The 144179-nt window shown below is 38.3% G+C and overlaps 1 protein-coding gene across 1 annotated transcript; it reads right to left on the bottom strand.

The window, feature by feature from the left end:
• Positions 1-88958: 88958 nt before the first annotated feature.
• On the bottom strand, positions 88959-138771 carry ZPLD1 (zona pellucida like domain containing 1). The gene is made up of 10 exons (XM_069572723.1): positions 138666-138771; positions 118068-118288; positions 112923-113104; positions 110462-110534; positions 106904-107001; positions 105697-105777; positions 99270-99441; positions 96716-96824; positions 89775-89804; positions 88959-89134 (listed from the first exon to the last, which is right to left on the bottom strand). Exons 1-10 carry the CDS (start codon positions 138769-138771, stop codon positions 88959-88961), a joined length of 1248 nt encoding a protein of 415 aa, XP_069428824.1.
• Between the last annotated feature and the right edge of the window lie 5408 nt (positions 138772-144179).

Below are 144179 nucleotides of genomic sequence, written 5' to 3'. Positions count from 1 at the left end.
TCACCAGCCCGCTGTAGATGGAAGAATATTTTGTAAACTCCTAAGTCTTATTTAAATGTGAAGAAAAATTAAAACCACTTTATATATCCTCCCCCAGGGAATTATTTCCTCCAGGAGATATTAGTATCCCTGATTTAAATGAAAAACGTTAGAAAAAAAAATGTCCCTCTGGAAACTCTTCCCAGGTGGGCCTTGTCATCTGGCTACTTCATCACAGTACCGCTGATACCCTCCTCATCATTTAAGTCAATTAACTCATATTGAGGCCAGCACTCAGCATGGGCTCCCTTCTGGAACATTGTCACCTTAGGCCTAACAAAGGAGTTGCCATTGATGTTGGTTTTGTATGTCCACATTCAATACCCCACATAGCTGGTGACAAATTTAGAATAGTTTCATTGCTCAGTGAAAGGAATAGGTCAAGAATCATAGACATAGTTTATCCCCTTGCCTTCTGAATGAAATTTCTTTAAATTTAAGATCCTCTAGAGAAGAAAATTCCATTATTTACTCCAGTTCTATTTTATACTGCTCAACACTTTCTACTACCAGGAAATTCTCTCCTGTATTTAACTAACCAAAATCTTTCTTGTTATAATGTCTCTAATCCACATTAGACGTTGGAAACTATTAGGAAAGTTAAAAGCCTTCAATACAAGCTGAAATAAATTTGCAGGAAAATGATGACTCTGTATGCAAGACAGCAAAAGAGACACAAATGTATAGAACAGACTTTTGGACTCGGAGGGAGAGGAAGAGGGTGGGATGATTTGGGAGAATGGCATCGAAACATGTATACTATCATGTAGAAATGAAGCACCAGTCTATGTTCAATACAGGATACAGGATGCTTGGGGCTGGTGCACAGGGATGATCCAGAGAGAATGATATTAGGTGGGAGGTGGGAGGGGGATTCAGGATTGGGAACTCGTATACACCGGTGGCAGATCCATGTCAATGTATGGCAAAACCAATACAGTATTGTAAAGTAAAATAAAGTAAAAATAAAATTTAAAAAAAATAAAATAAACAAAGATAAGCTAATTTGGAAAATATGTTATTTCCTTTGTGTTACTGGAAAACCAACAATTAATATGACTCTAAACTAAACATTTAGAAGGGACCCATATATAGTGAAAAAAGATGAGTTAATGTTTTAGGCCTGAAATTTCTTATACATCTTAGTAGATAGGTTTCTAACTGGTAGCCCAATCTCTCATAAAGCATTATAGTACTAATTTCCACTTATTACAAAACAGCTTTTTTGCCTGTATGACATTGCCTCTTAGACCCCATACATGACTTTAATTAAGATCTAACTTATTCATGACCATAATTCAGATCTAACAACCAGTCTAGTCAGATCAGGGTAATTAGTCCCAGAGGGTATTGTAAGAGAGCTCATTTTTCTTTTCATCTTTATATTTTGGCAAACAAGTTAGAGTACTGATTCATTTGGAGAATTCTATAATTCAGAGGACTAAAAAATGTGGGAGTGAATAAGCTAAACAAATTATTTTAAAAGATTCTTATAAGGGCTCATGTGCTGGTTAATTTGGTTTGTGTGCCTTTACTGTGGTCCAGAACAGAAAAAAATAATGATGATTAAACAACATCAAGCTAATAGACTCATAGCCTACTGCAAAGTTTATTAGAAAATTTAAAGGCAAGATGTTAACCCTTGCATATAACCTGCCCGCTTGAATTTCCATATATTTGAAAGCATTTATATTCTACTCTTATTTCCATTATTTTTATTGTTGTTTTATTGAGGACTCTATTAATAACATATATTCAAGCAACTGGAAAGATGAAACACATTATATAGACCAAGGTGGTACAAAGCAAAGCTAATTACTCATTTAAAATGTTGCTATTACAATGTTCTTTTTTATACTATCATTATCTGATGCTAAAATGTTGCTATTATAGTGTTCCTTGTTGTACTGTCATTATCTGATAAGCACGTCCCTTCTTATTCATCACTGTGCTTGTAACCACCTTCAACATTATAGAAGTCTTCTCCTCCCCCTTTTATCAGAATTACCCAGTGATGTATAATGCATGCTGTTTGGTCTATACCACATAGCCAAAATATATATATATATATATTTCTATATATATATATATTTCTATATATATATATATTTCTATATATATATATTTCTATATATATATATATATATTTCTAACAATTTTCAAGAAAAATATATGAGTAATGTCATGTGCCAAGTGATTCCAGGAGATGGTCATTCAGTAGATGGTTAATGTTGATTGCCACAACCAAAGTATGTAAGACAACATCTTCCCATCCAAAAGGCTAATTTGAATGCAACTGAACTAGAACAGTGGCCTATAAGTCAGGAGACCAGAACGACCATTTCAAGAACACCTTCACCTCTTGCCTAATCTGTAATAAGGCAGTAATCAGAGCTGTTGAGAGTTTTTGACATAGAAAGAAAGGTAGAGTTTAAGTCTTAAAAATTTGATTCCAATTCTAGCTTGATTTTATTTTATTTTTTTTGTTGCTCCACCTGGCTTGTGGGATCCTAGTTCCCTGACTAGGGATTTAACCCAGGACCTTGGAGAGTCCTAACCACTGGGCTGCCAGGGAATTTAAAATTCTAGCTTCATTATCTTATCAGCTTCATAACCTTGAAGGTGTTCTTTACTGTCTGAGTCTTCTATGCTTCAAAATAAAATGGAAAGAGTGAGTTCAAGTTCAAATGTGAGGATTATATGAAAGCATGTGTGCTGATTCAGGAAGAAGAGGACCTGAAATAAAGTAGGTTCTGTCCTCCTTTCCCTCACTCCTCTTTCCTTCCTTCCCTCCCTCCTGTCCTCCTTCCTTCTTTTTTCTCCAAGTGGATCTTAATGAGGGATATTTCTCTTCTAATTTGCTAGTTATAAACATGAATTACAGAAGCTTTCTCTGAAAAAGGAAGTTGAGGAAGGAGTCTCTTTCCTCCACTCTCCCTTCAAGTTAACTTCCTTTTTTCCAATTCCTTTTTTTCCACCAATCAAACTGCAAGATTAATAATAACTGATCCTATTTACAGTAAAGAAATTGAATTATTCTAAGTTAAGAATTAGTTAAACTGTATCAAAGCACTTTATAACAGCCACAGTAAGTGCCTATCTGGACCAGAGAGAGAAAAATAAAAGCTTAGCATGAAATGACAGGGATGTAAGGGGAAGAGTGGGGGATCCAGAGCGGGGAGAGAGTAGATGAGTGGGACTTTGTGGAAAGAAAGGAGCAGGGGGAGATGAATGAAACTGAATTGCTAACCTGAGACCAGGCAGAGGAGTGTGCTTTATAAGTCAAGGTTTCCTCTGGGTTGATTTGTTGTTGTTCAGTTGCTCAGTCATGTCTGACTTTTTGCGACCCCATGGACTGCAGTACACCAGGCTTCCTAGTCCTTCACCATCTCCTAGAGTGCCTTAATCAGTGGCCCCAGCAATAGCATCAGTTATATTTAATACACAAATTTCTCTTTTATTCTGGTCTTACTCAGAGATGAATTTAGTTACAATAGTTCCAGAAGACATCATCAGAGGAAGACATCCCACATCATGGGGAATGTATTGTAGAAGTTATCACACTATAGAAATAGGGGAAGTTATTTCCATCTAAATAAACAAAACATCTGAAAATTCATGATATCCCATCTCTGCACCATGATGATTTAATTATTCAAATGGAACAAAAATTAGGAAATTAACTGTGTCCTAACGTCTATCTTCACTTTTTTTCTGAGAAAGATAAAGTAAAAGATGCAGAATCTGATCAGGATGAAGGGAGTTTTGTGTTTAATTGCTGGAAGCTTCTAATGAGATGGAAAAACTTGAATCCATGCAGAGAGGCAGTCAATACAATACATGGAACACACTTCACCACCTCGATTGTTGTGGTGACTCAGCTAATATTTTCAGCCACCTCCGCATGTAACTCCCCCCCCCTTCACTTCCCCTCGCACCTACAATCTCCTGGAGGCACACACTGCACTACTCAGAGATTGCTGAACCATCTCACAATCCCCTCCACGCAGACCTTCACATTTGCTACATCCTCTGCTGGTATGTCTTCCTCTACCCTGTACACCTGACCAAGGATCAACTGGCAGTTCTTTTTCATTCATTCCTTTACAGTTTTGCTAAGATTCTCCCTGAACAATGTAAATGTAAAACAGCTTGGTTGGATGTTCTGGGTTATGGGTTGGAGATAGATCCTAATAGGAAATGTAGTGGGATCACAGGTAACATAGAAATCAGCGACATTCCCATGTTTATGAAATCTAAATGTGGAATCCAATCATTTATGGGGCATCTTCATAGATATATATTTTTTGGTGCCAATACTCAAATGCTTAAGAAAAAATCTCCCTGGTTCTACTTCTGCCCTTTCCATCTAAAACTGGACTTAATTATCTGATTTTTTCATAGCTGCATCTGTGCTTTGCCTTTTCCAAATACAAGCCTGGTACTTAAGATCAGATGTCATTGGTCATCTCTTCATCAAGTCTAAGGTGCTATTTTGCTAAATCAAATAATCTAAGCACAGAAATCTTCAGTTTCTTACTTAAAGTTACATGAAAAAATAAGCTTACCAAATCAGGATCACATATGGGCATTCTGACCCCTAGGTCAATATATTTTTCTTGCCTAGAATTTCAAAAAGTATTCAGTGAGATGTTAGATTCTTGGGTTGTTAATAGGCAGTGCTTAACATTTTACTTCTTATTAAGTACACTTGGGAACTTCTGAATTAAACAGAGTTAAGCAGATTTATTACTGGGCAGCCTTTGTTATGCTAATGTGCATTGATTAACTAAATATAACACTGTGTCCAGTTATACTCTCTCTCCCCATTTCCTATGTAACCAAATTCTACTTGTAGGAAAATAATGGCTAACAATAAAGAATTGAATAAACATTTTACAAAGACAGTGCATGCTCAGTTACTTCAGTCGTGTCCAACTCTCTGCAACCCCATGGACCAAGGCCCACCAGGCTCCTCTGTCCCTAATATTCTCCAGGCAAGAACAATGGAGTGGGTTGCCATTTCCTTCTCCAGTGATAAAGTATGAAGTGAGTGAAGTGAAATTGCTCAGTCATGTCTGACTCTTTGCGACCCCATGGACTGTAGCCTACCAGGCTCCTCCATCCATGCGATTTTCCAAGCAAGAGTACTGGAGTGGGTTGCCATATCTTTCTCCATATAAAAAAAGTAGAGTGTATTTTGGGCTCCAGAATCATTGCAGATGGTAACTGTAGCCATGAATTTAAAAGATGCTTGCTCCTTGAAAGAAAAACTATGACCAATCTAGACAGCATATTAAAAAGCAGAGACATTACTTTGCCAACAAAGGTCTATCTAGTCAAAGCTATGGTTTTTCCAGTAGTCATGTATGCCTGTGAAAGTTGGACTATAAAGAAAGTTGAGCACTGAAGAATTGCTGCTTTTGAACTGTGGTGTTGAAGAAGACTCTTGAGACTCCCTTGGACAGCAAGGAGACCAAACCAGTCAATCCTTAAGGAAATCAGTCTTGGATATTCATTGGAAGGACTGATGCTGAAGCTGAAACTCCAATACTTTGGCCACCTGATGTGAAGAACTGATTCACTGGAAAAGACCCTGATGCTAGGAAAGATTGAAGTCAGGAGGAGAAGGGGATGACAGAGGATGAGATGGCTGGATGGCATCACCAACCTGATGCACATGAGTTTGAGCAAGCTCTGGAAGTGGGTGAAGGACAGAGAAGACTGGTGTGCTGCAGTCCATGGGGTCGCAGAGAGTTGGACAGGGCTGAGTGACTGAACTAAACCGACAGTGTGTTGGTTAGCACAAAATTCTTAAGTACAAATGTCAAACATTGCTATAAGTACAATATCTATCAATAAATTTACTCCTCTATGCTTTAATTTCTTTATCTGGAAACCCGAAATAATAATATCACTTGCCTCAGAGGGTTTTTGTAAGGATCACCTGTGTTATAGATGTAAAATCCTTAGCTTCTTGGGTTGTTAATAGGCAGTGCTTTTTTTTGTTAATAGGAAGAAAAATATCTGGCATATAGGAAGTGTTCAATAATGATTAGCTATTATTAGAGGATCTATAACTACTTTGTAATCCAGGTATGAAATTTCTTAATAAACCTCAATTAATATTTGTTATCTTTTCCCAAAGGCCTTCTAAGTTCCATCGACCATGGTGGTCTGCTTCTCTTTAAACTTAGCTTCTACCTCCTAGCCCATAATGGTTGCTCTAGTCCCACCAAAATCCACATTGCAGTTAGCAGGAAGTTAAAAAATTTAAAAAAAAAAAAGGCAAGGGAGGGAGGCACACATGTTCCTCATAAGGGGACGACCCAGATGCTACACGCATATTAAGTCCAAAGGCCACACTTACTTCAGTAGGTAACTAGACATATTTACTTGTCTGATTATGTGCCAACCAAAAGTTCTGTTACCTTCAGTTCAGTCGCTCATTTGTGTCTGACTCTTTGCAACCCCATGAATCACAGCATGCCAGGACTCCCTGTCTATCACCAACTTCCAGAGCTTACTCAAACTCATGTCCATTGAACCAGTGATGCCACCCAACCATCTCATCCTCTGTCATCCCTTTCTCCTCCCGCCTTCAAACTTTCCAAGCATGAAGGGTCTTTTCAAATGAGTCAGCTCTTCACATCAGGTAGCCAAAGTATTGGAGTTTCAGCTTCAGCATCAGTCCTTCCAAGGAACATTCATAACTGATTTCCTTTAGGATGGGCTGGTTGGATCTCCTTGCTCTCCAAGGGACTCTCAAGAGTCTTCTCCAGAAACACAGTTCAAAAGCATCAATACTTCAGTGCTCAGCTTTCTTCATTGTCCAGCTCTCACATCCATACATGACTACTGGAAAAACCATAGCTTTGACTAGACAGATTTTTGTTGGCCAAGTAATATCTCTGCTTTTTAATATGCTGTCTAGGTTGGTCATAACTTTTCTTCCAAGGAGTAAGCGTCTTTTAATTTCATGACTTCCGTCACCATCTGCAGTTATTTTGGAGCACCCCAAAATAAAGTCTGTCATTGTTTCCATTGTTTCCCCACCTATTTGCCATGAAGTGATGGGACCAGATGCAGGAATCTTAGTTTTCTGAATGCTGAGTTTTAAGCAAACTTTTTCACTCTCCACTTTCACTTTTATCAAGAGGCTCTTTAGTTCTTCTTCACTTTCTGCCATAAGGGTGGTGTCATCTGCATATCTGAGGTTATTCATATTTCTCCCAGCAATCTTGATTCCAGCTTGTGCTTCATCCAGTCCAGTATTTCTCATGATGTACTCTGCATAGAAGTTAAATAAGCAGGGTGACAATATACAGTCTTGACGTAGTCCTTTCCCGATTTGGAGCTAGTCTGTTGTTTCATGTCCAGTTCTAACTGCTGCTTCTTAAGTTGCATACCTTAAGAAAAAGGAAAAATAGCTGTTAGAAGACAAATGACAGGCTTTGCCATGTCAGAAGTTAAACTGGTAGTTCTATGACTGACAGCCCCTATGGCAAAGGCTTCCACAACAGAAATCTCCCCTCCTCGCTTTCTACCCTAAGTGAAGCGAAAGTCACTCAGTCATGTCCAACTCTATATAGTCCATGGAACTCTCCAGTACAGAATACTGGAGTGGATAGCGTTTCCCTCCTCCAGGGGATCTTCCCAATCCAGGGATCAAACCCAGGTCTCCCATATTGCAGGTACATTCTTTACTAGCTGAGCCACAAGGGAACTCTTGGGTAAACTCAGTCAAAATATTCTAAGTAGTCCTTAAAATAAAAGATAAACCTGTTTGGAAGGTTGAAGTGAGAATAGGTTTCGAAAAGGAGGGAAGTACATATGGAAGAAAAAATATGGAAGTGCATTTCAAGGTATTTTAAGCACTTGAATGTAATCAAATTATAATTATTTTAAAAGTTAATAATTTTTAAAAATTTAATCACTTGGATTTTTTAATGGATGCTTTCTTGGTCTCAGAATACATGCCTCCTCTCTCTGTGTCTATTTGTTTGGCTAAAGCCTGTTGATCTATTGTGAATGGCAAAATAAAATTAATTTCTATTCTTGTTTCTACCATTTCTTAATCAATGTATTTTTGTTGTTAATAGCTAACAATTTTTAACACTGCTGTTTAATTTATTCCTTCTAAAAGCCCAGTGCTGTATACTATTGCTGTCCCCATCTCACAGATGGAAAAACTGAGACCAGCAAGGAGGCTATATGGCCAGAATGCTGCCTCTAGTAACCAGTTGTAGACACCAAGCCTTAAAGTTCATGCAGCATTTTATCAAACTAAGGATCTCCTGATAAAAGCAAAACCAAGAGAAGTGATCAAGAGTTCAGTGCCAACGACCCGTGCTATAGAAGGCCCAGGAAATGGACAAACTAAAGATGTGGCTTTAAGAACAAAAAAGTAGACCTCTCTGTTTAGTGTTTTTAACTCCACAATTCCAGTGCTTCCTCATTAAAAACAATAATAATAATAATGATCAGACCACTTCTTTTACTAGGAAGAAATGAAAGTAGAAATGTAAAATGTTTTCACTAACGAACAGCCCAAAGTTAAATTATTTACAACAAGCAAATGATAATATGCACTGTTTAACTAATCATTTTCCAAGGATGCATAAGAGATTGAGAGAAATTCTTGACACATTTTCATATCTAAAATGTGTGCTGTTGACTTCACTGAATAACTCCAGGAGAACGGGAGAATGTGAGCAGGGGCTGAGCACTGGAAGCTTGAGATGCTGCTGTAGGTCGTGTGCTTGTCCTGCAGTGAGTACAGCTGTTTATAAACCTACCTATCAGGAACTGCTAACCAGAGGATTAGGGCTCAACACCATGCTGACTCTGCCTCTAGTCGTGGGTGTACTTCTAGGCTGATTTACTAGGTGGCGATATAATCTTAAAAATAAGCCTTCACCTTCTGCTGCAAAAGTTTCAGCTCTCCAATTTCTCACTAGTATATTTTTCATTTCCAATGTTGCTTTCCTCTTGGTTCCATTTTTGCTGCCTTTCACACTGAAATTCGTTTTATCTGCCCATTCTTATAACAGAAAAACTATTAAACCATACAAGCAGGTTCGATGAAGAGAAGTTCAAAATCCCTCTGTAGTATGACCTGAATATTGGAGATTCAGTCTTTTGCTATCACTGGTTCCTGGGGGCTGAATACAGATATATGCCTCATATATCTGTGTATCTGGAATTCTCTATTTCATTGAAACATTAAAGAAGCAAACATTTTCCCTTGCCTATGTATGTGCGTGTATACATACATATATATATGCTATATATATCAGCATTTCTTAGGGCCAATAAAAGGTGCAATCTGCTCCTAAATATTTTTGTAAATCCAAATTCCTCACTCCCTACTTTTTCCACGCATTTCATCCTCACACATTGTACCTCCAGCCCCCAAGTGCACAGCAATTCTTAAGTTATAAAATTATGAATAAGTAAATATCAGTGAAAGTGCTTAATATACAGTTAAATTTGATAAAATACTAATTATTTGCATTTTCCAATTTCCAGAACTAAAGTAGGAAACATCTCATCTGGAAATTGGAGACACTGAGAAAACTTTATTCCTTGTAACCTTGAGTTATCCTGAGAAAATTTCATTCCTGACCCATAGGTACTGACTCAGAAAATGGCCACTGCACGTTCATAAATTCACCCACTTATATTGGGTCATGTACTACATGATCAGCACTATGCTGGACACTGTGCCACTGGGAGGCCAACCAAGGACTGTAAGCCATTGTTTCCAACCTCAGGAAGCACAGCTGTTAGGAAAGCTCAAATGTAAGTGACTGGTGAAAAGTGGCTCTGACACATCTGTAGTCAGAATTCAGACAAGGAGAGAGTAGAGCGGGTGGGTGAAGGTGAAAGAACAACGATGCAAGATTAAAGCTGACATAGCCTGGAATAAAGGAAGGATACCGATGCATGAGAAGGCAAAGGAGGAGGTCCAGATAGATGGACTTTGCAGTTAGGTTTGGACCAGTGTTTGAGCCAGGATCATTGAGGAGAAGAGATAATTAGAAATTTGGGTGAGTGCTACCTAGTAGAGGGAAGTAAATTGAGATGGGTAGAGTGGGGTGTGGATTGGGGAAGGCAGTGAGAACCAGGCACAAGGGCAACTTTGATCTGACAACAAGCAGCTTTCTGGATGCATCACAGCAACACTGTGAAAGCTGTTTGGGGAAGACTAGCCTGGTGATGAGCATGGGAGAGATTAGAAAGGAAAATAGAGAAACTTAGGAAACATAGACTTGAAAGCGGATAATTCATTCACAAGGAGACAAAGGTTTGGGTTAGGAAGGTGACAGTAAAAACATACAAAAATAAATACGAGAGAAATAGCGAAAGAAAAAATGTCCCAAATCTAAGACTGACTGATGTGGATTGATGAAAGGGACAAAAGTTAGTCTTGGTAACTGGGATAATGGTGGCTTCACTGAAAGAGATGAGGAAATTTTGCCGGGAAAGACACTAAGTGTGATTATAAGAATGTTACTTTTGAGATGACCCATAAGATTTGCAGTATAGCTTCCAGGAGGCAATGTGAAATGTGATTACATAGGCAAAGGATTAGAGACAAATATGTAATAACTATTACTTAGAGTTAATAGCTGGGAAAAGAATGAAATAATTCAGCCAGTCAATCCAGTATATTTGAGTTCCTCTTATATGTTAGATACCGTGAAACACTGGGGTGGAAAAACACAGAGATAAGTAAGGTACATAACTGAAAGATAGACACCTACTGTATTTGCAACACAGTAAAATCAAGTCTGTATCAAAAGCCCAATGGAAGGATTAATCAGTCATGCAGAGGAAGCCTCACGTTATGCCTTGAAGAATGTTCTTCCAACTTATTCCAAGGACAGAATGGAGGTTACAAACATTTTAGAAAAATACTTCAGCCTTCTTGTCAAAGGAACAGAATGTGAAACAGCACAAAGATGAGAAGGACCAAGTTCGACTCAAGGGAGTGCCAAAGTTCAAAATGCCTACAGCACAGGATAGAGGGAGTAGTGGGATGGGCCTGGTAAAGAAAGTCAAGGGGAGATCATAAAAGAGCTCTGTGGTGGAGAGACAGTGGCAGACTGATAAGCAAGTGACAAGGCCTTGGAGGGTTGGGTCTTGCCCATTGTTGAGGGAGAGACAAAGGAAGCAGAAGCAATGAAAGTGAGGAAAACAAGTATGGCAATGAGATAGAAGAGATGGGGACAGTTCAGTTCAATCACTCAAATATGCCTCATTCTTTGTGACACCATGGACTGCAGCACGCCAGGCTTCCCTGTCCATCACCAACTCCTGGAGCTTACAGAAACTCATGTCCACCGAGTCGGTGATGCCATCCAACCATCTCATCCTCTGTTATGCTTCTGCCTCCTTCTGCTCCTGCCTTCAATCTTTCCAACCATCAGGGTCTTTTCAAATGAGTCAGCTCTTCGTATCAGGTGGCCAAAGTATTGGAGTTTCAGCTTCAGCATCAGGCCTTCCAAAGGCCTGATTTCTTTTAGGATGGACTGGTTGGATCACCTTGCTGTCCAAGGGACTCTCAAGAGTCTTCTCCAACACCACAGTTCAAAAGCATCAGTTCTTCAATGCTCAGCTTTCTTTATAGTTCAACTCTCATATCCATACATGACTACTGGAAAAACCCTAGCCTTGACTAGATGGACCTTTTTTGGCAGTAATGTCTCTGCTTTTTAATATGTTGTCTAGATTGGTCATAGCTTTTTTCCCAATGAGCAAGTGTCTTTTAATTTCATGTCTTCAGTCACCATCTGCAGTGATTTTGGAGCCCCCCAAAATAAAATCTGTCACTGTTTCCATTGTTTCCCCACCTATTTGCCATGAAGTGATGGGACCAGATGCCATGATCTTGGTTTTCTGAATGCTGAGTTTTAAGCCAACTTTTTCACTCTCCTCTTTCACTTTCATCAAGAGGCTCTTTAGTTCTTCTTCGCTTTCTGCCATAAGTATGGTATCATCTGCATATCTGAGGTTATTGATATTTCTCCCAGCAATCTTGATTCCAGCTTGTGTTTCATCTGGTCTAGCATTTCTCATGATGTACTCTGCATGTAAGTTAAATAAGCAGGTTGACAATATACAGCCTTGATGTACTCCTTTCCCTCTTTGGAACCAGTCTGTTGTTCCATGTCCACTTCTAACTATTGCTTCTTGACCTACATACAGATTTCTCAGAAGGCAGGTCAGCTGGTCTGGCATTCCCATCTCTTTAAGAATTGTCTGCAGTTTATTGTGATCTACACAGTCAAACGCTTTGGTGTAGTCCGTAAAGCAGAAGTAGAGATGGGGGACAATACTGAGTAAAAGTGGTAGAGGATTAGGGCAGGAGACTGAAAGGAAGAGTTTTGCAGGGAAGAAATACATGACAGTTTCAGTATTTTAAATTATGTTTAAAATATGTTGCTTATTAACATGCAAGTGTCCTATGGTATCTAATTGCTGCTGCTGCTAAGTCACTTCAGTTGTGTCCAACTCTGTGCGACCCCATAGACAGCAGCCCACCAGGCTCCCCCATCCCTGGGATTCTCCAGGCAAGAATACTGGAGTGGGTTGCCATTTCCTCCTCCAATGCATGATAGTGAAAAGTGAAAGTGAAGTCTCTCAGTTGTGTCTGACTCCTAGTGACCCCATGGACTGCAGCCTACCAGGCTCTTCCATCCATGGGATTTTCCAGGCAAGAGTACCGGAGTGGGTTGCCATTGCCCTCTCCAGGTATCTAATTAATTAATCTCAAAAGATGTTCCCAATGCACTATGTCTCATGGTATTCATGACCTTTTGCAGTCACTCACACATTGAAAGTTAGCTTCCCTATGACTTCAGTTAATCAATAGTATGCAGCAGAAGTGACACTGTGACCATTAAGAAGACTTACAAATTCTATTTCCCCTGCTTGCATGTGGGAGCTCTGAGCTGACACATGAGAAGTCGGCTCCCCTGGCCCACCTATCACAAAGAGAGGCCATGCATAGAGGAGAAGCCCTGAGACTATGTGGAGAAAGAGGAGATCTAGAAATCCTAGCATCTCAGCCAAGCCACCGGATGGTTCCACTTACCTGCAGACAATTATGTAGAACATCATGTGACTATAGCCTCCCAAGAAACCTCAAGAGAGACCAGCAGAAAATGGCCAGCTGAACACGGTAAACATACAGAAATGTCAGAGAAGATAAAATGATGGTTGTATTAGGCCACTAAGTTTTGGAGTGTAAGCTACCCCTATGAAGCTTAGGCTTCATCCACTCAGCAGCTGTGAAGACCATTGTCTGGACAAGCTCCCACCATAGTAGGTACAGGAAGGTGAACAGGGTTTAGCCACTCAGTGAGGGTTCTCAGGGAATCTGGAGGACAACACAATGACTCTAGGCAGCCTGGCAAAAAGAGGAGGATGTGGCCAAAAGAATGTTGTAAGAAGGCACTATAATGACATAGGGTTTTCTCTATTAAAACAAAACCTCAAAACTCCAGGCTCTTCTACAGGGGAAACTAACCAACTCAGCAGTCCTGTCACTCTGCTTGGCAGTCTTGTCTTTCTCTTTGGGATTTCCTCATTTCAAATATTGCTGTCACCATCTCAGTAGTCCCAGGAAGTGTGGTATGCCCTTTCCTTGCTCTATGTAAAGCACATTCAAAATATTCTGGGTCCCTGTAAGCATAGTTGAAGGAGGCTAGAACTTTAAAAGAGATTTCATTTAAAAATCAAGGCAGATAAAGAGCAGCAAACACAGATAAACACAAAAACAAACCATTACTTAAAGACTGAGATTCCTGTTCTAGTTCTAAAGGATCAGACACCTTTTAAGGCACTTTTCTTAGGTCCCTTATGTCTTGGTTCCTAGTTTCCTTCATTTATTCATTTGACAAACATTGACTGAGCCTTTTTTGTGCCAGGCACAACTAAGCATTGTAATTTGAAAAATAAAAGATATAATTTCTACCCAGGAATTTACAATGTAGTGATGAGAGTTAAATGGACAAGAGACATATAGGAAGAACAAAAATCTCTGATGGGTTTTGAGTGATGGTAGAAGGTTAAAGTACCCTCCAAGGAACAAATGAATTCAAGAAAACCCATAGAGGTTGGCCAAGTTAATATGTGGAAAGGCTTTACAAGGTGTGGGAATACCAAATCCAAGTCCAAGGAGACTTGAGAAAATGCAGTTACCAAGGTTTAAAAAAAAAGTTCAATATAACTAGGAAATAATGTAATAGAGCCAGAGATAGGAGAAGAGATGATGAAGGAGGCAGTCTGCAGCCTGAATAGGAAGGATTTGAGGTGCAATTAACACTCTGGATTTTATTCAGAAGGCTATGGTAAGGAAACTATCATAGGCAATTGACATAAGAACTGAGTTTCAAAGAATATTTCAGTCATTTTGGGAAAATTAGATGTGGAATGCCACATGACTCATCTGCCTAGGATTTCATAAAATGCTTCACAGGTTATAAAGAATTTTCTTCATAAATCTTCAACTTTTAGTTTCTGCTCAGCAGGTGTCAACCATGAGAGAATGGCCATGTGAGGCAAATCAAGAAGCAGGCAAATTACTCACTCTTATCCTTCTAGTACAATCTCAGGGCACTAACTAACTTAAGAGAACTTTAATTGTCAGTTTTTCTGAGCTGGTCCAAACAATGCCCTGACCATATAGACAGGTTCCTGAATGTTCCGCTGGTCCACAATCCTCAAAGCAGAAGTATAAACTAGAGTTGTTCATTTCTTTCCCAGGATTGTCCCCATGGAGTGTTGATCTTCCTGCCAGTAAACTAGAGAAATTAATGACATGTCGGGAGTAGACTAGGATCAATGGCACATATCCAAAAAGGGTTCTGTCCCAATAGTAAATGTCTTCAAGTGACCCATTACACATGAATAGGTATCTATCTGCAAATGACATCACTATTTAGCTTATTTGCTTGAAATTAAATGCCAAATATAATTTTAGTTAGAAACATCCCTGTAACAATAGGAGCCATATAGAAGTTTTGTTTTGGAAATATTTCTTTCTTAGGACATTTGTTGTCCTAAGAAGGAAATATTACTCTTCAGACTCCTCGTTGCCTTAAGTGAGATTAACAGACATTTCTGTGACTCACGTTCATTTTTTTTCCTGTATGAACAATAAAATGGGGGCAAGGAACATAATGGGAGTTGTGAAAATTTAAATATTTATACCCTGAGAAGAATTATGTCAATTTGATATGCTAATGTTTTAAATGAAATGCTAATAAGTAAATGACTGTGTAATCTCACCCTCTCCTATGACAATCATTTGATGAAACTTTAAGTCAGCTCTGTGATTTAATATGATGGGCCAAACTTTCAAGGACAGTTTTCCTTCCATTGGGTGCTTAATTTGGGACTGTGAAAAAGGATGCTTGGTGAAAGCAAATACTGTATTACATTTGAATTATGGCTGCGCTGACTAATTGCAGTTCTGCTCTCTGAAAACCTGTGTGGGCTGACAGAACCATGATGAAACACGGTTTGTCAGGAGAGAGAAGTCACTGTGGGGAATCAGGCTGCAGAAGATTCATTGACTTCAGTGCCAGCCTTAAGATTTGTGAGGTCAGGAACGTGGAGTACAATATGAGGCTGACTGACAACAAAGCTGTTTAAAACTGACCTTGCTCACCTTGGAGGATAACCAAGGAACTGGCTGTTCCACTGCACTCTACCACTGCCGACCATGAGGAGACACATTTCGGGATGGCTAGGGCAGTCCCCTCCAGGGAGAGCATATGTGCACAGTCATGCTAGTAATACCAGAAAATGCACCTACTCTGGCATGGTGGTACCCTCTCTGAGCACCAGATCTTTGTATAAACTTGTTGTTTTTCCAACATAATTAACATACTGTTAGCCATTCTATTCAAGAGAAAATACATCTCCTTTAGCAGATCAGCTTAGGGAGAGGGTGAGTATAGCCAGTTATGGTTCCCCAACTGACAGTGTTGTTCTGCCCATAGAGCAGCCTGGGTTAAAAGAGAACATCAAGAAAGGAGAGAGAGGAAGATTTTAAAGGCCTCTGACAAATGAAGAGCTAAAAGAAAACAAATATATTCTATATACTTCCAGAGGTAACAAGACAAAAATTGTCTTCTGAGGGAGCCCAGAATTGTCATATAAATTTAAGAGCCATATTGTACTTTGGAACTACAATGGCCTTATATTGTCCAATTCTTTCACTACACAGATAAAGAAAAATAGGGTTTGAAAAGCTGTGTTGATTTTCTCAAGGTCATAGTTATTACGGTTCTCCAGAGGAAAAAACCAATAGGATATACACAGACACACACATATACACGTATATATGTATTATAACAAACACATACACATATATATACAGAGTTGAACAAGGTAGGAGTTAGGGGCAATGACCCTCCACGAAGTTAGAAATCCATGTATAACTTTATAATCACCCCTCCCTGAGTCACATCTGTGATTCAGCCAACCACAGATCATGTAGTACCACGGTATGTAGTTACTGGAAAAATAAAATTACATATAAGTTGACTCAAGCGAATCTTTTGTGTTCAAGGGCCACTGCGTGTGTGTGTGTGTGTGTGTGTGTATACATATACATATATATATATATATGGGAGAATATAATATATATTTATATGGGGGAATATTTATTATTAATATAAGAACTCAGTTTACATGATTATAGAAAGTGATAGGTCTCAAGATCTGCAGCCAGTAAGCTTGAGACCTAGGAGAGCCAATGGTATATTTTTAGTCTGAACACTGGTATGTTCTAAACATAGGAAGAGCCAGTATTTCTGTTCAAGTTTGAAACTATGTCCCAGCTCCTGTGAAGGCTGGAGGAATTTCTCTCTAATTTGAAGTGTGGCCAGCTTTTCGTTCTATTCAGGCCTTCAAGTGAGTGGATGGAGTTCACCCAAAATAGGGAGGACAATCTCCTTTGCTCAGTCTACCCATTCTAAAGTTAATCTTTTCCAGAAACACCCTCACAGACCACCCAGAATAATGTTTGAGCAAATATTGGGCACCCTGTCTAACTGACATAAAGAGTTAAACATCACACACAGCCTGTTGGGGAAGATCCAGCCTTGATCAGCCATCCTCACTTTAGTCCAGTTCTCTTTGCACTGTGCCATACTGCCAATTCAAAGCAAAATTACATGCAAGGCCATTAAATAAGCCTGGATATTTCATTTTAATCAAGTTAAGATCCATTCAAATAATTATGTGGGACATTATTCATCTATTGATTTTTGAATTCAAAAAATAATAATTGAATTGCATTTGAAGCTCTTAGAACCCAAAACAATGAGCTTGAAAGAGGTATTTCTGCACAGAAAATCAGTGATCTCTCCACCAAGTCATTGGAATAGAAGGTGTCCTCTACCTGAGTACCCACAACTTTCTGTGGGAGAGTTTATAAAACCAGTAGTTAGAAGAATACCTCAGGTATGCAGATAACACCACCCTTATGGAAGTAAGTGAAGAAGAACTAAAGAGCTTCTTGATGAAAGTGAAAATGGAGAGTGAAAAAGTTGTCTTAACACTCAACATTCAGAAGACAAGGATCATGGCATCCGGTCCCATCACTTCGTGGGAAATAGATGGGGAAATAGTGGAAACAGTGGGAGACTTTATTTCTGGTGGCTCCAAAATCACTGCAGATGGTGACTCCAGCCATGAAATTAAAAGACACTTACTCCTTGGAAGAAAAGTTATGACCAACCTAAACAGCATATTAAAAAGCAGAGACATTACTTTGCCAACAAAGGTCCATCTGGTCAAGGCTATGGTTTTTCCAGTAGTCATGTATGGATATGAGAGTTGGACTATAAGGAAAGCTAAGCACCAAAGAATTGATGCTTTTGAAGTGTGGTGTTGGAGAAGACTCTTCAGAGTTCCTTGTACTGCAAGGAGATCCAACCAGTCTATCCTAAAGGAGATCGGTCCGAAATATTCATTGGAAGAACTAATGATGAAGCTGAAACTCCAATACTTCAGCCACCTGATACAAAGAGCTGACTCATTTGAAAAGACCCTGATGGTGGGAAAGATTGAGTGTAGGCAGAGAAGGGGATGACAGAAAATGAGATGGTGGGATGGCATCACCGACTCGATGGACATGAGTTAGAATAAACTCTGGGGGTTGGTGATGGACAGAGAGGCCTGGCGTCCTGCAGTCCATGGGGTTGCAAAGAGCCGGACATGACTGAGCTACTGAACTGACTGAACAGAGTGAAAAGAGTACTCTTTCTCAAATGCTGCTCACTTCCACTGCCACAATGCCTTCATTCAGTTCAGTCTAGGTTGGTCATAACATTTCTTCCAAGGAGTGTCTTTTAATTTCATGGCTGCAATTACCATCTGCAATGATTTTGGACCACACTGCCTTAAGATCTACAAAATCTTGCAAAACAACACTGTATCACGTCCATTTTTGGAAATGCTACATCAGCTAGCCTTCACAGAAGAGACAAACTCATTCACTCAATACTCTCCATGGAAGCCATACCGGCAAACTTCATTTCTGGATGTTTGTATTGTATCCTTTGACTCTTACACCAGGAATTTGGGCATGGAGGATACAAGTCATCATCAGGTCATGGAAGTGGAAGTGTACCCATGTGCATTTTTCCCACTAAAAGAGAGGAAATGGGCTTAATGTCAAAGAAGCTTCACAAAACAGTGGTTATAAAAAAAGGGTGAATTCTAATTATTCCCCTAGAATGATTTTTAATGACAAAACAGTATTTTTGTTTTTCTAAATCTGTAGGAATCATATCTCCTGCACGGGGATAGATAATTTCACTGGGATAAGGAGGTTGTGTATTGCATGGGGATAGTCTAGTTTCATTTTCTGTGTGCTCTGAGAACTGAGCCTGCATGAGTATTTCTCCAAATGAGAAAGTAAAAACAATTATATCATTTCTATTTCATTCCAGCTTACTTAATAAAGGAGAAACAAGAGAGTTTAAAATTAATTGCAAGAGCCAGACTAGTACTGGGCAAGTTAATGAAGAGCTTTTATGAGCTGTAATTTTTATTTATTTATTTGTCCAATTAATTATTTATTATATGCATTGCATATGGCCAGTTTTTAATAGTCTTCTGGGTGCATTTAACGCTGTAATTACCCCCCAAAAGAGCCCTGGCTTTACAACTTGTAACCTAATCAGATTCAGGAAAACAGAACATTCACATATGGAGTAAATGGAATTCATTGAGCTCTGCCTCAAATGGAGGTTTCAAGGACATTTTTTCCCACCAATAAAAGGTTGTGCTAATCTCTATAGGTATCTATGAATCAGTGAGTCAGTAAATAAATTATTAATCACCTACTATGTGATAGGCAAGACGGGGAGACAAAGAAAGTACCCAATAGGCTATACATCCTCAAGCAAAACTAGCAGTTTCGATAATCAAAACTCCTTATTCCAGTGAAGTTATCTATCCCCGTGCAGGAGATACAATTCTTACAGATTTAGAAAAACAAAAATACTGTTTTGTCATTACAAACCATTCTAAGGGAATAGTTACCTCTACATCTACTATGTACCAAGCACACTACATATATCCTCTTTCAAAGCTTTACATTAATTCGACAACAAAGACATTTTCACTTTCATTCTCCATCTTACAGGCAAGAAAGCTGACTGAATAGCTTAAATGATCCATCTCAATGTACTAGCCAGACATAATATGTGTTCCCTTTCTGGTGATATTTAGAAAATGAATTAACTTGCCCATATACAGATTAAATAGAATTAGTACTTTTAATATTATTTTTATTAGGTATAATTCACATAACATAAAACTATCATTGTGAAGTATAAAAGTCACTGGAATCTAGTACATCCATAGTGGGGAAAAGTTTATATTTTAACTTTTCCAACTTGCTGATACTTTAGAAGGAACACTCACTGACCTGGAAGTCCACAGTTTTGAATTTTAGTTCTTACTCATCCAAACCAACTTTGTGGCCTTGGCTAAGTTGTTGAATTCCTATAGAACAGAAGTATCTCTCTGGAGAAAAGTAAATGATTTTCACTGTTTTTTATCGAAATCACCTTGAGAAATGGTTTAAACTATCTGGCTTTGGTCCATCCCCAGAGTATGATTCAGTTGATTTGACATATGTGATTTTTAGCAAGCTAAATTTAAGAACTACTAGACTTGATAATTTCTAAGATTCCTTCATAGACTTATATTTTATGGGAGCCATGATTTCATAACACAAAGCTGGGGCTTTAGCACAAAAAGCTACTTAAAAAAAAAAAAAAGCTGAAATCAGATAGAGGGGTATTGGATGGTACACTTGTATAAAGCTCTCTGACACATTTCTTTTAATGATTAAAATTATTTGGAAAACTATATACAAACTGCATGTGTCTTCCAGAGAAGAGTAAAGCATGTAATAGAAACCAATTCAGGCAGCAAATGGTCCAAAGAAAACCCAAATTCAATTTTTGAAAATGGGTGTTTTCTGATAAGTACCAGCTGAACTGCCCCTGCTACTTTGAGTTATAACCACATAAGTCATCCATGTTCAGTCATCATCAAGCTGCATTTTTATCCCCCATATAATTGGTATGGTGACTCCTATGAAGAATATACACTAGACATTTTCCATGAAAAGTCTGATTCCGAAGGCTGGTTTCATTCCAAGAATACATGTTCAATTTCCCTGATATTTTTATTAACACGAAAGGGTAGTAATCAATGGCATTTTATTTGAGATGATATGATAGTTCATTTTATTGTGACACAGTTGACCAAAGAACAAAGGTTCCATGTGATTTGTATGTATCAGTATTCATGCAAATTCCTTTCCCAGCTATTTCCTTTCTTGATCTTGGTTTGCCATTCATAAATGAGGTAGAAACAGAAAATCCAGACTGTTGATTTCTGGCAAATGCTGTACTTAAATGGTCTACCATTACTTACCATGCATTCAAAATACAATCCTTCCCTCCCATGGCATACTCTATTTGTATGCTTTCAAGCTGTGTGGCGAGTCAGCGCTGAGGTGTCTTTTGAAAGAGTATACATTAGTGCAAGGTGACTCTACTACCATTTGCATCAATGTGGAAGAGGTTTCTTGGCAAATAAAATACATGAAGGCAGAGCTGAGAATTATGAGACATTAATTCAAGTCACGATGACTTTACTTTCCTCAGATTTAGTCTTATCAGACAGTATTTTTGGCGATTTCCTTTCTGCTTGGGTTCATTTTTGATCTATCTGAGAGTGGTTTATCTTTGTTCCTTCAATGCACTTCCCAGTCTATTTCATAATCTCTGTCACAGTCTTCATGGGGCTTCCCAGGTGGCCCTAGTGGTAAAGAACACTCCTGGTCAATGCAGTACACTTAAGAGATACGGGTTCAGTCCCTGGTTCAGGAAGATTCCCAGGAGCAGGAAATGGCAACCCACTCCATTATACTTGCCTAGAGAATCCCATAGACAAGAGGAACCTGGCAGGCTACAGTCCATAGAGAAGCAGAGAGTCGGACACAACTGAAGTGACGTAGCACACTTGCATGTCACAGTATTTGCATTTCCTGTTAGTCCAACTTCCTTATCAAGAATTACAGTGAAGACTTGCTCTCAGTATTTCCTTTAAATATAATGTGGGGGTTTTTTTAATGCTGCAAAGTGGGTTCAAATATTTCTTCCCTGATTATAAGCTAAAGGCTTTTTCTGATCTTATTAGAACATATCACTGCACACTATTTTAATAAGAGGTGTCTTATTTTATAATGCCTTACAAAAGAATACCTCTCTCCTCTTGCTCCACTCCCTAGTTACCCCACTCCCCCTACCTCCACACACAAACAAAGCCCTGTATTCTTAAAAAATCTCTTCTTCCTTTGATGGGTTTATTGTTTCTTTTAATATCTTCTTAGCACAAAGGAGAGGGACAGAGGGTGAGAGCTTATACTGAAGGGCTATGGATTCTATGCCCCAATCAGTAATACTGAATAGCTGATGTTAAACAGTTCTATGACCTACAAGCCCTTTTAGAACTAACACCCAAAAAAGATGTCCTTTTCACTATAGGGGACTGGAATTCAAAAGTAGGAAGGCAAGGACACCTGGAGTAACACGGAAATTTGGCCTTGGGGTACAGAATGAAGCAGGGCAAAGACTAATAGCGTTCTGCCAAGAGAATGCACTGGTCATAGCAAACACCCTCTTCCAACACCACAAGAGAAGACTCTACACATGGACATCATCAGATGGTGAACACTGTAATCAGATTGATTATATTCTTTGCAGCCAAAAATGGAGAAGCTCTATGCAGTTAGCAGAAGCAAAACCAGGAGCTGACTGTGGCTCAGATCATGAACTCCTTATTGCCAAATTCAGACTTAAATTGAAGAAAGTAAGGAAAACCACTAGACGATTCAGGTATGACCTAAGTAACATCCCTTATCATTATAGAGTGGAAGTGAGAAATAGGTTTAAGAGACTAGATCTGATAAGACAGAGCACCTGATAAACTATGGACGGGGGATCGTGACATTGTACAGGAGAGAGGGATCAAGACCATCCCCATGGAAAAGAAATGCAAAAAAGAAAAATGGCTATCTGAAGAGGCCTTACAAATAACTGTGAAATATGAAAGAGAAAATAAAATAATTTCCCCTTACAATTTGAAAAAAAAAAAAAAAGAAGAGAAGTGAAAAGCAAAGAAGAAAAAGAAAGATATATCCATTTGAATGCAGAGTTCCAAAGAAAAGCAAGGAGAGATAAGAAAACCTTCCTCAGTGATCAGCGCAAAGAAATAGAGGAAAACAAAAGAATGGGAAAGACTAGAGATCTCTTCAAGAAAATTAGAGATAACAAGGGAACATTTCATGCAAAGATGGTCTCAATAAAGGGCAGAAATGGTAGGGACCTAACAGAAGCAGAAGATATTCAGAGGAGGTGGAAAGAATACAGAGAAGAACTATACAAAAAGGATCTTCATGACTCAGATAATCACGATGGTGTAATCACTCACACTCACCTAGATCCAGACATCCTGGAATGTAAAGTCAAGTGGGCCTTAGAAAGCATCACTATAAACAAACCTAGTGGAGGTGATGGAATTAAAGTTGAGCTATTTCAAATCCTGAAAGATTATGCTGTGAAAGTGCTGCACTCAATATGTCAGCAAATTTGGAAAACTCAGCAGTGGCCATGGGACTGGAAAAGGTCAGTTTTAGTCCAATCCCAAAGAAAGGCAATGCCAAAGAATGCACAAACTATTGCACAATGGCACTCATCTCAACACTAGTAAAGTAATGCTCAAAATTCTCCAAGCCAGGCTTCAACAACACATGAACTTCCAAACACTGAAGCTGGTTTTAGAAAAGGCAGAGGAACAAGACAACAAATTGCCAGCATCTGTTGAAGCATCAAAAAAGCCAAAGAGTTCCAGAAAACCATCTATTTCTGCTTTATTGACTATGCCAAAGCCTTTGTGTGGGTCACAATAAACTGTGGAAAGTTTTTAAAGAAATGGGAATACCAGACCACCTGACCTGCCTCCTGGGAAATCTGTGTGCAAGTCAGGAAGCAACAGTTAAAACTGGACATGGAACAGCAGACTGGTTCCAAATAGGAAAAGAAATAAATCAAGGCACATATTTTCACTGTGCTTATTTAAGGCACATATTTTTACTGTGCTTATTTAAGGCACATATTGTCACTGTGCTTATTTAACTTATATGCAGAGTACATCATGAGAAACACTGGGCTGGAATAAGCACAAGCTGGAATCAAGATTGCCAGGAGAAATATCAATAACCTCAGATATGCAGATGATACCATCCTTATGGCAGAAAGCAAAGAAGAATTAAAGAGCCTCTTCATGAAAGTGAAAGATGAGAGTGAAAAAAGTTGGCTTAAAGCTCAACATTCAGAAAACTAAGATCATGGCATCCGGTCCCATCACCTCATTGCAAACAGATGGGGAAACAATGGAAACAGTGACAGATTTTATTTTGGGGGGCTCCAAAATCATTGCAGATGGTGATTGCAGCCATGAAACTAAAAGACGCTTACTCCTTGGAAGGAAAGTTATGACCAACCTAGATAGCATATTGAAAAAAGAGACATTACTTTGCCAACAAAGGTTTGTCTAGTCAAGGCTATGGTTTTTCCTGTGGTCATGTATGGATGTGAGAGTTGGACTATAAAGAAAGCTGAGCACCAAAGAATTGATACTTTTGAACTGTGGTGTTGGAGAAGACTCTTGAGAGTCCCTTGGACTGCAAGGAGATCCAACCAGTTCATCCTAAAGGAGATCAGTCCTGGATGTTCTTTGGAAGGACTGATCTTGAAACTGAAACTCCAGTATTTTTGCCACCTGATGTGAAGAAATGACTCATTTGAAAAGACCCTGGTGCTGGGAAAGATTGAGGGTAGATGGAAAGTAGGACGACAGAGGATGAGATGGTTGGATGGCATCACCAACTCAATGGACGTGAGTTTGGGTGAACTCCGGGAGTTGGTGATGGACAGGGAGGCCTGGCGTGCTGCAGTCCATGGGGTCGCAAAGAGTCAGACACAATTGAGTGACTAAAATGAACTGAACTGATGCTTTGTGTCTGATGCAGTTTTATATCCCCCAACTAACCTGCATGATTTTCTGTTTCTGTTTGATCACCTACATCAGCCCAGCTCTCTCACCATCCCTGAGTTCCAGAGAACAGCCCTGAAAAATCCAAGCCCACAGGAGTCACCAAATTACTTCACTTTATCCATCAAATTTGTCCCACTGACAGTTGCCCACTCTGCTAAAATCACCTGCTTTGTTAATTATCCTATCACTCTCCAGCCTCCACCGAAGAAGTACGTTTATCAAGTAACATCCACTGGGATTTTAAGCAAACTTGGTAGAGAAAAAGTACAAACATATGAGAAACAAGCGCAACTAAATCAAGTCCTCCTGGAGAGCTTAAGAGTTTCCCAACAGTAAAATGGTCCTTAAAATCTAAGTTAGCTAGGAAAAGCAGACCGGTGGTAGGCTGGTGTTAATTTCAGTTACAGTAAATGTGATTAATTGTTTCCTTATTCAATAACAGCTGATAATTTCACAAAATACAGCAACAGTAGCCAGAGACCAGAACTTCAACATCCATAGCCAGTTACATGCCAACACTGTTGATGTGAGCAAGGACTTTCAGGTCTAAGTATTCAAAGATAATCTAAAAACCAAAACTGATATCCACAATCATAAACAAATCCACGCCCTAAGTAAATTCAGCATTTTCACTGGCTAAAGTTTCTGAAGCAAACGTGTCAGTGTAACAAATAAGGCTATATGAAATGAAACTGCATATTAGGCCAAGTTGTCAGGTAAGAATTTCTTGTAGGTGATGAACAGACTTGTTTGAAATGTATCCGATCCGGGAATCATCATGATGCACAAGCTGTAGCTGAAGAGTGCACCCATTCTTCAAGAGAGGGTGGGAAGTACATGCTGGACAGAGGAATTAAAAGTCTCCCAGAGGAATGCATCTGGTATTTTTGAAAACTCAGAAGGCCAGAGTGGTTGGGGTGAAAGGAGTGAAAGTCTGATGACAGCCAGAGCTGAATTTGGAAGGATAGATCAGATCTACTTCTCTGTTCACCACTGAAAGAGTTTGAGCGTTTCAGTGTAATGAGAAATCGCTGAGATTTCATTCTCTCTGGTTGCCAAGCGTAGAATGACCTGGAGAACAGCAAGAGGAGAAGGTAGAAGACAAGCTGACATGTTATGGCTACCCAGTAGCCAACCAGCGTCATCTTTGTGTGTCACAAGTCAACACTTACCTAATATACACAAAGCATCTAACCATCCCCTCAGTACTCAGGTAGAGTAACTAACTCTCTCAGTTATGTTACCCCTTTCTTTTCTTTACACTTCCTTTGCTTGCCTTCCCTGGTGGCTCAGAGGTTAAAGCATCTGCCTGCAATGCGGGAGACCTGGGTTCGATCCCTGGGTCGGGAAGATCCCCTGGAGAAAGAAATGGCAACCAACTCCAGTATTCTTGCCTGGAGAATCCCATGGACGGAGGAGCCTGGTGGGCTACAGTCCACGGGGTCGCAAAGAGTCGGACACAACTGAGCAACTTCACTTTCACTTGGTATAGTATATTTTATATACTTAGCTACTAAATTAAATGAAATAATATGTTAGGTACTTCTCATAGCATTTAACACATAATAATTGTGAATATTATTCCTTTTTCCTTCTTCTGAGCTATAAATACTACTCATCATTTTCTCACTTCTGCAGGGAAGACTACTATGAATTACTCTCACTAGATACTACCAGTAAAGCCACAATCAAGGGATTTTGCAGTGAAAGATTGATAAGGCAAAAGAGGAAGTTTGATAAAAGGATATTTTAGCAAACATAGTTGGGGTGCCAGTCATGGATATTGAAAGTTGGGGAAAGAACATGGCTTTAATGAGCCAGGGAGTAAGAGTTTGTGTGTGCATACTAAGTCACTTCAGAAAATGCTAAGTTGTATCAGACTCTTTGAGACCCTATGGACTGTAGCTCACCAGGCTCCTTTGTCTATGGGATTCTCCAGGCAATAATGCTGGAGTGGGTTGTTGTGCCCTCCTCCAAGGGATCTTCCCAACCCAGGGACTGAACCTGTGTCTCTTATGTCTCTTTACCCCTAGTGATACCTGGGAAGCCTGGTAAGAGTTTGCAGGACTATAAAGATAGAATGAAGGAAAGAAAGGTCCTGTGTGAATGCCTAGAACAGGCTGATTTTACTGCATGCCAGCTATTTTTAAGTGGTTAGAAAGGGGGTGAATAGTCCCTGTATCTTCTTCACTAATACATCCTCATGTCATAGCCTCGGGCCAAACACATAAGAGAAGCTCGAAAGTGCTACTGCACAATTGTATACAATGTACACTTCAGGGAGAGAGAAGTTGTTAAACTGAGGAAATGCAATCAAAGCCATCCTGAGGAAAGAATTGCCTGACCATATGTTGTATGGAGAATCCAAGTAGGGCAGCATCTTGGAGGTAACTCTCCTTTAAACAACAGGAACATAATGAGAAAAGAGCGCCCATGGCATTATTTCTGGAAGGCAGAAAAGAAGGAAAACAAAGGAAGAAAAGTGGGTAATTATGTTTTACTAACGTGGTGTTGGAAAAGACTCTCGAGAGTCCCTTGGACTGCAAGGAGATCCAACCAGTCCATTCTGAAGGAGATCAGTCCTGGGTGTTCTTTGGAAGTAATGATGCTAAAGCTGAAACTCCACCTCATGCCAAGAGTTGACTCACTGGAAAAGACTCTGATGCTGGGAGGGATTGGGGGCAGGAGGAGAAGGGGACGACAGAGGATGAGATGGCTGGATGGCATCACTGACTCGATGGACGTGAGTTTGAGTGAACTCGGGAGTTGGTGATGGACAGGGAGGCCTGACGTGCTGCGAATCATGGGGTCACAAAGAGTCGGACATGACTGAGCAAATGAACTGAACTGAACTGAACAGTATCACCCCATAATAGGTTCATAGTAACGAAGTACAAAGACAGCAGAGGCCTCTTTCTGAAGAGCTCTAGTAATATGATTCAGGCCTAATGTGTGTGGTTTAAACCCTTGTAGTATTTTTCTCTATTGCAGGTCCCCTCTCAACTTGGCTATGGCATTTGGCATTATTCTTTTAAGTTTAAATTATTGGCCTAATCCTGGTGTCCACCCCTTCTTTCTGGCAAAAGTCACGGTATAGCCATTTGAGCTCAGAGTCAATGGCTCATTGAACCAATTAATGAATGACTCATTTATTTCTGACAACCCCTGATAAAGGTGGAAGTCCATCCAGTAGTCATTTACAGAAACAGTACAAATTAAAAAAAAAAATCAAAGTTCCAATGCCCCTAAAGAACAGTAGTTTTCAAAGTACTTGCCCAGCTCTTGGTAAACCTCTGAGATTTACCATAGGCAGCTACAGAAGCAAAATTCTGACAATACAGAAAGGCTGGCATCACTGATTCTTCAATCTACCTTTTTCTGGTTCACACTGTGTATGCAGTTTCTTACCATAAGGACTGATGGGATCCAAGCACTAGTGACTGTGATGGATGGTGGGAAGGTTTAGGGCCATGTGAATATGAGACAGAGCATTTTCAGGAAGAAACTTTTCTGGCTTCAAATGGACATGACTCTATTGGAGAGGGTGCTGGCTACTGTGGAACAATCCTAGGATTTGGTGTGATGAACCTCCTCAGTAAAAAATATTTTATCATCCTGTAGTCATTCTTCTACCTTGACACGCTGCCACTGATACGCACAAGCAGGCCCACACACCAAGGTTTGCACAGGGCAACCAAAAATCTGGCACTGAAGCTGACAGCAAGCTAGGAGAGATAATCAAAACAAAGTGGAAAAAAAATGTCTTGGGAGCAAATAACACACTATGCTTGGATGAACTTGCCTTACATAGACTTTTCCGAAATGTATATTTTTCAGACAGATGTTTTTGTTCTCATGCTCAATAATGCAGGAAAAAATAGGAAGAGATAAAAATGGCTTACAGGGCAAGGACATCAGCTATACATCTTATATAACCCAAACCTCAACAGAAACCATACTTGTTTTCTATATGCCAGAGTCTCCAATTCTTTGCATACTGACCAAACTAAGACATAAATTAGATGCCAGAATTCTCAATACACACTAATTTTCTGATTAAATTCATGAGTGATAAATGATTTGAACATACATTTGATCTGCTAGTTTTTCACCATGATGGATAAAACTATTTCCCTTTGGTGAGTTAAAGGCATCCAGTTACTTAACAGCCTCTCCTGAATCTAATTCCATAAACATTCATCGTAAGTCTTATTTGAAAGCTCTAGTGTTTTCCTTCCCCAAACCAAGTCATAAAATTTGGCTTTGTCTTATTTAATGCATCCCCTTATCTCATTGCTATATCTTGTTCATAAAAATAGTATGAATAAAAATTTTAAAGGAAGGGAGCCTTGTATTCACGGCTTAGACTTGTGTAAGTAGAGGATGAGATGGCTGGATGGCATCACTGACTCGATGGACGTGAGTCTGAGTGAACTCCAGGAGTTGGTGATGGACAGGGAGGCCTGGCATGCTGCGATTCATGGGGTCGCAAAGAGTCGGACATGACTGAGCAGCTGAACTGAACTGAACTGAAACTTGAAAATGTTATGCCTTTCTTATGTTAACAAACATAATTCTTTCTAAAATTCTGTGCAAGCAATTAAATAGTTTATGTGACACCTTCTATACCAAGTTTTAATTATTCTGTATGAATATAGGCAATGTAATAATTAACCACCTTCAATTCCTGAACAGCAAATAGCAAGTCCTTTGTTCCATTCAGTTCAGTTCAGTTCAGTTCAGTTCAGTCACTCAGTCATGTCTGACTCTCTGCAACCCCATGAACTGCTGCAGCACGCCAGGCCTCCCTGTCCATCACCAACTCCTGGAGTTCACTCAGACTCATGTCAATCGAATCAGTGATGCCATCCAGCCATCTCATCCTCTGTCGTTCCCTTCTCCTCCTGCCCCCAATCTCTCCCAGCATCAGAGTCTTTTCCAATGAGTCCACTCTTCACATGAGGTGGCCAAAGTACTGGCGTTTCAGCTTTAGCATCATTCCTTCCAAAGAAATCCCAGTGCTAATATCCTTCAGAATGGACTGGTTGGATCTCCGTGCAGTCCAAGGGACTCTCAAGAGTCTTCTCCAGCACCACAGTTCAAAAGCATCAATTCTTCGACACTCAGCCTTCTTCACAGTCCAACTCTCACATCCATACATGGCCACTGGAAAAACCATAGCCTTGACTAGATGGACCTTAGTCGGCAAAGTAATGTCTCTGCTTTTGAATATGCTATCTAGGTTGGTCATACTTTCCTTACAAGGAGTGAGCGTCTTTTAATTTCATGGCTGCAGTCACTATCTGCAATAATTTTGGAGCCCAAAAAAATAAAGTCTGACACTGTTTCCACTGTTTCCTCATCTATTTCCCATGAAGTGATGGGACCAGATGCCATGATCTTCGTTTTCTGAATGTTGGGCTTTAAGCCAAATTTTTTACTCTCCACTTTCACTTTCATCAAGAGGCTTTTTAGTTCCTCTTCGCTGTCTGCCATAAGGGTGGTGTCATCTGCATATCTGAGGTTATTGATATTTCTTCTGGCAATCTTGATTCCATTAGCAGGGATGAATCTGGCACTCATTAACCACCTTAACTTCTTGTTCCATAAGTAGCAATAAAATTGGTAATTTTTAGAGACAAGACATGGATATTTTGCCTAAGATAACAAGCAGAATCATTTTAGGATAAGCATTTAAAATATGTGGATTTTTTAAAGTTTTTAATCAACTAAATCCCTAGACCACTGTGTAAAGGATATGAAATATACAATGAAATATTTGCTGGTAAGCAAGTCTACTTAATGATACATTTCATTCCTATTTAGTTGATGAAATAAAATCCAAGAAATCCAAAGTAAAGCATTCTCTCCCGTTCAACCTCTCAGATAATACTTTCCTTTTAGTGAAACCTAAAGAAACCTAAAAAGACACACTTACTTTTTATCATAAGCAAAACAAAAGGTGGTTGTTGTTCTTGTTTAGTCCTTCAGTCATGTCCAACTCTGCAACCCCATAGACAATAGCCTGCCAGGCTCCTCTGTCCAGGGAATTCTCCAGGCAAGAATACTGGAGTGGGTTGCCAGTTCCTTCTCCAAGGGATCTTCCTGACCCAGGGATAGAACCCATCTTTCCTGCATTGGCAGGTGGGTGGATTCTTTGCTGCTGAGTCATCAGGGAAGTCTAAAACAACATGTACCAGGGCCTAAATTTCTTTTTAAAAATACATCTAACTAGAAAAATTGAGGTTGCCCCACCCACATTTAATAGATTCTCTTGAATTATTCTTTATTTTCCTTCAACCCTTTACTGTCAGCATTAGCTTAGGATTCTTCTTGTAGCAAGTGATAGACCCAGGTTAAACTAACGGAATGGAAAACAGGTAAATTTATTGGTCAACGCTAGCAATGGCACTGAGCCAACAACCCACAGGAAATATACAGGTGCTAGAACAAAGTCAGATAATTGACCATGATAAGGAGTTCCCCCCCACCCTTCCTCTTTCTCTCTTTCCGAATACTGACTCAATTATTTGTCTTCCTTACCACACATGGCAGAAAACATAGGTACCCCCAAATTCCCACGTTTACATACAAATACTATTATAGGGACTGACTTTATATATTTAGAACTAAAAATTCTTGTTTCCCCCAAATCCACACTTTTGCAAAGCAACTATTCTCTAATCATTATTTTAATTTTGCTCTGGGTTTCTTATTTTGACCTTAACTGATATAGGCATGCAAGCAAGAATCACCATATAGTTCAGAAAGAATAATGCCATGAGAAAACAAATTTGGCAAAGATAATTTGTACCTCAGATAAGCAATGTTAGTAGAGAAAGTAAAATAGAATTTTAAAATATATCCCTGAAGACTCACACAAGAATATGGCAATCTTTTAAAAAATTACATAGAGAGGACTTTTGATTCCAGATATAATGATTTACTTGTATTGACTAATACTAATCAATCCCCCTAACATGAATAATTGTAAAGCTGAACAAAATGTATGAAAACCCTATTTTTAGGCACTGGATGACTGGCAGCACAATAAACCTTGAGGGAAGAGAAAGCCCATGAGATTAACACCACAATAACCCCAGTTCTCTACCTGGAGATAATTTCCTAACTTTACTGACTTTTCTCACATGCTTTCTATCATGCCTGACTCTGGCACAGTGGAAATTCACAGCTGGAATTCAGAGAGAATATTCAGAGAGAATATGGAATAATGAGCTGAGGACAATGAAGAAGGTTGAGTGTAGATGAATTGATGCTCTTGAATTGTGGTGGTGGAGAAGACTGTTGAGAGTGCTGTGACTGCAAGGAGATCAAATCAGTCAATCCTACAGGAAATCAACCATGAATATTCATTGGAAGGACCATTACTGAAACTGAAACTCCAAAACTTTGGTCACATGATGTGAAGAGCCAACTCACTGGAAAAGACCCCGATGCTGGGAAAGATTGAAGGCAAAAGAAGAAGGGAATGGTAGAGGATAAAATGATTAGAGAGCATCACTAACTCAGTGAACATGAACTTGAACAAACTCTGGGAGATAGTGGAGGACAGAGAAGACTGTTATGCTACAGTCCATGGGGTTGCAAACAGTCAGACACAACTTGACCATTGAACAAAAACAATAAGAGAAATGGACTGAGGAAGTAGATGTCAGGGTTTAGGGTAGCTGGAGCAGCTGGAATCTGGGGCATCAGACAGGAAGAAGCTGTGGAAGGGATACATAGAAATTTATATGAGGGTTCAGGCAAGACCTTCATTAAAGGCTGAGTTGCATATGTGCAAGGTGAGCCTTCAGTAGACCTACCAGAAAACAGCTGGTATAGGGTTCAGAGCCGACATTAGGTATTGAACAGCAGTGGAAGTTTTGGTCTTGCCCAGATAGACAGTGTATATCTATATATTTATAAAACACTAAGGGTATCCTGGGAATCCAAGTGAGACATCACAAGGTTTAGTACAGATTTCTATAGATTTGCCCAATAAAATGAAAAACCAAATCCTAACAACAACGACTCAGGTAAGATACAATTTGGAGGAATTTGAATCCTGGGAAGTTGCAGTATCTTGGGAAATACTTTATACTTCTGGCAGATATACATTAACCAAATGAAAACCATGCTTATAAAAACTCAAGGTGTTTAATAATTATTAAATTTTTTACTAGAACAAAATTAAGACACTTAGAAGGATATGGCAGAATCCATATTCTCTATAATTTATTATTCAAAATGTAATATATAATAATAAATTATATGATATACGAAGAAATAAGAAAATGTGATCCATAGACACAAGAAAGCAATCAACAGAAACCAGCCCTGGGATAGGCTTATTGTTGACTTTAGCAAACAAAGATGTTAAACAAACTATTGTAAATACATTCTAAGAACTCAAGAAAAATATAAACAAAAAATTAAAGGAAAATATAGTAATAAAAAGTAAATTAAAAGGAGTCCTTAGTAGGAAAAAATGAAAATTTAGAATATTAAAAGAACATTCTAGAGCTGCAAAAGTAATGAAATGAAAAAGAAGATCACTGAAAATCACTGCTTATCAACAGAAGGGATAAGGACTCAGTAAATTTGATGACGGGTCAGTAGATATTACCCAATCTGAAGAATAGCAAGAAGAATAAAGAAAATTGAAGAGAGTATTAGTGACCTGTTGGAAGGCAGAAAGAATTGTCTTAACAGGTATGCAACCTGAGCCTTAGGAGCAGAAAAGACAGTGAATGTAACAAAGTATTTGAGGCAATCAATTTTTCCCAGTTATGATGCAAAACATAAACTCAACAAGCCCCAAATAGTATAAATGCAAAGAAAACAATATCATACACAAATTACTAAAATATAACTATGAAGAGAAACTCTTGGAAAATAGAGAAAAGAGATTCATTACACACAAGAAAACAATGAACTTATAGCTAACAATGATATAAATTACAATTGTTTTTGCATGAGAAATAATGTAAATCAGATGATAATGGAAGAAAAAAATTTAAGTGATAAAAGAAAAAAAAATGTTAACTCAGAATTCTGATCCAGTGAAACTATCCTTCAAAAATAAGAATGAAATATAAACATGTTGAAATATTAAATCTGATAGAATTCATTGCCCAAAGGACTTCACAAAAGGTAAAAAAGGTGTTCTTCAGAATGAAGAAAAATAATGTAAGGTAGAAATCACGTCTATTGGAAGGTAGAAAGAATACTGGAAATGATAGATAAAGAGGTAAAATAAATAACTAGATTTTTCTGGTCATAACTTTCTTAAAAGACATCTGACTCTAAGGCAAAATTAATAATACTGTAAGGTGGTGTTCATAACGTGTTAAAGAAAACAATATAAAAATAGTACAAAAATGGATATGTGGGTAAAAAAAATTAAATGTCATGTTTTTTACATTTATCAAGAAGGAAATGGAAGATGGAGAGTATCAGATATGAAATGAAAAGTGGAAAGTAGAAATTCATGCAATATTAAATTTACATAGAATTGATAAGTTAGGCTGCATGTTGTTAGGCTTAGAGCAACAATAACAACAGAACAACTTAATTACAATGGAATAGAAATAGATAAAATACAATTTACTGCTAAAAGTATTCAATTAGTCTCAAAGAAGTAGGAAAGGAATAAAGAGTAATAAAAAGACAAAAGAATAAATGGAGCAGAAATATCAAAGGGGAAAAGGCAACCTATTAAATGGGAAAATATATTTACAAATCATATACCCAATTGCCGGGAGCCAGCACGGGAGATCCCACCTATAACAAGGTCATGCGGAAGAGCCTGACGGGCAAGGCAGATCAGGACTCAAAGGGATCCCCTAGATCTGCTCGAGCATTTACCCCAAAACCAAAATCTGTCTGTTTACTGTTTGCTATACTATACTCTTTTGATATTAATGGGGGGCTATCCTCGACCACCTTTCTTTGGAAAATTAACTTACACTCCAGTTAATCAGTTCAGTTCAGTTCAGTCGCTCAATCATGTTTGATTCTTTGCGACCCCATGGATCACAGCACGCCAGGCCTCCTTGTCCATCACCGATTCCTGGAGTTCACTCAGACTCACGTCCATCGAGTCTGTGATGCCATCCAGCCATCTCATCCTCAGTCATCCCCTTCTCCTCCTGCCCCCAATCCCTCCCAGCATCAGAGTCTTTTCCAATGAGTCAACTCTTCACATGAGGTGGCCAAAGTACTGCAGTTTCAGCTTTAGCATCATTCCTTCCAAAGAAATCCCAGGGCTGATCTCCTTCACAATGGACTGGTTGGATCTCCTTGCAGTCCAAGGGACTCTCAAGAGTCTTCTCCAACACCACAGTTCAAACGCATCAATTCTTTGGCGCTCAGCCTTCTTCACAGTCCAATCCTCACATCCATACATAACTACTGGAAAAACCATAGCCTTGACTAGACAGACCTTAGTCGGCACAGTAATGTCTCTGCTTTTGAATATGCTATCTAGGTTGGTCATAACTTTTCTTCCAAGGAGTGAGCGTCTTTTAATTTCATGGCTGCAGTCACCATCTGCAGTGATTTTGGAGGCCCCCCCCCAAAATAAAGCCTGACACTGTTTCCACGGTTTCCCCATCTATTTCCCATGAAGTGATGGGACCAGATGCCATGATCTTCGTTTTCTGAATGTTGAGCTTTAAGCCAACTTTTTCACTCTCCACTTTCACTTACATCCAGAAGCTTTTTAGTTCCTCTTCACTGTCTGCCATAACGGTGGTGTCATCTGCATATCTGAGGTATTTCTCCCGGCAATCTTGATTCCAGCTTGTGTTTCTTCCAGCCCAGTGTTTCTCATGATGTACTCTGCATATAAGTTAAATAAGCAGGGTGACAATATATAGCCTTGATGCACTCCTTTTCCTATTTGGAACCAGTCTGTTGTTCCATGTCCAGTTCTAACTGCTGCTTCCTGACCTGCATACAGATTTCTCAAGAGTCAGGTCAGGTGGTCTGGTATTCCCATCTCTTTCAGAATTTTCCACAGTTTCTTGTGATCCACACAGTCAAAGGCTTTGGCATAGTCAATAAAGCAGATATAGATGTTTTTTCTGGAACTCTCTTTCTTTTTCCATGATCCAGCGGATGTTGGCAATTTGATCTCTGGTTCCTCTGCCTTTTCTAAAACCAGCTTGAACATCAGGGAGTTCACAGTTCACATATTGTTGTAGCCTTGCTTGGAGAATTTTGAGCATTTCTTTACTAGCGTGTGAGATGAGTGCAATTGTTCCGTAGTTTGAGCATTCTTTGGCATTGCCTTTGTTTGGGTTTGGAAAAAACTGATCTTTTCCAGTCCTGTGGCCACTGCTGAGTTTTCCAAATTTGCTGGCATTTTGAGTGCAGCACTTTCACAGCATCATCTTTCAGGATTTGAAATAGCTCAACTGGAATTCCATCACCTCCACTAGCTTTGTTTGTAGTAATGCTTCCTAAGGCCCACTTGACTTCACATTCCAGGATGTCTGGCTCTAGATGAGTGATCACACCATCGTGATTATCTGGGTTGTGAAGATTTTTTGGACAGTTCTTCTGTGTATTCTTGCCATCTCTTCTTAATATCTTCTGCTTCTGTTAGGTCCATACCATTTCTGTCCTTTATCGAGCCCATCTTTGTATGAAATGTTCCCTTGGTATCACTAATTTTCTTGAAGAGATCTCTAGTCTTTCCCATTCTGTTGTTTTCCTCTATTTCTTTGCATTGATCAATGAAGAAGTCTTTCTTATCTCTTCTTGCTATTCTTTGGAACTCTGCATTCAGATGCTTGTATCTTTCCTTTCCTCCTTCGCTTTTCACCTCTCTTCTTTTCACAGCTATTTGTAAGGTCTCCCCAGACAGCCATTTTGCTTTTTTGCATTTCTTTTCCATGGGGATGGTCTTGATCCTGTCTCCTGTACAATGTCCCGAACCTCATTCCATAGTTCATCAGGCACTCTATCTGTCAGATCTAGGCCCTTAAATCTATTTCTCACTTCCACTGTATAATCATAAGGGATTTGATTTAGGTCATACCTGAATGGTCTAGCAGTTTTCCCTACTTTCTTCAATTTAAGTCTGAATTTGGCAATAAGGAGTTCATGATCTGAGCCACAGTCAGTTCCTGGTCTTGTTTTTGTTGACTGTATAGAGCTTCTCCATCTTTGGCTGCAAAGAATATAATCAATCTGATTTCAGTGTTGACCATCTGGTGATGTCCATGTGTAGAGTCTTCTCTTGTGTTGTTGGAAGAGGGTGTTAGCTATGACCAGTGCATTCTCTTGGCAGAACTCTATTAGTCTTTGCCCTGCTTCATTCTGCATTCCAAGGCCAAATTTGCCTGTTACTCCAGGTGTTTCTTGACTTCCTACTTTTGCATTCAAGTCCCCTATATTGAAAAGGACATCTTTTTGGGGTGTTAGTTCCACAAGGTCTTGTAGGTCTTCATAGAACCGTTCAACTTCAGCTTCTTCAGCATTATTGGTTGGGGCATAGACCTGGATCACGGTTACATTGAATGGTTTGCCTTGGAAATGAACAGAGATCATTCTTGATCATTGTTGACCATGATGGCTACTCCATTTCTTCTGAGGGATTCCTACCCACAGTAGCAGATATAATGGTCATCTGCTTTAAATTCACCCATTCCAGTCCATTTTAGTTCGCTGATTCCTAGAATGTCGACGTTCACTCTTGCCATCTCTTGCCACTTCCAATTTGCCTTGATTCATGGACCTGACGTTCCAGATTCCTATGCATTATTGCTCTTTACAGCATCAGACCTTGCTTCTATCACCAGTCACATCCACAACTGGCTATTGGTTTTGCTTTGGCTCCATCCCTTCATTCTTTCTGGAGTTATTTGTCCACTGATCTCCAGTAGCATATTGGGCACCTACTGACCTGGGGAGTTCCTCTTTCAGTATCCTATCATTTTGCCTTTTCATACTGTTCATGGGGTTCTCAAGCAAGAATACTGAAGTGGTTTGCCATTCCCTTCTCCAGTGGACCACATTCTGTCAGATCTCTCCACCGTGACCCGCCCGTCTTGGGTTGCCCTGCAGGCATGGCTGGTTTCATTGAGTTAGACAAGGCTGTGGTCCTAGTGTGATTAGATTGACTAGTTTTCTGTGATTATGGTTTCAGTGTGTCTTCCCTCTGATGCCCTCTTGCAACACCTACCATGTTACTTGGGTTTCTCTTACCTTGGACGAGGGGTGTCTCCTCACAGCCATCCCTTTTGACCTTGAACATGGAATAGAGGGGGTGGAGGGATAAATACGACTGAGCGACTGAACTGAACTGAACTGATACACAGTACTATATGAAAAATAGATAATAATGACCTACTGTATAGGACAGGGAAATCTAGTCAATATTCTGTAAAGCATTATATGGGAAAAAAATCTAAAAAAAGTGGATATATGTATATGTATAACTGATTCATTTTACTGTATACCTGAAACTAACACAAACTGTAAATCACATATACTGTAAATTTTAAAAATTTAAATATATATAAACAAAAACCAAAAAAATATTATATAGATCAGCAATTAACACCAGAATTTAAAATATCAAAACAATATTGCCAAAATATGAAATATTGGGGGTCATTCATTTTAATTGAGCTGTAGATTCAACACAATTCCAAATATAATTCTAACAGGCTTTTTCTGGCAGACACTGACAAGTTTATTTTAAAATTTATATAGAACACAAAGTCTTAGAATAGAAAGAAACAATGTTGAAAAAGAACAAAAGTCAGATAGCTTATTGGACTTGGTTGCTACAGCTACACTAATCAAGGGAGTGATATTAGCATAAAGGCAAGCATACAGATCAGTGGAAAGAACAGTGTTCAACAGTAGACCTGTACATATAAATCTATCCATTTCAACAGAAGTGCCAACATAATTTAATAAAATTAAGCTTTATCAGGAAAAAGATATTCATTATTTTCTAAGCACAGCAGCTGAAGATGAGAGGTAGAAGAATCCCTCCCACAGATCCAAAAATTCTGCCTTAAGGACTAAAATAACTACCAAGAAGTTACAGATAATTGAACAAAACAGAGATTAGTTCCACAATTGCTGGGCTTCCTGTACTTGATTCAAATCACTGAGTCACTCTTTCCCTATATCTGATTTAAAGTAGCATATTAAAGGTTTTCCAATTGACTTGTAGATAATTAGCAGCCAAATTGAAGTTATATTTTTAGAAACACATATATGGGATAAACAACATAAAAATAGGAGGGGCTCTTTTTTTTTTTTTAATCAAGTGGATTTAGGTTTCATTAATCTACTTCCTTGTTTGATAATATAACTTCCTGGCAGAAAAAAGAAATAATATATTTGCATTCATTAGATCTAACCTGCCTCAGTCATGAGTGAAGGCCCTTTAACAGAAATTGATTTTTATTTTGTGTGATAAATAAGTGCATCTATATATAGAACATCAACTTTTGCCAAATACATTATCCGTAAGCTATTTTTTAATTGCACAGGCTCATTTTGGTAGAATCATTTCTTAATGAGATTTAGCTTGATTTGAAAAAGGAAAAAAAATAATTTTATAAATGCCTCATTTGTTCCTGCTCATTTGAATAGCAGCCAAAGTAATATTGTCTCAAAGAGATGTTTTTTCCAAAAGAGGTTTATGTAGTAATGTTATTGATGTTAATATTTCCAGTCATTATTACTACAAAGCTAAATATCACCAAAATCCATTCATTTCTATTTGACACAGAGGATGTGGGCAAGGTCTGGAGGCCCTATATTGAGCAAATTCCATTTTCCCTTTATCTCCTCACAAAGTCCATGAAGTTTATTTCTTCGTTGTTGTTGCATCATATTTTGATAGTATGTCCATTTTTAAATGCCCTTCTTCCCAAATAACTGAAACACAAAAAAATAGTACAGGGAAGGAAAGTCATGTTAACACTGACTGCCCTTTAAATACAAAGGCTGTTACAGGTGGCAGATAGATTTTTGTCCTGAAGAGCTTCACCTTCCTCTTTTCTCCTGCCAAAACAAAATTAAGCTTTGGTAATTAAATATTTCAGTGAATTTAAATTGTGAAAAAAGCTAATTTGGACCCTAGACCATTTAGCATGTATTGCCTGTGTGAGAGAAAGGTGGATGCTTTAGCCTGAAGTATGGTAACTGTCTACAAAGTAATTTCAAGAGATAATTCTAAATCCTGCAACGTAATTTGAATCCTCTGGATCAGGCAGGAATTCCCTGCTATATTTATTTATACTATTTAACCAAATATATGCAAGCAAAGTCTTGAACAGATTCATTTTTATTCTCCCCTTTAACCAATTTTATACAGATCTAACTGAATGTTGTATGCACTGCTCCATTTTTTTTTAATGTTAGAAATAGGAACACAAAACATGTTCCTATCATGGAACATGGAGAAGAAGTACAATACATAGGAATATAGGGAGTTTATTGTATATAAAATTTTTTGCATTATCTCAGGGTTGAAACTGAGACATTTATGAATTGTGTCTCCAGGCATACTCTGCCATTACCATCATCATGTAAGGGAGATGAATCATCATTAATGTAACTAAGGGTGGCAGAAACAAGCTTCAGAGAAAAGGACAAAACTGTTAGAGTCTTCAAATTCCAAGATTCAATTAATACAAATAGGTACTGGCAGAGCAGTAGATATATCACACACTAGATCTGACCTCTCTACAACTGAATTATACCAGCCATTACTTCATACGTATCTCCTAACTAGAGGGAGAAGCTGAAGAAGTTGAAGTTGAATGGTTTCGTAAAGACCTACAAGACCTTTTAGAATTAACACACAAAAAATGTCTCCTTTTCATTATAGGGGACTTGAATGCAAAAGTAGGAAGTCAAGAAACACCTGGAGTAACTGGCAAATTTGGCCTTGGAGTACACAATGAAGCAGAGCAAAGGCTAATAGAGTTTTGCCAAGAGAATGCACTGGTCATAGCAAACACCCTCTTCCAAAAAACACAATAGAAGACTCCACGCATGGACATCATCAGATGATCAACACCGAAATCAGATTGATTATATTCTTTGCAGCCAAAGATGGAGAAGCTCTATACAGTCAGCAGAAACGAGACCAGGAACTGACTGTGGCTCAGATCATGAACTCCTTATTGCCAAATTCAGACTTAAATTGAAGAAACCAGGGAAAACCACTAGACATTCAGGTATGACCTAAATCAAATCCTTTATGATTATACACCGGAAGTGAGAAATAGATTTAAGGGTCTAGAACTGATAGACAGAGTGCCTGATGAACAATGGATGGAGGTTTGTGACATTATGTATAGGAGACAGGGAGCAAGACCATCCCCAGGAAAAGAAATGCAAAAAGCAAAATGGCTGCCTGAAGAGGCCTTACAAACAGCTGTGAAAAGAAGAGAAGCAAAAAGCTAAGGAGTAAAAGAAAGATATACCTGTTTGAATGCAGAGTTCCAAAGAATAGCAAGGAGAGATAAGAAAGCCTCTCTCAGTGAACAGTGCAAAGAAATATAGGAAAACAATAGAATGTGAAAGACTAGAGATCTCTTCAAGAAAATTAGAGATACCAAGGGAACATTTCATACAAAGATGGGCTCACTAAAGGACAGAAACAGTAAGGACCTAACAGAAGCAGAAGATATTAAGAAGAGGTGACAAGTATACGGAGAAGACCTGTACAAAAAAGATCTTCACAACCAAGATAATCATGACAGTGTGATCACTCACCTAGAGCCAGACATCCTGGAATGTGAAGTCAAGTGGGCCTTAGAAAGCATCACTATGAACAAAGCTAGTGGAGGTGATGGAATTCCAGTGGAGCTATTTCAAATCCCGAAAGATGATGCTGTGAAAGTGCTGCACTCAATATGCCAGCATATTTGGAAAACTCAGTAGTAGCCATGGGACTGGAAAAGCTCAATTTTCATCCCAATCCTAAAGAAAGGCAATGCCAAAGAAAGCTCACACTATTGCACAATTGCACTCATCTCACACCCTAGTAAAGTAATGCTCAAAATTCTCCAAGCCAGGCTCCAGATGTTCAAGCTGCTTTTAGAAAAAGGAAGAGGAACCAGAGATCAAATTGCCAGTATTTGCTGGATCATTGAAAAAGCAAGAGAGTTCCAGAAAAACATCTATTTCTGCTTTATTGACTATGTCAAAGCCTTTGACTATGTGGATCACAATAAACTGTGGAAAATTCTGAAAGAGATGGGAATACGAGACCACCTGACCTGCCTCTTGAGAAATCTGTATGCAGGTCAGGAAGCAACAGTTAGAATTGGACATGGAACAATAGATTGGCTCCAAATTGGGAAAGGAGTACATCAAGGCTGTATATTGCCACCGTGCTTACTTAATTTATATTCAGAGTATATTATGAGAACCTCTGGGCTGGATGAAGCACAAGCTGGAATCAAGATTGCCAGGAGAAATATCCATAACTTCAGATATGCAGATGATACCACCCTTATGGCAGAAAGTGAAGAAGTACTAAAAAGCCTCTTGATGAAAGTGAAAGAGGAGAGTGAAAAAATTGGCTTAAAGCTCAACATTTAGAAAACTCAGATCATGACATCTGGTCCCATCACTTCATGGCAAATAGATGGGGAAACAGTGGGAAGAGTGGCAGACTTTTTTGAGGGGTGGGGGACTCCAAAATCACTGCAGATGGTGACTGCAGCCATGAAATTAAAAGACGCTTACTCCTTGGAAGGAAAGTTATGACCAATCTAGACAGCATATTAAAAAGCAGAGACATTACTTTGCCAACAACGGTCCGTCTAGTCAAAGATATGTTTTTTCCAGTGGTCATGTATGGATGTGAGAGTTGGACTATAAAGAAAGCTGAGCACTGAAGAATTGATGCTTTTGAACTGTGGTGTTGGAGAAGACTGTTGAAAGTCCCTTGGACTGCAGGGAGATCCAACCAGTCCATCCTAAAGGAGATCAGTCCTGGATGTTCATTGGAGGGACTGATGTTGAAGCTGAAACTCCAATACTTTGGCCACCTGATGTGGAGAGCTGACTCATTTGAAAAGACTCTGATGCTGGGAAAGATTGAGGGCAGGAGGAGAAGGGGACGACAGAGGATGTGATCTCTGGATGGCATCACCTATGCGATAGACATTAGGTTGGGTGGACTCTGGGAGCTGGTGATGGACAAGGAGGCCTGGCGTGCTGCAATTCATTGGGTCACAAAGAGTCAGACACAACTGAGCAACTGAACTAAACTGAACTGAACTAGAGGGAATACCTTTTAAGAGAATATTAGTAGAAATCATGTATGTATTTCAGAGGAAAAAAAAATCCTGTCCCAGTGCTTGGTTTTTAAAATTACACACTAACAGAACCTGAAATCCATCCTTTGCCCTGATGATAGAATCCACCATGCTGAGATGCTAAAGTATTCTTCTGTACTGTTGAACCAGTCCCCTCAGTTTCCAGTCTTTATAAATGTCTTCTTCTGTCCTCTAATCTGTCTCTGAGTTTGTCATCTAGTAAGACTGGAATTGTGCATGGTTGTTACTGCAGTGAATGGGCTTGCTGAGCATTTGAGAAAGCGCTCCCAATTTGAGGGTTCCTTACTACCAGCTGGAATAGAACTGTACTAAGTATGGGTTGCTTATTATGAAGCGTACTTTTTTCCTCTCAGAATTTAACGATCAAGATTGTTTAATGAGAAACCAATATATGATGGTAGTTTTCTCTTTTATAGCACAATTGAGAACTCTGTGAATCCATGGATCATGATACTTCAATGGTTTTGTAAATAGCACCACCTAGGGACAAGGGAGAATTTCTTCAGGGCTCCTGCACAACTAGGGTACATTTCTTAATCAATTCTGTGCTATAATATGGAATTGCTGCTTTTGGTGGTAAGCAGGTGGGCAATGAGGCTCACCTCCCTTCTTCTAGGTTAAAAACAAGAAAGCCACCTTGTCAGAGCAAAAATATAGAGATATGTGGTACCAGGAGTTAGAATTTGGATGTCAAGTGTTTACAGGAACTGTCTGAGCAAGCAGCTGCTCAGCTCCTGTCAGAACCCACGGGAAGCTGAATTTAGATGCAGCCCCTTCCACCAGGAGAAGGGAAATAGGCTCAGCTGCCTCATTGTCCTGGTAACTTACACTGAGCCCATGGGGACCCCTTTCAGAAAGCTCTGCTCACTGTACCACACATTCTGCTCAGAAGAACAGTCCTACACAAAGCATTTTATTATGTGGCTTGGGGAATAAGGCAACAAAACTCAAGTTATTTCATTTCAAGAGTTGGTTCTAAGACTTTCTCATGGCTAAACCTTCAAAGATAAAAGCAACACTCTGGTAATCCCCAAAACAGACAGCAACGTCCTCAACTACCAATGTTTTAACATCAAAATAATATTCACTTACTACTATCTGCAATAATTATAAAACACACAGAAAAATCGATTAAAAGATAACTTTCCCTCAAAATTACAACCCATTATATTCTTTAAGAAATGCTGACTAGAGTAACATGTACTCATTTGAGTTGCCCTTTTGATTCAAGGACAAGAATACTAAAATACAGTTTGTAAGCACCACAGTTGTGACTTAGTCATTTTTTTATTTTATTTCTATTTCTGTATTAGTACATGTGTGTCTTTCACCACTGACAGCTTGAGCAAAGCAAGATGAATTATTTTGATATACAGGAATTCTATGTGGTCATATTGTATGCAATTTACTGACACCAGGCAGGTTGGAAGATTACCAGTAGAAAGAACTATGTTTCTGAACACTCATGTATAAATTGTTTTTATGCATGTCCCTAAAGGAAATTTTGAGTCCTATAGGTGTTTCCTCCTTCATGAAAATAATCAACCTAGAAACAATCACTATCTAGTTAATTTCTATTATAAATTTGAAACTGAATTGAGAATGTTTTCCAAAGTAAGCACATATGTCTCATGTCACAAAAAAAGGCCAATTATATCTTTCAAAATGGACATATTTTGAATATTTGAAATAGTATGTACAAAATCTTTGGGACAGGCAAGACAGAAAAAGAGTGTCATTGTACTAGCAGAGTGGATGATGGACAGACAGACACATCACCAACTGTGGCGCATGAGTGTTCAGTCATGTCCAACTTTGGAACCCTACGAACTGTAGCCTACCAGGCTATAAATACATTATAAATGCATTCTTTGTAAGTATTTATATTGAATCATACATTTTGCTCTTAAACCAGCATGTTTTTGTGTCAATACACTGCAGCAACCTAGACAGCATATTGAAAAGCAGAGACATTATTTTGCCAACAAAGGTCCATCTAGCCAAAGCTATGGTTTTTCCAGTAGTCATGTATGGATGTGAGAGTTGGACTATAAAGAAAGCTAAGCACTGAAGAATTGATGCTTTTGAACTGTGGTGTTGGAGAAGACTGTTGAGAGTCCCTTGGACTGCAAGGAAATCCAACCCGTCCATCGTAAAGGATATCAGTCCTGAATATTCATTGAAAGGACTGATGTTGAAGCTGAAACTCCAATACTTTGGCCACCTGATACAAAGAGCTGACTCATTTGAAAAGACCCTGATGCTGGGAAAGATTGAAGGCAGGAGGAGAAGGGGACAACAGAGGATGAGATGGTTGGATGGCATCACCAACTCAATGCACATGTGCTTAAGTAAACTCTGGGAGTTGGTGATAGACAGGGAGGCCTGGCATGCTGCAGTCCATGGGTCGCAAAGAGTCGGACATGACAGAGAGACTAAACTGAACTGAACTGAACACTGTAGCGAAAGACAGTGCTACACTGATGCATCCTTGTGTTAATGTTCACAGATTTACTGAGGCGTTGTATTACTGGAGTGATTAGAGTTGTTGTACATGATGCCTTGATATCAGCAATGTTGATGTTGTCTTAGAAGCCATTCAAATTAGCATTGCCCATAGCATTTTTTTTTATATAGCAACATGTTGCTCATAATGGCAATATTGAAAAAAATACTTCTTCAGTATATGTCATACAACACCCCAGACTGTCAGAGAAACAGATTAAGCAGAGTTTAAAGGCAGCATTTGGGAAACAAAGGGACAAAGCATTAGGAATTATGCAATCATTTACACATGACTGTTGCAAAAGTCTTATGTTTATATGTTTACTGCAATTTTAGACTATGTTTACACTGTGAAGAGGACATAACTCCTCTGCGTTGGGTTTTATAGAGGGTTTTTTCAGACATTTACATTAGGAATTTAGTTTTCAAATAAGCATTATTCCCAAATTATGCCAATGTTGTCTATTAAAATGAAATTTGTGTTCAAACCCCCAAATGACTCTGATGGTTATTAACCAAAATCAAGCACTGGAATACTGCAATTTTTAAAAACCAAGCTGACAGTTTTTAAAAAGAGATAGTCACCTACTGTAGATCAAATTTTAATGCATTTACTTAATCTGCCATCATTTCAAGAGCTTTGTCAAATATTTCCTACTATCCTATTAAAAAGAAAACAGTATCACATTAAAAGAAATCTCTGTAGAGTGATATTTGCAGAAATGTACTGAGTTGAGCTTATTTATATTAACTCTTCACTTCCAAACACTTAGTGCATTTTATAATATAATATAATTTTAGTCATCACAGCATCTCCATAACATACTCCATGGTGTGTAGAAATTAGCATTTCCATTTTCCAGCTGAGTAATTGAGAAAAAAAAGGTAACTCTTTTCTGGGGTCACTCAGATGAAAACTAGCCTAAATACCTAAGTAGAATTTATGGCCAAGACACCTAGAATTCCTAAAACACATTATGCAACTCCTTTGAGTTTTTCTTTCATGAATTGTGTGTGAACAAAATCCTACTATTATAGAGCACTTAAAGTTTACAGAAAACTTTAGCATTCATCATTACATATAATCCTTACAACTGTGTAAAAGTATACATTTTTATCCCATTTTGCTCATTAGAAAAAAATGGAAGCTTGAAAGAGATAAGCTGACTTTCCTAAGGTCACAGATATGATAATTGGCAGAGCTAGTCTAGAAGGCCAGGTGGATTTCGAAACAAGCATTCTTTCTTATTCCCTATGACTATAGTTGCCTTGTCTTGAGTCCTTGCTGTCTCTGCCTATAAAAGCATATTTTATACTTCAAGATCTATCTCAATATCACCTACCACTCAAAGCTCCTAATGCCACAACATTCCTGCAAGCAATCGATATAAATGTCTTAAATAGAATAATAAGATGTGGCTTATCTCTTTTTCTAGAATAAAGCAGTAAAAGGAAAGAACTGGTGAGTCTTGCACACAGTACTTGTTCCAAAGACATATTAGATTTAATAAATGGATACAATATTTGTTCCAAAGACATATTAGATTTAATAAAGGGATGAATTAATGGAATCGTTAACCAGGGGAAATATTTGTTTCTTAATGTTTACATATCAACACTCATAATAGTTAACAGGATGTTTCCTAGAGGCCTCTCTTCCAGGAAAAAAAAAAATCTGCTTCTACTCTGGCCTTGGGATAAGAGAAGGTAGGGGTGCATGTCTATGGCAAGGAGCAAGGTGGGAACTGAGTCCCAGTCCAGGTGAGGGTGGCTCAGGACCCTGAAGTTCTGAACATTCAAATCATCCAGATAAATCCCAGATGCTACAGAGCTGTATATACTCCTGCCATAACAGAAGCTTGGTAGCCACGTATTTTTATGAACCAAGAGATATCCCTCCTGTCTTAGCAACTTATCTACACAGGGTCCCAAAGCATCTTATATATTTAAATCGTCCTTAGTGTTTGTAGTCTCTGTCAGGCAGAAGTTAAGACAGAAGAGGACTTGCACGCTTGTGATCTCTCTTGACTCTAAGGTCACTGACAGCCAGGGCTGTGTCTTGGATCACCACTGTGTTGCTGGTACAAAGTAAAGTGCCTGACGCTTTAGGGATACTCGACACCTTTAAGAATAAATAAATAACCAAAACCCCAGATTTCCATAGAGGAGTAGGGGTTCTCTGTGGCAAATCAACTTGCCCTCTTCCCAAAATGCTTTGTGGGATGAAATTAGCTTGATAATTTCCCCATGGCAGCTTCTGGCCCTTCATCTTGAAGGCACTGAAGCCTCCTCTGTCAGCACACATACAATGATCTGTCTCTCAGCTGCAGACTTGTATTAACTGAACTCACAGAACTGATTAAATAAAACCAGAATGACAAGTGACTTATTTTAGTATAAAAGCTACTTAATTCAGTTACTCAATTCTAGCTGACACATTATTTCCCTAAAGACAAAATGTATAAGAAGTCCAAACATTTCCTTAATGAGAATATAATTGAAAACTTGGACATACATATAAAGCCACCATCTCCTAAAGGGACAAAAGAGCCAGGAATAATCAAAATCATTAACCAAAGATCTTTTTCCACTTACCAGACTGTGCCAACATGGATCTAGTCACCTTTTACCTTTCTCTTTTTCTTTGTCCTGTTCTTTGTTTTTAACTGATATTAACATACTAAATTGAAAGTGAAGTGAAGTTTCTCAGTCTTGTCTGACTCTTTGTGACCCCATGGACTGTACCTGCCAGGCTCCTTCATCCATGGGATTTTCCAGGCAAGATTACTGGAGTGGGTTGCCATTTCCTTCTCCAGGGGATCTTCCCAATCCAGGAATCGAACCCAGGTCTCCTGCATTGCAGGCAGACTCTTTACTGTCTGAGCCACAAGGGAAGCATACTAAATTGAGTTACTATCAAATCTTACAGACCTAGGAGAGTTACTATCAGATCTTACAGACCTAGGAGCTAGTCTGCCTCTTTGGCAGTTTTGTGGGTTTCTCAGTTCAACTGACATTAAATTTTACTTAGAGCAATTAGATTTTCCTCATTTCAAATTTCCTAGGGAAAGGCCCACTATATCATGATGTCATAACAATTAGATAAAAGAACAACTAATAAGAGGAAAAAATGTTTCCCAATAGGTAGAGAGTCAAATTTGTATAATCTTCAGAGGAGTCTAATTTCAGCTGTGCCTTGCCTGAGTCTGTGGTGCCCTCCTGACATCACAGATAAAGCTAGTTAGTTCCCTAGTTCATCCAGCCCACCCAGGTCTGCGATCACAGCCAAAGGAGATCTAAGTTCCTGCCCCACAAGGTGGACTTCTGCACCACTTGGTGTTCAGTTTTCTCTGAACCCCTACTACAGTATGACAAGTGGCACGTCACATTGCTAGTGACTGTGTCCCCATTTGCTTCAGTAGCAGATGTTCTGTGAAATGAGGGACAGAGGCAGCCTGACATGACCCGGTAGAGAGGGACCTGGAGGAAAAAGTAATTTGACCTCATTTTCTCCCTACCTCTCTCTAACTTCCTTCTAACACTCTCTTGTCTGTCTCTTAGGGTAAAGATCAAGGTAAAGATCCAAGGGGCAAAGATTCAAGATGCTATCTGAAATAGTAGAAAAAATGCAAATAAGACATCAGTTTCCTTTCTTTTAGAATGAAAATAACAGTATCTACAAAATTATTGTAATAAGTAAATAAGCTATTTCATGGAATAATACTTCACAAAGCACCAGGTATATAGTAAGAGCTTTAGCTATGACCGCTACCACTCTTGCTGGTATTATTAACACAACCACTACCCCCAATCCACCCCTCTGCCCCTTTCACTTTGAACAATTCTGTCAGTTAAACTCCATCTTCCTGAGGTTGGATTCTTGTTTATAAACCCTGGTTTGTAAGTTTGCCTTCATACATAGTGATCCAAATGATGGATGGTGAGCCCTTGCCTTCCAGATTCCCCAGAGCTGGGTTCCGCTAACAATGATCACATCCTAACTTCACTGAAGAGAACAGCTTTACTGAATTACCCACGGATGAACTATGCTACCCAAGTAAGATGGTAGGTGTTGCGAGAGGCATCAGAGGGCAGACACACAAACCATAAACACAGAAAATTAGTCAATCTAATCATACAGAACATAGCCTTGTCTAACTCAATGAAACTAAGCCATGCCGTGTGGGGCCACCCAAGATGGGCAGGTCATGGCGCAGAGGTCTGAAAGAATGTGGTCCACTGGAGAAGGAAATGGCAAACCACTTCAGTATTCTGGCCTTGAGAACCCCATGAACAGTATGAAAAGGAAAAATGATAGGATACTGAAAGAGGAACTCCCCAGGTCGGTAGGTGCCCAATATGCTACTGGAGATCAGTGGAGAAATAACTCCAGAAAGAATGAAGGGATGGAGCCAAAGCAAAAACAATACCCAGCTGTGGATGTGACTGGTGATAGAAGCAAGGTCTGATGCTGTAAAGAGCAATATTGCATAGAAACCTGGAATGTCAGGTCTGTGAATCAAGGCAAATTGGAGGTGGTCAAAGAGGAGATGGCAAGAGTGAACATAAACATTCTAGGAGGGAACTCAAATGGACTAGAATGGGTAAATTTAACTCAGATGACCATTATATTTACTACTGTGGGTAGGAATCCTTTAGAAGAAATGGAGTAGCCATCATGGTCAAGATCAGAGTCCAAAATGCAGTACTTGGATGCAATCTCAAAAATGACAGAATGATCTCTGTTCGTTTCCAAGGCAAACCATTCAATATCACCATAATCCAAGTCTATGCCCCAATCAGTAATGCTGAAGAAGCTGAAGTTGAACAGTTCTATGAAGACCTACAAGACCTTTTAGAACTAACACCTGAAAAAGATGTCCTTTTCATTATAGGGGACTTGAATGCAAAAGTAGGAAGTCAAGAAACACCTGGAGTAACAGGCAAATTTGGCCTTGGAATGCAGAATGAAGCAGGGCAAAGACTAATAGAGTTCTGCCAAGAAATGCACTGGTCATAGCTAACACCCTCTTCCAACAACACAAGAGAAGACTCTACATGTGGACATCACCATATGGTCAACACCAAAATCAGATTGATTATATTCTTTGCAGCCAAAGATGGAGAAGCTCTATACAGTCAGCAGAAACAAGGCTGGGAGCTAACTGTGGCTCAGATCATGAACTCCTTATTGCCAAATTCAGACTTAAATTGAAGAAAGTAGGGAAAACCACTAGACCATTCAGGTATGACCTAAATCAAATTCCTTATGATTATACAGTGGAAGTGAGAAATAGATTTAGATCTGATAGACAGCCTGATGAACTATGGAATGAGATTTGTGACGTTGTACAGGAGAGAGGGATCAAGACCATCCCCATGGAAAATAAATGCAAAAAAGCAAAATGGCTCTCTGGGGAGGCCTTACAAATAGCTGTGAAAAGAAGAGAAGCAAAAAGCAAAAGGGAAAAGGAAATATATAAGCATCTGAATGCAGCGTTCCAATGAATAACAAGGAGAGATAAGAAAGTCTTCTTCAGCAATCAGTGCAAAGAAGTAGATGAAGACAACAGAATGGGAAAGACTAGAGATCTCTTCAAGAAAATTAGAGATACCAAAGGAATATTTCATGCAAAGATGGGCTCGATAAAGGACAGAAATGGTCTGGACCTAACAGAAGCAGAATATATTAAGAAGAGGAGGCAGGAATACACAGAAGAACTGTACAAAAAAAACCTTCACAACCAAGATAATCATGATGGTGTGATCACTTACCTAGAGTCAGACATCCTGGAATGTGAAGTCAAGTGGGCCTTAGAAAGCATCACTATGAACAAAGCTAGTGGAGGTGATGGAATTCCAGTGGAGCTATTTCAAATCCTGAAAGATGATGCTGTGAAAGTGCTGCACTCAATATGCCAGCAAATTTGGAAAAGTCAGCAGTTGCCATGGGACCGGAAAAGGTCAGTTTTCATTCCAATCCCAAAGAAAGGCAATGCCAAAGAATGCTCAAACTACTGCACAATTGCACTCATCTCACACGCTAGTAAAGTAATGCTCAAAATTCTCCAAGCCAGGCTTCAGCAATACGTGAACCATGAAATTTCAGATGTTCAAGCTGGTTTTAGAAAAGGCAGAGGAACCAGAGATCAAATTGCCAACATCCACTGGATCATGGAAAAAGCAAGAGAGTTCCAGAAAAACAACTATTTCTGCTTTCTTGACTATGCCAAAACCTTTGACTGTGGGGATCACAATAAACTGTGGAAAATTCTGAGAGAGATGGGAATACCAGACCACCTGACCTGCCTCTTGAGAAATCTATTTGCAGATCAGAAAGCAACAGTGAGAAATGGACATGGAACAAGAGACTTGTTCCAAATAGGAAAAGGAGTACGTCAAGGCTGTATATTGTCACCCTGCTTATTTAACTTCTATGCAGAGTACATCATGAGAAACGCTGGGCTGGATGAAGCACAAGCTGGAATCAAGATTGCCGGGAGAAATATCAATAACTTTAGATATGTAAATGACACCACCCTTATGGCAGAAAGTGAAGAGGAACTAAAAAGCCTCTTGATCAAAGTGAAAGAGGAGCTAGACTGCAAATCCCATATTTTCCTTTATCGTATTACATGGTTAAGAAAAGATGTGATGTGCTTCTATTAGAAATCAGTTTGGGCGGGAGGGAAAGATGGCGGAGGAATAGGACGGGAAGATCACGTTCTCCCTCACAAATTCCTCAAAAGAACATTTCAACGCCGAGCAAACTCCACAAAACAACTTCTGTAGGCTGGCAGAGGACATCAGGCAACCAGAAAAGCAGACCATTGTCTTCAAAAACAGGTAGGAAAAAATATAAAAGACGAAAAAGGAGACAAAGGAGGTGGGGAGGGAGCTCCGTCCCAGGAAGGGAAGCCCGTCCCGGCAAGGGAATTTTAAGAAGAGAGGTTTCCAAACACCAGGAAACACTCTCCCTGCCGAGTCTGTGGCGAGCCTTGGAAACACAGAGGGCAACATAACAGGAAGGAAAAATAGATAAATAATTAAAACCAAGAGATTACAAGCCCACCAGTAACTCCCCCAGCGGAAAAGCAGCACAGACGCCTGCATCCGCCATTGGGAAGTGGGGGCAGGGCAGGGACGCGCGGGAGGCGCGGGCTGCAGAGCTTTGCAAGAATCGGGCAGGAACGCCCCACGCGCAACCAGAACGATCTAACTTGGGCTAGCAAACCAGACTGTGGGATAGCTACCACGCGAAAAGCTCGAACATAAGACACCACCAGGACCGAGCACAGAACAAAGGACGGAGCGGAAAAAGCCGGCTGCAGACCATTCCCCGCCGGGGACAGGCAGCCAGAGCCGTAAGGACTGGAAAGGGGCAATTGCAGACCCGGAGAGACTTTACGTACCTAACTGCAAGCAGGCTCCTTTGCTAAGACTTCTGGGGGTGCTGGACAGTCACAGTCTGCCTCACGGGGTGCGCCAGCGGTCCACCCAGAGAGCTGAGCGGCAGCGGCGGAAAAGGTGACAAGCCGCAGCGATCGCGCTCGCCAAACTCCTGAGCTACTCGGACCTGGGAAGGGCACAAAGCGCAGTCCCAGCCGCATTTGTGCCTCTGAGGGCTGCCTGAGGGCCGAACCTGAGCGGCTTGGACCGGGGAAGTGCACGCAGCCTAGGGCCGGCCCCAGACGGTTCCCGGCTGAGCATCGTAGAGCCGGAGCGGTTTGTGCGCCGCGAGAAAGGACAGGTCAAGCGGGGCAGAGATACTGTGTGCACACGACAGTGCTATTTGTTTGCAGCATCCCCCCTCCCCACAGCGCGACTGAACTAGTGAGCCTAAAAACCAGCAAACAGAAGAAGTTAAACAGAGGGAACCACCTTGGAAGTGAGCCCACACGGCCCATAACATCAGAGAAGAGCCAGATATATTTTTAATTTTTTAATATTTTTAAAATCATTCTTTTTTTTTTTGCTTTTTGCTTTTTTTTTTCATTTTTTTCCGAGCTTTTTTGTAATTGTTAAGTCTTCTATTTCTCCTCTAATTTTTATTTCTATAACCTAGTATTACTATTTTTAAAAAAAGAGAGACTTTTTTTTTTTTTTTTTTAAGGCAAACACCATATATACTCTTTGGATGGTTGTTGGTGTTTTGTTTTGTTTTTTTTGTTTGTTTGTTTGTTTTTTAATAATTCTTTTTTTTTCTTTCTTCCTTTTTCCTTCTGCTTTTCTTTAATATTGTATCTTTGAAAATCCAACCTCTACTCCAGATTTTTAATCTTTGCTCTTAGGTTTTTGTTGTCAATTTTGTACATTTAAAAACCCAAACTTCACTACCCAAGTTTACCTGAGAGCGAGATTACTGGCTTGACCACTCTCTCCTCCTCTGGCCTCTCCTTTTTCTCCACCAGGTGGCCTCTGTCTCTTTTCTCCCCCATCTCTTCTCTATCCAACTCTGTGAATCTCTGTGTGTTCCAGACGGTAGAGAACACCTAAGGAACTGGTTACTGGCAGGATTTGTCTCTCTCCTACTCATTCCTCTCTCTTATCCTCCTAGTCACCTCTGTCTACTTCCTCCCTCTCCTCTTCCCCGTATAACTCTGTAAATACCTCTGAGCGGTCCAGACTACAGAGCGCACATAAGGAAGTGACTACTGGCTAGCTTGCTCTCTCCTCTTTTGATCTCACTGCATCTCATTCCAGTTACCTCTAACTACCCCCTCCATCTTCTCTTCTCCTTGTAACTCAGTGAACCTCTCTGAGTGTCCCTCAATGTGGAGAAACTTTTCATCTTTAACCTAGATGTTTTATCATCGGTGCTGTATAGATGGAGAAGTCTAGAGGCTACTGTAAAAATAAAACTGAAAACCAGAAGCAGGAAGCTTAAACCCAAAGCCTGAAAACATTAGAGAACTCTTGAATTCAGGGAACATTAAGCAATAGGAGCTCATCAAATGCCTTCATACCTACACCGAAATCAAGCTCCACCCAAGGGCCAACAAGTTCCAAAACAAGACATACCACCCAAATTCTCCAGCAACACAGGAACACTCCCCTGAGCCTCAATATACAGGCAGCTCAAAATTATCCCCAAACCTTTGATGTCTCATAACCCATTACGGGTCACTCCACTGCACTCCAGAGAGAAGAAACCCAGCTCCACCCACCAAAACTCCAACACAAGCCTCCCTAACCAGGAAACCTTGACAAGCCACTGATACAACCCCACCCAAAGTGAGGAAGCTCCATAATAAAGAGAACTCCACAAATTATCAGAATATAAAAAGGCCACCCCAAACGCAGCAATATAACCAAGATGAAGAGACAGAGGAATACTCAGCAGGTAAAGGAACAGGAGAGTTGCTCACCAAACCAAACAAAAGAGGAAGAAGTAGGGAATCTACCGGAGAAGGAATTCCGAATATTGATAGTGAAAATGATCCAAAATCTTGAAATAAAAATGGAAACACAGATAACTAGCCTAGAGACAAGGATTGAGAAGATGCAAGAAAGGTTTAACAAGGACCTAGAAGAAATAAAAAAGAGTCAAAATATAATGAATAACACAATAAATGAGATCAGAAACACTCTGGAGGCAACAAATAGTAGAATAACGGAGGCAGAAGATAGGATTAGTGAAATAGAAGATAGAATGGTAGAAATAAATGAATCAGAGAGGAAACAAGAAAAACGAATTAAAAGAAACGAGGACAATCTCAGAGACCTCCAGGACAATATGAAATGCTCCAACATTCGAATTATAGGAGTCCCAGAAGAAGAAGACAGAAAGAAAGATCATGAGAAAATCCTTGAGGAGATAATAGTTGAAAACTTCCCTAAAATGGGGAAGGAAATAATCACCCAAGTCCAAGAAACACAGAGAGTCCCAAATAGGATAAACCCAAGGCGAAACACCCCAAGACACATATTAATCAAATTAACAAAGATCAAACACAAAGAACAAATATTAAAAGCAGCAAGGGAAAAACAACAAATAACACACAAGGGGATTCCCATAAGGATAACAGCTGATCTGTCAATAGAAACTCTTCAGGCCAGGAGGGAATGGCAAGACATACTTAAAGTGATGAAAGACAATAACCTACAGCCCAGATTACTGTACCCAGCAAGGATCTCATTCAAATACGAAGGAGAAATCAAAAGCTTTACAGACAAGCAAAAGCTGAGAGAATTCAGCACCACCAAACCAGCTCTCCAACAAATTCTAAAGGATATCCTCTAGACAGGAAACACGAAAAGGGTGTATAAACCCGAACCCAAAACAATAAAGTAAATGGCAACGGGATCATACTTATCAATAATTACCTTAAACGTAAATGGGTTGAACGCCCCAACCAAAAGACAAAGACTGGCCGAATGGATACAAAAACAAGACCCCTCTATATGCTGCTTACAAGAGACCCACCTCAAAACAAGGGACACATACAGACTGAAAGTGAAGGGCTGGAAAAAGATATACCACGCGAATAGAGACCAAAAGAAAGCAGGAGTGGCAATACTCATATCCGATAAAATAGACTTTAAAACAAAGGCTGTGAAAAGAGACAAAGAAGGCCACTACATAATGATCAAAGGAACAATCCAAGAAGAAGATATAACAATTATAAATATATATGCACCCAATATAGGAGCACCACAATATGTAAGACAAATGCTAACAAGTATGAAAGGGGAAATCAACAATAACACAATAATAGTGGGAGACTTTAATACCCCACTCACACCTATGGACAGATCAACTAAACAGAAAATTAACAAAGAAACGCAAACTTTAAATGATACATTAGATCAGTTAGACCTAATTGATATCTATAGGACATTTCACCCCAAAACAACGAATTTCACCTTTTTTTCAAGTGCTCATGGAACCTTCTCCAGGATAGATCACATCCTGGGCCATAAATCTAAACTTGATAAATTCAAAAAAATCGAAATCATTCCAAGCATCTTTTCTGACCATAATGCATTAAGATTAGATCTCAATTACAGGAGAAAAACTATTAAAAATTCCAACATATGGAGGTTGAACAACACACTTCTGAATAACCAACAAATCACAGAAGAAATCAAAAAAGAAATCAAAATATGCATAGAAACTGATGAAAATGAAAACACAACAACCCAAAACCTGTGGGACACTATAAAAGCAGTGCTAAGAGGAAAGTTCATAGCAATACAGGCATACCTCAAGAAACAAGAAAAAAGTCAAATAAAAAACTAACTCTACAACTAAAGCAACTAGAAAAGGAAGAGTTGGAGAACCCCAGAGTTAGTAGAAGGAAAGAAATCTTAAAAATTAGGGCAGAAATAAATGCAAAAGAAACGCAAGAGACCATAGCAAAAATCAACAAAGCCAAAAGCTGGTTCTTTGAAAGGATAAATAAAATTGACAAACCATTAGCCAGACTCATCAAGAAGCAAAGAGAGAAAAATCAAATCAATAAAATTAGAAATGAAAATGGAGAGATCACAACAGACAACACAGAAATACAAAGGATCATAAGAGACTACTATCAGCAGTTGTATGCCAATAAAATGGACAACGTGGAAGAAATGGACAAATTCTTAGAAAAGTACAATTTTCCAAAACTGAACCAGGAAGAAATAGAAAATCTTAACAGACCCATCACAAGCACGGAAATTGATACGGTAATCAGAAATCTTCCAGCAAACAAAAGCCCAGGTCCAGACGGCTTCACAGCTGAATTCTACCAAAAATTTCGAGAAGAGCTAACACCTATCCTCCTCAAACTCTTCCAGAAAATTGCAGAGGAAGGTAAACTTCCAAACTCATTCTATGAGGCCACCATCACCCTAATACCAAAACCTGACAAAGATGTCACAAAAAAAGAAAACTACAGGCCAATATCTCTGATGAACATAGATGCAAAAATCCTCAACAAAATTCTAGCAATCAGAATCCAACAACACATTAAAAAGATCATACACCATGACCAAGTGGGCTTTATCCCAGGGATGCAAGGATTCTTCAATATCCGCAAATCAATCAATGTAATTCACCACATTAACAAATTGAAAAATAAAAACCATATGATTATCTCAATAGATGCAAAGAAGGCCTTTGACAAAATTCAACATCCATGTATGATAAAAACTCTCCAGAAAGCAGGAATAGAAGGAACATACCTCAACATAATAAAAGCTATATATGACAAACCCACAGCAAACATTATCCTCAATGGTGAAAAATTGAAAGCATTTCCCCTAAAGTCAGGAACAAGACAAGGGTGTCCACTTTCACCGCTACTATTCAACATAGTTCTAGAAGTTTTGGCCACAGCAATCAGAGCAGAAAAAGAAATAAAAGGAATCCAAATTGGAAAAGAAGAAGTAAAACTCTCACTGTTTGCAGATGACATGATCCTCTACATGGAAAACCCTAAAGACTCCACCAGAAAATTACCAGAGCTAATCGATGAATATAGTAAAGTTGCAGGATATAAAATCAACACACAGAAATCCCTTGCATTCCTATACACGAATAATGAGAAAGTAGAAAAAGAAATGAAGGAAACAATTCCATTCACCATTGCAACGAAAAGAATAAAATACTTAGGAATATATCTACCTAAAGAAACTAAAGACCTATATATAGAAAACTATAAAACACTGATGAAAGAAATCAAAGAGGACACTAATAGATGGAGAAATATACCGTGTTCATGGATTGGAAGAATCAATATAGTGAAAATGAGTATACTACCCAAAGCAATTTACAAATTCAATGCAATCCCTATCAAGCTACCAGCCACATTTTTCACAGAACTAGAACAAATAATTTCCAAATTTGTATGGAAATACAAAAAACCTCGAATAGCCAAAGCAATCTTGAGAAAGAAGAATGGAACTGGAGGAATCAACTTGCCTGACTTCAGGCTCTACTACAAAGCCACAGTCATCAAGACAGTATGGTACTGGCACAAAGACAGACATATAGATCAATGGAACAAAATAGAAAGCCCAGAGATAAATCCACACACATATGGACACCTTATCTTTGACAAAGGAGGCAAGAATATACAGTGGAGTAAAGACAATCTCTTTAACAAGTGGTGCTGGGAAAACTGGTCAACCACTTGTAAAAGAATGAAACTAGATCACTTTCTAACACCGCACACAAAAATAAACTCAAAATGGATTAAAGATCTAAATGTAAGATCAGAAACTATAAAACTCCTAGAGGAGAACATAGGCAAAACACTCTCAGACATAAATCACAGCAGGATCCTCTATGATCCACCTCCCAGAATTCTGGAAATAAAAGCAAAAATAAACAAATGGGATCTAATTAAAATTAAAAGCTTCTGCACAACAAAGGAAAATATAAGCAAGGTGAAAAGACAGCCTTCTGAATGGGAGAAAATAATAGCAAATGAAGCAACTAACAAACAACTAATCTCAAAAATATACAAGCAACTTATGCAGCTCAACTCCAGAAAAATAAACGACCCAATCAAAAAATGGGCCAAAGAACTAAATAGACATTTCTCCAAAGAAGACATACGGATGGCTAACAAACACATGAAAAGATGCTCAACATCACTCATTATTAGAGAAATGCAAATCAAAACCACAATGAGGTACCACTTCACACCAGTCAGAATGGCTGCAATCCAAAAATCTGCAAGCAATAAATGCTGGAGAGGGTGTGGAGAAAAGGGAACCCTCCTACACTGTTGGTGGGAATGCAAACTAGTACAGCCACTATGGAGAACAGTGTGGAGATTCCTTAAAAAATTGCAAATAGAACTACCTTATGACCCAGCAATCCCACTTCTGGGCATACACACCGAGGAAACCAGAATGGAAAGAGACACATGTACCCCAATGTTCATTGCAGCACTGTTTATAATAGCCAGGACATGGAAACAACCTAGATGTCCATCAGCAAATGAATGGATAAGAAAGCTGTGGTACATATACACAATGGAGTATTACTCAGCCGTTAAAAAGAATTCATTTGAATCAGTTCTGATGAGATGGATGAAACTGGAGCCGATTATACAGAGTGAAGTAAGCCAGAAAGAAAAACACCAATACAGTATACTAACACATATATATGGAATTTAGGAAGATGGCAATGACGACCCTGTATGCAAGACAGGGAAAGAGACACAGATGTGTATAACGGACTTTTGGACTCAGAGGGAGAGGGAGAGGGTGGGATGATTTGGGAGAATGACATTCTAACATGTATACTATCATGTGAATTGAATCGCCAGTCTATGTCTGACGCAGGATGCAGCATGCTTGGGGCTGGTGCATGGGGATGACCCAGAAAGATGTTATGGGGAGGGAGGTGGGAGGGGGGTTCATGTTTGGGAATGCATGTAAGAATTAAATATTTTAAAATTTAAAAAATAAAATTAAAAAAAAGTGGAAAAAAAAATTTAAAAAAAGAAGGAAAAAAAAAAACAAAGTGAAAGAGGAGAGTGAAAAGTTGACTTAAAGCTCAATATACGGAAAACTCAGATCATGGCATCTGGTCCCATCACTTCATGGGAAATAGATGGGGAAACAGTGGAAACAGTGTCAGACTTTATTTTTTGGGGCTCCAAAATCACTGCAGATGGTGGCTGCAGCCATGAAATTAAAAGATGCTTACTCCTTGGAAGAAAAGTTACGACCAACCTAGATACCATATTCAAAAGCAGAGACATTACTTTGCCATAAAGGTCTGTCTAGTCAAGGCTATGGTTTTTCCAGTGGTCATGTATGGATGTGAGAGTTGGACTGCGAAGAAAGCTGAGTGCTGAAGAATTGATGCTTCTGAACTGTGGTGTTGGAGAGGACTCTTGAGAGTCCCTTGGACTGCAAGGAGATCCAACCAGTCTATTCTAAGGGAGATCAGTCCTGGGTGTTCTTTGGAAGGACTGATGCTGAAGCTGAAACTCCAATACTTTGGCCACCTCATGAAAAGAGTTGACTCATTGGAAAAGACTCTGATGCTGAGAGGGATTGAGGGCAGGAGGAGAAGGGAACAACAGAGGGTGAGATGGCTGGATGGCATCATCGACTCGATGGACATGAGTTTGGGTGAACTCCAGAAGTTGGTTAAGGACAGGAAGTCCTGGCGTGCTGCAATTCATTGGGTCACAAAGAGTAGGACACGACTAAGTGACTGAACTGAACTGAACTGAACTGTGTTACACTTGCTGAATATTATAATTTTATACTATAAGGTTAGGTAGGAGGACTCGATTTAAGACTTACCCCCTCATGCCTTTGTCCTTTGTCCTAACTGGCTATAGTTGATATAATCATAGTCCAAGATATAAAAAGGACAAAAGTTTTGTTTTTAATTTCTTAGTGCTATTCAGAACCCTATGTACTACCTTAGCATTTAAGAGTGACATTTAGAGAATGAAAGGATGCACCATTAGGAATTATGGGTCTGTATCCAAATGAATACAAATACAAACACAAAATGCCTTGGTTATTCCCTGTTTCCTTCCTGAGTCTATGGTTTATGGGTGAAAGCTTCATTGGCCACAGAAACCATTCTGGAAGAATCATTACCAACTGCATAAAGTTTGACAGTTAAAACATATTAGGTGATTGTTGGCCATAACTTACTGAAAATATGGCCATAAATGGAGCAAAGCTGAGACTTGAGGACTGTTCTGAGACTCTGAATGCCAACAACATATTTGAATCCAGTAATTTAGTGTTGCCAGCTTAGGATGGCTCTATAAAGTGCTTTAAATTCTATTACTGGCTGGAGTGGTCATTTAATGGGTGAGAGGTTTTTGTATTATTTCCAACAGGTGTATTTGTATGTATTTGTTTTCTTTCCTTCATAATAAGATTCCACTATCGCTTTTCTACCCGCAAAGCCCTTTTCTCCTCTCTCTGGCTTGTAGTGTTAGTAAGTGGCATGCAAAATGATTATATCTTTACTCTAGGAGTGTGCCGTCCAAGTGAAGCTCAAAGGCTAGCTTTGTTTTCTCAAGAACTGTTAATCTAATAGGAATCTAACAGGCTGAGCTTCACAGGGATGAGAAAAGGGTGAACCTGAGAGAGGAAGACATCTATCACTTAACCTGGGCACTTGAAAGTACCTAAGTGGACATAATTTATATCCCAGGATTTCTCAGTTTGATTTAATTTCTTATGCTTTAAAAGGCTGGCTTAATCTGATATAATTTCCATGGAAAGTAACATTACAAAATTATAATTGGGAGTATATAAATAACAATGTCTGTAATAAAAGGTAATCAGAATGTGAAATCTTCCAGTGCTACAGATTCCTGGCTTAAGGTCTTGCATGTATGTTTGCAAAGCTTCAATGTGGCCGTGAAATAAACCAAAAAGAAAGCATAATTATGAATTGTATTGATGCTGTGATTCACAGTAAGATCACATCCTATGAAAAATGTAAAATGGTATTACAATTTAGTGTATATAAACATGGAGGAATAAATGAATTTAAGTATTTTAATCTGGAGAAAAATAGCTATTTCAGCCATTTGTCAATAACTCAAATGAATTCTGTGGCCTTTCTTTGATCTGTTGATTAAGGATTTTAAGTGGTGAAGAAATCACTCGAAACTAATAGGATTTCCTGTCAGTATGCAGAAGCACTGCTCTCAGTGTTATAGCTAAAGCACAAAATCTAGAGGAAAAATGTTCTTTGCACCCATTTAACTTGTCATTCATAATGTAGCAGATAGACACTAATCAGCTGTGTGATCTCAGACCATTCACTTAGTCTAATCTTCAGCTGCGAAATAAAAGCTTTGGGTAAGACTATCTTATAGCCCCTCATAACTATTAAGTTAAAAATTCTAGAGTACTTATACTTGACTTCCTGTAGAGTGACAGGACAGTTTCAATCTCTTGCAAACCAAGTTCAAATTAACCATTATATGCTATATTTTTGGTGGATGATTTGGTTGAAAATTTCATTACCTAAGTGTTTTCAAGGGCTAAAAAAAGAGTTCAAAGGTCTTCTCCATAACCGAAGATATTTAGTTCTAATGCACATGTGAATGTTCTTTGGAACATATCACCCCAACATCTTTGTTATAGTTGAAGAACCCATAAACCAAAGGCACTCAACCCTACAGTGACTTAGTCTGTGATGTGCGTCTTATAGTTAAACATCTACTTATTGTAGGTATTCCTTGCTGGACCATAATTATCTGCCCTGATTAGATCCCTTCTCCTGAGAAATTTGAATAAAAAATAATAAACAGAATGTATAGTAGCACAGATGGAAAGACGTGTGGAGAATCTGCAATGAACTGGAGCTATGAGACAGTAGGAACCATGTGTAAATGAAAGCAGAAGGTAGCCTGATCTCACTCAATAGCAGTAACAGTAGAGAAATAATTACAGAGAATGTGAAACTGACATGGAGATAATACAATACTAAAATTATTGTTGGACCACTGCGTTAGGCACTTAGTCATGTCCGACTCTTGGTGACCCCATGGACTGTAGCCCAACAGGCTCCTCTGTCCACGGATATCTCCAGGCAAGAATATTAGAGTGGGTTGCCATTTCCTTCTCCAGTGTTGGATCACTAGAGCAGCTTTCATTCTTACCGAGTTCTAGTTCTCCGTGAGGCCTGATTATGTATCTGTTGAACAAAGTTCAACACATTGTTCAACACTTCCATGACTCCTCCATGTGAATCCAGACCAAAAACTCATATCATGAAAGGAAGCTTTCATATCTTTCTATACTTTGCAACCTAAAAGAGTACAACACAAGTAAGGTTCAAAAAGTGAAATAAGTCAGAGAAAGACAAATATGATATGAAGTACATATGAAGTACAAATATGATATGAAGTATATATGAAGTACATGAAGTACATGTGGAATCTAAAAAAAATACAACAAACTAGTGAATATAACAAAAAAGAAGCAGACTCACAGATATAGAGAACAATCTAGTGGTTACCAAGGGGAGAAGGAAGGGGGGAGGGGCAGTAAGAGGGGGTAGGCAATTAAGAGGTACAAACTATTAGGTATAATATAAGCTAAAAGCATATGCTGTACCACACAGGGGATTTGGCCAATATTCCATTTATAATAACTATAAATGGAATGAAAATCACTCAGTCGTGTCCGACTCTTTGTGACCCCATGGACTGTAGCCTGCCAGGCTCCTCTGTCCATGGGAATTCTCCAGGCCAGAATACTGAAATGGGCAGCCCTTCCCTTATCTAGGGGATCTTCCCAAACCATGGATCAAACCCAGATCTCCCACATTGCAGGCAGATTTATTACCATCTGAGCCACCAGGGAAGCCTGCCTCTAAACGGAGTATAACCTTTAAAGACTGTGACTCACTATATTGTGCACCTGTAACGTATAGTATTGTACATCAGCTATACCTCAAATGTGTGTGCACTAAGTCGCCTCAGTCATGTCCAACTCTTTGCGACACTATAGACTGTGGCCTGCCAGGCTCCTCTGCCCATGGGATTCTCAAGACAAGAATACTGGAGTGCATTGCCATTTTCTCCTCCAGGGGATATTCTCAACCCAGGGATGGAACCCTCATTTTGTGTGTCTCCAAATTGGCAGGCAGGATCTTTATCACTAGCTCCACTTATGTCAGCTATACTTCAAATATATACACATATATTTCATATATATATATATATATATATAATCCAAATAAATAACTACATAATAAAATCAATGGTTGCATCTGGTCCACTTCAGTTCAGTTGCTCAGTGGTGTCCAATTCTTTGTGACCCCATGGACTGCAGAATGCCAGGCCTACTTGTCCATCACCAACTCTGGGAGTTTACTCAAATTCATACTCATTGAGTTGGTGATGCCATCCAACCATCTCATCCTCTGTTGTCCCCTTCTCCTTCCGCCTTCAATCTTTCCCAGCATCAGGGTCTTTTCAAATGAGTCAGCTCTTCGCATCAGGTGGCCAAAGTATCAGAGTTTCAGCTTCAGCATCAGTCTTTCCAGTGAATATTCAGGACTGATTTCCTTTAGGAATGGACTGGTTGGATCTCCTTGCAGTCCAAGGGACTCTCAAGAGTCTTCTCCAACACCACAGTTCAAAAGCATCAATCTTTTGGCACTCAGCTTTCTTTATAGTCCAACTCTCACATCCATAGATGACTACTGAAAAACCATAGCTTTGACCAGAGGGACCATTGTTGGCAAAGTAATGTCTCTGCTTTTGAATATGCTGTCTAAGTTGATCATAACTTCTCTTCCAAGGAGCAAGCATCTTTTAATTTCATGGCTGCAGTCACCATCTGCAGTGATTTTGGAGCCCCAAAAAATAAAGTCTGCTACTGTTGCCACTGTTTCTCCATCTATTTGACATAAAGTGATGGGACTGGATGCCATGATCTTAGTTTTCTGAATTCTGCGCTTTAAGCCAACTTTTTTACTCTCCTCTTTCACTTTGATCAAGAGGCTCTTTAGTTCTTCTTCACTTTCTGCCATAAAGGTGGTGTCATCTGCATATCTGAAGTGACTGATATTTCTCCCATCAATCTTGATATCAGCTTGCACTTCATGCAACCCAGCATTTTTCATGATGTACTCTGCATATAGTTAAATAAGCACAGTGACAATATACATACTTGACATACTCCTTTCCCAATTTGGAACCAGTCTGTTGTTCCATGCCAGGTTCTAACGGTTGCTTCTTGAGCTGCATACAGATTTCTCAGGAGGCAGGTCCAGTGGTCTGGTATTCCCATCTCTTTCAGAATTTTCCAGTTTGTTGTGATCCACAGAGTCAAAGGCTTTGACATAGTCAATAAAGCAGAAGCAGATGTTTTTCTGGAACTCTTTTGTTTTTTCGATGATTCAGCAGATGTTGGCAATTTGATCTCTGGTTCCTCTGCCCTTTCTAAACCAGCTTGAACATCTGGAAGTTCATGGTTCACGTATTGCTGAAGCCTGGCTTGGAGAATTTTGAGCATTACTTTACTAGCATGTGAGATGAATGCAATTGTGTGGTAGTTCGAGCATTTTTTGGCATTGCCTTTCTTTGAGATTGGAATGAAAACTGACCTTTTCCAGTCCCATGGCAACTGCTGACTTTTCCAAATTTGCTGGCATATTGAGTGCAGCACTTTCATAGCATCACCTTTTAGCATTTGAAACAGCTTAAGTGGAATTGCATCACTTCCACTAGATTTGTTCATAGTGATGCTTCCTAAGGCCCACTTGACTTCACATTCCAGGATGTATGGCTCTAGGTGACTGATCATACCATTGTGATTAACCGGGTCATAAAGCTCTTTTTTGTACAGTTCTGTGTATTCTTGCCACCTATTCTTAATCTATTCTGCTTCTGTTAGGTCCATGCCATTTCTGTCCTTTATTGAGCCCATCTTTGCATGAAATGTTCCCTTGGTATCTCTAATTTTCTTGAAGAGGTCTCTAGTCTTTCCCATTCTGTTGTTTTCCTCTGTTTCTTTGCATTGATCACTGAGGAAGGCTTTCTTATCTCTCCTTGCCAATCTTTGGAACTCTGTATTTAAATGGGCATAACTTTCCTTTTCTCCCCTGCTTTTCACTTCTCTTCTTTTCACAGCTATTTGTAAGGCCTCCTCAGACAGCCATTTTGCTCTTTGCAGTTCTTTTCTTGGGGATGGTCTTGCTCCCTATCTGCTGTACAATGTCACGAACCTCCATCTATAGTTCATCAGGTACTCTGTCTATCAGACCTAGTCCGTTAAATCTATTTTTCATTTACACTGTATAATCATAAGGAATTTTATTTATGTCATACCTGAATGGTCTAGTGGTTTTCCCTACTTTCTTCAATTTGTCTGAATTTGGCAATAAGGAGTTCATGATCTGAGCCACAGTCAGCTCCCAGTCTTGTTTTTGCTGACTGTATAAAGCTTCTCCATCTTTGGCTGCAAAGAATATAATCAATCTGATTTCAGTGTTGACCAACTGGTGATGTCCATGTGTAGAGTCTTCTACTGTGTTGTTGGAAGAGGGTGTTTGCGACGGCCAGTGAGTTCTCTTGGCAAAACTCTATTAGCGTTTGCCCTGCTTCATTCTGTACTACAAGGCCAAATTTGTCTGTTATGCCAAGTGTTTTTTGACTTCCTACTTTTGCATTCCAGTTCCCTATAATGAAAAAGACATCATTTTGGGTGTTAGTTCTAAAAGGTCTTATAGGTCTTCATAGAACCTTTCAACTTCAGCTTCTTCAGCATTACTGGTCGGGGCATAGACTTTGATTATGTGATAAAAGGGCTTTTTCATATATGCAAAAGTCTGGTGTATCTCAACAAGAGTAGGCTAAAAAGACTGACTGTAAAGCCCACATCAGTCTATATTTCAGGTTATAGTAAAGCATTTTAGGAAAGGGATAAAAAGTCAAGGAATCTAAAACTAAAAACTAAAAGTTATATGAGATGAGTATCTATCAATTGCATTTACCCATGCTATTCTCATTGAGCATTTGCTGGGATCTTCATGACTGAGGTTTAATGCAATTATTTTGTAAATAGAGTTTGGCTAATGTTAATATTGCTTTCATGAAAGCCTGGTATCAGCAGTATGGTTTATCATTCCCTACCAAAGAATGTCAGAAGAATTGTGTAAATTAAACCACAGAATGTCGACTCTGTATACTAGTTGTTGAAGTATTTATCAGCATTCTAATTAGAGTCCTGTTTATGAGACTGAAAGAGCTTGAGGCCAATTTCTCACATAGCTCCTGTTGGTGGGTATAGTTTCCAGAAAAGCTTGGTTACATCTGGTGTGTAACTTGTAGCACAGCATTGATATTTTATTCATTTTATAGCTAGAAGCAGTTTTGCAGGCAATATCTTTCTGAAACAGTGGATTCGGTACAATAGCAATGTATTCTGATATGGTTGTTCTGTTCTATCAAATGGAAAACTTTAAAAAGAAAACCTGTGTGATTTGAATATCCCTATAAACTGTGTTTAATGCATCTCTTAATGAAAGGAGAAGAGTTGGTCACAGAATAAAAGCACTCAATACATCTTTCTTTCTAATCTGATGCAAAGTAAAACTCATGTGATGTCAGGAGAATGAAAGTCATCATCACAGGGCCATTTCAGGAACCAAGGAACCCGGAACAACATTTTGACACATGGGGTGGGGGGTGGGGAGGTAATGCTTTCTCCACTCTGTTTATTAATAGTTTGTCAAGTCAGGCAACCTGCCAACAACAAACCTATTGTTTTAACCAGTATAATTGTTAATTTGAGGATGAATGTATTTTCTTTATCTTTCAGTCCATCTATTCTTTTATTTAAGTGGAATTTAAAACAAGAGGACTAAGATATTACATTCCTCACAATAAAGATGACTAGTCTTTATTGTCCATAGGGTGAGATACAACTGTAGTTGATGACCAATTTCATTCATTTATTTAGAAAGACAAATGGCTCTCCCTAGATTTTCAAATTCTTAAAGGCACAATGCTTTTTATCCAGTTAATTACTGTATGAAAAGTACAACAAAAATTTATAACAGTATCTTACCCAGAACTATCAATATTGTGATTCCCAAATGACCCTTCCCATTACATCTTCTGCAGAGTTCACAGTAATTTACATGAAGGATGAAAGAAGATTTGAGAAGACTGAAGCAATCTTCTAGATGTTGCCTAATTGGTACTTGTGGTAACACTGATAATCCTACACATTGGTGATGTGGAAGGCCAATAAAGTATTTTCTAGTTGAATCTTTCAATCTTTTACATCTCACACACACACACACACACACACACACACACACACACACACACAAAGCAATTTGGAGCTAAAGAGAAACCACAAATACTGGGGTAGAGGTAGGAGCACAAAATGAGGACAATGGCCATTGAGAAAATGTTGTGTTGTTCTGTGAATTTTCACCTTACTCTGAATACCAAACTGCCCCCATCAGGCTAATAGAGGTCGTCATCAAATGGGGGAAAAAAAATAGAGTTATAGATGTTTTTGTTTTTGATGTATGACAGTGAGGATGTGTCATAAGTCTCAGTAAGACACTTTATTACAAAGATTCAGTCCACAGTGGAACTTGGGTTTGGGAAGAAGCTTTGTTCTCCCTCCATCTTTCTTCTGTGACCTTCGCCTACCATTTTTAACCTGGTGAATTCTGGTTAAAACAAGTATCAAAATAATGTACAGACTAAGAGGAGTACATGAAAAAAGAGAAGGGAGCATCAAAGCCAATCTCTGTCTCCTCTGGGGGGATATTGGAGGATTTTTTTCTTCAGTTTGCCTGCTGCTCCATCTTCTGTTCCTCTATTCCTTTACTGCGGGTTACTATTAGCAAATACATCTATAGGGAAAAAGACAATGCCTTTTCTCTTAATTTAGCATCTTCCTTGTGAAAGATGTTACACAAGGCGCTGTGGAAGGTTGAGGGAGAATAACAACCCAGTCTTTGTCCTCCAGACTTCTCAGATTAAGTCTTAAATGTCAAACCAAGAGGAAAGGGTGAATATAAATAGAGTCTAGGAAATGGAGACCAGGTAAAGAAGAGGTGGATTCCCCCCTGAGAGATGCAAGAAAGTTAAATTAAAAAAAAAATTTCAGTAGAGCTTTGGAGGATAGGAATTTAAGTAGTCAGGAGAGTAATAAACCATTCAGTACAGAGAGAAAGCATATAAAATTTTTTTCAATAAATATTTATCCAATTAAACAATCAATTACTATGTATATTCAATTCAGTTCAGTTCAGTCACTCAGTCATGTCCAACTCTTTGCGACCCCATGAATCGCAGCACGCCAGGCCTCCCTGTCCATCACCAACTCCCGGAGTTCACTATGTATATAATGGAATGTAAATTTGTGCAGCCACTGTGGAAAATAGCAAGGGAGTTCCTTAAAAAATTTTAAATGTAATTACCACATGATCCAGCTATTCCACTTCTGGGCATTTATCAAAATGAAAACAAAAACACTAACTCAAAAAGATATACATACCTCCATGTTCACTGAAACATTATTTACAATAGCCAAAATCTGGAAATATCCTAAGTATTTATCAATGAATGTAATGTTATATCTCAATTATACCTCAATAAATATAAATCTTTAAATATTAAAACTACTTAATCAGTTAACCATTCATATAAGGCAATGTTAGAACAAATTCAGAGGAAGACATCTTTTGAAGTGATGAAGAGAAGACTGTTAGTGGTATTTAAGGGGAAATGTTGGAAGACAAGGTTAAAAAGAGAGGCAATGACCCACTTTGGTAGATTGTTGTCCATCTCCCCTATCATGCCTAGGAGAGATATAAAGTATTTGAGGAAGGTAGTGATCTACAAAGAAATGCTTCAAAACATACCTATGGTAGCACTGCTAAGAATGGATTAGAATGTGAAGTGACTAGTGGCAGATATACCAGTTAATCAATTACTATAGTCCTGGGAAGTTGCAATAAAATAAAAATAACCAATAATTCTTTAGTGTGCTAGAATTTATAAAGTTCTCTTGCACATGCTGTCATTTGAATACAGGCCAATACAGAGCAGAAAGCTAGGACTAAATATAAAGCATAGATATAAGATAATGTGAGCTTATTTGGCGAATCAGTAGTAAAAAAAATTCACCTGCCAATGCAGGAGATGCAGGGGATGTGGGTTTGATCCTGAGGTCAAGATCTCCTGGAGGGGGAAACGGCAACCCACTCCAGTGTTCTTGCCTGGATAATCCCATGAACAGAGGAGCCTAGCAGCCTACAGTTCATGGGGTTACAAAAAGTCAGACATGACTGAGTGACTTAGTGTGTACTCATTCACACATGAGTTATTGTAGAGGCTGAATTAAAGGGTCTGACTACTGCTTGAATATGGACAAAGGGAAAACTATCAAAGAACTTCAGTTTAAGTTGAAAGCTATTCACCATCATCAACAGGAACAAAGGATTTAGGACACACTGTCTTAGGTCCTATATTCAATATTTGTATTAGACAATCTCATTTAATCCTCACAACTACATGTGGTCACTTCCTTTCACAGATGAAGAAACTGAGGTTTAGGGAATATTAAGAAGTTTGTGTAAGATCACATAGCTGACAAGCAGCAGACCTAAGATTTGCCTGAATCCAAAGCTGTCAACCACTTTAGCTTGTAGCACCTTCCATAATACCAGTCAGTGACAGGCACAGAAGCAAACTCTTTGTTTATATATGAATTTCCTGTGTAAGATATGCAGATCTTATAAAAAATTTACTTTGGCTTTTTTTTTAGGTTATTATTTGATTCAAGGATGAACAGTACATCCTTTTAAAAATGAGCCAGGAGCTTGTCGGAATTGATTATAATGGCAACAGATCCCGTTTAGAGAAACTGGCAATCTCTTGTCACACTAGATTTTGATTAAAAGGGTTTACAAATAATGGGACGCTTTTCTGCCAAGATGCTGTAGCATTATAATAGAGTCACCTTCACTTTTGGACATTGGTTACATCAAAAATCCTCAAGCATCAAGGAAAGAAAACCATTTTCCTTTAATCACCTATTCACATATAATAACATTCATATCCTCAAAGTTATTACATGCAGTCACAAAATCATTTCCAGCATGCCTGCCTTTTTGCACTCCTGTATAAACTATCATCGGTTTCTTCTGGAACCTAACAAATCTTTCCAGCCAGTGAGGCCACTTAGAAGGTTATTGCTACAGTCCACTAAACGGTCCTTGATGGCACGAAGCAATTAATGACTTGCCCAGAAATGCCTGGTGATAGCATCAAGAAAAAGAATGAAACTTTCTATTGCTACATCTTTTACAGTATATTTTTATAGAAGTGTACACGTATACACTTCAGATGGATTCTCTATGATTTTATTCTCTGTTGTATTTAAACGAGAGGCCACTAAGTCAAGATTTCTTTTTTTCTATGTCTGTAATTTAATCACATAATTATGTTCTCTAGAGTAAGGTTGTATTTGAAATGACCTAGGCAAAGAAGGGCTTAACAATGGAGAGTCATACCATTATGAACAGTTACAGTTCCTAGTTAAAATGACAAACACAGTCACGTATATTAAAGAAATTATGAGTATATTTTTTCACAAGGTAAATATTATCATGTTTCTCATCTTGTCTTTCCTTTGTATGGTGTGTTACTTATTTTACACATAAATCTGTCCTCGAGTAAGAGAGGAAGTAAACAACAGTATGTGTTAAAACTCTTTCTTTGCAGAGACAGAAATCACTAGCAGGGGAAAAAGCCTATTTAGAGTATTGTCTTTTTGGTAAAGCAGGAAATGAATCTGCTACAAAGGATTGGAAGCACTCTGATAGAATTGAAGGTAATTAAAAATCTAATGGTAGAATCTAACCATTTGAATTGCAATTTTAATTGGTCAAGTCAGATTGAAATCAGAATACCTGACAACCTTAAAATTGGACTATAAGATGCACTGTGTGCATATGAAATATTTACTAACTCTGGATTGAAATAAACAGCACATGGATGAAATGAAATAGTCTCCCAATATATATGACTTTTCATTCATATAAAAAGATAGTTTTGAGGATTTGCCTCTTACAATATATAATAACAACTGACATAAAATTAAAAGCTTTTAAGTACAAAGAAAAGATGATTAGATGTTTGCTGTTTATAAGATCTTATTATTCTAGCATGTATAGTTTATTATATAAAGTCTGAAGACGGGAGTTTCAAAACACCAAATTATATTTATTGCTGGCTTAACCTAAGTCTTCATAGTTAGTCTTTTAGTTTTTTTTCTTCATAGTTAGGCTTAACAGTTACCCTCTCTCCAAGGACAGACAACTTAAGGTGGCAATGCATATGTTTCTACATGTAATTATACCACTTTTGTTAAAATGTTAATGCAGTAAAGTAGTTTGACACATGAAGTAGAAGAAACGCTGATTGCATTTCCAACAGGAAATTAATAAAGCACAACAATAAGGGATCAAATGGAATTTTAGAGAAATTACAGTTTGCCAAAGTGAATGTCAGTCTCCCAACTTCTTGTTCAATATTCTTTCTGGCATATCACCAATTGTTACTGCTTTGTATGTTACCTAAGACCCTGGGTGCAACTTACTTTGTTATCAACCTCCAGATGTTCAGTGTTTTTGAGGATATTATGCACTGCAGCTGCATCTTTCAGACTCCATCTTGTTCCAGATGACCAAGGAGAGGTTCTTCAGCCTCACTGGCCAAATAAAATCTAGATCTCTGGACAAGACTGTGAACTAAAATATACTGAGAGAACAGTTAAAGTGCCAACAATAAAAGACAGATGGTTTAAATCAACTTTTATTTTGCATTTCAATAGCTTTCTTTTAAAATGAAATTGCTTTCTAATTCAAGATTTTTTTCTTGGTTGTAATACATTTACATGTACAACAACCCCCTATAATTACACGCATTTTTAAGAACGTTAGTTTCCTAAGAATCTAGTAACTCAGGAAATGAATGCTTCATTCACAGTAAAAGGTTCAACCACCACATGGCATGATCACATTACCTGAAAGGAAATCATTATCCCAAAAAGGAAAAATAAGGAGGAAAAGAGTTCTAACAGAAAGAAGAAAACCTAGGTCTCTGTCCTGTAGGTTTATTGAGATTATAAACAAGCAAATGTTCATGAAAGACAGTGTATTTATGTATTTTCCCATAGAAACAATGTTGAAATTGGGAGCTGTGTTCTTGTCAAGAGACTGGCATAAAAGTAAGGCTAGCTTAGGCCAATGATGTCATAAAAGCAAGCATAAAATTCTTCCATATATTTAATGCTAAAATTATGTTCAAAGCCCAATAAAATGAGCATTCCTATATGCATTGAATATACAAGAAGGCACTCTACATTATAAAGGCTACATTCCACACATAAATAAAATTGTGCTATAAATTAAAACTACTTAAAATTAATATGCTAGCTATAATAAAGATTAAACATTTAATTAATAATATTTTTGCTTGCCTTCTTAGAAATTTTATGATTTGAATGGCTTGGGTCTCCTAAATTGCTGTTTAGGAAAGTTTGAAATGACCCTTTTTCCTCAATAGATTCCCTGTCTTGACCCACATGTTCCAGGCTGTAAGATTCTGAAACTGCTCAGCAGACTACAAGCATAAAAGAAATAAGCTGAAAATGCACATGGTTAAGAACCCACATGCAGTGACTCCCCTGAAGGCCAACCATCTAAAATTAAAAATCAAACCATGGTCAGAGTTAGACATAAGCTGGGCTGGTATAAAATTCCATGGCGGGGGAGGGGGAGTGAAAGAAGAGTCCCCAGAGGGGAATCTTCTAATACTAGTAATACCTTTGATCAGGAACAATGCAGCTCATGATTCTAGTTAACCGCAGGACAGCACCTGGTAGCAACTGATAGGAGCAGAGGTAAAGAAAAGTGCTATGCAAGCTGTCACAAAAATGGAGAACAAGTCAGGAATTAGAATCCAGTCATGAAAGGTGACAAGTAACAGGAAAGAGTGTGCCCTAATGGACACACAGATGTCCAAGGAGTTCCCAAAGATTCAGCAGCAATGAATCTGAAAAGCAGCAAGTCAAACTTAAGGCCCTGTCATCACAGCCCTGAGGGAAAAAGGCCCCTCATCACTGCCAGGTTTCTTGGCTCTAAAGTGGATCTGTAGTAACCTGCTGTTCAGCAGCCTGGAGCAGGCAAGAAGCCACACTTCCCCCAACGCTCAGATGTCATTCAGGGCTCAAGAATCCAGTCCTTGTTTTCAGAGTGTTATCTTGGTGGTTGATAAACTTTCTTTCCAACAAATAACCTTGGTAATATACAACACATTTACAGTAGTGTCTAGAGCTTTAAGTTTTTGAAAAAGAGGAAAATCTTGTGAATTTGGCCTTTCTACTTTATTTCACACTTGTTAAAGAGTTTGTTCTCACTCATCTCATCCTACTAAGAGCACGAAGGTTGTTAAAGAAAATACAAGTAGGAAGCTGGGGGATGTGTTTGGAAAGGGGGAGCAGGAGTTGTATTCTTCTACCCTGAGGCTATGCTTTTTGCCGAGGTATATACGATTTGATTATATATGTAAGGTCTTGAGGCTTCTCATTTCAGTTTTTGGAATCTCATTTACTATCTCATTTTATTTACAACACTCTAACATGGATACAGAAAGAATTATTATAATCCATGTTTTACAGATTAGAAAACTAACCTGGAGACCTGGAGAAGAAGTAAGTGGTAAATTCAAATAGGTCTTTAAAAACAGATTTTGAACAGACAGGTTGAGGCAGCAATCTATTGCTGCTGTAGTCCTTTCACACAGTTCGGTTCAGTCACACAGTAGATCTTCAAAAATAATTGCTGAATGAATGAGTGAATAGATGATTTCTTTCCACTAAAGTACTATTTTCAGGGTACAAACAGAATAATAAATAAAAGTGAAATCACAATAGGCTGAGGAATGAGGTTAAAAGTAATAGCTAAAATTAATGGCATGCTTACTATCTGTCAGTCATTTGAAAAGCACCTTATATTCATTTATTCCCTTCCTTGTGAAGGTAAACAGTATCATTTTTCACACTGTACACACGAGGAAAACACAAATATGTTTCAGAACTGGGATTCAAACCCACAGCCCATGGTCTTAACTTCCCATTACCCTATTGGAAACAAAATTAAGTCAGAAATCACAATAATAGCCAACAAAGATGCAAAAGGAAGGGGAAATCAGGTTAAGTGGAGGGTCTAATATCTTCCAAGTGGCAGGCCTTTCCCTGGTGGCTCAGATATTAAAGAGTCTACCTACAAGGCAGGAGACCAGGGTTCAATCCATGGGTGGGGAAGAGTCCCCTAGATAAGGAAATGGCAACCCACTCCAGTATTCTTGCCTGGAGAATTCCATGGAAGGAGGAGCCTGATGGCCTACAGACCGTGGAGTCCCAAAGAGTTGAACACGACTGAGCGACTTTCATTTCAGATTATCCCTAGTCCTCAAATTAACCCAAAAAGTTGGTATAAGAATCTTCACTTTCCTAGATAATGAATCTGAAGTTCAAAGAAGCTAAATGACTTCCTCAAGGTCATACAGCTAACAAGTTACAACTGATTCAAATCAGGTCTGCCTATTTTCTTCTACTATAGAATATTTCTAGAGACCAAATCAACACAATCTAGAAAATAAAAACTTTCCAAATTCTGGAGCATTCTCTGTCCTTAAGGAATATGGTACAGAGGAATTCAGGGATGTGGATGTTTTTGACCAAAGAACCATCCTTCTCAATCTGGAATGTTCATCCCCTTTCACTAAGCATATAAAATACTAAGCATAGATAATAAGCAAGGAAAAATGATGGAGAAGGTACACATCTGCCCAGCCAGTTCTGAATCAGCCCTGGTAATCATAAGTGATGGATAATTGTAAACATTTGAGTCAAAATGCTATACCTAATAGACGACTTCTTAATAGAGGTGTTAAGAGCTCCACACAGTAGGTATTATAGCTCCTTCTTTCTGTTTGGGGCTATACAGATGATGCCATATATCCACGGTCACCTCTTTTCAGCTTTCTGGAATTGCCTTCAAGCTTATTTCCAAGCAGTGGTTCTCAGACTTTAGAAAGCAGCAAAATCAACTAGACAGCTTGCTAAATAGAAAATACAGGGTTCTACCTCTGGAGTTTTTGACTGAATAGATCTGAACTGGGTTCTGAGAAATTCCATTTCTGACAAGTGAGGGTCAGGGGATCATAAATCCAGGACTAGCATTCTGGGGCTATTGTAAATTTCCAGTTTATTTCTCTTTATTCCAGACCAATGTTGGCCATGATGTGATATCAGCTCTCAGGAATGAGCAACTTGTTTTACAAGGAAGGTGCTCAATCTCTTGACTTCAAGTAAGGCCTCCAGGAAGCTCTAAGTACTGATTTTCAGAGCTTCTGCATTTCATAGTCAATTCTACATTTTCCTTGAGAACAGAAAGCACAGATAAAGATGATATCTAAGATAAAAGTTAAAAACAATAATGCCTGTGTCTTTGCAATTTATGCATAGGTCCTCAAAATTCAATTTTGTCCTACATGGTTTAGATTCCTTGAGCTAGCCCTGCATAATCAATATAATCTAGAAAGCTTCACCTAATCAATATTGTAGAACTTGCTCATTTTTCTGCCAATATCAGATAGAAATAAGGTTTTGCTCATGTTTTGCAAATGAGTTTTTTAAAAAATTATTTTCATAGCTTCACTGTAAGCCTTAGACTTTTATGGCTGTCAGAGCTCAGCTAGGAAAAGCTATAACTGACTGTTTCATTTGACAGTTCCTTTGGAACAATTATTTAATGTGAGCATTATTTAAATGTGAGAGGGGAATGAATATATCTTGGTGTGGTTTTAAAATTTAGCCTCAACATCTTATCTTCCATCTACATTTAAAACAGTACATTATTCTTTGCTTCTCGGCTTCCATTTAGAGTTAGCACAGAATTCAGATATTGGGGCAAGTCATTTAAACTGAAGAGCAAAAGATACACATTTTTCTTTCTTCTGATGGGATTAAGAGAATAATCTCTTTTTTTTGACACCCAAATTTCTTTTATGCACATGGGGATGGGGGAGTGGGGGGCGCAGAACATGGGTGTTGGTAGTTGGAAGGAATGGTAAGAGAAGAGTCTCTCACCGCACAGCTTGTTTGTTCCTTGGCACTGCTTCCTGAGTGATCACATCTGCAGCTCAGGTGAGCTGGAGAAGGGCTCCATGCACAGGGCTTCAAATGCTCCATCTGCTCAGAAGGCTAGTCCCACAGAGGTTGGCCTGAGAGCCACACTCACAGGTGTCCAGAAGCTGGCTCAGCTCGCCTGGCAGCGGCTTGAAGGTGCCCTTCAAGATGCGCTGCAGCTTCTATATGACGTCTAACTCCTTGGAGTCTGTAAAGATGGCAGTCTTGTAATGCCATACAACAAAGAATGTGTCTCTCAAGTCGGTTGCCTGCCCCCCTTGATGCACAGGGCAGCTGTACCCTCTTCCCAGCAGCTCTCCTGAGCAGACCCCAGCATGCCTGGTGTCCAGTGCCTTGGCCTCGCCCCGCCCCGTGCCCCTGGGTCTCCAAAATTCTCTGAATCCCATTCCAAGAAAAATGATGATTTTTGGCTGAGGCTAGATGTGATCCCTTTGAACTCTGCAGTTACCAATGTAGAAAAAAATATGTAGTATTCAAGGCATTATTTCAAACCCTCTGGGTATATATGAAGATACTGTCACTGATTGACATTTTGAGAAAATATCTCTGTTTTTAAAAATTTAACTCAAAGAGTTCATGAATTAATGTGGGAAAGCTGCTACAGCCTTTTCCCTGAAAGATGCAGGAATTCAGACCTTACGGCTATTTTTATAATGGAGTCCTGGCCACCCTATTCAAAGGATATTGAGTAGGGCATGAAGGGAATATAAACAAAGATGCACACAGTATAGGACAGAAAGGGTAACTAACAGAAAGACCTAACAGAAGGAGAAGAGATTAAGAAGAGGTGGCAAGAATACACAGAGCAACTATGCAAAAAAGAACTTAATAACCTGGATAACCAGGATGGTGTAATCACTCCCCTAGAGCCAGACATCCTGTAGTTTGAAGTCAAGTGAGCAGTTGGGAAGCATTACTAGTAACAAAGCTACTAAAAGGTGAAGAAATTCCACCAGAGCTATTTCTAATCTAAAAGATGATGCTGTTAAAGTGCTACATCCATTATGCCAGCAAATTTGGAGATTCAGCAGTGTCCACAGGACTGGAAAATGTCAGTTTTCATTCAAATCCCAAAGAAAGGCAACACCAAAGAATCTTCAGACTACTGTACAATTGCACTCCACAGGCTAGCAAGGTAATGCTCAAAATCCTTCAAGCTAGGCTGCAGCAGTCTATGAACCAAGAAATTCCAGATGTGCAAGCTAGATATAGAAAAGGCAGAGGAACCAGAGATCAAATTGCCAACATCCCTTGGATCATACATAGAAAAGGCAAGGGAATTAAAAAAAAAAAAAACTACTTCTACTTCACTGACTACGCTAAAGCCTTTGACTGCGTGGGTCAAAACAAACTGGAAAGTTCTTCAAGAGATGAGGATACCAGATAACCTTACCTGTCTCCTGAGAAATCTGTATGCAGGTCAAGAGGCAACAGTTAGATTCAGACATGGAACAACTGACTGATTCAAAATTGGGAAAGGAGTACATCAAGGCTGTATATCATCACCCTGCTTCTTTGTGCAGAGTACAACATGTTAAATGCTGGCTAGATGAAGCTCAAGCTGGAATCAAGAGTGCCAGGAGAAACATCCACAACTGCAGATATGCTGATGATACCACTCTCCTCTCAAAAAGTGAAGAGGAGCTAAAGGGCATCTTGATGAGGGTGAGAGAGGAGAGTGAAAAATCCGGCCTAAAATTCAACTTTCCAAAAACTAAGGTCATGGCATCCAGTCCCATCATTTTATGTCAATGATGGGGAAAAAGTGGAAACAGTGACAGATTTTATTTTCTTGAGCTCCAAAATCACTGCGAATGGTGACTGCAGCCACAAAATTAAAAGATGTTTGCTCTTTGGAAGAAAAGCTATGACAAACCTAGACAGTGTATTAAAAAGCAGAGACATTACTTTGCCAACAAGTGCCTGTACAGTCAAAGTTCTGGTTTTTCCAGTAGTCATGTATGGATGTGAGCATTGGACCATAAAGAAGGCTGAACACCAAAGAATTGATGCTTTCAAATTGTGGTGCTGGAGAAGACTCTTGAGAGTGCCTTGGACTGTAAGGAGATCAAATCAGTCAATCTTAAAGGAAATCAACTCTGAATATTCACTGGAAGGATTGATGCTGAAGCTGAAGTTCCAGTGCTTTGGTCACTTGATGGGAAGAGCTGACTTGTTGGAAAAGACTCTGATGCTGGGAGAGACTGAACTCAAAAGGAGAAGATGGAGACAGAGGATAAGATGGTTGGATAGTATCACTGACTCAATGGACATGAGCTTGAGCAAACTCTGAGAGATAGTGAAGGACAGGGAAGCCTAGCATGCTGCAGTCCGGGAGGTCCCAAAGAGTGGCCCACAACTTGGTGAGTGAACAACAACAACAAAGCAATTTTCAGGGTTCTGATGAGGTGACAGGGTAAGGCAAAAATGCACAGAAAATGGTTGGTTTTTCATTACAGAATACGAGTAGTATTCAGCTAAAGGGGATGTTTCATAAGCCATTTCTCTCAAGAATTGACAGGCTGTGGCATTATACCTATTCTGGAAATTGCCTTTATGTACAAATAGCATTCATTACATGCAGTTTTTTCTCAGTCCTAAAGGGCAAAGGGGAAACAGATTATTAGTAATAATAATAATAATGTTGGTAGGTATATTCTTCCCCCAGAGTGAGAGGGAAAATGCCTGGATATTGTTTTCAGACATTTTAGCCACCAGCTCCAGAGAACGTGAACAAACATAATTTTCATTGTTGACAAGATGGTGCTTTACAGCATTTCCTAGAGCACAAACTCTGTTTCATTGTGAGCCTGGCTGTGTGACCATAATGAATACTAGTGATATGGGAAAAACAAATGCACGAATGAAAAACAAGTCAGACAGCTCATTTATTGTTGTCGATAGAATCCTGAGTTCCCCAAATTTGCTTAGTGTCTTCTGCTGTATAATCTTAAGTACTTTTCAGACCATTTGCATGTTGAGTAAAATGTTAGAATTGTTTTAGAATAAATAGAGTAGTTACATTTCTATTGTCTCTCAGAAAGGCTTGGGTTTTTGTTTTCTTCCTATATGTTCATTAGATTACATACAAAGAATTTTTTTCAGTAGATGAAATAAAGCCAAGAATTGATACAGTTATCTCAATAATATAGACAAAACACTTTCTTCAGCTTCCAAATTATCAGACCACTGAAACTACCTTCTGGTAGTTTAAATTGTCTGGATACTTTCTGAAAAAAAAAGAAAAAAGAAAACATGTTAGGGAGTAGTATAGGAATGCTAATATCAAAACCAATTACTTTCCTGAACTGACCATAGTTAACCCACCAATTTCCTTCCTGTCTTTTTTCTGTGTGAGCTCCTATTATATATGTTGCTATTGTTCAGTCACTAAGTTGTGTCCCCATGGCTACAGCACATAAGGCTTCCCTGTCTTTCACTATCTCCCAGAGTTTGCCCAGATTCATGTCCATTGAATTGGAAATGTTTTCTTACCATCTCATCCTCTGCTGCCTTCTTCTCCTTTTGCCTTCAATCTTTCCCAGCATCAGAGTCTTTTCCAATGAGTCAGCTCTTTGCATCAGGTAGCCGAAGTATTGGAGCTCCAGCTTCAGCATCAGTCCTTCCAGTGAATATTCAGGGTTGATTTCCTTTAAGATTGACTGGTTTTATCTCCCTGCTATCCATGGGACTCTTAAGAGTCTTCTCCAGCACAATTTGAAAGCATCAGTTCTTTGGTGCTCAGCCTTCTTTATGGTCCATCTCTCACATCCATACATGACTACTCTAAAAACTAGAACTTTGACTATACAAGCCTTTCTGGCAAAGTAATGTCTCTGCTTTTTAATACACTGTCTAGGTTTGTCATAGCTTTCCTTCCAAGGAGCAAGCATCTTTTAATTTTGTGGCTGCAGTCACCATCAGCAGTGATTTTTGAGCCCGAGAAAATAAAGTCTGTCACTTCTTCCCCTTCCTCCCCTTCTACTCTGTTCTGCTACTTTTCATGTTCTATCATATATGCATTTTCTATTTGGGTAAAGATTTTTTTCCTGGAGAAGGAAATGGCAACCCACTGCAGTATTTCTCCCTGGAAAATCCCATGGACACAGGAGCCTAGTGGGCTGCACAGTCCATGGGGTTACAAAAAGTCAGACACAAGTGAGTGACTGAGCACACAGGGAATTTTATGACTATTTTAGTGCTTACATATCATTAAATCAGAGTAAAGTACCATAATACATCTAAGAATTCTGTATTTAGAAATGTTTGTGGCATCTAATATTTTTATTAAAAATAATGGTGATAAAAGTCTTTGTACATGTATCAATATATTTAATGTTTTAAAGCTTTGAGTAAATAATGACACTATTTTAGTAACATAGGTTTAAGTCAGATCCTCTGTTGACAGCTGGGCACATGAACACCCACAGTACATTTCCAGGACACCCGTGTTGGTAGTGTGACCATGTGACTAAGTTCCCAACAGTGAAATAATGAAATTGTCCTGTGGTAGCTTTCATGAAATTTCCTCAAGGTATTAATGGTGTGTGTATGCCTTTTATCTTTATTTTTGGACCTTTTTTCCATTTTGGACCGTAGGACAAGGGCTACAGACCAGGGATTATGGAGTGTGAAATAAGAGGAATTCTCGTTATGGATCTGTTGACAAACTGGAAAGAAGGCAGTATCAAAACTAAAATATTGGAAAATCTTTTAATGAGAGATAGTGAATAACCTTTGTTCCATATTGCATTTTGAGAGTGAGAGTGATGCATAAACAAATTGTGACTTACCTTTAGAGAATTTGAGATAAAATTTGTTCAATTCTCTCTCAGTGGGCACTCTGCCTTATTCTCTGCCATCTCAGTTTATGAACAACAAAATATATATCAGCAAATCAATTGCTTTTAAAATAAAATCAGTTCTAATCCCCAAGTGGTAAATAATTTCTAAAGTTAGAAAACTAAGTACTAAGGGGAAAATAGCTTCAGGACCTTTATAAGAGTTGCATGAAATTGTCAAACCCAAACTCTCCCAGCATCTTCCAGTGTTAATTGATTAGCCAAACCAGCAGGATTATTTAGTAATGGATTCCACTTTGGGCATTGCTAAAAAAGTTATCAGTTCAGTCACTGAGTCATGTCTGACTCTTTGTGACCCCATAGACTGTAGCCTGCCAAGCTCCTCTGTCCATGTAATTCTCCAGGCAAGAATACTAGAGTGGGTAGCCATTCTTTTCTCCAGGGGATCTTCCTAACCCAGGGATCAAACCTGGGTCTCTTGCACTGCAGGTGGATTCTTTACCATCTGAGCCATCAGGGAAGCCCAAAACAGCTAAGCTCCTGATGAAAACTAACCTCAACATCTGGGCCGAGTTGCCTTTGACTAAACTTCCATAGAATGATGTCACTTCTCTTTTCAGCATGGAAAACGGAAGAGAAAATTGAGGTGATTATGTTGGCAATTTAAGTAAAACAAAAAATAGCCAGATCCTCAGGTCAAAAGGGAACTGGAGGTTTGAACTGTGCAGAAAACAATCTGAGTTCTCAATTTCACCTCGCCAAGAATACAAAGCACTTTTTAAGTGAAGTTGATTGAACAGAGATTTCCAAATATTATGTCTAGAACCCAAAATGAATTCTCTCTTTTCTATCTAAGCAAAAAGTGGTATTAATCAAGGCTATCTTAGTTCTCCTGTGTTATTCAAATTTGTAGACACTAATACTTTTTATAAGCTATCAGGCAAGGTATTCTCAGAAACATGAACGTATAATTTATATTTATCAAGTTTCCAGTTCCTTTGAGCCTCTAGAGGAGACAAGTCACTATTATGAGGAAGATGGGTAACAATTCCCGGAGATGTGTTTTTTGTCTTCTACCAGTGAAATCATGGGCTTCCCTAGTGGCTCAGATGGTAAAGAATCTGCCTGCAATTCAGGAGATCCAGGTTCAATCCCTGGGTCAGGAAGATCCCCTAGAGAAACGAATAGCTACTTACTCCAGTATTCTTGCCTGGAGAATTCCATGGACAGAAGAGCCTGGTGGGCTACAGTTTATGGGTCCCAAAAAGTGAGACACGACTGAGCAACTAACATTTTCACTTTTAGTGAACTCATACCCTCTGAGAAGCCGCCTCTCTTCCCAGATTTCAGCAATTTCCTTGTTGCGTTTGCTCCTGTTATCTCTGCTTTGCTGCTGTATGTTGTTTAGCGCTTCTGGCCTATTGTCACTGCTGATGACCTCCCTCAGTCCACTCCTTGGCTACCAGCACCCTCAATACCAAGCCTGCAGGATGTAGATCCAATCAGTACTTTGATGCCAGGTCTTCTGCTCTGTTTCTCCTGATCAGAGGAGGGAGATAATCCAGCATAATTTTCAAGCACATTACTGCCCACCAACTCATGGCCCTGTTTTTTCTCTTTTTGATCTGTATTTTTGGCTGAGGTGAAAGAGGAACCCCTGCTCACAAGCCCCCACCTCAAGACATTAAATATCTCAAAATAATTTCGAGTGGAGTGCCGGGGTCCAGCCCCGGTGGATCCAGGGAATTCGAAGGGTGGACGGCGTCGGCGTGGAAAAACTTGTTTATTTATTAAAGTAAGATTAGATTAAGAAATTATAGTGTAGTTAGGAGATTAAGTGGAGGAAGAGGGCTGAATAGCTTGGTTTACGCGGAAGGCCAATAAAATTCCAGACAAGGAATTTGCACCATCTACGTTGGGCCACCGGCGCCCACTTGAATATCTAAGGGTGCCTCGCCTTAAGCTCCCTTTCTCACGGATCTTAACAGCCGGGGCAAGTAAGTAGACCTGGTGAGCCTCCGCGCTCCAGGTGGAAATTCAACCCGAAATTAAAGTAAAGAGCAGAGAGAGGGAAAGAGAGAGAGGAGAAGAAAGAGAGAGAGAGACACGGGGGGAGCCAGAGTGCCAAGAAACCAGGCCGGGAGACTAGTTAAAGAAGCTGGTCCAAGAAGCTGGCCCCCGGCCCCAGAAGCTGGCCCCCGGGCCCCCGGCCCCTGGCCCCGGGAAGCTGGCCCCTGGAGCTGGCCCCAGAAGCTGGCCCCTGGAGCTGGCCCCAGAAGCTGGCCCCTGGAGCTGGCCCCATCCTTTATTGTTCAGAAGGCCTTTTATACTTTTGATAAAACAGAGATCAATGGGTAACACAAGATTATGTAGCGTTCGCAGCTCAAGCTCTTTCTATACATCATTTGGTATACAAAAGGTCTCAGGTGATTTACATTATCTTCTGGCCAAGAGGCTTGTTAACACTTTTTGGCTCTCTTCCTTAATGAATGTTAATCTTGTTTCCCCTGAAGTGTTTTTCTTTAATCTACATCTCCTTAAAGCATTAACATTAAAGTTACATCTCTATAGAACAAAGGTGCAGTGGGACACAACAAAGAGGGTACTTAACTCAAAGATCTAATGTTGCTAACACAAGGTCTACTACTTGTTTTTCTAACTATATCTACAACTAAAGGATGTGAAAATTTGGCAGCAAATATTGACTCAACAAATGAAACCTTTAATCAGTCCTATTCTAAAGATTTTGACTCCTCGGAAGCTCCTACATTCCTAGGATGTTTTAAGCTTCCTGTGCCTCCTGCGGTCAGGAGGCCTCAAACAATCACACGCGCAGCTGTACGAGTGCTGCAGGCAGGCTAGAAAGCCATCAGAGGGTTTTTTGGATTGAAACACTCTTTCAAATGCAGAAGACTAAAGCCCTGAATTGACTTTTTCCAGAAAATGTCAAAAGAGTAGAAAAGCAGAGCGCAAAAGCCGGCAGATTTTTGTTGGGGTACATGCTTAGGAATTTCCAGAGGGGTCCCTGAAGTCTGAGCACGCCTTGCGTATGTCAGCTTCCTTCCTCATGACCTTGTCACGGGCGGGATTCCTCACACTGGCTTCCGGCAGTGGAGATTATAAAATTGTGTGATGTTTGTATTTATTCATTTCCTTAGTTCTCCCTAAAAAGAGAACATTAGGATGTGTTCTCTCTTAGTAGTGTGACACAAATTGATGGCGTGTTTGCAACCTTTCCAGCTGTGACGGTTCATTTTGTGTCGACTTGACTGGGCCACGGCTTGCCCAGACATTTGGTCAAACATTACCCTGGGTGTGTCTGTAGAATGTTTTTGGATGAGACCTAATATTTGAATACACAAGTAAAGCAGACTGCCCTCCCTAATGTGAGTTGGACCCATTTATTCAGTTGACAATCAGTATAGAACAAAAGTCTGTTTCTCCCATGAGACTAGGAGACTAGGAGAAATTCTTCCCTGAAAGGCCCAGGACGGCCTGATTGCCTTTCTAACTGGGACACTGGTTTGGTCCTTCCTTTAGAACTGAAACAAGAGCTCTTCTGGGGGCTTGAGCCTGCTGCCTTTCAGGCTAGAAACACATCATCGGCTCGCCTGGGTCTCCATCTTGCCCTTTGGAATCTTGGGACTTGTCAGCCTCCATAATAAAGAAAGCCAATTCCTTAAAAGAAATCTCTTTATATACATACATCCTATTAGTTCTTTTCCTCTGGAGAACCCTAAAACACCCGCTAATCCTGGTATGTGTTTTGTTTACTACCCAAGTATATATATTTTTTAAATTACAGATTTGGATTGTTTTGTATTAAATGTCTCCCCACTCATAAATAATTGAGGAACTTCATTTTTGAAAGCAATTGATCTATGGTCAGCTTGCTATTTCCCTTATAAATATAAAATGAAAGCAAATGTGTGCTAGCCTAATAGCCCCCATTGCCTTGACAGAAGGTTCTCCATCCTGTTACAGCTCTCTCCTGCCAAGTGCTCTGAGAATCCTGACTATGCCTCATATGTGTTTGCAAACAAATGTCTCCCATATATTTCTCTCCTGCTCTTTTCTAACTTCTGGAAATTCTCTAACTTACATTCTCCGGAAGGAATAATGCTCCTTCATGGACCATGTTGTCTGTGCTGCTCCCAAAGTAATTGCCAATAGTTGAGGACCCAGAGAAGTACTCAGTTCTGTAAGATTGGTTTCTCCCTAAGTGAGGAAAAGGATTTCTCCTCAGCTCTATGTCATATTCCAAAACAAGGAATGACAGCCAGACCCTGACGGAACTGCCATGAGAGACTATGCAACTTTGGGCTGAAGCTGAGTTCCTGTCTTTCCAGTTTTAATCAGAGCCCAAACTCAAGGTAAGGTACTTCTTTACCCTCGGCTGATCTCATGAGTATGCTCCCATCACAGGGCTGCTGAAGCTCAGGGTGGAGAGGGCAGGCTTCATCTTGCCCAGAGCTATTGCCCTTCCCTGTTGCATTAGGCAGCTTATTTCAAGTTTAATCTTTCTTAAAGTTTGTAAAGGTAGGAATAGAATGTTGAGAGTAGGACACAATATATTTCCATTATAACTTAAAAACAACATAAGAAATATATCTTTTAAAAAATAAACACCCAACAAAAAAGTCACTTTTTAAAAGATATTCACTTACAATTATTTTATTAAACAATCATCTTTTACATGTCATCACACCTTACCCCTGAAGTGCAAAAAACAGTTTGAGGTATTAAAACTGAAGGAATATTTGCACATATTTTGTAAGGTTTTCACACTATAATAACTGGAATACTCAGTATAACTAAATGCTACATATAACTGCAGGTTTATAAGAATAAAGTTATTTAAAGCAAACTGGTTTGTCTCATTATAGCTCTGGACCTCACATTCGTGACATTAAAGGTGGCAAAAATAATATGTAATTTAAGTTGCTTGCAAACTGATATGCCCATTATTCTGTTTTAGAGAACAGTGTCTGGAATTTAACACGTGAACAGCTGAATTGGTAGTGATCCCCAAAGCACAAAATCCAAACTGACAAACCAGCTTCAATGATATAATGTCCTATTCACGGGATTTAATACTTAGATCAATGGCAAGTCATTTACAGTATCTGAAACAGATTTACCAGAATATTCCAATGCTATCCATGTACATGGAGGGTTATATAAGTAGCATGGTTCCTGCTTTTTTGTAAGGTTTTTCCCTTTATATTAGTAAATAAATTGCTAATACCGACAAAGTTCAGAATGGTTACTTCAATCATTTTGAAATTAGTGTGAAGTAACATGAGGAAGAGGAGATTGGCTTTTTAAGTCTTAGACTTTGTTATGTTGAAGAAATTATCCAGAGACTTTATAGATCCCACTCTCCTCTGATTGTGTCTTTTCCTTGAAAGAGAAAGTTGAGGCAGTTATTATTCTACAGCTAATTAGTGTAATACAAATATGTTTTTCTGAACTGTTCAGGAAAATTGGAGAAAAGGTGTTTTTTGATTTGATAACTGATTTAATTATTAACTTCAGCACATAGGCACTTCATTTGAAACAAATCTAAACTTGCATAGTGCTTTGCATCACAAACTTGCTTGGTAAAATTGAGTCCTGAATAATGGGTCACAAATATTAAACAGTAACTAGTCTCTACAGCAGTTTTTGCAGTTAAAAACAGCACTTTTAGTAGCTGCACATGCTAGGTTTTGGTGTTTATCACTGAGTTGTTTTATTTGCTCTACTGTATGAATAAATTAGACAAAGGAAAGGTTGATTTTTTTCCTTAAGAATATAGGTTTAAAATTCGGCTTTTTAAAACTTTTTCCAAAACTGATAAAAAATAAAATGCTTCTTGTAGGCTACTATTAGAGGAAAATACCATTTCTGGAAAAGTAGGCCTCCTCCAGATTATATGTTTTCTCTACATGAGAAATTTATAAGAAAAGGAACATTTTTTCCCCATGGAAACCCCAACAAAGTTCTGCAAAACACATTTAACCTGTTTCCTCTTTGTTCTAGGGAAACAAAGGAACCTAGGTTGTTAAAAACCCACATAAGAACACTATGCTTGTGTGTGGGGATAATGTCCTCTCCCACAATTACTGTTTGTTTTCCCACATGATGGTTCCTAAATTAAGAATAATCTGCAGTTGTTGCACAACTGCAGAAGCAGCTGAGGGGTTTACCTGGGAGCAGAGTGAACATGTGCTGATGTTCTCGCTTGAACCAGGAGAAAACTGATCACAGCTTCTTCCGCCAGATGAATAATGATCAAGTGTCACTTAGTATCCTTTAGAGGCTAACAACTACTTTTACTGTTTGCTGCACAAATGGATGCTCCCTCCAGGTTAGATACATTACCCGAGTTTTTATTTTTGTTTTTGTAATGTATGTTTTCAGATATGGAAATCACCCAAAAACGTAGGAGGTCATAGAATGAGAAATGAAATCTCAGGTGTCCAAATTGGCTAATCCAATTAAAACCTATCCCCAAACTTCAGTTATCTGAATAAAACAAAAAACAACTTTCATTTCAGGACTATATATGCAAATCTAAGTGCCATCACAATGATTTTTGATAATTCGGGGATAAAACACAACAATTTTTTTTCTATGGCCTTTTCTCTCCAAAACCATTAATCAAAAGAAAATTGAAATGAAATAATGACAGATCTTGTAAGATCTAAATCCTGAATATTGTTTGCTTATTGTCAGTATACCCAGAGGTGCCATACAAATAGGGTTGACCACAAACATAAGTGACAAAAGTAATATTATCAAAATTCTCTCACTATTGTTATGCTAACAAGCTACACTCTATCCAGCCTGCAAATATCAAATGCTGGCTGGCATTCAACTGCAGTCACACACTGTAGCATCAGTGAAGCCCTTTCTCAAGAGCAGGGGCCTGTGACAGTCAGTCAAAGACTGGGTTGTGTATGCCATTCAACACCAAACTGGTGGGTGCCTTCCTATGTAACAGGGCCAGTGAGCACAGAAGAAGGGAAAAGCTCATGACTCCCAGAATGACCATTCCTGAGATCAGGGCACTGGTGACAGCGTTCAGCTGAAAAGGAGGTTCATTCGGAGAACCTGCAAGTAATAAACACACTCAGTAGGAAGGTCCAACATCAGAGTTATCTTAACTTATCTCAGTTTATGACTGCAAAGCCTCTGTCAGCAGTATCTTGTAGAATAATAGCATAAGACTATGCTACAATAATAGCATCAGATTATGCTACAATTTATTTGACTTCAGTTCATTACCCAAAAGTGTTAGTCATTCAGTCATGTCCAGCTCTTTGTGACTCCGTGGCCTGTAGGCCACCCAGGCTCCTCTGTCCATGGAATTCTCCTGGTAAGAATAATGGATTGGGTAGCCATTCCCTTCTCCAGGGAATCTCCCTGACCTAGGGATTGAACCTGGTCTCCTGCATTGCAGGCAGATTCTTTACAATCTGAGCTACCAGGGAAGCCCAAAGGACTGTACAATTTAGAGGCTTGGTATCCCCTGAGTAGCCAAAAATTTCATTTATAATATGCTATAAAAATTGACCAATAGATTGCATATGAGTTCAGAAATTCTCAGTGAACTGTTATTTAAAATGCAATAAACTTGTAAAACCAGAGCTCATTATATTTAGTTGATGACAGTTTTGCAACTAATTACCAAAAATTACTTAACATTTTTAAAAATTATACTTTCACTCTCAATATATGTTAATTATCTTACCAAGCTGTGAATTGTTGGTTGGTGTCTCATCTGAGGGGAAGAAAAAAGAAACAAAAGTAATATTGTGTTTCCAAATATTTACCAATGTCTAATTCTATAATTGCTTTTTACCTATATGTCCCTTCACCTTCATCCACAAGCTCCTTGGGAAAGGCAATAATGAAAGTCTGCCAGATTCTCTGCTTTCTCATTTCCTGTTCCACATGTCCAAGATTTCTTCATCTATTCATGCCTCTATATCTACACTCTGACACTGCTCTGGGTGTATAAATAAAATCATAAAACATACTACTCTAAATTCTTCTCTGCTGCCTTCTCTTTATCATTATATCTCTAGTCAGGTTAGTGGGGGCAGTAATTGTTAACATCTACTATTAATACATTTTTTAGAGCCGTATAACCTGCTATTTATTGTTTTTTTATAGAGAAATATTCATTATTTAGTTCCACTCTATTTTAAGTGATGCTAATTTTTCCATCATATTCTGCAAAACACATCAAGTTCCCAGAAGATAAATTCATACTTAATAACTAAATGAAAGGAAAACGCGACTCTTGAGCTTGAGTTTTAATTATTTGCATTTGTTAAGTAAGAGACTGAAGCTGTTGGTTCTTCACTTTTCCCTGACAAACACAACAGATACAGTGAACACATTCACTTACTTTCCCAGTTTTTGTTACCCATTTTTTAATCATATAGCAATTAACCCTTGAACTTATACAAGTGGATTTTATATTTGTGTTTAAGCATGTGGGTGTATACGTGTGCCTGTATTATTTGAACCACAAAACGTGTGCAGTTGGCAATTGCTTCTGGAATATAAATATTATTACGATTAATATGTGTGTAATGCCACACAGTATACAAAGTGCTGTCTCATATGTTATCACATTTATTTTCATAATTGCCATATGGTTTAGATATCATTGCTACTCCCATTTTACAGATGAAGAAAATTCCATCTTTCACATCCTTTATAATAAAGTAAACATATGCTTAAATAAAAGCTCAGTTTCAGAGTCCTTTTCCTAAAATAATATAAACTAGCAAGTGTGAAGAATGTTTTTAGTAAAAAGATAAATATCTCAAGCGACAAAACTCCAGGATTAATATTTGAAACAATTGATGGGAGAAGCTTGTGAGATGTTTATAAAACAGCTGATGGCATTTCTTTTCAAACATATGAGTGTTGGTAGAAATGATGGTTCTGCTGTTTGATCCTGAAGTACAATTTCCAAAATAAATAGAGCACTCATTCACAGTATTCATTAAAACGGTGTAGTATATTGCTATAGGACAAAAAGAAAAAAATATCCGTTTTCACCGTAAGACATGTTTAGGAAAATCCTAACCTCCAACTAACACTATCCTACAAGGACAACTGCTTCTCATGGAAACAGACAGGATGTGCACACTGTGATTAATTGATCCAAAAGATCTATGTGCCTCTTTCCCAAAATGAGATGCCTCACTAGGATATGGAAGAGAATATCTAATGCTCTAAAATTCCTTTCTAAAAGTTATTCTTTGTTTAGGAATTACATTTATTTGCTATTTTTAAAAAGGTTTCTATTAAAGAATAAAAAGCTTCCTGGTATATTTCTCAAATTAAGCAAAAGTTCCATGACTGTAATGACCTCTTTTCTGCACTTTCAGATTAACAGAAGAAATCAGAATATCCCCTCCTCTTTTACGTTACTACCAGCACTTTTGTAAGAATAACATCCCAGCTGTCACCCACAAGGACTTGGATGTGAACAAAATCTCCAAGTGGGGACAAAAGTGCCAAAGGAGCTACATCAGCTGCAGGTTCCAGGACTCTGAAAAACTGAAAGCACCCTACCTTTGGCAGATGGCTGAAATCAGAATGTGTAATACTTGAAGATTGTTTGCAATTGTATTTGATACTAAATAAGGTTAAAGAGAACACAGTTATCTATTATCTGCTGTTTCCTGGCATCCTGCAATGTTAGGATCATTGCAATTAAAAGGAAAATCAAAGCTCTGTCTAGAAAGAGGTGGTAGTGATTTTCCAGGAACTTTCTATCACCACACATTTCAGTTTTTTTCTCACATCAACTTGGTCTTACACACATCTACAGTAAAAGTCATCTTATGGAATTTAACCAGATTGGAAATCTAAACCTGGTGAGATCTTCAAAAAACATATAGCTAGCTGAGGACTCATAGCAGGAAAGTGATAGCAGCAATACCACAGCTGTTTAAAAGCCAAAAGTGGCAGATAAATTGTCATTCTCTGCTTTTCTCTCAGATAAGTAGCTGAAATAGATGGAAAATGTAAACATCTGTTCAAAGTTATATACAGAATGAATATTCTCCTTTCTTAGCACAAGCAAACTATTTTTTTTTAAGTCTTCAGTTACCTATGTTTTAAAAGGAACCACATATTTCAAGTTGAGAACCTTGGAAGTTTTTACTCTCCACTGTGTCATGAAGTAGCCATTTCATCTCTACCTTTGAATTCTAAGATCCCCGAGGGCAAAGACTGTGGCCTCTTCTCTGCTTTATTTCCAGTTCCTAGAAGAGTTGCTGTCCATGGAGGGACTAAATCAGTAGGCTAGAGTGAATTATTCCCTATCCATGAAACTCAATGACACTAGTTTAACAAGAGTTTGGCTTGGACTTCTCCACAGAAATTTATATTTTAAAAAAAATTAAGTACTATTGTTTTTCAGTGATTGTACCTTTAAATTTCCAGAATTGTACCCCATGATAAGCATTTCCCTACCAAATAATTATAGCCTTTCAGAGCCTAAAATAAGAACATTTCATGAACTTTGAGGATTTTGAATTCTGAGGATGTATATAATTTTCTAAATCAGCTAACAAAAGATAAACAATGTTGGGTAAAACGTAATCAGAATGGATTTGATTTTATTCAAATAAAAACAAGACAGAAGTTCTGAGGTTTAACAACTTTTTAAACTTGACCCAAGCCAGATGTGTATGGGAAGGAGTGGTTCAATGAGTAAACAGAGCAAAACTTCCAAGTATCAGAGAACTTTGAAGAAAGGAAATCATGCCTGAAATTAGACTTGCTTTTGAAAATCACAGATTTCTGCAGAAATTCTAGCTGAACTAAGGTAAAAATAAAGTGAAACTAAGGGAATAAGGTATCCCTGGTCATTAAGCTAGATATTTAATTTATATAGAATTTGCCTGTGAATGGATATGGCTTGATTTCTGAGTTGCATTTGTTGTTTAGTTGCTAAGTCATGTCTGACTCTTTTGTGACCCCATGTGCTGTAGCCCACCAGGCTCCTCTATCCATAGGATTTCTCAGGCAAGAATATTAGAGTACGTTGCCATTTCCTTCTCCAGAGTTGTGTTTACATGGAATTAAATTTTTTTTTAATTGTAAGGGTCCAGTTCAATTTTAAGGGTATTATAGTATTATAGCAAAAACATTGTTGTACATGGTCCTCTAGGTAGTGAGGCCACTGTGGTATCCAAATAAAGACCATCCTACTGTTATTTATCAAAATCATGATAAATAAATCCACAGAGAGTGAGAGGGAAATGAAGTTTAAACATGACCCTGTGGGGCTGTACCAGTGGAGAGACCAAGGTGATTAAGAGACAATCTTGTTGCTTTGGGAAATAAATGTCATCTTTGAGGTGGAAACAAGTCTCAGTTGGAAAGGAAGAAATTCAGGCATGACATCAGATGTACTGTTATCAAAAGCATTAGTTCTTTGAGATTTTAACATAGATATTTTGGATGACTAGACGTAATATGCGTGAAACTTATAAACCTGGATAGCTGGTTAGCTACAGTAGGAATAGAAACTGCTACTGGGATTTGGATATCTTAATAATTCTGATCTGTTTTTAAAATTATATTATACCAAAAGTGAAAGTGTTATTCACTCAGTCATGTCTAACTCTTTGAGACCCTATGGACTCTGCCAGGCTTCTCTGTCCATGGGATTCTCCAGGCAAGAATACTGAAATGGATTGTCATTTCCTCCTCCAGTGAATCTTTCCAACCCAGGGACTGAAACTGGGTCTCCTGCATTGCAGGAGGATTTTTTACCACTGAGCCACTAGAGAAGCCCTATATTATAACTGCAAATTATTTAAAATTTGTTATCATTAGTTTGATTTGATCCATGTAAGAAAGAAGCAAGGAGGTTAATAAGGAAAGTCATCCACTTTCCTGCATCTCAACATGCACAGAGAGGTGTGACTTTCAAGGTTCTTTTCTTACAACAAACTGAAATGCTCTGTAGAAATAAGAATATTTTTCTTGTGCCTACTCAAAAGCATTCATAATTATTGGCAATAAGAACTGAGTTTCCATGCAGCATAATTCTATGAGCTATTTCTGACAGCTAGAGATAAGAATTGGGCCTCTGACAAACCACAAACCAGTCATTTTCAAACCATTCACAATATTCCAAATTATCAAGCAGGATGAACTAAGTTTGAAATTTTATATTTAATAAATTCATGCACTTTTTAAATGGCCTATTAGTTTGTTTTTTAATTACTAATATGTCTACACAAACACAAAGAAGCAAACAATTAAAGCAATTATCTGGATTTTTCAGAACCAAATGACTTCTTGCCTAATTATCTCTTTCAGATGAAACTTTCTTTTCATTGTGGGATAGGAGGTATGGGAGAAAAGGTAAAGATAATCTAATTGAAACATAATAACAGCCTATGCCTAATATAAAATAGAGAAAAATGATTACCATATATTCCAAATCAGAACTCCACTTTTCTTTTTAGACAAATTTAGAACAATATAGATAGATAGACTCTGGAAGTCTACTTTTTCAAAACTTTCATTTAAAAAATAAAGAAATAAAGAAACATTTGCCTAGAGAAGTGAAGTAATATCCCAAGTCCTACATCTTATTAGGACATAAGCTGAACTAGAACCAGTTTTTCAGACTTCAGTGTGTGTTGTTTATAATGCATGTCTGTTTTACCCAACTCAGCAGTCCCCAAACTTTTGGCACCAGGGACGTTTCATCGAAGACAATCTTCCATGGACCATGGTTGGGGTAGGAGCATGGTTTCTGATTGAGTCAAGAGAAATACATTTATTGTGTACTTTACTTTTATTATTATTATATCAGCTTTACCTCAGATCTACATCAGGCATTAGATCGCAGAGGCGGGGGACTCCTGATCCAAGTAATTCTGGATGTCTTTGGGTTCACACCTATAAAAGCGGTATTCCTTTGGAGAGTGTTTGTAAGTGTATGTGTATGTATATGGACATGCATGCACAGATAATTGTATATGAGAATGTATTGTATAAACAACTGTGGCCATTAGATTCAAGAGCACAAATGTGTGTACTGGTAGGGGTATTTACATACTATTACTATTCAGGATTGGAGAAGGCAATGGCAACCCACTCCAGTACTCTTGCCTGGTAAACCCCATGGATGGAGGAGCCTGATAGGCTACAGTCCATGGGGTCGCTAGGAGTCAGACACTACTGAGCAACTTCACTTTCACTTTTCACTTTCATGCATTGGAGAAGGAAATGGCAAACCCACTCCAGTGTTCTTGCCTGGAGAATCCCAGGGACAGGGGAACCTGGTGGGTTGCCGTCTATGGGGTTGCACAGAGTCAGACAAGACTGAAATGACTTAGCACTATTCAGGATCCTGGAAGGAAGCAATTGGTATTCAAACTGGTAATTTAAGGAGATTTAATAGGACGACCTGTCTAGTCAAGGCTATGGCTTTTTCCTGTAGTCATATATGGATGTGAAAGTTGGACTGTGAAGAAAGCTGAGCGCTGAAGAATTGATGCTTTTGAACTGTGGTGTTGGAGAAGATTGTTGAGAGTCCCTTGGACTGCAAGGAGATCCAACCAGTCCATTCTAAAGGAGATCAGTCCTGGGTGTTCTTTGGAAGGACTGATGCTAAAGCTGAAACTCCAATACTTTGGCCACCTCATGTGAAGAACTGACTCATTGGAAAAGACTCTGATGCTGGGAGGGATTGAGGGCAGGAGGAGAAGGGGAAGACAGAGGATGAGATGGCTGGGTGGCAGCACAGACTCAAGGAACGTGAGTTTGGGTGAACTCCAGGAGTTGGTGATGGACAGGGAGGCCTGGCGTGCTGAAATTCATGGGGTCACAGAGTCAGACACAACTGAATGACTGAACTGAACTGAATAGGATGGTTTACAAAGATGGGGGCTTCCTTGATAGCTCAGTTGGCAAAGAATCCGCCTGCAATGTGGGAGACCCTGATTTGATTCCTGGGTTGGGAAGATCCCCTGGAGAAGGGAAAGGCTACCCACTTCAGTATTCTGGCCTGGAAAATTCCATGGACAGTCCATGGGGTCACAAAGAGTAGGACATAACTGAGCAATTTTCACTTCACTCACTTTATAAAGATGGAGGGAATTCACAAGAGAAAGTCAAGTTACCAGAACTATGGATTAAGGGAGAGATTACAAAACTCTGAGAGAGTAGTTGAATGGAGACTGTTGTCTGGTGGGAGCCATGTGAACCTCACACCCTTCCTCTGACAGTGCCACCTATTGGTCTAGTCCAGCCAGAAACTAAACCTGGCAAGGCATCCATCCAGTGGATGGATGCAGTTCACAGAGATAAGTGTTTTAGGTCAGAGAGGGGCTGGGAAGGGCAGAGTAGATCTGAATGGGCAAATGAAACAGGTCCAGAAGTGTATTTTGTGTGTGTGTTTGTGTGTGTGTGTGTGAGTGTGTGTATGTATGAAGGGAAATGTGGTAAAGACAATATTGCCCTTTGTGAGTCAGTTGAATAAAGAAGAAACTACCATGAAATTAAAATTGTCTAGCAATTTATCTTGTCTCACAGTTAATTTATGTTCTTTAGGAACTATTTTGAGTTATGCTTATAAGCCAAAGAACAAGCCATTTTGGAACTATCTATTACTACACACAAAAGGAGGGGCACTCTTACCACTACGAGTAATGATGGGGCCCGCAGAGAGTATGGCGTTTCCAGAAGTACTCTGGGGACTCAAAGTGGTCCTCCTCCCCACATCTCGCCTTTCTCTGTGGCCACAAACCTAAGGAGTTAATGAAAAGAAGTGAAATTCCACACCAGCACAAAATTGTTTCTTTATGGCCATTTGGAAAGCAGATTCTTTTAGAAGAAATACCACATGTTTAATTTTATTCATTTACTTCTGTGCATTTAATTACTTTGCATATAACTGCTACAGTGTTTCTATCCTGGCTTGGGCCACATTTCTTATTTCCTTCTGATGTAATTGTGCATTGCCTCATTAATTTGCATAGATCAACTGCTCTCCTGATAAAGAGATGTGTTTATCAAACTTTTCTACTTTTATTTCTCTCAAGCCTTTAATAAATTTTTCCCTGAAAAATTTGTCAGCACAGAGCCAAGGAAATGTAGACTCCTAGATAGCATATTCAAAAGCAGAGACATTACTTTGCTGACTAAGGTCCATCTAGTCAAGGCTATGGTTTTTCCTGTGGTCATGTATGGATCTGAGAGTTGGACTGTGAAGAAAGCTGAGCACCGAAGAATTGATGCTTTTGAACTGTGGTATTGGAGAAGACTCTTGAGAGTCCCTTGGACTGCAAGGAGATCCAACCAAACCATTCTGAAGAGATCAGCCCTGGGATTTCTTTGGAAGGAATGATGCTAAAGCTGAAACTCCAGTACTTTGGCCACCTCATGCAAAGAGTTGACTCACTGGAAAAGACTCTGATGCTGGGAGGGATTGAGGGCAGGAGGAGAAGGGGAAGACAGAGGATGAGATGGCTGGGTGGCATCACTGACTCGATGGACATGAGTCTGAGTGAAGTCCGGGAGTTGGTGATGTACAGGGAGGCCTGGCGTGCTGCGATTCGTGGGGTTGCAAAGAGTCGGACATGACTGAGCGACTGAACTGAACTGATACAGAATGAATATAATCAATGATTGTAAAGAAATGCATGAATTTGAGTGCACATATAAACACATTAAAGCTTGTTGTTTTTCAGTCGCTCAGTCCTGTCTAACTCTTTGTGACCCCATGGACTGCAGCACAAAAGGCTTCCCTTGTCCTTCACCATCACCCAGAGCTTGCTCAAACTCATGTCCATTGAGTTGGTGATGCCATCCAAACATCTCGTCCTCTGTTGTCCCCATCTCCTGCCTTCAGTCTTTCCCAGCATCAGAGTCTTTTCCAGTGAGTCAGCTTTTTGGATCAGGTGGCCAAAGTACTGGAGCTTCAGCCTCAGGATCAATCCCTCCAATGAATAGCCAGGACTGATCTCCTTTAGGATGGACTGGTTTGATCTCCTTGCAGTCCAAGGGACTCTCAAGAGTCTTCTCCAAAACCACAGTTCAAAAGCATCAACTCTTCAGCACTCAACTCTCACATTCATACCTGACTACTGAAAAAAACATAGCTTTGACTATACAGACATTAAAGCTATTTTAAATCAAAAAACATGACTGCATTTTTCTCGGGTTAATATTGCATTTGTGTGTGCATTCTCAGTCACTTAGTCATGTCCAACTCTCCAACCCACCAGGCTCCTCTGCCCAGGGAATTTTCCAGGCAAGAATACCAGAGTGGCTTGCCATTACTTAATCCATGTTAATATTGGTATGACCCTAGGGGGCCTGTCAGAAATAGAATTTTATTTCTTCACTAGTAAATGGGTGTATATTTTAGTGGCAGCTATATGAGCTTCCTTGGTGGCTCAGACAGTAAAGAATCTGCCTGCAATGCTGGAGACCCAGGTTCTAATCCTTGGATAGGGAAGATCCCCTGAGAAAGGAAATGGCTACTCACTCTAGTAATTTTGCATGGAGAACTCTATGGACAGAGGAGCCTACTGGGCTACAGCCCATGGGATTGCAGAGTCGAACATGACTGAGTGACTGACACACACATAGCACAGATTCACATCTTTTATGGTTTTTAACTCTTAACACCAGGGGTTCCCTGGCCATCTGGTCAATCAACTTTCTAGTACCAGTGCTGCCCCCAGCACAGCCTTGCCCATCGTCCTCTGATCTGCTCCGTAGCCCTCCTGAGACTGGAAGTTCGCAGGTTACTCTGTTTCTTGTGTCTGTGCTTTGATGATCCTTTGGTTTAGAGTGTCTGTCTTCAAAATCACATCTCTTTGATCAAGTCTCTCATCTTCTATTTCATCTCTCTCACAATGATAAATAGTGCCTTTTGCTACAACACATATCTATGTCTGCCTTTCCATCATAACATTTTGTCATATTTTATTCCTTGACTATCTCATGCTTCTTACAGATAAGCTAATTAAATTCAGAATTCATGCATGCATCTCTGTATTCCCAGTATAATGCTTGGCACAAAGTAGGTATACAATACATCTTTACTGGATGAATGAAAAAATTGTACTTCAAACTATCTGACCTGATGCATATTCACCTTCTATGTAGATATAAGTTCCTAACACTCGATAACCTTCAGCTTATATTAATACAACAGTTCAGAATAAAGTTATCAAAAACTTACTGGCATGAGGAAGGGGCAGTCATCAGCTCTGCATAGCTTGGTAACGCAGTGCAGGAAGACAGTAGACATTTTCTGATTCTTGTGTTTCACAAATCGGAACACTTCAAAAGAAAAGCGGCCCCGCTGGCTTCTGCCGTTTTCGATGACGGTAGTTTGAGGATCTTTGTCACAGCTGCATGTTAGAGAAAGTGAAAAAAAAATTAATACTGGAAAGTACCAACCCACCATGACTTGTACATTAATTTCTGCAATATTAAGAGGGTTTTCCCCATGCCCATTATATTAAAAGCCAACAAAATTATGCCCTGTTACAGATTTGTAATAGGAAAATAAGCTAACTCAACAGATATGTAGGAGTGACGTAGATCATAAAATATAAACAAATCAGTTTATGATTACAATATTTCTGCCAAATTTTAGAGGAATCATACTATTATAGGTTGAAAAATCCAAAACAGCATAAAATATACAAAGTAAAACATCTGTCTTTGCCCTTGTCCATGCCCTTCCACACCGACACACAAACCTGCCTGAGATGATCTCACATGTTACTGCAGCCTCACAGGACATATGCAAATAGAAACAGAAGTCATATTCTCAATGTTTCCCTCTTCTTAAACAAATCATACCAAACTCTCTCTGTTGTTTTGTATCTTGCCTTTGTAAAGTTTAACAATGTAACTTAGAGATCTCTCTGTATCAATAGAGAGCTGCCTCCATCTTTTCTCACAGTTGTATACTATTTCATCATGCACACGTGCCAGAGTTGACTCAACCTGGGTCCCATGTATATACCCTTGCTTTGTTAGCCAGAAAGAAAAACACCAATACAGTATACTAACACATATATACGGAATTTAGAAAGATGGTAACGATAACCCTGTATGCGAGACAGTAAAAGAGACACAAATGTATAGAACAGTCTTTTGGACTGTGGGAGAAGGAGACAGTGGGATGATTTGGGAGAATGGCATTGAAACATGTATAATATCATATATGAAACAAGTCGCCAGTCCAGGTTCAATGCATGATACTGGATGCTTGGGGCTGGTGCACTGAGATGACCCGGAAGGGTGGTACGGGGAGGGTGGAGAGAGGGGGTTTAGGATGGGGAACATGTGTATACCTGTGGGGGATTCATGTTGATGTATGGCAAAACCAATACAATATTGTAAAGTAATTAACCTCCAATTAAAATAAATAAATTTATATTTTAAAAAAATCTTTTGAATTTTACAAATAATAATGAACAGCCTTACAATACATCATTTGGAAAATGTGCAGGGTTTTCTGCACAATATGTCTGTAAGGATCATTCAGCAGACTTTGCCATATTGCCCTCTCTAAGTATTGCTGCATTTTGTACTGCCCCAGTAATGTATAAAAAATACTTAATTTCCCTCAGAGCTATATCAACAAAGTATATGCATAAAATTCTGGATTATTCCCTATTTGACAGGGACAATAAACCATCATCATATAATATTATTTCAGCTTTTTGTTAGTGTGAATGGATATATGCATTTTCATATATATTAGAGCCACCTGTATTTCTTTATCTGAAATTTATGTTCTTTGCCTAAATTTTAATTGTATTATTGGCCTTTCCTTTCTGATTCCTTTAAATCCTTGGTTTTTAAGAAATGTGGTTCCTTGTTTGTTATATAAATTGTGAATTGTTTTACTTTGTTGTTTGGCTTTGGACAGTCCTCACTCTGTGTGTGTGTCTGTGTGTGCATGTGCCTGTGTGCATATGTTTGAGAAATTTTATTTTTATATAATTTAATTTTAAATATTTTATTTTATGGCTTCTAGTATGTGGGCTAAAGATGATTTTCCAAAGAAGAAGTAAAACTCTCACTGTTTGCAGATGACATGATCCTCTACATGGAAAACCCTAAAGACTCCACCAGAAAATTACTAGAGCTCATCAATGAATATAGTAAAGTTGCAGGATATAAAATCAACACACAGAAATCCCTTGCATTCCTATACACTAATAATGAGAAAGTAGAAAAAGAAATGAAGGAAGCAATTCCATTCACCATTGCAATGAAAAGAATAAAATACTTAGGAATATATCTACCTAAAGAAACTAAAGACCTATATATAGAAAACTATAAAACACTGATGAAAGAAATCAAAGAGGACACTAATAGATGGGGAAATATACCATGTTCATGGATCGGAAGAATCAATATAGTGAAAATGAGTATACTACCCAAAGCAATTTACAAATTCAATGCAATCCCTATCAAGCTACCAGCCATATTTTTCACAGAACTAGAACAAATAATTTCAAGATTTGTATGGAAATACAAAAAACCTCGAATTGCCAAAGCAATCTTGAGAAATAAGAATGGAACTGGAGGAATCAACTTGCCTGACTTCAGGCTCTACTACAAAGCCACAGTCATCAAAACAGTATGGTACTGGCACAAAGACAGACATATAGATCAATGGAACAAAATAGAAAGCCCAGAGATAAATCCACACACATATGGACACCTTATCTTTGACAAAGGAGGCAAGAATATACAATGGAGTAAAGACAAGTGGTGACGGGAAAACTGGTCAACCACTTGTAAAAGAATGAAACTAGATCACTTTCTAACACTGCACACAAAAGTAAACTCAAAATGGATTAAAGATCTAAATGTAAGACCAGAAACTATAAAACTCCTAGAGGAGAACATAGGCAAAACACTCTCAGACATAAATCACAGCAGGATCCTCTATGATCCACCTCCCAGAATTCTGGAAATAAAAGCAAAAATGAACAAATGGGATCTAATTAAAATTAAAAGCTTCTGCACAACAAAGGAAAATATAAGCAAGGTGAAAAGACAGCCTTCTGAATGGGAGAAAATAATAGCAAATGAAGCAACTGACAAACAACTAATCTCAAAAATATACAAGCAACTTATGCAGTTCAATTCCAGAAAAATAAACGACCCAATCAAAAAATGGGCCAAAGAACTAAAGAGACCTTTCTCCAAAGAAGACATACGGATGGCTAACAAACACATGAAAAGATGCTCAACATCACTCATTATTAGAGAAATGCAAATCAAAACCATAATGAGGTACCACTTCACACCAGTCAGAATGGCTGTGATCCAAAAATCTGCAAGCAATAAATGCTGGAGAGGGTGTGGAGAAAAGGGAACCCTCCTACACTAGTTTGGTGGGAATGCAAACTAGTACAGCCACTTTGGAGAACAGTGTGGAGATTCCTTAAAAAATTGCAAATAGAACTACCTTATGACCCAGCAATCCCACTGCTGGGCATACACACCAAGGAAACCAGAATTGAAAGAGACACGTGTACCCCAATGTTCATCGCAGCACTGTTTATAATAGCCAGGACATGGAAACAACCTAGATGTCCATCAGCAGACGAATGGATAAGAAAGCTGTGGTACATATACACAATGGAGTATTACTCAGCCGTTAAAAAGAATTCATTTGAATCAGTTCTGATGAGATGGATGAAACTGGAGCCGATTATACAGAGTGAAGTAAGCCAGAAAGAAAAACACCAATACAGTATACTAACACATATATATGGAATTTAAAAAGATGGCAATGATGACCCTGTATGCAAGACAGCAAAAAAGACACAGATGTGTATAACGGACCTTTGGACTCAGAGGGAGAGGGAGAGGGTGGGATGATTTGGGAGAATGACATTCTAACATGTATACTATCATGTAAGAATTGAATCACCAATCTATGTCTGACACAGGATACAGCATGATTGGGGCTGGTGCATGGGGATGACCCAGAGAGATGTTACGGGGAGGTGGGAGTGGGGGTTCATGTTTGGGAACGCATGTAAGAATTAAAGATTTTAAAATTAAAAAAATAAAATAAATAAAAAATAAAAAAAATAAAGATGATTTTCCATACCCCATAGTTCTAATGATACTTTGCATTTTCTCTCCCATCACTTTTAAAGCTGTAGTTTTTACATTTAAATTAATAATCCATTTAAAGTTTATCATGGTATAATGAGCAAAGCACAGATCTCATACTTTATTTTTCTTATGATTATCTACTATCCTGCACTGTTTTTAAAACTCTGTCAATCCCATTGATTTGCATACCTAATAAATGGCCATGCTTTCAATTTATTTTCAACTGAGAATTGTAAATTTTTATCTACGTGTCTAGCCTCACATAATATCATATTTCTTAATAACTTTCAGTTCAGTTGAGTTCAGTTCAGCCTCTCAGTTGTGTCTGACTCTTTGTGACCCCATGAATCGCAGCACGCTAGCCCTCCCTGTCCATCACCATCTACCGGAGTTCACTTTAGAGTGTCTATTAACTGCAACAGCTGGTAGTATTATATCCTTCTCATTTCCTTGTAGATTTCCCCCTTTCTTTTGTACTTTATGAATTTTTTGTTCATCTATTTTTTTCTCGATTCTGTTAGCTTATGATTCTCTGTTCTTGTAGGTGTGCATTTCTCTAGGCTTTCTAGCTTCTATGGCTCTGGCACCCTCAGCATTCACTTTTCTTCCCCACTTCTCCTGCCACCTCTTCCCACACCACTTCCTCCCAGCCTTTTCCTATACTGTATGTCTTGATCTTATTAAGTAATTTTATCAACACTAACAAATATTTTGTACTTTCTAGGTTTTCTTTTCTGAGAAGACAATGGCACCCCATTCCAGCACTCTTGCCTGGAAAATCCCACAGGCGGAGGAGCCTGGTGGGGTGCAGTCCATGGGGTTGCTAAGAGTCGGACACGACTGAGCAACCTCACTTTCACTTTTCACTTTCATGCATTGGAGAAGGAAATGGCAACCCAGTCCAGTGTTCTTGCCTGGAGAATCCCAGAGACAGGGGAGCCTGGTGGGCTGCCATCTATGCGGCCACACAGAGTTGGACACGACTGAAGTCACTTAGCAGTAGCCGAAGATTTTCTTTTCCTCCTAATCTCACTGAAAATGTCCTTTGGGAACCCATTTCATTCTCTATAGTTTCTAAGAAGAAAACTGAAAGAACTAAGCTGAAACCATAGTCATACTAGAAGTCTAATGATCATATTCCAGATTATAATATACAATTATTATAGAAATTGTGAAATTTCTGTAGATTATAGAAAAACAAAAATGTCAAAGCAAAATGATCCACAATCTCACTGTGCATACATAACCATGGTGAATCTTTTGATGTATTAATATCTCCTTACACTCTTTTCTATAATACATAAATGAGGTCGGTTGTACAATTGTGTATGCTGATTCTTTCATTTCATATTTTAAATTGTAAAGAACCACATATTTATAAAGATGGGAATATCAAGAAGACAGAAGGGGAAGAGATAAAATAGAACCAATCTTTTTTTTTTTTTTCTATTTTATAAGTAACTTTGTATGATTATAATGCCTATGTGAGCTTTCAACTTGCTGGTTCTCCATAATTCACCTACCCATTTCCTTGCTGCTGAACACGCAGTTGGTTCTTATTTTTACTATTCTAAATAGCACTGATAGACAAGAAGATGATAAATACTTTTAGAATATGCTTCCTAATTCACAAATGTAGAATCAAAAGATATGAAATCTTTTAAGGATTTTTTTTAAGGATATTGTTTCCCAAAAATGTTAACCAAATGAGCACTTCCAGCAATAGGATGAGTGTCAGTTTGATCATACCCTTTGAGTAGCACCGTAACCTTGATTAACCTATAAAATTTATCCTTTTGATTTGCCATCATATTATTCCCATCATGTGTCAATAAGCAGCAGTGATCAGAGCCAACTGCATTTTATAAGCATGATTAGAAGCCATTGTTTGACTCTCCTGTCAGATAAAAATGCTGAAAAGGAACTAAGATGATTGAATGTTTTTATGATCAATGTCCCTTTTTTCCCAAATGTAGATTACATTCACTCTATCACTGTCTATTGGGAATGAAATCAAAGTTATTGGATCTGATTTAAAAAAAAAAAAGGTGGTAGGTTTTCATTTTAAATGCTGATAAATGAAGAAAAGCATTATGGGGTCTAAATTATCTAGACCATTACTTTAATTTTACTCTCCTTTGACATACCAAGAGACAGCCTAGTTTCATAAAAATAGTCACTGCCTTTCTCTTACTGCCAATAATCTCCTAACCATGCTTTTCCTAAGACAATGAAATATTCCCGTATGACCTAAACATGAATAAAACATCTTTGATGTGCCAAACTTACTTGTAACTTTCATCAAACAATAGCCTTTTCAGCATTTCATTTTGAAAACTGTTCTCCACTTTTACACTTCCAACTATATTTTAATTTTTGCTCAGAATGTAAAACTTTAAATTTAAAAGCTATAAAAGTACCTTATAATTCATCTATCTGTCCTCAATTTTCTATTGCAATTATCTACAATTGAATTATTGCTATCAATACAAGAGTTAGACACCTACCTAAGGAAGAGATCATATCGAGTATCATCATTTGGGTTCCCTGATGGGGTCGTGTAGCAATAATCCATTAAGACATTCCATCTGCAAGGAAAAGGAAGAATAATCTAGAGTCAGAGTCTCCTGTGGATAATAGTTATTAACCCAAAGGAAGTAGATATTCACAAACATCTTACTCCAGGGAATATAGTTTTTCAACTAATTATTTCCTGAGACTTGTTGTTTAATAAAATGTTCTCCTAAACTCAGAGTGTTTAAAAGTCTGCAACAAATTGCCATCGCACATCAAGTATCTCATAAAACCAAGAACAGAAATGCCAAGAAGACAAAAAGGGAGAAGGCAAAGTAGAACCAAATTTCTCAAGAGCACCAATCTCTTCAGGATGCAAAGTTTAAATAACAATATATGAGAAACCCAAAATAAATCATATACATGTTACAATTTTTTATTAAGGTAGAAATGGATCTTTACTTTTGAATTTCCTTTCAATTTTGATCATCCTGGATTTTCTAAGAATCAGACAAAATGACTTATTTGATTATTTTGCAGAGATGTTTCTGGGGATTGTTATATATAGTTGTCAGACAGAGTTCTTTTGTTTTTTTAAATAAACATTTATTGAATATTAACACACACATAGGAGGGCTTCCCCTGTGGCTCAGCAATAAAGAATCCACCTGTAAAGCAGAAAATGCAGGAGATGCAGGTGCAATTCCTGGGTCAGGAAGATCCCTTGGATGAGGGCATGGCAATCCATTCCAGTATTCTTTCCTGGAGAATCCCATGAACAGAGGAGCTTGGTGGGCTATGGTCCATGGGATCACAAAGAGTCGGACACAACTAGAGCAATTGAGCATGCACAGACACAAACACATAGAAAATGTACAAACCACGTGTTCACAAAATTACCGTTATCTGATTAATCATCTTTCAGATGAAAAAGCAGAATATTCTGGTATCCCCAGAGCTCTCCCCATGCCCTCTTCCCATCACTATCTCTCCTTCTTTAAGGGAAGAAATGTTATTTTCCAATTAATGACTTAAAGTATTACCCTTTCATCCTGTAATTTGTTATTTCTATTTATCAGGCATTCCTAAATGGTGTGGCAATGACATATTTTTTTTTAGTGAATGAGCTAACTTTATGATTCATCAGGCTTTAGGCAGCCAAAATGTATCAACCAACAGAAGATAGGAGCTTGAAATTACCTGCCATCCAGATTAGTGGCTTGTACAGCTGCAAATACTTTGGTTTTCAAAGGTAGTCCTATACTCGGGATAATTAACTGCTGATTGTAGGTCGAATCCTAATAATAAAAAAAATAAGCAATTAACCCATCATTGCCTTCCCAACAACAGAACGTTTACTTAAGACAATAATGGCTTATTAGAAAAAAGAGAGGGCAAATCAACATAAATTTACCGAACCAACTTCTAAAAGGACCTAGTTAATCCTCTTGTTTTTGGCAGAACTGTTCTTAAATCATATCCAAGTAACAAACTCACTCCCATGCATAAATATTTTCATGTCCATAGTTTATCATTTATGATGATTAATGTTCAATGTATTTACATTATATGCAATGGTTACTAGTAAGAGGCTAGTAGTTTGCTTAATATTCAACTATCATTATTCAGTTTATTTAAATTCATATTTCATTTATTTAAATTATATTAGTAGCTAATATTCAGTTTATTTAAATTATATCTGCTTCAGTTTAAGCCCTTTGCCACTGGAGTTGTAAATCTTTATACTCTTAATAATCTCTCATTAACCCAAAGTCACTTATCTCGCAATTTTAAATTACTATAATTTAACTGAATACAAAAACAAAAAAGGGACCAGTATGTTCTCAAATTACCAAAAATGCATGCCATGGAATTCCTGTACTAGATAACATGGTGAGGACTTAGAGAAGGGTGTCTTAGGGCTTCATTTCTACCTTTTACCCTTAGTTTAGACCAATCCTGCAGAGCTTATTTATATAATTCCCCAATTTACAGTAGATTAAGGCAGCAAATTAGAAACTGATAGCAAAGAAACGCAGAAAAAAAAAAAAAGAAGAAGAAAGAAAAAACTTCTCAAAATCTAAGTTGTCAAATCATTTATCATGGATGCAGATTGTTTCCCCCAAATTTAGTAACTCTGAAGATAAAGCTATTTTGTAGCAAAGGGAAATATTCAATGAAATCTCAGTATCATCAAGCAAAGGCAGAATACAGAGCTCACTCTGTTTCAGAAGGCTGGGAAGAAACAACAGATACTGAATTTTGAAACTTAAAGCAATAATAACTTGGATGGTTCACTTTTGAAAGAGTTGCATTCATGAGGAACATTTCATTCCCAAATTAAGCCTGATAAGTGAGGGATTATATGCTGTACTTATTTTCTATATTTCTGTGATAAATGATAACAGCTCCTCTAACCATTTCTCATAGGTAGTATTTTAGTTAATTCTCTTCCTGGCTCCCTTTTCCAATTTCTTCAAGTTGTACACACTTGATCGACTATTATGGCTCATTCATCTTGTACTTGCATCAGTATTGTCTCAAAGGATCTTATTTCATTTTTTTTTACAAACATTATACTACATAATCATTTGCAAATGATATGACTCAGCTATGGCTTAATCTTAATTATCACCTTTTTCTCCTAAAATTCTTCTAAACAGTAATGTTTAGATTTTATTTGGTATAGTTACCTTACTCCTGTTAGTAAATATTGTCCCTAAAATCAATTATATTTATTTTAGATTTTTTTCTTCAACTTTAAAAATAATTCATAATTACCATAGCTCAGTTTTAGATTTACTCTGTTTCTTTATCTGCTCAGAAGACACTATTACTTAGATGCAATTCAAATTCAAAATCATCCTCATGATTTCCACAGAGAAGAAAACTAATCTATTTATACTATATAAGAATAAGGGCCAAGGCCAACTCGAAGTAAACTGCACATATTGAAATCACAAAATCAATAAATGTCATTATTTTTTACAAGTAAAATTTTCCTAAGTTCATTCACTGAATCCCATAACACACAGAAATAACTGTACTGAATCCATATTCAGGTCTATAGGAATTCTCTGTACTTTTAGATCAATTTTTCTATAAACCTAAAACTGCTCTTAAAAAATGGTCTGCTGATTGAAAAAAAAAAAAAAAACTAGTTTGTAGGGAAGTGGTTGAATTTTATTAAATAACTGTTTAGTAAACAAATTTTAAATTTCAATGTGTTAATTCAACCATTAGTAATACCATTTCAAATTGGTTAAAAATGAAAATGATTTTGGTATTATGTATTTTGTTTATAGTCATATCAAATAATTACCTTTTAACCATCAAATTAAAATCTTAGGTTATCATCAAATTATAGGCTTGTATTTGGCACTAAGATTCTAGAAACTTTTTGAAGGATTAGGTCTGGTTTAACAATAGGACTACTATACTATTTCTAATGATAAAGGAAAGAGCTTAATAGCAAAGCTCTCCTCAAGTCTGCACTTCTAAATTTTTATTTTCTGCATTTCTACAGACAGAATAGCTTAATTTCACAGAAAATAGTGGTATCCTTAAATGTCATGTGAGTATATTTTTTTCACTCTTTTAAGATCAGGAATTCTCATCTTTGTTTCAGTCAATTGTAACAAATAATATTGAATCCAAGTCAGTCATCACAATTCTACCTCAGGGAGATTACACATATAAATTAACAGATAGAAGCTTTCCAATTTAAAAATATTGCTTACAATAATAATAAATATCTGGTCATACTGGGAATGAATATTGGCACATATTTGCTGAGTATTATAAAACCAAGTATTTGGCAGCTTCTCCCTGCAGAAGAAAGTTTAGAAATGACAGAAAGGCAATCTTCATTCCAACACATTTTAATTTGTTGTTTAGAACTCTGTGGTGTCACACTACAAACTTATAAACATGATTTTTTAAATGCCTTTGGAAAGTGTCCTACTACAATATTTATAGCTCATTATATGCAAAGTATAAAGCACTGACTTTTAAATCAGTTGCATGAATTATAACTCAGTGCCATGATGACATGAATAATAATGTAAAAATCAGATTCATAATTTACAAAAATGTTGGTTGATATATTGAAAAATTGATATTTAAATCAGGCATTTAAAATGTATGAATAAAATTTTTAATCAACATGAAAATATCATTTGGGGGATTAATGTTAGAGTTATAAATAGAAATTCATATTTTTTTCATATTTTGCTGCCACTGTCAATATTTATATGACAAAAGTTTAGACAATACTGTGTAGTCAAACCTAAACTATTTCAGATATGACAGAATTGACAACGGTCATAACCCACACTGGAAATGTTAACACACTGAACACCAAGTATCTTGCCTTTAAATGAAGTATCATTTGGACTTTTCCTATCTTTTTATCACAAATATATTATTTCCAAAATCTTGACCCTGACTATGTTTACACACACACAAACACACAAATAAATATATATGTATAAATGTAGATAGACATTTGGAGTAACTATGCAGAATCACATATATGAAGTAAAATTTAAATCATTTATCAACTTCTGGAAAATAATGGAATTGTTAGCATACCTTTATCGCTAAGATATTTGGAAATGGTGGTGAAGATGAATAAACATTACCAAAGTATAACAGGGTTAATGTAATTTTGGTGGATTTTTATAGGAAAGCCATTCACATAAATGGCTCCTCAGAACAGTGAGAGAGAAAAATAACGTCCTTCAACCATCAACTTACGTTATAAAGGAGCAGGTTCAAAGTGCTGACAAACGTACCATTGTTCTCCCTCACAGAAATGGCAGCTGAGGACCTAAAACAGATTGAGGAAAAGGGAGGCACTGATGAGATTTTTAAATTAACAGCTTCAATCACACCTTAATGTTAGATTCAAGGCACCAAAACTCTTGAGCAATCCTGACATAACTAGGTCTGGAATGGGCATATTGTTTAAATCACTGAACAGATAAATAATCAGAAAGCAAGAGGGACTAAATAAAGGCAAACTGCTGTTTCTGATCTTTTCATTTATAAAGGAATCTTTTTTTTTTTTTACATTTTTGTTACATATATGAAACTTGGAGAAAAAAAAAAGTCATTCCAACAAAGTCTGAATCTAATGTGAATACATTTTCATCAACTCCATTTCTATACAAGCTTCATGAGACCAGGAATTTTGTTTCACTTTTGTCACTGTTAGAACTTTGAATGGTACATATAAGGTGTATAATAAATATTTGTTGAGTAAAGAAAAAGTGAAAGTGAAGTCGCTCAGTCCTGTCCGGCTCTTTGCAACCCCATGGACTGTAGCCCACCAGGTTCCTCCATCCATGGGATTCTCCAGGCAAGAATACTGGAGTGAGTTGCTATTTCCTTCTCCAAAAGTGAAAGTTGCTCAGTCCTGTCTGACTCTTTGCGACCCCATGGACTAGTTCTCCAGGCCAAAATACTGGAGTGGGTAGCTTTTTCCCTTCTCCAGCAGATTTCCCTCTGAGGAATCCAGGGTCTCCTGCATTGCAGGCAGATTCTTTACCAACTGAGCTATCAGCGAAGTCCCATTTAAATGAATGCATATCCATGTGCACTGAAGTTCAGGAATGAATTTAGTGAGGAAGTTGAGGGGAGCAGAGTGAAAGACTATGAACCATTTCTCTCTGCACCTGCTTCTTTTTGACTCAAGGTCTTTCTTTTCTTGTTTTCCACATCAAAATCTTGCTTTTGACCAAGTCATTTATCATAACTGTACCATTAAATTATCTATGAATATTTTTTAAACTGAAGCAAAATGTGTCCTCCATGTTCCCTTGTGACTGAGATTAAACAATAACTTTACTTTTGTGAGAGAAAACCCAACAGCTGAAGAGGGAAAGTTTTTATTTAATCACCCCATTTTGTCAGAAATATTTCACAAATCCATATAATTATATTGCAATATGGATGTAAACACGTCTTGGAGTGTGTGCTTTGGGAGTAATAAATGAATGTGGTAGTGGTTTATCGCTAAGTCTGATACGACTCTTTGAAATCCCATGGACTGTAGCCTGCCAGGTTCCTCTGTCCATGGATTTCCCATGGCAATTGGAGAGGATTGCATTTCCTCCTCCAGGGGATCTTCCTGACCCAGGGATTTTAAGCCTGCATCTCCTGCTTGGCGGGCAGATTCTTTACCCCTGAGCCACCTGGGAAGCCTCAATGAATGAATACCTGACTATAAACAAAAGACAATGAATCCATATCTGAAGATCTTTGACTATGAGTGATACCATCTTTGCTGGGAATCACCAGCATCTGTGCAGGGGACACCTCAGCAGGAGGCATGGAGACCTCATATTCTGAGGCAGCAGTCCAACAGTGAGCACATACCCAAGCAGGACCCAACAATACAGTGACCAAATGATCTACCCACTGGAAACATGACAGTTCCTCTGGACTGCATAAGCCCCCAGGATTCTTGGGTCTTGGGCAGTTCTGAAGGGAGCCAGGAGAACCAAAGGCAGATATTTGACTAATGTGAGGTGGTTTTAATTTAGGGAAAAGATTAAAACTGAACTGTTGATGTTCTTCAAAACAATAATCATTATAGATTGATAAATTCAGTTCAGTTCAGTCACTCAGTCGTGCCCGACTCTTTGCAACCCCATGAACCACATGCAGCATGCCAAGCCTCCCTGTCCATCCATCACCAACTCCCGGAGCCCACCAAAACCCATGTCCATTGTGTCAGTGATGCCATCCAACCATCTCATTCTCTGTCATCCCCTTCTCCTCCTGCCTTCAATCTTTCCCAGCCTGATCCTGGGAAATCTTTCCTGACCCTGATCGGGTGGCCAAAGTATTGGAGTTTCAGCTTCAATATCAGTCCCTCCAATGAACACCCAGGACTGATCTCTTTTAGGATGGACTGGTTGGATCTCCTTGCAGTCCAAGGGACTCTCAAGAGTCTTCTCCAACACCACAGTTCAAAAGCATCAATTCTCTGGTGCTGAGCTTTCTTCATAGTCCAACTCTCACATCCATACATGACTACTGGAAAAACCATAGCCTTAAGTAGATAGATGCATAAGACCATATACAGTTTCCATTAGATTCAGTTTAACTTTCTCAACAAATCCTGCTATTAATATCTTGGTAAGTTCCTCAAGGATAAAAATAACCCAAAGAAAAAGACAACGTGAGAAATTAAGAATAAAATGCGACTTACGAAGCAAGTTGGGTATTATTAACCAGGTATTCCAATGGATAACTACAGCTAAATTTGTAAAGAAGCCCAGGTAGATAGCTGATGATTGTTGGTGGGTCTGGAGTATCAATATATCCTGAAATATTTCCTATTTGTACTGAAGTTGCATTTCCATAAGCACTGACTCCAGGAACTGTGGATACCTGTTAGAATTGTAGGTCAAGCTCAGTGATTAAATAGTTACTCATAAATCTAGGCATTTCATATGCAAAATAAAACATTAGATCAGATCATTTCTAGGGTCTGTTGCAACTATAACATGACATAATTTTGAAATTATACACACATAATTCTAAACTGTAAGTGATCATATGTCTTTTTTCTCTCATTAAGAGGGTGATTTAATTTTTTTAATTAATTTTTATTGAAGTATAGTTGATTTACAATGTTAGTTTACAATGTGTTAGTTTATGTGATACAGCAAAGTGAATTAATTACACATATATTTACTCTTTTTAAAATGTTATTCCCATGTAGATCATTACAGAGTATTGAGTAGAGTTCCCTGTGCTATACAGTAGACTCTTATTAGTTGTCTATCTTATATATAGTAGTATTCATATGTCTCCCAATTTTTCCCTCCCCTACCACTTTCCCCCTTGGTAGCTATAAGTTTATTTTCTGTATCGGTAACTCTATTTCTGTTTTATACATAAGTTCATTTGTAACATTTTTTTAGATTCAACATATAAGCAGTATCATATTTGTTGACTCATATGTTTCTTTTAAATAAATAAAGCTTCATATTACCAGAGATGGTTTACTCATATTTCATAAATAAGAAAGGAGATAAACTATATGTTACTTGTTGTGCAAGAGCAAGTAATTTGAAAATACTCATGGGTAAAGCCAAATGTCATGGCCTGGACTAAAAGCCCCCTGTTAATATGACCTTGTTTTCAATGTTAGCTTCATATCTGCAGGCTCCCATTATCGGTTAGTTGCTCTGGCATTTATGCATACTCCTGCCTCCTCTCTGGCCCTCTTCACCCCAACATATCCTACTTCTCCCTCGTCTCATCTTCCTTGGGAACTTCTCCCGACCCCCATACTTTCTGCCTCACAGAAGCAGTCATAGTGCATGAGTGGTCTGATTCAGCACACCTCCATCCATAATCAGAGCTCTTTGTAGGCAGGGAACCCTCTAGGTCTTATTTGCCTTTGTCTCTTCAGCATAGCTCAGTGACACCAGCATCCTGGTACCCCTGAGATAAATTTTAAACAAATGAATGAAGGTCACAAATTTTCTGATGGTCGATCTCCCTAGGGTCTTTCTCTGGTACATGGAGATTCTCATCTTTCAGGGCAGTAATTCACAGGGATGTTGCAGAGGGATCATGAACTCCTAGAATTTATATAAAAATATTGTCCATGTGTGTATTCTCTTGGGACTAATTAGTTTTCACTGGATTCTCCAATTCCACTAAAATTTAATAACCACCATTTAAGGAATTGTTAATTTTTTTTTAACTTAACACAAATGATTTTATTCTTGTTGTTCAGTTGCTAAGTCATGTCCAACTCTTTGCTACCCCATGGCTGCAGCACACCAGGTTTCCCTGTCCTTCACTGTCTCCCGGAGTTTGCTCAAATTCATATCCATTGAGTTGATGCTATCTAAGCATCTCATCCTCTGCCATTTATTTTATTGCATATTAATATTTTAATTTAAAAGTTAATATAAAATTCAAACATTTAAATTGCAATTCTGAATCTGAAATATCTAGAATAAGTCAAAGAAGGAAGACTTTCAAAAATTGAGGCCTTAAGTTATGTTACCATAGTTATAGATATTTTTCAAGTCTATAACTAGATGAAGGTTTTTCTGATGAAATTTTGTTTGGGTGAAGTTGATATCATACATGTTATTGGGAAGCACTAGGCTCACAGTTGGGCTTCCTTGTAGCTCAGATGGTAAAGAATCCACCTGCAATGCAAGAGACCCTGGTTCAATTCCTGGGTCAGGAAGATCCTCTGGAGAAGGGATAGACTACCCACTCCAGTATTCTTAGGGTTCCCTGGTGGCTCAGCTGGTAAAGAATCCAACTGCAGTGTGGGAGACCTGGGTTGGGAAGATCCCCTGGAAGAGAGCATGGCAACTCATTCCAGTATTCTTGCCTGGAGAATCACCTGGACAGAGGAGCCTGGCAAGCTACAGTCCTTCGGGTTGCAAAGAGACATGACTGAGAGACTAAGCATAGCACAGCACAGGCTCACGGTCAGTTATTTCAACCTGGAGGTCAAGGATTTTGGATGAATTCTGTCTCTGATGATAGTATCAATATCTTAAAACACTCAGATGGTAATGACATATAGAAATGACTGCCTATTAGACTTCCTAGATGGCACTGGTAGTAAAGAATCTACCTGCCAATGCATGGACATAAAAGACATCAGTTTGATCCCTGGGTTGAGCTGATCCCTGGAGAAGGAAATGACAATTCACTCTGGTATTCTTGCCTGGAAAATTCCATGGGCACAGGAGCCTGGCAGCCTAAAGTCCAAGGGGCTGCAAAGAGTCAGACATGACTAAGTGACTCAGCACTAAGGTTATTATTGCCCAGGCTCTCTGTTCTCATGTGTGAATTACCAAGTAGAGGGTCACGTGAATACTTCTTTTATCAACAGTGACTACTGGCAGTATGTTTGTCAAAATTCAGACTCTCCAGTGAAACAAACTTTATATGGACCTGTGATCATTAAACTCTGAGGATTTTTAAATCATGGTAACATATTATTTGAGTTAATAAGTAACTAATTCAAATAATTAACTCAGCACAGGCTATGTAATATGGCAGTAACAATTCAATCCTTATATCTTAATATATTAACACAACAAAAGTTTACCTTTTGTTTATGCTACATGTCCAATACAGTTTGGTAAAGGGGGTTCCATTCCAAGTGTTTACACACTGTTTTTGCCTAAGTCTGAGTCTATTTCCCTGTAGCACTGCCATCTCAGCATGTGGCGTCTAGTACTGCTAAGACAGAAAACGCCAGAGCTAGTAGGTCATGTAGAGGCTTTTAGCTATATACATGTCAAGTCCAATAAGAGTCTACAGGACTGAACCAGCTACAAAGCCCTCACTAACTGCACAGGGGCTGGGAAAGGCAGCCTTCCCTGTGCTCATGAAGAACTAACAATTCTGACATCAATAATGTTCTTGGTTGTCATAATACCGTTGAACTTCTCCCCCCATGTTAAATACAATATAATGATCAATTAGTATTCTAGCGGCTATTATGGAGACCTGTAATATTTAATTTTCAACAAGAGAATACACTTTATACATGGACCTAAGAGCACATGGGCAAAGCTGAAACAATTATCTAGCTGATTCATGAAGATAACCAGAAGTCTTATGAAAAAACACTTTGATTCTAATCCATATGATTTAGTAGTCTACGTAATTTTTCCCATATAGAACTGTCCTTGGAGCAGATACCAAAGCTGGTGATATCTAAGACAAAAATATAAACTAAGTAAATCTTCCTCTCTACACATTGCCTGCCTGACTGGCTAGCTAAGCATGCAAATTCTATCTGTGAAAAAAAATATATGTGTGTGCACACATACATGTACATTACAGTTTTTATACCAGACTTATTCAGTTTAAAAAAAAAGATACACACACACACACACACACACACACACGGATGCTTTGCCTGGCATTTCTCTGGAACTGTTCTCTTTTTTTGGCAACAGGGAGCAGGATAAGACTGAAATGGAGAATAGGAAGCTCCCTGAAGCAGAGTCCTTGAGAGGAGGGGCCGTGCTGCTTCTTTCCACTTGAGCTCCCTCCCTTCTTCCCTACTTCCCTCTCTCCCTTCCTTTCCCCCTCCCTCCCTCCCTCCCTCCCTCCACAAGGAAGCTTGGATGTATAATAATCAACCTGCATCACTTCCCCTCACTCTCCCTTAGGCCCACTTCATAACCTCTCTGCATACATCCGAGAGAGGTGAATAAATGTTTTTAATAAAAAGAGTCAACAATACTCAAGCTGTATATTTGGAAACAGTCATGGGCACAATATTCTAACTGCCCTCTGAGAAAAGATAAAGGAGATTCAAATAAATCTTTTTCCTGTCTCCTATCTACCATCAAGTCTTAAAAGCCCTACCCTTAGAATAATCAAACTTTCCCCCTTAGTCGCAAACAATAACTTATCAAGAGGAAAAGCCAATCTCTCCTTCTTTACTGGCCTAAGTGGACATGTTCAATGAATCTTCTTTTTGTCTTTGCTAGGATTAACCAATAAGACTATATTTAAACAAGCAAAAGAAAAATCTGTTTTAAATAAATTTTAGCCTGTCACCCCCACCAAATCACAATTATCTTTTACTTCAATTAATTTTTAATTCCAAGGAGAGTGAATGCCTGTTATAATTCTATTTTTGGTATTCAATACATGAATAAATAAACGAATAGTGTAGATAAGTGGTTCTCATTCAAGGTAGAAATATCTGAAGTGGTGTTTTAATTTTCACAGTGACTGGATGGAGCATGTTGCAGGGATTTCATGGGTAAGATTTGGTATGATAAGCATTTTTAAATTCAAAGGATAGATCCACAGTATGAAGAAACTCATGCTGGAAATGCTAACAGCCCTCTTTTACAAAACAGTGGTGTGGATCATTCAGTGGTAAACAGGATACCTAGAAGATTCTAAGTTTCTCATTAGATATTCCATCTTTCTTCCTGAACGAGGTCACTAAGAAATAATAGGCCAAGTGATTCATTGCCAAACGCACTGGAATATAAAAGATACTTCCATAAAAAGCATGAGGAACACAGCTAATGAAAAACTGTAGAGAAATACTCCTCAATGTCACTCACACAAAATAATGCTGGTTAGAGTAGCACAGTTAATCTCAGGCCCCTCAACCACCAGCTACAATAAATAGAACCAGTACTGGAAAATGAAATCATACGTTTGGGATCAGAAGCCCCAAACAGGCAAAGGAAAGTGGTTTGTTCAGTTTTATTGGGGTTTTATTCTTAAAAGATAGATTGGGTTTCTGATTATTTCATGATATGGGGAGTTTTGTTTTTGTTTTTTTAGTTATGATCCCCAAACCTAGCACATAGTCTCACTCTAATCTTACCACTAAACTGTTTCCGCAGCCCTCCAAGGTGCTGAGATTGATGATGAAAATGACCACAGCAGGAAAGGTGTTGTTATTGATGAACCCCCTGCAGTGGGAATCTCCATGCCTTCCGTTCAGTGCCAGGTCTGCTTCAGAATAACCAGAGAAAAGAACTGTGCAAAAATTAATCTTCATTGTTATGGCCTGGACCCCACAGTAGACATTGATGTCTCTTTCAGCTGAAATAAAAAATATAAAAAACAAACACATCACAAAAGCATAGCACAGGGTCCAGGAATAACTTTAACATCCTCTGAGGTATTTTCATACTCTCTGTCTGTTTAACTGGCTCGTATACTTGAACACACCATAATCCAATGTGAAAGTATTAAGAAAAATACCCAGTAAAAGCAGTAGTTGACTTTGTTATTTCCGGAGAGATCTTCGAGTGTAGATATTATATTTCATCTCTGTTTCCTTGTGCTTAGTATACAGTGGATGTGCATTAAATGTTGGTCAAGTGGTGTAAAATGATTGTTGGAGAATTGAGTGGAAAAAATTACATCACGAGGAAATTCAGAAGAAAGTAACTGAATTATTTAGAACACACGTCTAGGTAGCGAGACTCACTACAAATGATGCATTTTCCCAAGTGTAAGGAAGAAATCTATCCTAAGCCAAATTGTTGAGCACCTTGGTGTTTTGTAACCCATCTTATCCAGGATATAGAAACAGAAGCCATCCATCCAGATTGTTTTATTCTACTAAGCTATGCTAGAGAAGAAAAAAATGAACACCAATCTGTTGATATTTCATTCAGAAATGCATGTCAACCCTAAAAAAAAATTTCCAGTGACTAGGACTGAATAAAAGCAATGAACTCAGCATTAAAACGTAAGACAAATTTGCAATTTTCCACGATTCCATGGGTAATCAGTGATGGGATCCATTCCAGGTCTACAGGGTGAGCAGGCATGCCTACACACACACACACACATGCACACATATATGTGCACACATTTTCATATATCTAGTTATTTTTCTACATGTAATGGAGAAAATATATGTAAAAAATGGCGAATTCAATTGCTGCTAGGCAATTTCACAGTGGCAGAAGCTCTTATTTTATTTGTTTTGGTAACAGTTACAGGTTGAATTACTTCCCTCCCTTCAGGGAAAAAAAGAAAAAGATACATTGACTCTTAACCCCCAGTACCTCAAAATGTGACCTTATGTGGAAATAGGGTTATTGAAGTTGTAATTAGTTTAGATGAGTTCATACTGGAGAGGATGGGTTTAATTCAATATAATTGGTGTTATCATTTGAAGAGACAGAGGCACAGGAAGAATGCCAGGTGAAGACAAAGAACTGCAGTAATGCACCTAAAAGCTCAAGGATCAGCAAAGACCACCAGCAAACCACCAGCAAGATGCCAGGAAGAATTCTGTTCAGAGTCTGAGGGCGCTTAGCCCTACTAACACCTTGATTTTGAGTTTTGGCCTCTGGAATTGCAAAATGATAAATTTCTGTTGTTTCAAGTCACTCTCTTGTGGCACTTTGTTACAGCAGACTTAGTAACCTTATCACTCTTTACCACTCTTGCTATTACCACTGGGATAAAGAATCTGAAACAAACAACTGGTTTTCAAAATATGAAATAAAAAACAAAATTGGATTAGGTTATTTGGAGCAATCACCTTAATTGTTCCCAAAAGGTAAAACAAGCAAAATAAAATATTTTTGGCTAATAATCTAAGTAATATGTAAATCCTATTCATGATTTTTTAGCATAAAGTAAATTTGCTTAAATATAACAGTTCTAACCTCAGGGTAAAAAAGTTCAATGGTGTGTTTCTTTGGAGTGCTTATTCTCCATACTGGTTTTTGTTGGTAAAGTGAGTCATATTTTGAGGACATGAATAAATCAAAATGGAAATTTCTATGTTTGATTATGATTTTAAACTCAATACAAAAAATTTAAAATATTTTCATAGTGAAAGAAAGATGGAAAATCTTTTTTATCGCCAAAAGGTAAATATTAGACTAGTTCGTATGGAAAACTCTAAGCAACATTCCCCTTGTAGGTGGAAAATAAAATGAATTCATTGTGAAGTTGTACTGTTCCAAGATAGAGTATAATAAATACCATTTAAAATTCAGAGAATATATCTATTAGCTTTCAATGACAGTAGCTGTTCAAACGCAACTATAATTTTTAAATGATGCTCTTATTAAAATAATAAGTTCTTTTAAACAAATGTTGAAGTGTTTCAAACATTTAAACTTCAAATTACCTCTTAAATCTGTTGATTTTTCTCCATCTTCATGCTGTTCCTTTGCACATGTAACCATTATCTTTTCTCTTAGAATATTACATTAACTTCCTAACTGGTTCCTTTAATTCTGCTCTTAACGCCCTCTGTTTAGTATAACTGTTAAATGTGAATCTAATCATTTTATTTCTTTGTGCAGATTTTCAACAGCTATTCATTTCATTCCAGCCAAAAGTTCAAATCTTGAACCAGTTCCTCAAGATTCTCTGTGGCCCACCACCTACCTACCTCTGCATTCTCATCTCCTCTCTATTATCCCCCTCGGTCTCTACAAACACCTCATTGAACTTTTTTCAGTTTTTTAAATGTATCTAAGTGACAGAAGCCAGAATAATGGTTACCTCTGGGGAAAAACTGTCTAGAATAGGGGAAAGTGAAAGTGAAGTCTCTCAGTCATGTCTGACTCTGCGACCCCATGGACTGTAGCCTACCAGGCTCCTCTGTACATGGGATTTTCCAGGCAATAGTACTGGAGTGGATTGCCATTTCCTTCTCCAGAGGATCTTTCCAACCCAGGGATTGAACCCGGGTTTCCCGCATTGTAGACAGAGGCTTTACCATCTGAGCCACCAGGGAAGTCCTTAAATGAAAGTGACAGTTGCTCTGTCATGTCCAACTCTTTGTGACCCCATGGACAGTAGTCCTCCGGGCTCCTCTGTCCGTGGGAATTCTCCAGGCAAGAATACTGGAATGGGTTGCCATGCCCTCCTCAGGGGATCTTCCCAACCTAGGGATTGAACCCCGGTCTCCCACATTGCAGGCAGATTCTTTACCCTCTGAGCCATGAAGGAAGCTAGAACAGGAGAAATAAAGAAAATTTGGAGGCTGATAAAATTGTTCTCTATCTTAATGTGAGTGTTGATAATGAGTATAAACATATGGAGAAATTTTAAGCCACACCCTTAAAGTTGGTATATGTTATTTTAGATGTTCTTCCTCAATAAAATACTGTGAGCACTTTAAAAAGCCTAATATAGCTTACATAAGGCCTTTAAATGGTCTTCTTCACCTCCATAGATGCTTCTCTTAACCCCAGTCCTTGTCTGAGAAACTCCTACTCATCCCTCAGGTCTCAAGTTTCATTATCTCATTCCCAAACACTTTGATGATCCCAAACCTAAACTATGCTACTCTGTTCCTATACTATCATATCAACTTTAAATTACATATGCATTTGCATAATTGTTTTCTCAATAAATTGAAAGTCCCAGAGAGCAGGAAACTAAGATATTCAATGATGTACTCCAGTGAGTAAATTGCCAATATCCACTGGATCATCGAAAAAGCCAGAGAATTCCAGAAAAACATCTATTTATGCTTTATTGACTATGCCAAAAGCCTTTGACTTTATGGATCACAACAAACTGTGGAAAATTCTTAAAGAGATTGGAATACCAGACCACCTGACCTGCCTCCTGAGAAACCTGTATGCAGGTCAGGAAGCAACAGTTAGAACTGGACATGGAACAATAGACTGGTTCCAAATTGGGAAAGGAGAACATCACTATATATTGTCACCCTGCTTATTTATTTAACTTATATGCAGAGTATGTCATGAGAATGCTGAGCTAGATGAAGCACAAGCTAAAATCAAGATTGCCATGAAAAATATCAATAACCTCAGATATGCAGATGACACCACCCTTATGGCAGAAAGTGAAGAAGAACTAAAGAGCCTCTTGATGAAAGTGAAAGAGGAGAGTGAAAAAGCTGGCTTAAAATGCCACATTCAGGAAACTAAAATCATGGCATCTGGTCCCATCACTTCATGGCAAATAGTTGGGGAAGTAATGGAAACAGTGACAGACCTTATTTTCAGGGGCTCCAAAATCACTGCAGATGGTGATTGCAGCCATGAAATTAAAAGATGCTGGTTCCTTGGAAGAAAAGTTATGATCAATCTAAACAGCATATTAAAAAGCAGAGACATTACTTTGCCAACAAAGGTCCATCTAGTCAAAGTTATGGTTTTTCCAGTAGTCATGTACAGATATGAGAGTTGGACTCCAAAGAAAGCTGAGAACTGAAGAATTGATGCTTTTGAACTGTGGTGTTGGAGAAGACTGTTGAAAGTCCCTTGGACTGCAAAGAGATCCAACCAGTCCATCCTAAAGGAGATCAGTCCTGGGTGTTCATTGGAGAGACTGATGTTGAAGCTGAAACTCCAACACTTTGGCCACCTGATGAGAATAACTGACTCATTTGAAAAGACCCTGATGCTGGGAAAGATTGAGGGCAGGAGGAGAAGGGGACGACAGAGGATGAGATGGTTGGATGGCATCACCGACTCAACGTACATGAGTTTGAATAAACTATAGTAGTTGATGACGGACAGGGAGGCCTGGCATGCTGCAGTCCATGCAGTTGCAAAGAGTCAGACACAACTGAGCCACTGAACTGAACTGAATTGAGCTGATTGTTCAAAGGATTGTTTCAATTCTGGCCAGGGATTGGACAATAAAAAGGCTAAAAAAATTTGTTGTTGAGAGCAACTGTTAACAACTGAAAAAAATGTCCTACTTTTGGCAGAAATGACCTTTGGCAACATGAAGTAGCATTTCTTTCTTCCCTCAAAGCTTCACAAATGGAAAAGGTGTGCTGAATAGATGTCTTTACTATATACAACCAGGGAAGAATGTGTTTCTCTGGAGAGTGACAAGTCTTTAGAAAGCTAGATTAGGATGCATTTGAACAGGTCCCTTCTTAAAATGTAAAGTCTTTAGTTTGTTATCACTTCTCCAAGTGAGATCAGCTTGTAGCAAATTCAGTTCCATTGCACGGGTTAGTTTTCAGTTATAAAACAGAAAAGAAAAGAGCACAAAGTCTGGACAAAGCAATCATTGCTGTTGTTAAGCTAGCATAGGCATCAATTAATTCCTCTCGAACAAAGGTGAAGAAGATAAAATCTTCATTGGTTTAAGTTAAGGGAATGATATCTCTCTTGTAACATATTTAATGGTATCTATTCACTTCCATACATTTATGATATGCCAAATAAGGCAGTGATACTCACTCTCTATTTCCCTAGGCATAAATAGAGTTCTCAGTGCATGCTCTCAGTTCATTTCAGTTTAGCCGCTCAGTCGTGTCTGACTCTTTGCTACCCCATGAATTGCAGCACGCCAGGACTCCCTGTCCATCACTAACTCCCGGAGTTCACTCAGACTCATGTCCATTGAGTCAGCGATGCCATCCAGCCATCTCATCCTCTGTCATCCCCTTCTCCCTCTGCCCCTAATCCCTCCCAGCATCAGAGTCTTTTCCAATGAGTCAACTCTTCGCATGAGGTGGCCGAAGTACTGGAGTTTCAGCTTTAGTATCATTCTTTCCAAAGAACACCCAGGACCACTTTAGAATGGACTGGTTGGATCTCCTTGCAGTCCAAGGTACTCTCAAGAGTCTTCTCCAACAACACAGTTCAAAAGCATCAATTCTTTAGCGCTCAGCTTTCTTCACAGTCCAACTCTCAAATCCATACATGACTACTGGAAAAACCATATCCTTGACTAGACGGACTTTTGTTGGCAAAGTAACGTCTCTGCTTTTGAATATGCTATCTAGGTTGGTCATAAATTTTCTTCCAAGGAGTAAGCGTCTTTTAATTTCATGGCTGCAATCCCATCTGCAGTGATTTTGGAGCCCCCAAAAATAAAGTCTGACACTCTTTCCACTGTTTCCCCATCTATTTCCCATGAAGTGATGGGACCAGATGCCATGATCTTAGTTTTCTGAACGTTGAGCTTTAAGCCAACTTTTTCCACTCTCCTCTTTCCCTTTCGTCAAGAGGCTTTTTAGTTCCTTTTCACTTTCTGCCATAAGGGTGGTGTCATCTGCATATCTGAGGTTATTGATATTTCTTCCGGCAATCTTGATTCTAGCTTCTGCTTCTACCAGCCCAGCGTTTCTCATGATGTACTCTGCATATAAATTAAATAAGCAGGGTGAGAATATACAGCCTTGATGTACTCCTTTTCCTATTTGGAACCAGTCTGTTCCATGTCCAGTTCTAACTGTTGCTTTCTTACCTGTATATAGTAGTTTACAATTTGATTTCATACTTAAGTAGATATTTTGCTACCTTACAGAGATTATTTTGCATGGGAAGGTTTCCTGTGATCTTGTCTGTGTGCTTGCTACTTGATCTCATTCCCCACCATTTACTTCTTTGCTTTTTAAAGTCAAAGGAAAATGCAATCATCCAGCTCCTAACTGGCCTGAGCATGTTTACTTCACATTTGTGTCCTGATTCATGCTGTCCCCTTTGTGCTGTTTTCCGCTCCTTTATGTTGTTAACTCCTACCGATACTTCAAAATTCAGCTCAGTGCCATCTTCTCCAGGAAACTGTTCCTTATCAGCTGGTATGGGTGACGCTCTCTTTCTATCCCACTCCACTATCTGCCCAATCATTCTGTAAATGTGCACCATACTTATCTCCCATTATGGATTGTGATCTCTTTGAGAAAAAGGACCACTACCTTGTAATCCTTACAGCAGTCTATTCCTTCATAATTTATATGAGTTCAGTTCTGTTCAGTTCAGTTAAATCGCTCAGTTGTGGCCAAGTATTGCAACCCCATGGACTGCAGCACACCAGGCCTCCCTCCAATATTTAGAGGATAGTAAAGAGTAAGAATTATAAACTTGATAATCATCAATACACAGTATATCAATTAATAATAGATGAAATATTCATTGATAGTACTCAGGTAAGAGAAGTGGGCTGAGAACAGAAAAGTAATTTCTAAGGTGTCCTTTTATAAGACTTCATTTTTCCAATGATTTGTAATCATTCTCTCTTGCCTTATTCCACATTACCCTATGGGTCTACAAAGTTACATCCATTATTCCTGAGAGTGGATATTTGCTTCTCCACTAGATTATGAAATCATTGAATGCTGTGGGTTTTGTTAGAGTGCCCAACAAATACTCAAGAAGTGTCTATTAAAATATGTTTAATTCAACTCTTTGACAAACTGCATTCACAGTGTCTAAATTTTTAATATCAACTTTCAGGATTCACAAAGAAAATATGTACACAATGATATGGGCTCATCTTGACTGTTCATCCAGAACTCATATATCCTATCCTTTCTCTGCCAACTGCCTGAGATTCAGAGTTTAAAATGAACATCAAAATTCTCTACATCAGATCTTTTCTAATTCAATATTTTAAATAATATGAAATTAATGAATTTTTGCTATTTGTTTAGGTATTTAGCCTTAAGTGTATTAGTCTAGCAATTAATTATCTTGCTTTATTATTAATAATTCATCTGAAAAATCACTTCCCCTTAATAGCAATAGATTTGGTAATCTCTCTTGTCATTAACAGTGAGTAAGTATGTGGCACCCAGTTGGGGTTAGCATAAATACTGTGGTTATGTAACAACACAAATCTGGCAAGACATCTTGAGTACCATGCTCCAAACAGCACTTCTTATGAATATGCATTACAGAGAATCTTATTAAAATGCAGATTCTGATTCAGTAGATCTGGGATGAGGCCTCATTTTTGCATTTCTCACAAGTTCCCATGTGATGCCAGTGTTGTAAGTGAAGGGGAGAAGAATTTTTCGCCTCAAAATATGCCTCCTGGGCAGAAGGACTATCTTAAGTTGATTAGTTTTAAGAAACAGCCTACATAAGAGAATATCTGAAAACAAGTGGAAGATACTCCTCTCAAAGAGACATTTACATTTATACGGGAACTCTCCATTTGTGTGTCTCCCTCTCCCTACCAGGAAGGAAGAGCAGAACAATTAGATCCTCAGAAACTCTTAAAAATGGAGGCTACTGACCTAAATCTGCATAACAACAGTACTCTTTTTTGCTAGGCTTTGCTTGATAACCTCCCATAGCCAGCTTCCCCAACAATCTCTTTTATCTTTAACTGGAGATAGTATTTAAAGAGGTGACTTGGGCCATTTCAGGGAGTTACTCAGTTTTCCTAAGTATCACCCATGAATACAGGAGGTTTTGTTGTTCAGTTGCCCAGTCGTATCCACTCTTTGAGACCTCATGGACTGCAGCACACCAGGCCTCCCTGACCCTCACCATCTCCTGGAGTTTGCCCAAGTTCATGCTCATTGCATCAGTGATGCCATCCAGCCATCTTGTTCTCTGATGCCCTCTTCTCCTGCCCTCAATCTTTCCCAGCTTCAGGGACTTTTCCAATGAGTTGGCTGTTTGCATCAGATGACCAAAATACTGGAGCTTCAGCATCAGTCCTTTCAGGGAATATTCAGGGTTGGTCTCCCTTAAGACTGACTGGTTTGATCTCCTTGCTGTTCAAGGGAATTTGAGGAGTCTTCTCCAGCACCACAGTTCAGAGGTATCAATTCTGTGGCATTCTGCTTTCTTTACGGTCCAACTCTCCCAACCATACGTGACCACTGGGAAGACCATAGCCTTGTCTATACAGACCTTTTTCAGCAGAGTAATGTCTCTCCTTTTCAACACAGTGCCTAGGTTTGCCATCCCTTTCCTGACAAGAAGCAATCGTTTTCTGATTTCATGGATGCAGTCACCATCCACAGTGATTTTGGAGCCCAAAAAGATTAACATGTTATGAAACTTTTGTTTGTTTTTCTTCTGTTAATCTCTCTTTTATTATAGGGGCCCTCAGCTAAGGACTTAGAAGGGTAAAGGGAAAATTATTTTTTCTCCCCTACACAATACATTTTGATTAGGCAGAAGAAAATCCTTAGATGGTTTCCATCTGGTGAGATTAAGCACTCCCACCAAATTGTAAGATTTACATGCTTATAAATGGGAGAGATTTAAATGGAAAAGGAACAGGAAAGAGAGAGACCTGAATAATGAAGGGGATGGATGTGTGTCTCATTCACTTTCTTTCTGAGGAACTAACTAGTTTGAAGTGCAATGAAAGAGCACTTGTGAAAGGCTTTGTGAGACTGAGCCCAAATAGGTCTACTTTAGTGCTCAGGTGGCCGTGTGAGAAATAAAATTAGAAATAGAACCTTTTTCTCCTACATTACTCTACCCCACTCCACAATCCATAGCAGTTTAGTAACCAGAAGAGCAGGACATTCACTTCAAATGGAAACTATACCCTAAACACTGTTTGAAACAATTAAAGGAGACATGGGTGAGGCTGGGTGAATCTATTGTGAGCAGACAAGGGCTCTGTGCACTTCTGATGCAGGTATTCCTGTGAATATGATTGTCCCTGTATCAATGGGTTTTAAGGTAGCATTAGTTTAAAACTTATCATATGAACCAAAACCTATTCAATACAATAGGAAGAGCGTTTTCTGTATGCTGAAGAGTGCACTTTGTGAGTTTGTGCCCAGTCACTAAGTCCTGTCTGACTCTTTGCAATCCCATGGACTATAACCCACCAGGCTCCTCTGTCCATGGAATTTCCCAGGCAAGAAGACTGTAACAGGTTGCTGTTTCCTCCTCCAGGCAATCTTCCCAACCCAGGGATTGAATTGAAGTCTCCTGTATTGGCAGGCAGACTCATTACCATTCGTTACCACCTGGAAGTCCCATGCTGCCTTGTACTGCCATAGAAATCTCACCTGGAAATATAGGACAGTCATCCCTCAATACCCACATGGGGTTGACTCTAGAACCATCCTTGGATACCAAAATTAAATAAAAATCCACAGATGCTCAAATCCCTTAATTAAAATAGCATGCATAGTATTTGCATATAGCCTACATGCACATCCTCCTCTATACTTTAAATCATTTTTAGATTACTTATAATACAATGTAAATTTTATGTAAATCATTGTAAATGCCATGTAAATTTTTTGTAAATATTTACTGACATGCAGCAAATTCAAGTTTTACTTTTGGAACTTCCTGGAATTTTTTTTTTTTTTCCCCTCAATATTCTCAACCCAAGTTTCATTGAATCCACAAATGTGGACCTGTGGATACAGAGGGTCAACTCTATTTATTTCTTATACTCCAATAGATATTCCAAAACTATGTAATGTTAGCAGATTATAAAAGTAATTTATATATTATTTCCATTTCTATCTCTATAAAATGAGAGTAGTGCTATTTGACACCACATAAACTTTTAAAAAATTGCTTGGAAAACAGATGCTATTTGTGTTGTTTTAACTCATTTTTGAAAACTACTTCTCCTCCTGAGTTTTCATACAATATTGAAGTTTTGGTGCTAAAAAAGCAAGAAGTTTAAAGGGGTACCGATATTTTATCTACCCCAAATATCAGCAGTTGATGCAGATTTTAAAGTGGATTAGGAATTCAGGTTTCCTCTCTGTATTGAACAGGTACCTGGCCACCTCAATTTTCCACATCTGTTTTTCATTAGTGAATGAAAGCTGTGGTCTGCAGGGTTGTAAGAAATGAATATACAGTCTCAGACAAACTGCAGACTCCTATTTGCACTTGCTGCTTCACATTCTTTGGAATTAGAAGAGTTCAGTCCTTTTCAAGCAGAAGAAGGAATATAGGTTTTACTTATACAAGTAGAAGAAATTTAAAAATCCATGCAGTAAAGAACTTCATTATTAAAATAAAGAAAGGGAGGGACTCTGAATCGTTCAATCATTGCACTTGCAAACGAATTCCTCTTCTCAACACTGCACTTTATCACTGAAGATTAATCAGGATGTGATCAGCAGTCGCTGCCTGGATCAGTTCTTCTGCCTCATCTGGTACAGTAATTGCAGTCACAGATGCAAAGTGAAGGCAGGCATTCTCTTCACAGCTTGGAGGCCAAAACACTACTACTGCGTAGGAAAGAAGCAGTGGTGGCCTTTCTTATCTACACAGAGGGCCAGAGCATATTCCCTGGAATAATTATCCCATTTTCCACCCTGGCTTTGGGCACAGAACAGTGCAATGGTCAAGCAAAGTCTAACACAAAATAGGACAGCTCATTTTGATTGACTCACCCAAGAAGTCTATCAATGAAATAAGCTGATTATCTTTTGTATTTCCTGTGAAATACTGGTACTCATTGAAATATTAATCAATATTACAAGAAAAAAAAAAGATTTCCATAGTAAAGATGCTCCTGGATAAAAGCTAAATAAATTTTTCTACCATAGGATTTTTCAAATTCTTTAATATGGCAATTTATATTGTGATTCTCCATTTACATGCTGTTTTTACATTTCAGTTCAGTTAAGTCACTCAGTCATGTCTGACTCTTTGTGACCCCATGGATTGAGCACACCAGGCCTCCCTGTCCATCACCAACTCCCAGAGTTTATTCAAACTCATGTACGTTGAGTCGGTGATGCCATCCAACCATCTCATCCTCTGTCTTCCCCTTCTCCTCCTGCCTTCAATCTTTCCCACCATCAGGGTCTTTTCAAATGAGTCAGCTCTTCATATCACGTGGCCAGAGTACTGGAGTTTCAGCTTCAGCATCAGGCCTTCCAATGAATATTCAGGACTGATTTCCTTTAGGATGGACTGGTTGGATCTCCTTGCAGTCCAAGGGACTCTCAAGAGTCTTCTCCAACACCACAGTTAGAAAACATCAGTTCTTCAGTGCTCAGCTTTCTTTGTAGTTCAACTCCCACATCTATACATGACTATTGGAAAAACCATAGCTTTGACTAGATGGACCTTTGTTGACAGAGCAATGTCTTTGATTTTTAATATGCTGTCTAGGTTGATCACAACTTTTCTTTCAAAGAGCAAGCATCTTTTAATTTCATGACTGCAGTCACCATCTGCAGTGATTTTGGAGCTACTAAAAATAATGGCTGTCACTGTTTCCATAGTTTCCCCATCTATTTGCCATGAAGTGATGGGACCAGATGCCATGATTTTAGTTTTCTGAATGGTGAGTTAAGCAAACTTTTTCACTCTCCTCTCCACTTTCATCAAGAGGCACTTTAGTTCTTTGCTTCAGAACAGTGATATCAGCTGCATATCTGAGGTTATTGAGCAAATTTCACTTTTATTGAGATATAATTGATTGATTCAATTCCTAGGCAGGTTGATAAGAAGTCCGAGGTCCCAGAGTAGGAGAGAGGGATCTGGAATTCTCAAGGAGGAGAAAAGGACAAACATTTATTTTCTCTACATTCCTTAGTCTTAGTCACATAAAATGTTTTGGGTTTTTTTTGTTTGTTTGTTTGTTTGTTTGTTTAAGCCCAGAGCAGATGATTACACAACAAAACGACTCAGCTTAAACTCTGTGCTGCTGCTGCTACTAAGTCCCTTCAGTAGAGTCCGACTCGGTGTGACCTCATAGATGGCTGCCCTCCAGGCTCTCCCGTCCTTGGGATTCTCCAGGCAAGAATACTGGAGTGGCTTGCCAAGGATCATATAACAACATTGTATCCTTCTTGAGGACAGTTCCTCCTTCTTGAAAACCTTCCGACTAATCCTGTTATCCTAAAATGTATATTATGGGAGTTGGTATGGTAAAATCTTTCTACTGTTAGTTCTAAACCTGTCATCTTAAAATGTAAATTGTGACAGTGGGTCTAATAAGATCTATACAGCCTTGAGACATTCTTTTGATTTACTGTAATAACCAATTACCCCTGCTTATTTAATTTATATGAAGAGCACATCATGAGAAACATTGGGCTGGAGGAAGCACAAGCTGGAATCAAGATTGCTGGGAGAAATATCAATAACCTCAGATATGCAGATGACACCACCCTTATGGCAGAAAGTGAAGAAGAACTAAAGAGCCTCTTGATGAAAGTGAAAGAGGAGAGTGAAAAAGTTGGCTTAAAGCTCAACATTCAGAAAACTAAGATCATGGCATCTGGTCCCATCACTTAATGGCAAATAGATGGGAAACAGTGGAAACAGTGACAGACTTTATTTGGGGGCGTGGGGCTCCAAAATCACTGCAGATGGTGATTGAAGCCATGAAATTAAAAGATGCTTACTCCTTGGGAGAAAAGTTATGACCAACTTAAACAGCATATTAAAAAGCAGAGACATTATTTTGTCAACAAAGGTCCATCTAGTCAAGGCTATGGTTTTTCCAGTAGTCATGTATGGATGTGAGAGTTGAACTATAAAGAAAGCTGAGCGCAGAAAAATTGATGCTTTTGAACTGTGTTGGAGAAGACTCTTGAGAGTCCCTTGGACTGCAAGGAGATCCAACCAGGCCATCCTAAAGGAGATCAGTCCTGGGTGTTCATTGGAATGACTGATGTTGAAGCTGAAACTCCAGTACTTTGACCACCTGATACAAAGAGCTGACTCATTTGAAAAGATCCTGATGTTGGAAAAGATTGAAGGCAGGAGGAGAAGGGGATGACAGAGGATGAGATGGTTAGATGGCATCACCGACTCAATGGACATGAATTTGAGTAAACTCTGGGAGTTGGTGATGGACAGGGAGGCCTGATATGCTGTGGTTCTTGGGGTCACAAAGAGTCAGACACGATTGAGCGACTGAACTGAACTGAACTGAACTGAAAAACCAAGTAAAAAATTATATAGCTCCCTTGCTAAGATTAGTGAGTGGAGGACCCTCTCTGTCCCCCTTTTGAAGTCTGTGTCAGAAGCTTTCTCTGTCCCTCTTCATACTTTAATAAAACTATGCTACACAAAAGCTCTTGAGTGATCAAGCCTGGTCTCTGGTCCCAAAGCTAAATCTTCTTTGGAGATCAAGAATCCAGCACCATTCATTGTAAGCTTTCCTAACTGACATACAGCACCATATAAGTTTAAGGTTTACAGCATAATGAATTGACTTATATTTATTGTGAAATGATTATAACAATAAATTTAAGTAATAAATTTAATATAAATTTAATGTTGAGCCATCACTCATATAGACACACAAAAAAAAGGAAAAATGCTTTTTTTCCCTTGTAATGAGAAATGTTAGGATTTATTCTTTTAGCAATTTTTTATATATTTTAAATATACGACAGTATAAACTATAATCTCATGTTTAACATTCAGTTCAGTTCAGTTGCTCAGTCGTGTCCGACTCTTTGCGACCCCATGAATCACTGCACACCAGGCCTCCCTGTCCATCAGCAACTCCTGGAGTTCACCCAAACTCATGTGCATCGAGTCAGTGATGCCATCCAGCCATCTCATCCTTGGTTGTCCGCTTTCCCTCCTGCACCCAATCCCTCCCAGCATCAGAGTCTTCTCCAATGAGTCAAATCTTCGCGTGAGGTGGCCAAAGTGTTGGAGTTTCACCCTCAGTCCTTCCAACGAACATTACACCCCTAGCATTTACTTATCTTATAATGGGAAGTCTGTACCTTTTCACCACTCTCTTTCATTTTCCTATGTCCCCACCACTGAGTCTGGTAACAGAAAATCTGTTCTCATTTTCTATGAGCTTTGGCTTTGCCTTTTGGATTCTACCAATGAATGAGAAGTAGATTTGTATTTCTCTGTATTGCATTTTGCTTAATATAATAACCTTTACAGCCCATCCATGTTATCACAAATGGCAGAATTCCCCTCCTTTTTATAGTTGAATTGCACACATATCTGTGTGTGTGTATCTCAAATCTTCTTCATCCATTCACCTATTGATAACCATTTCAGCTGTTTCCATGTCTTGGCTCTTTGTAAATAATGCTACCGTGAATATATGGGTACAGATGTCTCTTTGTCACAGTGATTATATTTCCTTCACATAATATGCACAGAAATGGAATTGCTGGATTGTATGGTAGTACTGTTTTTACTTTCTTGAGGAATCTTTATAAAAATGTTTTCCATAGCGGCTACACCAATTTACATTTCCATCAGTAGTGCCCAAGGGTTCCTGTTTTTCCTACCCTCTCACCAGCATTTGTTATCTATTGTCTGTTTTATAATACCAATTATGACAAATTTAAGATGATATCTCATTGTGGTTTTGACTTGCATTTCCTTGAGGATTAGTGATATTGAGTATCTTTTCATGTGCCTGTTGGCCATCTGTATGGCTTTTCTGTCCATTCACTTGTTTGCCCACTTATAATTGGATTGTTTGGTTTTCTATAGATAGCATTTTTTAAACTTAGTGTTCAAGATTACTTTAAGCATCATGGTTTGATGAAAAGAGTTCTAGTTTTATATCTCTGACAATTGCTAGCTTCCTAGTACTAGACAAATTCTAATCCTCAATCTCTATATTGTAAAATGAAAATTAAAAACAATTTTGTAAGTTTGTTGTAAGAAATAAAAGAGAGAATTATGTAATGTGCCCAGCATTAAATGTATTGTATTTACTCCTTCTTAGTGTTATTTCAAATAGAATACAAAATGACAAGTTATATAAAACTAACATTCAGTTTCCTGTGACTCTTTAGTTCATCATAAAACAATATCAGGTCACAAAGTTTCTGGCATAATAAACCTAATCTTTTCCTTGATTGTGCCTTTATCATTAAAGACTTCTTTAGGGACTTGGAAGCTCAAGCAGGCTCTCAAATATACCATCTTCTAAAAGAGAGACTAGTGTACATTATTGCAGAGGCCAAAAAGACTTACCTGTATATTTCACTTTGGCAGCCAAATAATTCCTTGGTACTCAAAAAGTCAACTATGGTTTGAGTTTTATTCTTGGGAGAGCATAATTATAATGTCAGTGGGGCAAGAGTCTATTCCCTGCTACTGGTTTGGATAGCCAAGAGTTAAATACCTTTAAAATTAAATGGTGTCCCTTTAAATTTAAAATAAATTAAACCCTGATAGATCCCTTGACTCAAGGATAAATGCCATGGAAATTAAAGAAAATAGTTCTAATGTCATGAAACAGCAAAGGTCAGATAGGGTGAGATGATTACTCTCATCATTATTAGCATTACTTTGCATTTAGATAGCTCCTTCCTTTGCCAGACTCATTCTCATTCTAGGCCTTCGCTTAGTATCTGAGCAGCTTGTGGAACTCTTGATGACATCAAGGGTGATCTTGATGTGGAAGAGAAGCCACAAGTCAAGAGGGAAGTGAGCAATTAACCTTCAGGCTTTATTTATTCACTCTGATCTTCTTTTGCAAGCAATCTGCAAAAATGGGTTTAAAAACTGGGCTGCAAAAATTCTTGAAAAAAATATCCATATAACTAAAGCCTCTCTTGGGCTTTCTAATTTATCTGAATTTTAGATACTTTTTAATATAAATTTTAAATTGCAACAGTATGTGTGTGTATATGCATAGGTTTGGGAAGTTTGGATACTTGTCTAAGCCCAACAGAAATAAAAGTGCAAAAATGTGTAAGAACAAATGCAAATTTTAATTTTACCTGTTGAAAATAAAGAGACCATTTATATCAGAAAACACATAAGTACTTTCTCATCTTCGTGAAATGTATATAAATTCTTTTGAAAATTAGCTTTACGACTGAGTGACGTCTTTCTCAAGGACTTGGAACTATCTCTTAGAAATATAAACTTCAAGGAAAGTAGTACCCTTATATCACAGTCTGGGAAGGCTGGGAGCCTAACTTCAGTTGGATCCTTGCTTCAAATTGCAAAAGTACCTCCTTTCATAAAGATGTGAAAATTTTATTTTTTTCTCTGGATAAAGCTAATACACTAGCATGAATGGTCACCCCAATAACCAGGTAAATTTAGGATGAATACATGACAAATGGTGCTGTCAAGCCCTCTTACTTTAGGACAGTTATTACTTATTTTGAAAATATGCATATAATTTGTTGTCTCTGCTTGACTGTGTAAAAGAGTGAGACTCCTTTCTGCCTTTGCAAACTTTCAGTGAATTGCCTGTATTGAACATCATATTCTGGTTTAATGCTAATTCAATGAGTGTTTTCATGTCTGCTATGTTAGTGGAAAGGATTTCTGGGTTGGGAGAAGATTTTGGTTTTAGTTATATTTCCTTAATACATAATTACGCTTTTGACTGGAATACTGGACTCAATATTGGAACACACTGTCAATTGTTCTCAATCATAATGCATATGAGACTCACCTGCAGGATTTTTTAAAAATACCCAGTACCATATTCAGAGATTCTGACACTACATGTTGGGGGTAAGGGCTTCCCTGTTGCTCAGTCAGTAAAGAATCTGCCTGCAAGGCAGGAGAACTGGGTTCAATCCCTGGGTTGGGAAGACCCCCTGGAGGAGGCATGGCAAGCCACTCTAGTATTCTTGCTTGGAGAATCCCCATGGACAGAGGAGCCTGATGGGCTGCAGTCCATGGAGTCACAAACAGTCAGACATGACTGAGCAACTAAGCACAGCACAGCACATCTGGGGGGAAGTGATGAAGTCCAAACATAACAACTATCTCAGCTGATTTTGATGCTGGTCTTCTAGGTGCTATTGTAGATGGAAGCTTCCACATCATTTTAAAAATTTACCACATTTAAAAAAAAAAATGGTGACTTCCCTGGTGGCTCAGATAGTAAAGCATCTGCCTACAATGTGTGAGACTGGGGTTCAGTCCCTGGGTTTAGAAGATCTCCTGCAGAAGGAAATAGCAACCCACGCCAGTATCCTTGCCTGGAAAATCCCATGGACAGAGAAACCTGGTAGGCTATAGTCCATGGGGTTGCAAAGAGTCACGACTGAGTGACTTCACTTTCACTTTCACATGCAAAATACTTCCTTTTGCTGTCCTAGTCACTCCTTGGCTCATTGACACGTTAATTTACCTTTACAAGTATAATAACTACATCAGCTATATTCTCTCTACTGAGCAATCTTCCTACATTTTGGCTTTCTTTTCCATCCATAATAAAGTAAGACTTGACTACCCTTCCCAGGCCTCGGCCAGGCCTATGGCCCCTCCCTCTCTGAGGGCTTATGCCTCCCACTTCATTGAGGAGATGAACACAATTAGAACCTCTCAACTTCTCAGCCTGTATCTTTTATTTCTCTTCTTTCCTAAATCAAGTACTACTTTTCCAAAGTGAACTCCTACCCACCTGTACCTTTGATCTCTTCCATATTTTTTTTCCTCATTACATGAAGTATTTCTTTGTTAGTATTCCAGTCTCTCTGAATACTTTCCCTTTGCTCATGTATATACTTTGTTAGTATTTTTTTGGTTAGTATCCCCAGTCTCTGAATATTTCCCCTTTGCTGATTCATATTCTTATGTAATAGATTAGGTGTCTCTAGTCCTCTAACCCCCAAATCCTCTTTTTTCATTTAATTGCTGGTTCAGCTTCCTCGCCCTCTTTCCTTACCACCAAAGTTATTTAAAGAGTAATGTATTTCCACACCTTTCCTTCCCCTTCTCCTGCCTCTCATTCATTGCTCACTTGCTGCACGGGCATTCAACTCTCACACAGCTTTTTTCAGTTTTCAGCCTCTCTCCTCAAACCAGGTCTGTATTTCCTACTTCTGGGTAGAGGCTGCCTCTCTACATTCTAAAAGTACTTCAAAGTCATTCTTTTCAAATCCAAACTTCCTTTCTGAAACATGTAAATGCCCTATGCTTTCAGTGTCAGTTAACAGTATCAACATTCAATTATTCAATTTCAAAATACCCTCTGGTCTTCTCCTTGGCTCACCTCCCAAATCAAATCAATCCTCAAGTTCTGATGTATCCACCACAAAACACTGTATCTCTTAATAGCTGCCTCCTACTGCTTCCATTGCCATTGCCTTCGTGACATTTCTCTCTGCCTCTAGTCTCTTCTAACTTGATTCTGTCTTTCACACTTTTCCCCAGTGTCTACTTTCTCAGATAAAATGTGACCACATAAAATCCTTAAAAAGGTGTGTTTAAAAAGATGCAATGGCCCTTCACTGCCTACAAAATAAAGTTGAAACACTTTCATTATACAAATTACTTTTGCCCAAACAACTGAACCTGAATTTATTTATTCAAACCTCCAGCTCTAATAAGTTAACAAGTTATATAGGAAAAGAGGAGTATGTTAAATGACACAAAGGAGTTACACTCAGCCAGATCCAAAGTGTTGGAATTCTAAGAAACAAATGACCAAGTTACTTACAGAGATAAATGGCATTTTAGGAAAGCTAAGGCATGCTATAAATTAAAATAGACTCAAGAAATGCATCAACAAATATACCAAATTGATTTAGAGGCAACTTAGCTGAAAACTGAATGGTATTAAGGAATTATTATTAAGTTTATTAAACAGATAGTGTAATGATTTTTAAAGTTCTTATCACTTATATATGATGAAACATGAGTAATGAATTTATTTGAAATATTTTAGAGATGGGAGTAGTAGGAAAGACATATGAAACAAAATTTATAAATGCTGACAACCGATGAAGCTGGATGATTACTATGGGTGTGTGTTTTTGTTTTTTTTTTTTTACTAATCTTTACTTTTGAATATGTTTTAAATTTTCCATAGTAAAAAGGTTAAAAAAAAAAAATCCTATCATTTGTGTATTCAAAATCATTAAGATCCCTGCCTGAACTTACCTTTGTAGACTTGCTTTTAGACATTCCCCAGACTGAACTACTTATTTTACTTAACCTACCAAATAGTCTCATACTAGATCTGGGCTCATGAAGATATTTCTACATATTCTTTCTTTATTCTGGAGCAAGTCAGATTACCTGTGTTCAAATAAATGAGAAACTTCACATCAACTAAATAACTACCTACTGATTGCTCTGTGTAGGTATGCTGTTGCTCTGCTGAGCTCCAAACACAGGAGCATGTAAAACATGGCAGAATGTATTTCAGTTTGCGATACATATGCAGAAAAATAGTTTCAGATTACCTAATCCTTTGTTTGTAAATATTGAACTATGGCTCTATAACTTCAGCTGATATAAAAAGATGAATACTTAAGTGAAACCTTAAATTACCTCTAAAAAAAAGCAGATTTTAACAACCTGTGGGACACACCCATCAAGATGGTCAAAGTCTCATGTCTGTCAAAATATTAATGGATTGCTGTGAAATGCACTCTGAAGCTGGCCTGTGTATTTTTGGTGCCCAACATTTCATTGAAATAGTATTTTGTTTGAGTACTGTATAATATTTCACAATCATTTTCTAAGTATTCTTCCTAAATAAATCTATTAGAATATAATGGAAAATTTTAAAGTCTGAATTAATTTATGAGAAAAAATCCATCAAGTAGACAAATTTTGAATGACATTAGCCTCTCCCAATTTTATGAGTCATTAGTTAATATTTTTCACATCTGTGAGCAGCCATTATAATAATATAAACTAATACAATGAACACTTTATATGTTAATGTGGTTATAAATTACAACTTCAGAAAAATGTCTTTTGTCATTTTCCATTTGTTAATATCCACTTAATAAAGACAGATATCCCCCTCATTTTACATATGCATTTAAATGATTTTCTATTTAAACATAATGACTCTTTACAGATACAATTAGAGAAAAGATTGGTTTCAGACTTACCAGGAAATCTACTGTGGAGATTGGCATCACAATTGTAGCCATTGAACTGAGCAGACCCTGGAAGCACTCTAGTTGTTAGTAGCAACAGCAACCATATCTGTTCCATTGCAAAACCTAGAAAAGAGTTATTTTTCATGTGGATATCACCAGCCTTTACTCTTACTTGCTGGGAAGATTGAGGCTGATCTCAACTCATTGTTGAATAAGCAGGCCTTCTATATCCATGCAGGCATGGATGGTAGTCCTTAGAGGCCTAAGGACTATCAGAAGTAATTATCAACAATAAGGCAGAGATTTTGGCTACAACATTTCAAAATTATTTTCATTCTTCGACTCCAGTTTGCTAAGTATAACAAAGCTATACTTTTGTAATAGAAGAGCTAAGATATAAATCAAAACATTTGTAAATGAAAGATTTTTTATTATAAATAGGAAGAACTCAAACCAAGTATTTGGTAGATTAGAACAGCATAGCAAAGCAGACTGATGATGTGGAGGCAATGATACCCTTTAAAGTAGACTATCTATAATCTGAGGGATTTAACCCTCAAGAGTCGATTTTCGGAGAATCCTCAATACTATTAATGAACAAATAATGTCAAGAAATCTTTCTTCTCAGCAAAGTAATTCCAGGATACTGATATTTCTCAAAATCGATGGTTTCTATATCATTTTCTCAGGAAACAAAGGAATAAAGCAAAGGAAGAACAGAAAAATACTACGTGTGGAATAATATGGTTCCTCCAGTGACTGCTCATTAGTGGATGAGATCTGATATAGAATTATGAAAACCTTGAATTCTTAGAAGAGTATAATAGAAATTGTCAATATGTGTTGAACAAATAAATATAAATTAACTTTAATACTTAAATACCAGACAGCATGATGTTTAAATTTTTTTCCTAAGTCTTTTACTGGCCTTATAGAGTTAAAATATCTTCTAGAAGTGCCCAGCTTGTTATCAGAGCACAGTCTGAGCATTGGGAAAAAAATTCTTTGGGGTTGGTGGTTTTGGTCTGTGACTAAAAAACAAAAAGAAAATAAAATTGTAAATAGCTTACTCAAACAATTTATTGCATGTTTAAAGCTTTTGGGTCTTGGGGAATAATAACGTCTAAGCTGTTCTTAATGATCTGCCCTTAGATGACCAAGTGTAGTCTTTTAACAAAAGGAAGGAAATACATCTTGCTTTTGAATCATGTTTTTAGTATAACATATTTATTATTAACAAAGTCACGTTGGTGAGGATGTGGGAAAGGAAAGCATGAGTTTCTTCCCAAAAATAAACAGAAAAAAATATTAATTTAACAGGAGCTTCCTTCTTTGTCACTGTCACATACCACTCAGACACAAACCTAATGACTTTTGGAAGAACAACCATATGCCTGATCTGGTGGGATACTCTATAACAAAAGACTCACACAAATGGCTGACCCAGACCCTGGGGTCTCTTGACCACACCTATGGCTTCAATGTCTAGCTCCTCAGGACATTTCAGATAGACTACAACAGCCTTGTACTTTTGGAGTCTACAGAAGATTGTTAGGAAAGACAGCAGCTTATGTCTGAAAGGTCCGTACATCCCACCACACACACAGTGAAGTCTCCACAACTTCCTGCTCATGGTGAATTCCATTAATTCCTAGAAGGCACTGGAAACACACACTGTTGTCTCTCTATCTAGAGAGGTCTCCCAGCCTGAGGGACTCAGTTAGGAATTTTCATTGGTGCGTCGTTTTTACTATTCAGAAATGCTTTCTAGCTTTTATATTCTCTCACAGGAGAAAAAGAATATTTATTGAGTGGATGCTGTATACAAAGAAAGCAGTGTATTGCCAGATAATTTTCCTATAGTCCCTCATTCATACCCTTATAAACACTGGATGATATTGAATTTACTACTCTGAGTACTGAAAAAGAAAAATAAGTCTCAGGATACTAAAGTGACATGGAAAACAAGTGGAGGGACTAGTAATCAACTCCAGATCTTTCTGATGAGAGTTTGCTGCATAAGCTATCTAAACATCATCTGTTATTAAATACATTTAGTGTTATTTTAGTTACCATTTATCATCATTTGTTATTGTTGTTGTTGTCTTTTAGCTTTTAAAATTGTGTACCCTTTAATAGATCTTTTCATATAAAAACAAATTCTTATGTAGTGAATGCAATTTGTTTAATAGATGTATTTTATAATATGGGCATTGTGAGGGAGAAAATTATTTTTTAAAATCAGAGAGGAGGGCCTCATTGTGGAAAAATTGAGAATTATTCAATTCAGTTCAGTTCAGTTCAGTTGCTCAGTCATTTCTGACTCTTTGCAACCCCATGACTTGCAGCACGCTAAACTGGACACTTCTATGTTTACCAAAAATGGTAAGATATACATGTTACTTGACACAGCCCACTAACAGCAGTTCAGTAAAGCCTTTGCTTTACAACTTTAGATCAGATCTGAGGTTGAATAAAAGATGTAGCCCTACACTTTGAACAAGACTTACAGCCTGTCATAGATATTAAAACTCTTAATAAGTATTTTTTTGAAGAGTAGAAGGTAGAGGTAGAAGGCAGCTTGCTTTAACAGAAAACCCATTGATTTTTATTTTAGCAGATACAGATTCAAGTCCTCCCTCAGGACTTGAATGTAACATTTCAAAATCAAGATGATGATGTAAGATTTTATAAACTACAAACACAAAAGGGACATAGTGAGAGAGTTAATTCTTAGGTATGTTGATAAGGAGTCTGGGGCCCTCAGGAGGAAAGGGCCCAGGGCTCTGGAGCAGGAGGAAAGGACAAACGTTTTTTTCTACATTGTTTTGTCTTAGTCATATAAGACATAAGTTATTTTCTTTAAGCCCAGAGATAATGATTACACAACAAAACAACTCATGTTGCTCAAGGTTATGTTTTCCCTTAAGCTCTGTACTGATTACATAACAACAATGTATCTTGCTTAAGGACATGTTTCTCCTTAACAGGAACCTTCTGACTAATTCCCTTATTTTATGTGGGAGTGGGTCTGGTAAGACCTTTCTATTGTTAGTTCTAATCTTGTTAATTTAAAATGTTTGTTGTGGGAGTGGATCTGGTAAAAGTGTAAGGCCTTGACAAGACTATTAAGTGGGGCATTCTCCATTGCTCTTCTGATGTCTATGTCAGAAGTGTTCTCTGTCCTTTTTCACTGTAATAAAACTTCGGCCACACAAAAGCTCTGAGTATTCAAGCCTGGCTCCTGGTCCCAAAGCTAAATCTTTCTTGGAGACCACGAATCTGACATCGTTCACCATAAGCTATCAATAGCATGGTCTGGACATACGGAAGGTTTTCTCAATCCGATAGAGAGGGGTAGTGACAAGGCCTGTGTTCCTTGGGTTAAGCCACCTTTTTCTGTGCTAGACTGCATGACACAAAGGTGGTCCCAGCCTAGGAACAGCCCTGATTAGTTGAATCACATTATTATATAAAAACATTATTTGTACTGGTTTGTGTTTTAATATTAAGGTACATTTAAGTAGGGGAATTTTGAAGGACACCCACATCTCTCATGTAAACAATATCCACATTCTGATCCTTGTAACATTAACAGAGCTCATGGCATTTTCAAGACTTTGAATGGCTCTTTATATTCCATCCATAAGTTAAAAAAAAGATGGACTGTTTTCTTGTACATTCCCCATCCTCAACCCTATCACCATCATTTCCTTTGTACATAGGAAACAAGTATCAGCTCACAGTAGTAGCAAGCTTGGATCTGAAATGGGTTTGCTTGGGATTTGAAGACAATGCTGAGACTCTTTACACTCATTAAAGAACAATGTCCTGTTTGCTCAGGCTTCCCAGCTCCTGGACAATTATAGACATGTGTATTCCAGTCTTGATCTGGCTCAAGAAACCTCATTGAGCTTTATATCACAAAGTAGAACCCAGTGTCTGTGGTCTACCTTGGGATGACCTGAAAGGCTGTTTTCCCACTGTGGCTCCAGCAATCTGTGTAGAGAACCTAAGTGGAAACGTTTCCCATCTTCTCCACCATAACTAAGTGTAGCATCCAATTCCCCTACTTTGGTGCTAAAAATGTTGTACAAAACTGCCTAAATGGCCCGTATAACAAAACATTAATAGCACATTCTTAGATAACAATGACCTTGAAGACATGTATCATAAGGTTTCTGAACATCTTTCTAACTCAGTACCTCTATAAGTTTAAATTGATTGGGATAGGGAAGGGAGAGGATTGTGTATATAATGTTGGCTTTTCAGGAATTTAGAAGTGTTGATTTTAAAAGGACACCTGTATCCTTAAACTGGTACTAAGAGGCTCTGTGTTTTATACTTAGCAATACAAAGGAAGTCATATGCTAAGTGATTTGCATCATATGTCAGTATTTCTTATATTAAGTTCTCTTTTGAAAATGACAATTTCTTCCAAAATGTGAATTTCTAATTTATTTGCTTAAACTTGGGGTCAGAAAAAGTAATTTCACTTTTAATTCTCACTCAATTTTATGTAAATTAAGATAGCTTTGTCACAAACATTTTTCACTAGATTTTATACATTTAATGATTTTTTTTTGATCTTCCTTTTATCAAGAATTGTTCTGTGTCAGGTACTGTGCTATGTTTAATATTAAACTATTGACATAGACTTAATTCTCACCCATGTGAAAACTGAAGCCTAAGGTTTTTAATTGACTTGCCCAGGGTCACAGACCTAGTAAATGGCAGAGCACAATTCAAAACCAAGCTTAATCTTTGGAATTATTATAATGCTCTGTTTGATTTAATTGGAGTTTGTCAAATAAATTTAATTAAGTCTTATTACTTTTCAAAAAGTAAATTATATTAATAATGTATTATTAAAATATGCTTTGAACTAAAGGATTCAGACAATTGAGGCAAAATATGTTTAATATCTACTTAATTGTCATGACTCTATTTCACTTAAGCAATGAGTCATTAAAAAATAGTATTCTTTTCACAAATTGATTTAATGATAGTACCAGTGAGTGTTAAGGGCTGACTATGTATCAGAATGTTTTTTAAAGCACTTTTCTAACCATGTTTTCTTACTATATTTTCTAATCATGAGACAGGTAAATTATGCTTTCAATGGTACATCAAATGGAAATCTGGCAATTACTTGGTAAATTTGATCAATATTGATTTATTCCTACATTCATTTATTGAATGTTTACATGTGCCTAGTACTGTCCAGGGAAACTGAGGTAATGCAATCAGAAAAAAAGTTATTTGCATGGAACTTACATCCTAGTGAAGGAAGTCAGAAGAAAACAAAATCTTATGTGAAACACAGTATATTTATAATAAGTACTATGGAAAAAAATAAAGTAAAAGGAAAGATAGGAAATCCTGGGGTGAAAGACAGGGAATGCTAAAATTTTACATGGTCAGGGATATAAATCAGTCCATATAAATGGAGCTCAGGGGGGAAAAAACAACTTCAGTTATGAACTACTATAACTACTGTCTTTAATTTGTACTGCACAGTTT

Source organism: Ovis canadensis, chromosome 1 (assembly GCF_042477335.2).
Source record: "Ovis canadensis isolate MfBH-ARS-UI-01 breed Bighorn chromosome 1, ARS-UI_OviCan_v2, whole genome shotgun sequence".
Lineage (NCBI taxonomy): Eukaryota > Metazoa > Chordata > Mammalia > Artiodactyla > Bovidae > Ovis > Ovis canadensis.
The sequence above is the reverse complement of the archived record's forward strand: the minus strand, read 5'-3'. Positions and strand labels throughout refer to the sequence as shown.

Coding starts and splice junctions, on each gene's coding strand:
- ZPLD1 (XM_069572723.1), bottom strand. CDS start 138,771: ATGGAACAGATATGGTTGCTGTTGCTACTAACAACTAGAGTGCTTCCA. Junction 96,825..99,269: donor ACTGCCCCTTCCTCATGCCA/GTAAGTTTTTGA, acceptor TTAACTCCTTAG/GTTTGTGGCCACAGAGAAAG. Junction 89,135..89,774: donor AACCAACAATTCACAGCTTG/GTAAGATAATTA, acceptor TATTACTTGCAG/GTTCTCCGAATGAACCTCCT.